We start from the raw sequence: 144,179 nt of genomic DNA, 5'->3' as shown, positions 1-144,179 counted from the left end.
AGGGTTGGAATTGTGACATTAAAAACAAAAACAAGAATCGACAGAAGAAAGTTCATTTGTAGTTCTAAACATATTTAGGGTGTTTTTTACTCACTTTTTTATCTCTCCCATGACGTTATTCCTCTCTCCAACAGCGTCCATCACAATTACATGGCAAATTATGCAAATTAGGCGATGCCGTGTTTAGCGACTTTTCGGACATCCAATAGCTACTTTCCTTACTGAGGAATTGGCAACATTGTCAAAACTCCTTTACCGGAACCCAAACCGGCTGCGCGTGTGCATACATTTACTATCATGCATACATTTATTTTGTTAACTGCCTGTTCAGGGGCAGAACGACAGATTTGTACCTTGTCAGCTCGGGGATTTGAACTTGCAACCTTTCGGTAACTAGTCCAACTCTCTAACCACTTGGCTACCCTGCCACCCTAACTATGCTGTGTGAAGATGGAACTATAATGTTCTAACGTCTGATTTGTTTAAAATGCATTTTATAACATAAGGAAACAAAATTATCACTAAAGTGAATGGACACAAACTAAGCCCTTTTAACGTAGTGTTACTAGCAAGCTACTAGCTAGTTACGCGTTAGTCAGAATCAATCGGGTGGGTAGAATTTTTGGAACATTCCAACAGGAATAGATTCCTAAAACGTAAATAACAAGGTTGCCAACAAACAACGCATAAGTTGTATAGCAGGCGAATAAGATACCGGGTAGGGAGTAGGCTATTTCATTTCGTTTTTTCACTCACCGCGTGTGTGTATTCACTGCGTTTAAATGTCTTCACTCTGGTAGCCTATGGACAAACATTAAGAATAAATTACGTTGAGTTGAAGCCTATTCGGCAGCTAGTTAGCTAGGTATATTGATCGTGCTAACTTAATATGCGTTTGTTGGCAACCTTGTACATTACGAAGTCTTTGTTATAGATTCCTGTTGGAACGTTCCACAAATTATACCCACCCGAATCAATGAGTCATACCAAATATAGCTAGCTAGACATACAGGCTGAATGACATTCCGACTGCAAATGCCTGTTGAAATTGGTGCTCGCTTAATTTGATCAGACATTAGCTAACAATCTAACTCACCACTGTCGGCATCAATGTACAACTGATGACAGTCTCGTAAAATCCGCTCATCGCAAGACACACCACCAGATAACAAGTCGGCATTTGCCGCGATTCGGCTCTTGATTTTCCCAGACATTGCAAAACGTTAATCCAAACGTATGACGGAAAATGTTTTGAACTATAAAAAGTATTAGCTAGCTACTCATTCAGTTTCAGACTGATCTAAATTTGCCCCTCTTCTTACTCCGTCTAAATTTAAATCACCCCGGTCCGTTGTAGAGGAACGTCGGAGCCACGTAGTCAACCAGTATATGCAAAGCCTTTCGGGTAGTGTAGTTCCTGGTTCTTTTTATTTGGTATCATGTCGTTTGCACGTGCCATCATCTACAGTGCAGTAGTGTGTGGTCAGTCATGTTACGTTTTGTAATACAAAAAAAGGACAAAATTGCACCACCAACTAACCCTAAACATATATACCTAAGTATAATAATTGATATGTCTTTACATAACCAAGTGGCTTCACAAAAAAAACAATAGACCAATATAGTTTAAAATGCCTTTTTTTTGATTATGGCACTTTTTGATTTCGGTGCCAGGGAGTAACAAAGAAACAATGAGAGCATGTCTTCTTTTAAGCAAACCATGTACCCATCAGCCCTGGTTACAGAGGGAGTGTTTACAGAGTAGTCATTGGTGGACACCACTTTTTTTGTTACTCCCTGAACAAGGCCATGATCACAAAACAGTGATTATGCTGCAGGGCCTTGCTCTGGCCAATCCTCTTGAACATGAGAACACGTGTCACCACTTGAGGTCACACTACCTCAAAATTCCATCACTATATTCTACTCAACTTTGCACCAACATCAGTGCGAATCATCTTAGTCCTTCGGACAAACACTGTTTCCATGGTTACCAGTGAGCATGCCTCTCTTTAGCGATCACCTCCAAGAAATGGAGTGGCTTGCATAGAGGGATAGGACGGAGTCAAGGTCAATCCAGTGGACTTGCCGGCGTCATCGCCCACTTGCATTGGGAGCTCGCTCATACTGTTACCTAGGTAACCAGAACAAGAATCTAAATTTCAGAGAACTGTAATGTATGTACAAATAAAGAGCAGAATGGGGAACAATTAAAAGTAAAAAGAAACTTGTTGCATGCTATCCTGCTGTGATAATAGCAAAATCCTTATTGTTTTCATTGAATTTAGTCAACATTGTTTCTGCATAGATAAGACTGCCCTAACTTGTTGTTTATCAGTGTCTGTAATATTATAAGAGTAATCATTGATATACCAGTATCATCATGGAAGTTGACAGCAACCGTTTCCATCCAAGAGTTGTCATTATTTCTTGGGTTATCTACATAGCCATTATAAACCTAAGAAGTAGATGAGGGTCAGAGAGAGAGAAAGAAAACATGGTTTATGTCAACTAAACAAACAAATACAAGATGAAAAATATAAATGGTGTTCCTCATAAAATATATGAGGAAATTAAATTCTTTCTAGCCTGCTGACCTCCAGACCCAGCGAGTTGAACATCTGAGTGATGCGCTCGTGGATCTGATCTCTGTCCTGGGAGGAAGCTGCCAGGGAGTTCAGAGCCTCCTCAGAGAACTCACACTGCAGGGTGAGGGACACCAGCTCCACCAGGTCTACCATACCCTACACACATGTCATCCATAAGAATACAGTGAGGTGTAGAGCCATGGTTGAGGCCTTATGCTCCCAAGATGGCCAAGATGATACAGTGATACATATGTTCAGAGCAGCTGAGAAAAAGGAAATAGGAGCAGGCGAGGAAGAGGAGAAAGAGCAGGTTATTTTATATATAGATATACACTGCTCAAAAAATAAAGGGAACACTTAAACAACACAATGTAACTCCAAGTCAATCACACTTCTGTGAAATCAAACTGTCCACTTAGGAAGCAACACTGATTGAAAATAAATTTCACATGCTGTTGTGCAAATGGAATAGATAACAGGTGGAAATTATAGGCAATTAGCAAGACATCCCCAATAAAGGAGTGGTTCTGCAGGTGGTGACCACAGACCACTTCTCAGTTCCTATGCTTCCTGGCTGATGTTTTGGTCACTTTTGAATGCTGGCAGTGCTTTCACTTTAGTGGTAGCATGAGACGGAGTCTACAACCCACACAAGTGGCTCAGGTAGTGCAGCTCATCCAGGATGGCACATCAATGCGAGTGTGGCAAGAAGGTTTGCTGTGTCTGTCAGCGTAGTGTCCAGAGCATGGAGGCGCTACCAGGAGACAGGCCAGTACATCAGGAGACGTGGAGGAGACCGTAGGAGAGCAACAACCCAGCAGCAGGACCGCTACCTCCGCCTTTGTGCAAGGAGGAGCAGGAGGAGCACTGCCAGAGCCCTGCAAAATGACCTCCAGCAGGCCACAAATGTGCATGTGTCTGCTCAAACAGTCAGAAACAGACTCCATGAGGGTGGTATGAGGGCCCGACGTCCACAGGTGGGGGTTGTGTTTACAGCCCAACACCGTGCAGGACTTTTGGCATTTGCCAGCGAACACCAAGATAGGCAAATTTGCCACTGGCGCCATGTGCTCTTCACAGATGAAAGCAGGTTCACACTGAGCACATGTGACAGGTGTGACAGAGTCTGGAGATGCCGTGGAGAACGTTCAGCTGCCTGCAACATCCTCCAGCATGACCGGTTTGGCGGTGGGTCAGTCATGGTGTGGGGTGGCATTTCTTTGGGGGGCCGCACAGCCCTCCATGTGCTCGCCAGAGGTAGCCTAACTGCCATTAGGTACCGAGATGAGATCCTCAGACCCTTTGTGAGACCATATGCTGGTGCGGTTGGCCCTGGGTTCCTCCTAATGCAAGACAATGCTAGACCTCATGTGGCTGGAGTGTGTCAGCAGTTCCTGCAAGAGGAAGGCATTGATGCTATGGACTGGCCCGCCCGTTCCCCAGACCTGAATCCAATTGAGCACATCTGGGACATCATGTCTCGCTCTATCCGCCAACTCCTGGACAGTCTGTGGTGCAACGTGTCGTTGGTGGATGGAGCGAGACATGATGTCCCAGATGTGCTTAATTGGATTCAGGTCTGGGGAACGGGCGGGCCAGTCCATAGCATCAATGCGTTGCACCACAGATTGTCCAGGAGTTGGCGGATGGAGCGAGACATGATGTCCCAGATGTGCTCATCAGGAGCATGCCCAGGCGTTGTAGGGAGGTCATACAGGCACGTGGAGGCCACACACACTACTGAGCCTCATTTTGACTTGTATTAAGGACATTACATCAAAGTTGGATCAGCCTGTAGTGTGGTTTTCCACTTTAATTTTGAGAATTTTGACTCCAAATCCAGACCTCAATGGGTTGATAAATTTGATTTTCATTGATCATTTTTGTGTGATTTTGTTGTCAGCACATTCAACTATGTAAAGAAAAAAGTATTTAATAAGAATATTTCATTCATTCAGATCTAGGATGTGTTATTTTAGTGTTCCCTTTATTTTTTGAGCAGTGTATATATAGATATATATATATATATCATATTTGACCTTTATTGAACTCGGCAAGTCAGTTAAGAACAATTTACAATGACAGCGTACCAAATGGCAAACATAGCATGGCAGCAACACATGACAACACAGCATGGTAGCAACACAACATGGTAGCAGCACAAAACATGTTACAAACATTGTTGGGCACAGACAACAAAGCAAAGGGCAAGAAGGTAGAGATAACAATACATCACACTAAGCAGCCACAACTGTCAGTACGAGTGTCCATGATTGAGTCTTTGAATGAAGAGATGAAGGTAAAACTGTCTAGTTTCAGTGTTGGTTGCAGCTCGTTCCAGTCGCTAGCTGCAGCAAAATGAAAAAACGAGTGACCCAGGGATGTGTGTGCTTTGGGGAACTTTAACAGAATGTGACTGGCAAAACAGGTGTTGTATGTGGAGGATGAGGGTTAGACAGAGGAGGGAGGGAGGGAGGAAGGAGTTTAAAGAACCCCACTGACCCATGGGATGGCCCACTCCCCACAGTCTCTCCTAATGATGGACACAAACTGCAGAACTGGCAGTTTGGACACTGGGCGTGACACTTGCTGTCCAGCTGAGTCTCTCTTCCACCTGTAGGGCGGTGACACATACAGTAGAGACAGGATAAACTACGGAGACTACAGTACGGAAATCTACCCCTAACTCCATAGGCCAGGGGTATTCAACTCTTGAATACAAGGTCCGGAGCCTGATGTTTTTTTGTTCTACCTGATAATTGCACACACTTGGTGTCCCTGTTCTAAATCAGTCCCTGATAAGAAGGGAACAATGAAAAAATGCAATGGCACTAGCTTCAAGGTCCAGAGTTGAGTTTGAGGGTCATAGGCACTTCTGAGAGAGATGTCACCAATATAGTGAGGACTCCACATAGCCTTTCAGAGAGCACGGTCAGGGTGGAGCTACCTGGGTTGGGGGCCATTCCTTTTAAATTCCAGTCAATCCAGGAAGTACACTGAAATTTAATTTTTCCCCCCAATACATTTCAATTTGGAACATTTATAATTTGGTTTACTTTCTGAATTGACCACAACCCTGGATACTACCATATTGCTTACACAAATGATCTTGCCTAGGGGGTAGGGGTGGCCAAAATTGGGCACAGGAGTTGGTTTGACTTTAAAGAGAGTTTGTGGGAGGGTTCGGGTTTAGTTATCTGAAAAGTAGGTGCATAGTTTAAGAGTTGATGGAATAAAGTGGGAAAGTTACCTGGTAGCAATCGGATCTGCTGCGTGATTGGGTCCTCACCTAGAGGGGGCCAGGGGTTAGCTTACGTAAATTATTTAAAATTGATATGAGGTCATATTCATGTGGAACTCCGTAGCAAAACACTACTTTTATTTTACCTTTTTTAACAAGGCAAGTCAGTTAAGATTTTTTTTTTTTTCAATGAGGGCCTAGGAACAGTGGGTTAACTGCCTGCTCAGGGGCAGAATGACAGATTTGTACCTTGTCAGCTCAGGGGTGTGAACTTACAACCTTGTGGTTACTAGTCCAACGTTCTAACCACTAGGCTACCCTGCCGCACTTACTTACCCAGCTAGCAATGAGGAAGCGGCCCTCTTCCAGGGAACTGATTGAGTCGGCCCGGAATCGGGTGTCGGACTCGGTCCAGAATCAAAATGAATGACTCCCCAGAATTGTTTCTGTCCACAGGAATTCAGCGGACTTTGCTGGCATCTTACCAGAATTTCCCCACAATATAAATATACAAAATTAGCCGATTTAGTCATTTTACATATTACTATGATACATTTTATACATACAAATTATGCCCATCCACACACAAAAAAAGTGTCAGAGGAAACACCATACACCTGGTGACCGTGCATGTTCCTGGCCCATCACAGCTCGATGTGACAAGGGCATCCCGGCCGGCGAAACTCTCCCCTAACTTGGACAATGCTGGACCCATTGTGCGTCACTTCATGTGTCTCCCAGTCGTGAGACAGATGGTTTTGGCATGTGTAGGGGAGATGGGTGGAAATCTTAGAACATAACAACGTCACTGAGGGAGAGAGGTTAATGTATAGTATTTACATTATGTCAGGATATGTTTTTGTTAGCCCTCAGGGACCCTCTGGGAGGTGAAGAGACACTGTCTAGTATCAATAACCATGACAGCCTTGAGTTGGGGAGGAGTGAGCGCTTTGGGGTAAAAGTCACGTTAGAACATACAGTATATCACAAAAACAGTATGAGGGAGTATGAGAGCGATGACACCAAATTTAACACACCTGCTCCCCATTCACACCTGAGACCTTGTAACACTAACGAGTCACATGACACCGGGGAGGGAAAATGGCTAATTGGGCCCAATTTGGACATTTTCACTTAGGGGTGTACTCACTTTTGTTGCCAGCGGTTTAGACATTAATGGCTGTGTGTTGAGTTATTTTGAGGGGACAGCAAATGTACACTGTTATACAAGCTGTACACTCACTACTTTACATTGTAGCAAAGTGTCATTTCTTCAGTGTTGTCACATGAAAAGATATACTCAAATATTTACAAAAATGTGAAGTGTGTACTCACTTTTGTGATATACTGTATATAACTAAGGTTCTGTCTAGCAACAGAGATGCATTGGCTGTTCAGATGTGGAGGAGGAGACTCAACCTTGGAGAAAGCGTTAAATATCAGTACTTCTGTGAAATGTTGTTTGTCTGAATGCAGGTGTATCGACCCTTTGGGAAGAATTAAAATTGGTGAAGCTTTCCTAGTGCCCGTGGATTCATTCACTTTTAAAATTAGAACCTAACAAGATTACATCAGCATCAACAGTATTAATACCTGCTAAGACTGATTATCTTGGCGATTTCCACAATTTGACCCAAAAATGGCATCCTTGGCATATTTGAATGCTGTTGATGTTGACCTGTGAAAGACCTGTGAAATAATACAACATTGTAATAATACTTAATAATCATTAATGTCAACTAATCAGTTACAACCAAATGTCAGTAAAACAGATGACAAAATTAATTTGTAACCCTGTCTCTCTCACCCGATGTCCTGATCGGCCCATACAGGTTTGATGAGCACAGACGTGGCAGTGTAGCTCACTGGGCTGTACTGGGGTAGGTCGGTCTTCCAGTCCACTTTGTCATCAGGCACTGGGAACTGCTGTGTCTCTGAGCCGGGGTACTTTGGGCATCTGGCCTTGCTTTGAGGGGCTGATGAGGGCATGGTGAAGACACTGGGCGGTAGCACAGAGACTACAGGCACTGGTACTGAGGCTTTTACTAACTCTGGCAGAAAACTGGTCAAGAGAGCATTTGTTTATTTTTTTAACCTTTATTTTACTAGGCAAGTCAGTTAAGAACAAATTCTTATTTTCAATGACGGCCTAGGAACAGTGGGTTAACTGCCTGTTCAGGGGGTGAGAGGCCTAGGGAGGGAGAGAGAGATTTAATATCTTAAAGTAAAGTTTGAAGTAACCTCAGCAATGTATGACAATAGTAACATAAAACAGAGAGTAGCTACAATGCAGACAACAAGGCAATAGTAGTCTATAGAAGGTGAAAAGAACAGAAACTACCTAATGATATTAAAATAATGATCTTAGGTCTCCAAAATTACTTCAGAATGATTCCATACCTGATTCCTGAAATGCAGAGGCAATATGGAAATCCTAAAAGGTTAAGTGCTATTTGAATCGGCCCAACCCAGTTTCGTCCCACTCGTACCAGTCAGTCAACACAGTACAGTCCTGTATACACACTGATAATGATGCAGTAACCAGGCAATGCAGTCAAAGCCTGCTGCTTTTAAAAAACAAAAACAGAATAAAGAGCATCCACCGGAATCGACAAGAAAACACAGAACACTAGGGCTGGGTGCTATAGGAATATTTCAATGTTGCAAATAATGCAAGGAAAAAACATAAGGTCAAAAAGCACAATGGGGAAATAATTTTGAAAACTGCCTTTGCTCATATGATTTTCGATGTTTCATTCAGTTGCAACATTCAGTTGCAACACACTTTACAAAAGACTTGTCTAACTAACCTCAGATAGACCACAGCCTGTCGTTTCTAATGGGAACAAATGAGTCATAGTGGGCAGAACAAGCAAGGAGGGGGGAAGAGCCAAGTAGGAGATAGGGAGATCCTATTGTTGTGTTCTAGCATGCATTTGCATATTTCTGTTAGGGAACATCTACTCTGTGAAGTGCGCTTGTGCAATAATTCAATTCGCCCTTGCACTCCTAAACAACGTAATTTTTAAAATCTTTGGCAAAGGGTAAAATATACAAAACTTATTCCACTCTGTTTGTAGCAGATTGTAGTTTTGGAAACAGAAAACTGTATTGAATTCAAATGTTTAATCGATGAGAAAATTAGCATAACGTCTGTCAAAATCCATCTCGCTCCATCTTCTCCCACTGCCGGCCACTGGGCTTCCTATCATCACCATATGTGGTAGTGAGTGGAAACGCTACCCGGATGCTTCACACCTGAGGTCATCTGCCTTTGGCCTAAAGAGCAGGAACCTGGACTTCAAAGAAATTGAAAATACAGACATTGTCATCATACAAGAATCATGATATAGAAGAGATGGACCCACTGGTTGCCCTCTAGGTTACAGAGAGCTGGTAGTCCCATCCACCAAACTACCAGGTGTGGAGCAGGGAAGGGACTCAGGGGGTATGCTAATCAGAGTAGGTATGTCATCAGGAGCAACATGCTCTCTGGATATTCAGGCGAGTGTCTGTTGACTATTGGGCATTGCGCCATGATCCTTGTCTCCTTCTGGTTCCTCCAAGTTCCTACCAGGTGTATCAGCATCCTCTCCTTTCGTTCCCTCTGGGCTCAATGGTCATTCAATCTCCCTTGGAGCTTTGGTGCAGTGGTTTAGATGGTACCACGTGGTGCTTCCTTCCACCTGGACGGCTGTTTGTGTTGCTAGGACCACCTTGTAGGGACCCTCTTGCCATGGCTCGTTCCACTTCCTTCGGAACACACGGATGTAGACCCAATCTCCTGGTATCACTTGACAGGGATCCTCTGGTCCTGGTTCAGGTTCTCACCCTTTTTCCTGGAGATAGATAACTTTATGTATGGCAGTTAGTTGTCCCATATGCTTTTAACTCTATTTCTAATTGTTCCAATGGGGGTCCTTTTTAGGGCCCCCTTAGAGCTGGCATTGGCATCGGTCGACCTGTAAGCATTTCATGCGATGTTAGATGTGTAATTCTGTTAGTTTGCATGCAATACCTCATTAGAGCAAGCAGTAGTGCGTCCAGCCAATTAAGCCTTGCACTAGCCCAAATCTTATTTATCTTAGCCTTAAGAGTACCATTTATTCTTTCAACCAATCCTTGTGACTGGGGATGATAAACGCATCCGAGTCTTTGTGCCTTCGCTGCTGTACTACCTGTTTTACTGTCTTTTGAATAAATGCTGATCCTGAACTAATTTCTGTTGGTATTCCGAACCTAGGTATTACTTCTCTGGTCAAGAATTGTATCACTGTTCCTGATCCCTGATCAGTTGAGAGTACTGCTTCTACCCATCTGCTGAATCTGTCTATGATAGCCAGCATGTATCTTTTGCCATTTACTGGTTTTATCATATCCACATAGTTCATTACTAGGTGTTGGAATGGTCCTTCTGGGACCGGTATATGGCCTATGGGTGTGGTTATCCCTATCCGCACATTGTTTTGAGCACATAGCTCACAATTCGCTAATGCATCATCCACCATTGCCTGTAGGTATGGTGACCAGTAGCCTTGCTTTTTAATCCTTCTTATCACCTCCACCGTTGCGCAATGGTCCAACCCATGCGCATAAGCAATAAGCAAATTAAGCAATATAGTAGGTGCCACTATGTCCCCTTGATGGGATCTCCAAAATCCCCTGTCATCTTTGGTTGCCCCTCTTTTGTGCCACATGGATTGCTCATACAGTCCGGCACATTCCTGCATCCTAATGATATCATCCGGCTGAGGTATTGATTCAAGGATAACCATCGGTGCTGTTAAAATTGAAATAGTGTTTTTAGATGCCTTATCAGCCGCATTGTTTCCCTTAACAACAAAGTCATTTCCTTTTTTATGTGTCTGGCATGTTACTATCGCTAGTCTGGTAGGATACATCATTGCCATCACTCATTTTACAATTTGTACGTGATGTTGTATGTGGGTACCATCACTTTTCTTAAAACCTCTTTGTTTCCACACAGCTCCATATAAATTGCATACTCTGTGTACATAGGCTGAGTCAGTATATATATTTACTGAAATACCTTTCCCTAAAACGCATGCTGCAGTAAGAGCCATTAGTTCTGCCAACTGAGCTGAACATGGTTGTGGACAGTATTCAGTTTTTTCCTCTATGAAATATTTTCCCTGTTTTCTTACTACTGCATATCCTGCATGGTTACCAGTATAGTCTTTGTAACAGGAGCCATCTACAAAGTATTCTTCTAAACAAGTCCTTCTCTGTCCAGAAAAGGCATAGACTCAAGATCTGGTCTTAGTTTGGTAAATGCTAGAGATACACCTACACAATCATGAGTAGTTCCTTCGAATTCCAATGGGATTCTTTCAGCTGGATGTACTGTATTACATCGTTAACAGAGACACCTGAATAATTTAGCAGTGTCATGTATTCTAAAGTTCTTGAATTGGTTAATACAAATTTTGTGAGGAGGAGGTGTGTGAGGAGTGTTACTTGATATCCCAGACTTATGGTTGAAGCTTTATCATATGCATACTGCAATGCTGCCACTCCCTGATAACAAGGAGGATAGTTCCAGTTCCAGTTCAGTACTGTAGTAAGCAATGGGTTGCTTCCGCCTTCCACTACATGTATTCTGCATAAGTACCGCTGCTACATAACCATCGCACCTGTTTACTACATATAACAAAAATGGGTTTGTGTAGTCTTGAGCCGCTAAGGCTGGTGCTGTCTGCATTTCCTTTTTTAATGTTTCAAATGCAACCAGAGCATCATTGTTCCAGTCGAGTTTAGCCCTGAGATTAAGCTGACCTGCTCCTTTCATTATTTCTCTCAATGGGGCAGTCTTCACTACATATTCTTCTATCCAGTCTGAGCTAAATCCAGTCATTCCTAAAAAGGTCATCATTTGAGCTACTGTTCATGGCAAGGGTGCTTTACTGATTCCTTCCAGCTGTTCTGGTGCTATTGCCTTGGTTCCATGAGCTATAGTTCTTCCTAGGTACTCAACCTGAGGCTGGCAGTATTGAAGTTTTGTTTGAGACTTTGTCCTCCCTCTGCCAATCTGTTTAGCACTGAGAGGCATAATTTGGATTTATACTTGTGTAAGTGGCTACAGTATCTATCATCATAGGTGTGCCTCTGTTATTTATTTGAACCTGCAGCATAGGTTCTTGATCAGCGCTTGTGGTCATTATTGGATAGTGCCCCTCCCCTGTAGGATTCTCTGGGCACCCCTAGTATCCCTGATTAGGCCCCGCCCATGGGTTCCTTTAATCAAAATCGGGTATAGCGTTCCATATCTTTCAGGTTCTTTCATCTTCTTATCTCTCTTTCATCATCATAGATCATGTCCCAAAAACTGGCTATATCTTCTTCACTTTCCCCCTCTTGTATCCTACATGCCTGTTCTCTCCGTTTCTTTTAATTTGCTCTCTCCCTCTTTTCACTTAAGCATTTTTCTATATTTCTTATTTCTCCATCCACTCTGCTGTTTCTTGCTTCTATTTCAGTTACTATGTCTTCATCCAGTGAATATTCATCTACATCATTTTTAACCTACATTTTAGCTAAGGACTTACTTAATCCTTCATAACAATTAAACTTTTCTGGGTTCCTTCCTGCACCTTGCTCAATCTCCCTGTTCCATATCCTTTCTTCACTCTAAAGGAAGTATAGAGGAAACAACCCCCTCATCCTCTAATTCAACTTCCCCTTTTATTTCCACTATACCAGACACCAGCAGGAATTGTCCATTGGCGTATGGTGGAGGTTCTGTAAACCATTCCAACTTCTTCCTGTCTGACTTTTCATTGTCTTTCTCTAACATTCCTCTAGCTGTCTTTATACTTTTTTAACAATTCCTCACCTTCTACTTTGAACATTTGTCACCTTGCTTTCTCTAGCTCTTTTATTTTTACTTTTCTTTCCTGTGTCCCTTGCTTTATGTTTTTTTATTAGAGTTTCCATTTCCTCACACACTGAGACATCAAATGTTCCCTCTGGCCATTTAGTACCCATTTTCCTGGTGCCTTTTTCCCCCATTTCTTAGACATTTCTATTAGTTATTTTTTGCATAAGGGATGTCAAGCGCTCAGGATGTCTATTGCCGCTTTACTCATTATTATGTCCTGAGGGGGCTCTGTCGGTTCCATCTTCCAGCACCCCCGCTCCGGAGCCCATGGAGTTGGGAGGGGCTGCGCATAGGGAGGCTGGAGGAGGGGCCATCACGTGGACCATCTGTGGCCGCAGAGGATGGATGGAGGTCTGAGCCTGTGCATTCACTATAGAGGTCTCAATCAAATCACGAGGCACAGTTACCCACTACCTTTTTAAAAAATGTTTTATTTATTTACATTTTACCCCTTTTTCGCCCCAATTACGTGGTATCCAATTGTTAGTAGCTACTATCTTGTCTCATCGCTACAACTCCCATATGGGCTCGGGAGAGACGAAGGCTGAAAGTCATGCGTCCTCCAATACACAACCCAACCAAGCCGCACTGCTTCCTCTTGAAACTCTGGGGGCGCAATTTAATTTTTGGATGAAAAACGTTCCCGTTTTAAACAAGATATTTTGTCACAAAAAGATGCTCGACTATGCATATAATTGATAGCTTTGGAAAGAAAACACTCTGAATTTTCCAGAACTGCAAAGATATTGTCTGTGGGTGCCCTAGAACGGGAGCTACAGGCAAAACCAAGATGAAACGGCAACCAGGAAACCAGCAGGATTTTTGAGGCTCCGTTTTCCATTGTCTCCTTATATGGCTGTGAATGCGAGAGGAATGAGCCTGCCCTTTCTGTCGTTTCCCCAAGGTGTCTGCAGCATTGTGACGTATTTGTAGGCATATCATTGGAAGATTGACCATAAGAGACTACATTTTCCAGATGTCCGCCCGGTGTCCTCCGTCGAAATTGGTGCGTCTTTTTCAGCTGCTGGTATTTTTCCATGCGATTCTGAGGGGAAAGCAGGCTTCCACGAACGGCATATCAATGAAGAGATATTTGAAAAAACACCTTGAGGATTGATTCTAAACAACGTTTTCCATGTTTCGGTCGATATTATGGAGTTAATTCGGAAAAAGTTTGACATTTTGGTGACTGAATTTTCGGTTCGTTTCGGTAGCCAAATGTGATGTACAAAACGGAGCGATTTCTCCAACACAAAGATTCTTTCAGGAAAAACTGAACATTTGCTATGTAACTGAGAGTCTCCTCATTGAAAACATCCGAAGCTCTTCAAAGGTAAATGATTTTATTTATTTGGTTATCTGGTTTTTGTGAAAATGTTGCGTGCTAAACACTACGCAAAATGCTAAGCTAGCTTAGCATACTCTTACACAAATTAGTGATTTGCTATGGTTCAAAAGCATATTTTGAAAATCTGAGATGACAGTGTTGTTAAGAAAAGGCTAAGCTTGAGAGCAGGCGCATTATTTTCATTTTATTTGCGATTTTCAGAAATCGTTAACGTTGCGTTATGCTAATGAGCCTGAGGCTTTATTCACGATCCCGGATCCGGGATGGGGAGTATCAAGAGGATTTATTAACCCGGATCCAACCCGGAAGGGATGGGGAGTTGCACCTCAACCTTGAGTGTTGCGCCCGGCCCGCCAAGGAGTCGCTGGTGCGCGAGGAGACACTACCGGCCAAACCAACCCGGGAGGCCCTACCCCACAGACCTCCCGGTTGTGGCTGGTTACAACAGAGCCTGGGCGCAAACCCAGAGTCTCTGGTGGCACAGCTGGCGCTGCAGTACAGCGCCCTTAAACACTGCGCCACCCGGGAGGCCCTACCCGCTACCTCTTATCACCACGGCGATTGAGTCAATACATGGAGTGCGCTTCTTCATGAAACTGGATCTCAGGAGTACGTATAACCTGGTGCGTATCCGGGGGAGGGAGACGAGTGGAAGACAGCGTTTAGTACCACCTCAGGGCATTATGAGTACCTCGTCATGCCGTACGGGTCGATGAATGCTCCATCAGTTTTCCAATCCTTTGTAGACGAGATTTTCAGAGACCTGCACGGGCAGGGTGTAGTGGTGTATATCGATGACATTCTGATATACTCAGCTACACGCGCCGAGCATGTGTCCTTGGTGCGCAGGGTACTTGGACGACTGTTGGAGCATGACCTGTACGTCAAGGCCAAGAAATGCGTGTTCTTTCAGCAGGCCGTCTCTTTCCAAGGGTATCGCATTTCCACATCAGGGGTGACCACATTGCAGCCGTGCGTAATTGGTCGACTCCCACCACGGTAAAGGAGGTGCAGCGATTTTAAGGGTATGCCAATTACTACCGGAGATTTATCCAGGATTTTGGTCAGGTGGCTGCTCCCATTACCCCACTGCTGAAGGGGGCCCTGTAAGGTTACAGTGGGCGGCTGAGGCGGACAGGGCTTTTGGGCAGCTAAGAGCTCTGTTTACTTCGGCTCCCGTGCTGGTCCATCTGGACCCCTCTTTGGCGTTCATAGTGGAGGTGGACACGTCCGAGGCTGGGATAGGAGCCGTGCTCCGAACCTGTGCTTTCGTCCCGAAGAAGCTCAGCCCGGTGGAGCGTAACTATGATGTGGGGGACCGGGAGCTGTTGGCTGTTGTTAAAGCGTTGAAGGCGTGGAGACATTGGCTTGGGGGGGCTAAACACCCTTTCCTCATCTGAACTGACCACCGCAACCTGGAGTACACCCGGGCAGCGAGGAGACTGAATCCTCGACAGGCAAGGTGGGCCATGTTCTTTACCCGTTTTGTGTTTACCCTGTCCTACAGACCAGGTTCCCAGAATATGAAGGCAGACGCACTGTCCCGGCTGTATGACACAGAGGAGCGGCCCATGGATCAGACTCCCATACTCCCGGCCTCTTGCCTGGTAGCTCCGGTCATGTGGGAGCTGGACACGGACATTGAGCAGGCGTTGCGTACAGAGTCCGTTCCCCTCCAGTGTCCCGTTGGGCGTATGTACCTTCCGTCTGCTGTCCATGACCAGTTGATCTATTGGGCACACATCACCCTCCTCTGGTCATCTGGAGATCGGTCGGACGGTGCGCTGTCTGACTGGTAAGTACTGGTGGCCCACCTTGGCTAAGGATATGAGGGTTTATGTTTCCTCCTGCTCGGTGTGTGCCCAGTGTAAGGCTCCGAGACACCTGACCAGAGGTAAGCTACACCCCTTACCCGTTCCACAACGACCTTGGTCAAACCTGTCGGTGGATTTTTTAACTGATCGTCCTCTTTAACAGGGAAACACTACGATCCTGGTCGTTGTGGATCGTTTCTCTAAGTCCTGTCGTCTCCTCCCTCTGCCCAGTCTTTCTACGGCCCTACAGAGTGCGGAAGCCCTGTTTACTCACGTCTTCCTGCACTACGGGGTGCCTGAGGATATAGTGTCTGATCGGGGTTCCCAGTTCACGTCGAGAGTCTGGAAGGCGTTCATGGAGCGTCTGGGGGTCTCGATCAGCCCGTTACTCTCGGTTTCACCCCGAGAGTAATGGGCAGGTAGAGAGAGTCAACCAGGATGTGGGCAGGTTTCTGCGGTCCTATTGCCAGGACCGGCCAGGGGAGTGGGCGGTGTTCGTGCCCTCCACTAACCTCTACCCCTTTCAGTGCATATTGGGGTACCAGTCGGTTCTGGCGCCGTGGCATCAGAGTCAGACCGAGGCTCCTGCAGTGGATGACTGGTTCAGGTGCGCGGAGGAGACATGGCAGGCCGCCCATGTTCACCTCCAGCGAGCCGCGCTGCGCCAAAAGACCAGCGCGGACCATCACCGCAGTGAGACCCCGGTGTTTGCACCGGGGGACCGGGTCTGGCTCTCGACCCGAAACCTGCCCCTCCGCCTGCCCTGCCAGAAGCTGGGTCCGCGGTTTGTGGGGCCTTTCAAAGTCCTGAGGAGGGTGAACGAGGTGTGTTACAGATTACAACTTCCCTCTGATTACCGTATTAACCCCTCATTCCATGTGTTTCTCCTCAGGCCGGTGGTGGCTGGTCCGCTCCAGAAATCTGAGGTGCGGGAGGTTTCTCCGCCCCTTCTGGATATCGAGGGGGCCCCTGCGTACTCCGTTCATTCCATCCTGGATTTGAGGCATCGGGCAGGGGGCCTTCAGTACCTCGTGGAGTGGGAGGGGTATGGTCCGGAAGAGAGGTGCTGTGTACCGGTTGCGGATGTTTTAGACCCCGAACTGCTGTGGGAGTTTCACCGTCGCCGGCCGGATCGCCCTGCACCTCGCCCTCCGGGTCGTCCCCGAGACCATTCGGCGTCACCAGCTTTCTTGCCATCGCCGCTCCATTTTTCATATTTCCATTTGTTTTGTCTTGTTCCATTCACACCTGGTTTTCATTTCCTAATCACACTGAATATATTTAGCCCTTTGTTCCCCTCCATGTCTTTGCGTGAAATTGTTTTATGTTATGTGGGTATAGTCACTTTTGTTCATGTTCCGTGTTTTGGGCACGTTTATGTACTTATGTGCTTCCGTTTGGACCGGAATAAAAAGTGTGCCTGTTAAATACACTCTGCTCTCCTGCACCTGATTTCGCCTCCAGTACACACCCGTAACAGTAAGACAGGTGCACATGACCCAGAGTACATATATAGTGCCCCAGTTTTGCTGTCTCCTTCTGAAATAATTGCCACATATGTGCTGAAAAATTCACAATAATATAGAGCAGACCTAACTCACTCTATTAAATTAATCAAAACAGGAACATTTTACATTCGGATAGAAATTCAAAAGGAAATGATCTTAAAACGCCTTAACAGTACACGTTCCCCAAGGGCACCCCCCCCAAGCTCAACTCAAAAGATGGCGCACAGAATGCAAAAATATTCTTAGAAATATTTAACCTCCACACATTAACAAGTCCAATAGCTCAAATGAAAGATAAATACCTAGTTCATCTACCCAGCAAGTCAGAATTCTAAAATGTTTTACGGCGAAAACATAGCACATATGTATATCAAACAACCACTAGGACACATACAATATGTAGCCATATTGTCAAGCAAAAAACACAATCACAAACGCAGGATTAAAAGAAAAAGAATTCACTAACCTTTTGAAAATCTTCATCAGATGACAGTAATAGGACATGTTACACAGTACATTTATGTTTTTTTCAATAATATGCAATTTATATCCATAAATCTCCGTTTACATTGAGCCATGTTCAAAAAATGCTACAAAAATGTCCTGAGAAATTATACATAGCTCTGCCAGATAACGCCAGATAACAGCAATACACATCATAAACTTTGACTAAATATACATGTTCTACATATAGTTAGAAAGATACACTGCTTCTTAATGCAACCGCTGTGTTACATTTATTTTTAAAGTTACAGAATTCGTTAACTAGGCACTAATCTGAGACGACGCTCAGACATAAGCAATATTCCTCCGCTATGTTGGAGTCAACAGAAACACAAAATTACAACATAAATATTCCCTTACCTTTGATGGTCTTCGATCAGAATGTAGTGGAAGAAGTCATACTTACCCAAAACATTGTTTGGTTTCATTTCGTGTGTCTTTGTATTAGCATATGCTGCAAGTTCCAGCTGAAATGCTACCAAAAATTACTTCTGGTCACGAACAGTTGCGCATCAAAACTTCAAAATTACATATTATATGTCGACTAAACTGGTTAAACTAAATGCAGAATCAAGCTTTAGGATGTTCTAAGCGTACAAAACAATTGGCGATTCGACCGAATGAACGCAACTCTTCTCAAACGAAATGGAACAAAAGAATAGGCTGTATACAATTGCGCCAGGACGCACAGATATTTTCCAGTGACATGTCACTATTTTGCCCGCCAACCGGTCAAAGCTTGCGGGATTTTCTCCATTCCTCGCCCCGTTGAAAGAACACAGCACGCTGAACACACAGAAACTGTTCCGAGATCCGTAGCTGGTTGGGAAGGGTGGGGGCGATGACGTCAAAGTTGGGGTAACTTTTCTGATGAGAGAGAGAGTTTGGGAGAATGGCTGCCCTGTGAGTTCTGCTTTACATGCAGACATAATTCGAACGGTTTTAGAAGCTTTAGAGTGTTTTCTATTCAATAATAATTATTATATGCATATATTAGCAATTTTGGACAGATTTTTTTCTGTTTACTATGGGCACGCAATTCCTCCAAAGGGGGCAGTATTGTGCATAGCCTTAACAGGTTGTACTGAAAAATTCACAATAATATAGAGCAGACCAAACTCAGTCTATTAAATTAATCAAAACAGGAACATTTTACATTTGGATAGAAATTCAAAAGGAAATGATCTTAACAGAAAAAAATGTCCTCCTGTGTGATACCTACATCCCCACACTAGAATCCCCATACTTTAATGAAGACAGCTTCTCCATCCTGGAGGGGGAAATCATTCATTTCCAGGCCCAGGGACATGTGCTGGTCTGTGGTGACCTAAATGCCAGAACCGGACAAGAACTTGACACCCTCAGCACACAGGGGGATAAACACCTGCCTGGAGGTGAAAGCATTCCCTCCCCCATATGCCTCCCTAGGCACAACTATGACAATAACCAACAAAAATGGGTCACAACTCCTGCAGCTCTGTCATACACTGGGTATGTACAGTACATAGTCAATGGTAGGCATCGAGGGGACTCCTATGGTAGGTATACCTATAGATCATCCCTTGGCAGTAGTACTGTAGACTACTTTATTATTGACCTCAACCCAGAGTCTCTCAGAGCAGTCACAGATCAGTATCAGATCACAGCAAAATCACAGTCTACTTGAACAGAGCAATACTCAATCATGGGGCATCAAAGCCAAAGGAACTGAATAATGTTAAGAAATATTATAGATGTAAGGAATGTAAGAGAGAATACAGTATATGGCATGTGTTCAAAAGTGATTGGTGATCTATTTTTAGTATCACGAGTTTATGCCCATTTATTGACATCCTGTTCGGATGTTCTCTCGCTATTGAGTGAGTGCTTATGTAACATGATAGTGCAGCTGTTTTGGTTAAAGCAAATGTTTGCAATAAAAATGCCCTGGTGATTGATGTGTATGACCTTGTTGAACTGAAAGAAAATTTGAAACTGTTGGGAAATTTTGTAGAGAAGTTATGGTTCTGCTGTGTATCTTGTAAACCCCTTGTATATGAAAAAGTAATTTCCAGGGTAGGACTGCCAGAGTATAATTAAGACCTGTGAACACTACAAGCAACAAGTGAGATAAACTACAGTACATAAAACATGGCTCTGGACTAAATCTCTGTGTATTGTGTGTTTTTAAAAGCATGCACAGAGGGCAACTATTTTGTGCCTGTCTTTGGCCTCAGGTGGGGAGATTATTCCAACAAGCTTTCTCTACCCTTAACCGTGTTCTGAACACCTCCAAAGCAAAGGTCATGTGGTTCGGTAAGAAGAATGCCCCTCCTCCCACAGGTGAGCTTGAGGTTGTCACCTCATACAAGTACTTGGGAGTATGGCTAGATGGTGCACTGTCCTTCTCTCAGCACATGTCAAAGCTGCAGGCTAAAGTTAAATCGAGATTTGGTTTCCTCTATCGTAATCGCTCCTCTTTCACCCCAGCTGCCAAACTAACCCTGATTCAGATGACCATCCTACCCATGATAGATTACGGAGACATAATTTATAGATCGGCAGGTAAGGGTGCTCTCAAGCGGCTAGATGTTCTTTACCATTCGGCTATCAGATTTGCCACCAATGCTCCTTATAGGACACATCACTGCACTATATACTCCGGTAAACCGGTCATCTCTGTATACCCATCGCAAGACGAACTGGTTGATGCTTATTTATAAAAACCTCTTATGCCTCACTCCCCCCTATCTGAGATATCTACTGCAGCCCTCATTCTCCACATACAACACCCGTTCTGCCAGTCACACCCGTTCTGCCAGTCACATTCTGCTCGCTATCATCCAGACGGCGAGCTCAGTACAGGTGCATCAAAGCGGGGACCGAGAGACTGAAAAACAGCTTCTAACTCAAGGCCATCAGACTGTTAAACAGCCATCCCTAACATTGAGTGGCTGCTGCATACATACTGACTCAACTCTAGAGACTTTAATAATGTATGTATGTAATAACTGTATCACTAGCCACTTTAAACAATGCCACTCTATATAATGTTTACATACCCTACATTACTCATCTCATATATACTGTACTCTATACCATCTACTGCATCTTGCCTATGCCGTTCGGCCATCACTCATTCATATATTTTTATGTACATATTCTTATTAATTCCTTTACACTTGTGTGTATAAGGTAGTTGTTGTGAAATTGTTAGGTTAGATTACTTGTTAGGTATTACTGCATGGTCGGAACTAGAAGCACAAGCATTTCGCTACACTCGCATTAACATCTGCTAACCATGTGTATGTGACAAATAAAATTTGATTTGATTTGTATGCAGTTTATATTACAACTTCTTGTGTTTTGTCTTAATGATTGTTCTTTAGTAAATAGGACACTCATCAGTGTGTTAGTCCGAGAAACATTAACTAGTTTTATGTTTGTGAAACCTTGAAATGTACACAATGAGAAGTGATTTTGTAACTATAGTGTTGAATGGGTAATTGTATCAAATATATATCATTGTATGTTTGAATTGGCGTTAAACTCTTTTCCTCCCTGCCTTGTAAACCCATTCTTGTAAGTTGGAGCTACTGTACAGGATTTTCTGTGGCTGCTGTACAGTTTTGAGCACTTGACAAGACGTTGACATTTCTGGGTATGTCTCACCTGTAACATAATAATAATAATGATTATGATAATAATAATAATATTTCTATATTATTTTGTATAATAATACAAATCTGTCAATCAACCAAATGTATTTCTTAAAAGCCCTTTTTGCATCAGCAGTTGTCAAAATGTTTTACAGATACCCAGTCTAAAAACCTACGACCCATCAATGCATATGCTGAAGCACAGCATCTAGGAAACACTCCCTAGAAGTCCTAAACCAAGGATTAAAACTAGAGAGGAACCATGCTCCAAGGGCTGTGCTGAGTGGACGTTTAAGACTACATGTGCCCCTTATTGTTATTCAAGATGTTCCAATGTCCGTAAATGACCATTAGGGTCAGATAATAAACAGGTGGCTATAGAGTGGGCAAAAGTTCAACACTCAGCAGTCAATGTCATGTCTTTTGTCTTTTTCATAGCCTGAGAGAGAGAGAGAGAGAGAGAGAGAGAGAGAGAGAGAGAGATCTATTACATAAAGTTATCACGTACGCACACTGTGTAATTATATTAATAATTTCCTCAAAATTGTCTTTCATAACTGTTGCAAAACATTGAAACGGTGTTAAATATTTTCCTCTGGTATACATTGCGATAGGTAGTAGAGAGAGAGAGTAATATTACCCGTTTAAAGAACATAAATGGGCGCAGGGTGGCCTAGCAGCCAAGTAACTGGAAGGTTGCAAGTTCGAATCCCCGAGCTGACAAGGTACAAATCTGTCGTTCTGCCCCTGAACAGGCAGTTAACCCACTGTTCCTAGGCCGTCATTGAAAATAAGAATTTGTTCTTAACTGACTTGCCTAGTAAAATAAAGGTAAAATTTAAATTTTAAATGTAAAAAAAGTGTGATAAATAAAAACATATACTAATTTCATTTAAGCACCAAAAAACTGACAGCTGTGCCATATAAATTGCAAAAAAGTTGGGAAGAGAATTTCTATGTACCCATTCCATGGCACATGGTTTATGAATTGATATGCAAAACAATGCCAGATTCAAAACTTCGAATTTTTATATTTAAATACTATACAAAATTATTGCATTCCAATGGAATGTTATGGACATGGGGGATACAATCTTTCCAGCTCTGAAGAGTTTGATATGAGGAGGCAGAGTAATTCGATCATTTATTTTGGCATTGTCCATATGTAATTCGTTTTTGCACACAGGTCCAGGAATGGATGAAGAATTGCAACATTTGCTTCGAACTAACACTGCAGAAAGCACTACTGGGTGATTCAATAATATAATAATTATTTTATCAAAAATCTTTATTTTTAATTTACAATCTGCAGAAGCTATGAAAATAGAAAGGTTCAGTACTTTTGTGAAACATCACAGCACAGTTGAAAAATATACAGCAAATAGAAATCCAAATAGATGGTGTTAAGAGATAGATGGGAGGGGTTGAATGGAGCTCAAGGGTGGGACTAATAACAAGATAACCAATGTAAAACATACGGTGTCTATTAAATGTATGTAGGTTCAGAAATGTTGTGAAATAGCACAGTTACAAATAGAAATCAAACTGGATGAACATCAGAAATAATGGAAGGACTAAAAACAAACAAAATATAACAATTGTAAAATAGATTGTGTCTGTAAAATGGGTATAATATGTATAAACTGAAGGTAGAAGCCTAAGTGTTATTGTTTATTAGTTTACAAAAATTGAGGGAAGGGTGGTAGGGTTTGTGGAGAATAATAAAGGTATGTTCTAAAAAAAAAGGGTGTATATCTATATAGGTATGTGTATGTATATGTGTGCATATGTGTAATTGGTGTTGTACTGCACCGCTGTAACTCTGCGTTGTGTGTGGTTGATTGAGACTATAGACGTGGACTTTGGAGATCAGGTTGTTTTAATGAATCAGAATTCACTCTCTGCATCCTGCATCCAGAAGAAAATAAAACATTTGTAGAGCACCTATGTTCTGCGAATTGTCGCCTCTTTCTACAACATGTGCACAATACAAGGGACTGGGATCATTCGAGGTGCTAGCCATCGTTCACACATACTTTTAAAACTTTTGATACTTAAGTATATTTTAGAAATTACATTTACTTTTAATACTTAAGTATGTTTAGAACCATATACTTTTACACTTTTACTCAAGTAGTATTTTACTGGGTGACTTTTACTTGAGTATGTTTCTATTGAGGTATCTATACTTTTACTCAAGTATGACAATTGGGTACTTTTTCCACCACTGCTGTGATATGTGGTTGTCCCAACCAGCTATCTTAAGATTTTTTTATTTTTTTTAACTAGGCAAGTTAGTTAAGAACAAATTCTTATTTACAATGACGGCCTACCCCAGCCAAATCCTCCCCTAATCCAGACGACGCTAGGCCAATTGTGTGCCGCCCTATGGGACTCCCGATCGAGGCCGGTTGTGATACAGCCGGGATCGAACCAGGGTCTGTAGTAACGTCTCTAGCACTGAGATGCAGTGCCCTAGACTGCTGCACCACTCGGGAGGCCCTAGGTGAATGCAATAAGTGTAAGTCGCTCTGGATAAGAACGTCTGCTAAATGACTAACATGTAAATGTAAAATGGGTTGTAAAAATACATGAAACATGTCCTGGGTGTGGGGAAAATGGGGAAATAAAGGTTTTTATCACAATCAACATCACATTGGATCACTTTTAAATGCGGAAGACACATTTCAGTTGAATACATTCAGGTGGAACTGACTAGGTATCCCCTTAACGAAAGACACATTTCAGTTGAATGCATTCAGTTGCACAACTGACAAGGTATCCCCTTTTCCCTTTTATTTGGGTTCAGTTTAAATTGTTCTATTCAGCCTGCCATCCAGATGGTGGCAGTAACGCATAGTTGGGATGTCAACCGCTGCTAAAATTCCAAAGCAAAGAAGAACTAGAAACGAATTCATTTACACACTCTGGAGGGGGGCATTGAACGACTCGTATTCATCCGTCAACGAAACTAGGAAATATATTTAATATTCCTATCAACCTGAAGTCATTTCTAGAGTTGCGCCAGGCCCCCTCACAAATATTGACTGAAAATAGTAGATTTCTAGACTGAATCATGGCGGATTCGAGCAACAGTGCTGCTTCGACTGGAGCTACAGGCTCGAATACTGGTGCCGCCGGGGCTGTTGAGCCGGAGGGAGCTACTGGAGCTGCGGGGATCAAGCCCGTGTTGGAGGTGGTAAAGGGGCAGAACTTTGACGTTGGACCCCGCTATGTCAACCTCTCGTACATCGGGGAAGGGGCCTATGGAATGGTTTGGTAAGAGAAAATAAACAATGTTCGCCGTAAAAACGTTGCCTTCAATATATATATATATATATATAAACAAGCCAGCTAAGCTTCGCCTGAAGGCGTTGGCTTGCTCACTGCCTCCCCATATCGCCTAATAATTGACATATTGACAACTAACGTTATCTGGATGTAAACGCACAAGTCTGCACATACCCTTGTGTATTCAATTGCACTTAACGTTACCACTGGTAGTGAAACTATTTATACGTAGTTAACTGGCTAGCTAGCAACAGATTGACAGCGTTTGGCTCACTTAGCTAGCTAACGTTACAGTAGTTAGGTTTGTAGGTAGTTACTAGCTAGCTACGCTGTGTGGTTTTAGTATGTTTTGATGCCCACCTATTGTATCCCAGTAACGTGCACAATTGCATAAAACGAACAAGCTAGTTTCTACAAGACACAGCATACGGCATTTGTAGTACATTGGGGCAAACAACGCTAGCAAACTAACTAGCTATATTATAACCGCAACGCAGGCTAACTTGATGGCTAAAAACGTTATCTTACAATTAGCTACCTAACTAGCTAAGTCGCTAATAGGCGTGGTTATTATGAGGCTGCCAAAATCTTTTTCAATACAGGAAGTGGGATGAAGTGATTGCGCAGGTCTTTGTAATGTTGATACATTTAAACAGCCCATCGTTCACACCGCGTGAGTCGATTTTTGAGGGGTCAACTGTTACGAGCTAGTTAGTTACCGGTAGCTAACTAAACAGTTCGTTGGTTAGTTAACCAACCTCACTGATCGTACCACTAGTTTTCTAATAGAAAATGTCTCGCGAGGCTTTCTGTGCAATGTTGCATAGTGCACAAGGTGGGCGAGAGAATTGTTTAATTAAGCAAGATCAAAGATTGAGTTTAGCACGATTTCAGATGTTTTTATTGGTCCTTATATGGTAAAGGAAACCAGACTTTACAGCTATATGCAGCTACATTTTATCTACCTCTTGTAGGTGTATGGATGTCAAGTCAGCAAGTCAAGTTTTGACTTGCGAGCCAGGGCAAGCATTTCTGGCCTTATCCAAGTTATCTAAACAATGGGAAAGTGTTACACCATTATTTCATGCTTGACATTTTTGACCAAATGCAGAACTTCCTAGGGCATGCCATAGCAAGCACACTCTGAATGTGATCAAAACCGTGTATAGACTGAATATTTATTTTTAATGGCTCAAGAACTTTTACATTTCCTTGACAGTTGTATTTACTAAGTTGTCAATTAGAGCCTAACCTTTAATAATTCAATATGAGCCCCTCTTCTGCAATGGTTCCTCTGGTTGTCTCAATGTGCTCATGCTCACGTGTCAGTCATCACTGTGTCACTATTATAAAGAACTGCCATGTCATATGCAATGTGCTGGGCTTATTGTGCAGGTTGTAACTGGAGCCCTCTCTTCCCCATCTCTCCCCCACATCTTTCTCTCTCCCTGTCTCTCTTACATCCCATCTCTCCTAACTCTCCCCCATATCTCTCCCTCTATCTTCTCTCTCCACCCCATGCAGCTCGGCCAATGACGGCATGACAGATTCTCGCGTGGCCATTAAGAAGATCAGTCCATTTGAGCATCAGACGTACTGTCAGCGCACACTGAGGGAGATCAAGATCCTGCTGCGGTTCCGCCATGAAAACATAATTGGCATCAACGACATCCTGAGGGCCCGCCGCATCGAGTGCATGAGGGACGTGTATTCTTTTACCCGGAAAGGGGGATACCTAGTCAGTTGTACAACTGAATACATTCAAATGAAATGTGTCTTCCACATTTAACCCAACCCTTCTGAATCAGAGACAAACGGGGAAACTGGCTAGCTGTGTCTGTGTGTCTGTGTGTGTGTCTGTGTGTGTGTCTGTCTGTCTCTGTCTGTTTGTCTGTCTGTTTGTTACTAGTGGTGGGTAGGCTAAATAAATACAACAGAATAGGCCTAATTAAAATAATAGTAATTAAGGAACCGAAATATGCAGGGAAGAGCATGCCCAGAGCTCATGGCTGAACAGTCCCCGGATTGAAATTGGACTGGGTTGAAGGCCAACATTGTTGTTATTATTATTATTTTTTATTATTATTATTATTTTCTTTTACATCTGCTCCACCCACCTGCAAAATCACACAAGCATGGCTCCTCGCTCCACTCAGCTCACATGCTCTGGTGTGGTATTAAAAAAATATTCAGCTTTTCTCCACTCATATAAAATGACGTAGAATTGCATGAAATGGGTTTATCAAAGGCTATTTTTTTCTCAGACCAGCAAATACCTTGATAGATTTATGCAATTCATCTAGGCTGTATCACAATCGGCCGTGATTGGGAGTCCCAATTGTTCCTAACTGACTTGCCTAGTTAAATAAAGGTAAAAAATAAATTTAAAAAATGCTTTTATTATGAAGTTTAAAAAAAATAGTTTCTGAAACTGCATAGCTAAGGCTCTGGTTTGTCCAAGGAGTGAGGGTAAATGGTATGCATTTTCTCTGCTATCTACCTTGTTTTAATTATTATTTTGGGTATAGGGGAGGGTCCAAACCAAAAAAATTACATTTGTGGGAGGGTCTGGTACAAATATATTTTACTGAAGGGTGGGCCATCCATTTTCATATAAGAGTTGTCCGATTTTTCTCCAAGTATCCCTCATTATAAATAACGTGCAGTCCCTAAATGTTTTGCATGGATGCAGTATTTCCTTGTTCCTAGGTTGATGACTTAACCTTTGTTTTCAGTGTTATAATTCCATGCAGAAGCATTGTAAAATAAGCAAATTCATTGGACCTGCGCTGAAGCGAAAATTACTGGAAGTAAATGTTAGCAATACAGGGGGGACTACTCAATATTATTATAGGTGTGTAAAGGCCTTTATGTTTACTAAAACCCCACCAAAAATTCACACTTAATACAGGGAATTGTTTACGGTCAGGTTCAAATGGATGTGGTTGTTGACCCGTAGTGCCTGTAACTGTCATATTCCTCTTCATCCTCTGTTGTCTCTTTAAATGGCGCCCCCTGCTGGTTCCCAGCTATATCGTGCTGAACCTCACGGAGATGGACCTTTTCAAGCCTAGATCTAACAGAATAACATGGGTTATGGTTTGGTCCCCCTCTGTTCGTTAGGCTCCTTAACCCCTTGTTTCCCAGCTACATAGTGCAGGACCTGATGGAGACCGACCTGTACAAGCTCCTGAAGACCCAGATGTTGAGCAACGACCACACCTGCTACTTCTTGTACCAGATCCTGAGAGGCCTGAAGTACATCCACTCTGCCAACGTGCTGCACCGTGACCTCAAGCCCTCCAACCTGCTCATCAACACCACCTGCGACCTCAAGGTAATGATAATCAGAATACTACTACTAACCCTATATCTACAATACTACTACTGCTAACCCCAGCATGATAACACTATAACTAACCCCAACTGTAACCTTAAGGCATGGTTAGCTACCCATTGGTCTAAGGTCGGGGCTGTTATTTATAAAACGTTTCAGAGTATAAGTGCTGTTCTATGGTCAGTATTGCCTTGTCAATTATTTTTATTTAGCTAGGCAAGTCAATTAAGAACAAATTCTTATTTTACAATGACTGCCTACCCAGGCCAAACCCTCCCCAAATCAGGACAACGCTGGGCCAGTTGTGCGCCACCCTATGGGACTACAGATCACTGCCGGTTGTGATACAGCCCTGGATCAAACCAGGGTCTGTAGTAACGCCTCTTGCACTGAAATGCAGGGCCTTTGACCGCTGCGCCACTTGGGAGCCTTAACTATTGCCTACCACTGGGCGCAAACTTGTGATACTCAGTGCCGAAGCGTGCTGCTCAGACCACTGTGCTACGGCAGTTCACTAATGGACAGGAGGCACCTGATCCTAGATCAGCACTTTTTCTCTTGAGACACTTATGAATACGCCCATGTTTACCCTAGCTATCACCCAATCATAACCATTAGAGAGTGGGGAAATCTAACCTTGGACCAGTGGTTAGGGTCTAACCAAGGTGTGAAGAAAAGTATCTATACTCTAACCAGAAGGGGGCGTTGTGAGGATTTGCTGGCATGAACAGGCCCGTATTTATTCTGTCGATTCTGTTGCAAATTGTTTCTTAAGTTGAAGCTTTGCATATGTGTGTCTACATGCTTCTCTGCGTGTTTTAACGAGCCTCTTCCGTCAGATCTGTGACTTTGGGCTGGCACGGATAGCTGACCCAGAGCATGACCACACAGGCTTCCTGACAGAGTATGTGGCTACGCGCTGGTACAGGGCTCCCGAGATCATGCTCAACTCCAAGGTGTGTGTGTGTGTGTGGACTGTGCATTGATTCCATGTCTGTGGACCATGTTTTCTCTGTCAGGGCTACGCCTAGTCCTTTGTGTATGTGAATGAATGTGTTTGTACTAACTCCTTGTGTTGTTCAGGGCTACTCCAAGTCCATTGATATCTGGTCAGTGGGCTGCATCCTGGCTGAGATGCTGTCCAACAGGCCCATCTTCCCTGGGAAGCACTACCTGGACCAGCTCAACCACATACTGGGTGAGAGAGAGACAGGTTGCGATCCAAATGGCAGCCTGATCCCTATCTAGTGCACTTCTTTTGACCAGAGCCTTATGGGCCCTGTGTGCTCTTTTCTGAAATACCCTTTGGAAATATCCTTGACTTTGGCTTCTGTCTGTGAAAAGGGTGGACATGCTAAACTTACCTGAACTTGCCTTATACACTGAACAAAAATAGATCCTCAGTATCTTGTCACGGTATATCTATGCATTCAAATTGCCATTGGTAAAATGAAATTGTGTTCGTTGTCTGGAGCTTTTGCCTGCCCATACCATAACACCACCGCCACCATGGGGCACTCTGTTGACATCCGCAAACCACTCGCCCACACAACAGCATAGACTCTGTCTGCCATCTGCCCGGTAGAGTTGTAACCAGGATTCATTGGTGAGGAGCACACTTCGCCACTGGCCATTGAAGGTGTGCATTTGCCCACTGAACTCTGTTCCAACGCAGAACTGCAGTCAGGTCAAGACCCTGGTGAAGATGACAAGGATGCAGATGAGCTTCCTTGCGACGGTTTCTGAGAGTTTGTGCAGAAATTCTTTGGTTGGGTAAACCCACAGTTTCATCAGCTGTCCGGGTGGCTGGTTTCAGACAATCCTGAATCTGGATTTGGAGGTCCTGTGCTGGCTTGCTTCCATGTGGTCTGCAGTTGTGAGACCGGTTGGACATACTGTCAAATTTTCTAAAACGACGCGATAGAGAAATTAACATTAAATTCTCTGGCAACAGCTCTGGTGGACATTCCTGCAGTCAACATGACAATTGCACGCTCCCTCAACTTCAGACATTTGTGGCATTGTGTTGTGTGACAAAACTGCACATTTTAGAGGGGCCTTTTATTGCCCCCAGTGCAAGGTGCACCTGTGTAAATATCATTCTGTTTAATCAGCTTTTTGATAATCCATCCATCTGATAGGTGTGGAATATCTGGGCAAAGAAGAAATGCTCACTTAACTGGGATGTAAACACATTTGTGCACAAATGGATCTCCTGAAACATGGGACTAACAATTCACATGTTGTGTTTATAATTTTCGTTCAGTATAAATATTATATTTCCATTTTCAAAGCATTTCAACTGTTTGCTACCTTGTGTCCTGCTGAACAGGACCCATGTTTAAAATGTGTGATTGGTTGTGCAGGGATCCTGGGCTCTCCCACTCCGGACGACCTGAACTGCATCATCAACATGAAGGCCAGGAACTACCTGCAGTCTCTGCCTGAGAAACCCAAGGTCCCCTGGAACAAGCTGTTCCCCAAGGCAGACAGCAAGGGTAGAATACACATATACACACATTATTATATTATAGTCATTTATCTTACCCAGAGTGACTTAGTTAGTGCATTCATCTTATGGTCACTAGGTAAGATCGTTATTGTAAGTAAAACTGTTCTTCAATAAAGCAGCTATTAGCGAAGTCAGTGCAGTGTTTAGTGCAAGAAAGGCAAGTACAACAGCATTGTTTTATTATTTTTCACACATGTATGTGTACACACCTTCCCATGCTAACACACACAATGCATACATTCACAGTTTTTGCAAGCATTACATGCATTTGTAAGCATTGCATGCATACACTCACACTTCCCTTTTCCTAGCTTCACTAGTGGTCCCTGTTTTCCTACTCATGTGTGAACTTATTGGGAAAACTGGCTTTTGGTACACTGAGTAGACTTCAACCTAGTTCAAATGGTAACATTAGGTGTCTATCCTTCCCTTTCATGTTGGATTGTGGTATTTATGGATAATCTATTGATTTTGGGAAGACCTATCCGTCATGAACAGTAAAAATCCTGTTTTTCATTCAATTTGGATGAAACAAGATCAAAGTATGTTGACCAAAGTATGAAAATGACTATATTGATCAAGTTCGATCATAAAGTTAGTGGTCCCCTCCCCCATGTCAAACACTTGGATTCAGGAGGTGGGATTAGTAAGGGGATAGGCTGACATCACCCTAATTTATTGTAATACACCAATGGTGACATGATATTCCCTTACCTAATTGAAATAAGTATAGCCTTGTAACCAACATTGGTGAAGGGTGCCAAACTGTGACTGTTGGGTGTCAGCTAATATATAATACAAATTTTACACGTCATCTATGGCAAAGATACTTGTATGTTTCCCCTTTCATCTGTGTCTGGTGTTAGCTAGTTACTGGCAAGCTCGGTCTTCATCTGTGTCTGGTGTTAGCTAGTTACTGGCTAGCTAGGTCTTCAGCCAGCTTGAAACAAAAGGGGGGAAGGGTCATTCAGTTCTCAACACATCCGTCAGTGTTGCTGTGAACCGCATCCCAAGAGACATGACAAACATTGATGCAATTTCGATGTGCTTTGAGTTGCTGTGTGTCTCACAAAATTAGGTTGAGATGATTTTACTGCAACACGGCCCCACTGCATCCAAGTTGATTTACACACTACTGGTCAAAAGTTTTAGAACACCTAGTCACTCAAGGGTTTTTCTTTGTTTTTACTATTTTCTACATTGTAGAATAACAGTGAAGACATCAACTATGAAATAACACATATGGAATCATGTAGTAACCAAAAAAAAGTGTTAAACAAATCAAAATATATTTTAGATTCTTCAAAGTTGCCACCCTTTGCCTTGTTGACAGCTTTGCACACTCTTGGCATTCTCTCAACTAGCTTCACCTGGAATGCTTTTCCAACAGTCTTGAAGGAGTTCCCACATATGCTGAGCACTTGTTGGCTGCTTTTCCTTCACTCTGCGGTCCGACTCATCCCAAACCATCTCAGTTTGGTTGAGGTCGGGGGATTATGGAGGCCAGGCCATCTGATGCAGCACTCCATCACTCTCCTTCTTGGTAAAATAGCCCTTACACAGCCTGGAGGTGTGTTGGGTCATTGGCCTGTTGAAAAACAAATGATAGTCCCACTAAACGCAAACCAGATGGGATGGTGTATCGTTGCAGAATGCTGTGGTAGCCATGCTGGTAAAGTGTGCACATGCGGAGATCATCCGTTCACCCACACCGCGTCTCACAAAGACACTGCGGTTGGAACCAAAAATCTCCAATTTGGACTCCAGACCAAAGGACAAATTTCCACTGGTCGAATGTCCATTGTTCGTGTTTCTTGGCCCAAGCAAGTCTCTTCTTCTTATTGATGTCCTTTAGTAGTGGTTTCTTTGCAGCAATTTGACCATGAAGGCTTGATTCATGCAGTCTCCTCTTAACAGTTAATGTTGGGATGTGTCTGTTACTTGAACTCTGAAGCATTTATCTGGGCTGCTATTTGAGGCTGGTAACTAATGAACTTATCCTCGGCAGAGGAGGTAACTCTGTCTTCCATTCCTGTGGAGGTCCTCATGAGAGTCAGTTTCACCATAGTGCTTGTTGGTTTTTGTGACTGCACTTGAAGAAACTTTAAAAGTTCTTGACATTTTCTGTATTGACTGACCATCATGTCTTAAAGTAAATGATGGACTGTCATTTCTCTTTGCTTATTTGAGCTGTTCTTGCCGCAATATGGACTTGGTCTTTTACCAAATAGGGCTATCTTCTATACCACACCTGCCTTGTCACAACACAACTGATTGGCTCAAATGCACTAAGAAGGAAAGAAATTCCACAAATTAAATGCATTCCAGGTGACTACCTCATGAAGCTGGTTGAGAGAATGCCAAGAGTGTGCGAAGGGGGGCTACTTTGAAGAATCTTAAATATAAAATATATTTAGATTTGTTTAACTTTTTGGAGGGGGGTTACATGATACCGGATGTGCATTTAATAGTTTTGATGTCTTCACTATTATTCTACAATGTAGAAAATAGTACAAATGAAGAAACCCTCAAATGAGTTGGTGTTTTAAAACTTTTGACCGGTTTGTGTAGGTGTTTCAAAGAGCTGTCAGTCAAGGCGAGTTCATGAATGTAACTCCCCGGCCCACTCAGTATGTCTTTTCAAATTTCCTGGTAGTTAGCCATGAGAGGGGGGGAAATTCATTTTTCTCCGATTTGAGCATTTCTATCCAAAACAAATATTATAGCTGAGTAACTCAAAAGGCTTTTACATGGGAATCAGAATGCCTGTTAAAGACCTTTTTAACAACACCTGTCTCTCCCTCCTCTCCTCCCTCCAGCTCTGGACCTGCTGGGCCGCATGTTGACCTTTAACCCTATCAAGCGCATCACGGTAGAGGAGGCCCTGGCTCATCCCTATCTGGAGCAGTACTACGACCCCACTGACGAGGTATGACAGCAGCAGGCCGCCCTCACGTACACTAGTGCCCTCACATACTGTAGTGCCCTGTCCAGAAACCCATCAAAGTCCTTTTTCACATATGAAATTCGTTACTCTGGTTCAATTTTCTGAAGCGTTTGAGAATTCTACAAAATATGTTTTGCTTTCACAACGCCTAGAAATAGACCACATTTTACATGCTAGCTTTCTAATGGGCAAAAGTTCCACGCGGCTCACGCTGTCACGTCACAATACCTGAAACTTTGGTCCTGGATTGTGGTCGCACTACTCCCGCAGGTCCAGGATTTGTTTCAGCCATGGTTTGTTTGTGTTTTGCACATGCTTTATAGCGTGGATCAGTAGGGATGCGCATCTTTCCCTCTCAAGACATTTTGATTCGTATCTAGATACATGGGCTCTGATACGATACAAGAACGATACATTTTAGTTTGAAGCAATTCAGTTTAGAGAACAAATTGATGTAATACGATTCGATACACTAACATTTGTTGAATAAACACATTTTCCATTCTAAATAGAAATCTGCTGCTGGATCTCATGAGCTGGGCTTCTCTGAGCTGTATGTATGAGCAAGCCTCGTTCAGCAGGTATAGCCAGTAGCTTACTTTTATTCCAGTAAAACACCATTTTCAACAAGTGTATAGATGATAATACCCAAGCAAATTATATGAGTTGTCACTCAACTATAGTAATAAAGCCTAATATCGCGCAAGCCATTTTAGCATTTGAATGCTGAAGGTGCTGTGCAGATGTGCAAGATTCAGGACAGGCAGCCTACCTCGCGTTGGTCAGGGTATCAGGCTGGGCACAGTGCGCAGTTTGATTAGGATACTGATAGGCGTGTAAAGTTTCAACAAACCCACTGTAGCATTGTACTTCTCATAACCCACTCTGGGCTAATGTGATGGGCTGTAACAGCTAAGTAGCTCTCTGTTGCCCTGGCAGTCCGTTCGTACAGTATGTAGTAAGTGCAACACAAGGTGCATTGGATAATTCATTGACGACTTCAGCTTGCTTATATAGAGTGGGTACTACTTGTTTGCTGAAATGGGTATGAGACGGCGAATTTCATAAGCACTTTCAAGAGGTGCTGAAAACACCCTATTCTTCTCAACCACCGAGAATGGATGCATATCTGTGGCTATAAACATACCTATCGCTCTTGTAATTTCTTTGGCCTGGTCAGAATCCGCTGCGAAGGGCTGTTTGCTCCAGTGGTAGGAATACTGGGGTGATGTCGGCCCGTCAAAATGAAATCCAATTTTGGTGCCATACACATTTAGCAGATGTTATTTTGGGTGTAGTGAAATGCTTGTGTTCCTAGCTCCAACGGTGTAGTAATATCTAACAATACACACATCTAAAAGTAAAATTATGGAATTAAGAAATGTAGCAATATTAGGACGAACAATGTCAGCCTGGAGTGGATATGTATGTGATGGGCTCTATAGACATTATGGGCAGTATGTGGGTAGAATATTTGGTATATTTGTAGAATACATAGGATAGAATTGTGTGTGTGTGTATGTGCACGCGCACACACACAGCAATAGTTAAATAGGATGGCATTGACCCCAGAGTACAGTAATATACATGTGACATGAGTAAAACAGTATGCAAACATTATTGAAGTGAGCAGGGATTCCATGTCTATGTACATAGGGCAGCAGCCTCCAAGGTGCAGGATTGAGTAACCGAGTGGTAGCTGGCTAGTTACAATGGCTAAGTACCAGGTGGTGATACAGCCCGACAGGATGCACCTGTAAAAGTTTGTTAGGGTCTTAGGGGCCAAGCCAAATTTTTTTCCTGATGTTGATGATGGAGAATTCTCCTGGTTTATCGACCCCACCACTCGCCATTGTACTGAACTGGATCCCGGCTGCGTATCACAAAAGGACAGTTTGAAATGCGGCAATTGAGATTAAAATGTTTGCATGGGCACTAGTTGTTTCAACGGAATAGTCTGAAATTGTTTTTTTCCCCAGCTCAGATTGATTCGAGGCATACGACGTTACGTAGGCATAGCCTATAGGCCTAGTGTTTTTATGTTTTCTTGAATTTATTTATTTGGGTTCACAGTGCGGACCGAAACGAGGTCCCTGTGCTGAACGGTTCGGTACGAGATTTTTAGAAGGTAGAAAGTATTATGAGCAACAACAAAATGTGAATCGGCAATTCTGAACGTTTGAATCTATTTTTTTTCTGACGATGCGTGCTGCATTTGGATCGGTTTGGTGTCCGTGGACCGATGCAGTCGTATCTTTAAAATTTGAATCAGGGACTGATTGCGTGTCGTGAATCGTTACATCCCTACGGATCAGAGTACCAAACGCACCAGGATCATATGTGAAAGCGCCCTAAGGTGTTATGATTCCGTGTACTGTAGCCTATTTGTTGTATACTGTTATTACACTTAAGAAAATATACTTAACAAAAATATAAACGCAACATGCAACAATTTAAATGACTATATTGAGATACAGTTCATATAAGGAAATCAGACAAATTAAATAAATTCATTAGGCCCTAATCTATGGATTAAACATGACTGGGCAGGGGTGCAGCTATGGGTGGGCCTGGGAGGCCATAGGCCCACGCCCTGGGGAACCAGTCCCAGCAAATCAGAATGAGTTTTTCTAAACAGAGGGGCTTTATTACAGAGAAATACTCCTCAGTTTCATCAGCTGTCGTAGCTTTTGCCTGCCCATACCATAACCCCACCGCCAACATGGGGACCTCTGACATCCTCAAACCACTCGCCCACACAACGCCATAAACTCTGTCTGCCATCTGCCTGGTACAGTTGAAACCGGGATTCATCTGTGAAGAGCACACTTCTCCAGTGTGCCAGTGGCCATCGATGGTGAGCATTTGCCCACTGAAATTGGTTATGACAATGAACTGCGGTCAGGTCAAGACGCGGTTGAGGACAACGAGCACACAGATGCGTTTCCCTGAGACTGTTTCTTCCTTGTGCTAACCCACAGTTTCATCAGCAGTCCGGGTGGCTGGTTTCAGATGATCCCGCTGGTGAAGAAACCGGCTGTGGAGGTCTCAGGCTGGCATGGTTACACGTGATCTGCAGTTGTGAGGCCGGTTGGACATACTGCCACATTCTCTATAGTGACGGAGGGGGCTTGTGCTAGAGAAATTAACATTCAATTCTCTGGCAACAGCTCTGATGGACACTCCTGCAGTCAGCATGCCAATTGCACGCTACCTCAACTTGAGACATGTGACATTGTGTTGTGACACAACTGCACATTTTAGTGGCCTTTTAATGTCCCCAGCACAAGGTGCACCTGTGTAATGATCATTCTGTTTAATCAGCTTCTTGATATACCACACCTGTCAGGTGGATTAATTATCTTGGCAAAGGAGAAATGCTCCCTAACAGGGATGTAAACTAATTTGTGCACAACATTTGAAAGAAATACGCACAAAAAACATGGAAAATTCTGGGATCTTTCATTTCACCTCATGAAACATGGGACCAATTTTGCATTTCTATTTTTGTTCACTGTAGTATTTTCATTGTGTGTGTGTAGCCTGTAGCAGAGGAGCCGTTCACCTTCACCATGGAGCTGGATGACCTGCCTAAGGAGAAGCTGAAGGAGCTCATCTTTGAAGAGACGCTCCGCTTCCAGGCCACCTACCAGGGCTCCTGAGACATAGAGGTACACACGCATACATACACTCACATCACTCCATAACGCTTACTAGAGCTTTGAAAAAGATAGGTGGCCATTCTGCTCACACATGAAGACACTTTTAGCTGTGATGTTTTTTCTTTTGTCATTTTCATCTCCTGTTCATATGTGTTTCAGCGTTGAAGACGAGTGACAAAGCGAGTCTTGAAACAGGAAGACTCCAAACGACAAGATACAAAAACAACATATATACAGCATACAAAAAAAAGGACCAGAAACATTTAACAGTTAGTATTTTCTTATATATATATTTTTATTTCTATCGCGGGGAAGTTTTTTTTTTTAGTGGGGGGACTGTTGTCTACTTAAAGGAAAGATTCACCCGTTTTGAATGTTATTTTGTTTATGTGCATCTCAGCGACGTTCTTTTGATTCCTGGGTTATTTCATGTGTATCCTGAGCTATTGCCAATCAAACAGGCAGAAATTCGGATGGTATGTCGTAGCATTGGATATAGCCGCTCTCATTACACTGTAAGTTAATAGGAATTTGACTGTTAGATCGCAAAAACATCTATAATACATGTCAGATTTAGAATACTGGCTGATGTCACACGGGAGGTTGTCTTCTCTCGAATGGGCCATTGATCATATTTTTGGGATTATTCCTACCTCGAAATGTGTAATTAAACAGAGGGTCCACCACATTTCTCCTATTTGTCTGCTCTTTAAGTTGATGATGCATTTCATGGTTCCATTGCGTATGTCAGACTCTGCTCTGCGAGGCACATCGAGCTGCAGGTTAAACATGGTGAGATTGTAGACTCCTAAGTTGATAGTTGTAAAATTGCCTAAACAAACAGCACTAACTATTTTACATACTGATATGGACTCTGGTGTTATTTTGTGTAGCTACATTTTGCTAGCCAGCCAGCCCATAAAGAGAGCATTGGATTGTGGGTTTTGTTGGATTGTGGGTTCCATTTTCACATGTTGCCACCAACCTTATTATAACAACAAAATGAAACATTTGTTCACAAATATATTGTTCTTACATTGACACTGTAAATTATAGGAATTAGTGGTTTTGGGTGGATATTTTCTTTAAGTACTACTGTGCTCATTTTAACCACCATCAGGATACACTTCCCTCTATCTCTTATTTTACTGCTTTCTGCGAGGAGTATGTACTGTTTAAAAAGCAAGACCTTAATCTTACTCCCGTCTGACCGACTCCATTTTACCACTCTTCCCTGTGAGCCTTTCTTTTTTCCCCTCTGTAAATCTGTGCTCTTTCTCTCCATCTCTTTCTCACTAGTCACAGTATATGTTACTGTATTAACCAACACCTTAACTGTCTGTCTTGCTCCATGAAATTGTTGTTTGAGAAAAAAAGAGAAAGAAAAGATGGATGGGCGCTGGTTATATGTGTACATACATGGTTTTGTTTGAGTGATCTCGTGGCGTTTTGGTTTGTACACCGTTATTTGAATGTTTATGATCAGTCAGGAGTCATATTTGTATGTTTTGAAGTTTATATTTGACAATAATTTAATGGGATTTTTGGGGGTGGGGGCACTGATTTTTAGACATTCTTTACTTGCAAAACAAAAATTCTATGTTTTACTGGCATATTGAAGTTTTATATTTCATTGTCTTTTCTTTAGAAATGATGTATGTTGTTCATCTAAATGAACATGCATACATTCTTGAAATGTACAAAAGTGGCAAAGGAAGAGTGGGATGGAGGCATGGAGAGATGAGAAATGGCTTGAATGGTCTTTGTACTGTAACCCACAGCTGGCTTTCTCTATCCACACTTATAAAGAGGACTTCAGAGTTTTCAGATAGAAATGCATGACCTAGAACAGGCACGATTACCCCACATCTTAGAAATGCTGATGTGATTTCCCTATTCTTTCTGTGCTAGTCTCAGACTCACTAACACCGATCAGCGACATGCCACAGACCCTCACCGGTCCTTAAATGGGAGGTTAAGAAAAAAAATCCAATCTTTGTTGGAGAGGGGTACCTATAGTATGTTTCTCTTTGCCCAAAACCAAATTCAACTTGAAATCAGCCTCCATATTAGAAAATGTTAAGTTCTCTGCCTGTTTGCCATTCCTCCCTCTCTCCTTCCTTCATGTGTCTGGTATCGTTTCAGGGAGGACAGTGATCTGTAAATACTGTTCATTTATTTAGTTGTGGAGGGTGGCAGGCAGAATCAGCAGATTTCCGGCTGACATATACTTTAAGCTTGTGTTAAACTGATAATGGTTGCCACGGTTGCGGTGTCTATGGTAATTAGTGGTTGATTTGCTCTTTGTTTTATGGTGATTGTTGCTCAGATCTTAACGCATCACTGTCAGATCTCCGAATGTCACATTTTCCACTCACGTCTAACAGTGGACTGCTCCATTTTGCCATAGCACATCCTCAGCCCCTCAGAAGCTATAAGCCTCTATTCATTGGTAGAAGTGGCCCTACATTCAGATCTGGGATCAGTTTAGCCTCTCCTAATCCTTACATTTAGTCAATAGAGGAGGCGGAGAGTAAATCTGAGGCCAGGTCTGTGTTCAGTACATTCTGGAACGTTCAATTGAACGGAAGCAATGCTGTACTGAACGACCAGTTGATAAACAGGGAGGGGTTGGGTAACGCTGTCAGCATGGCTACTGCCCTTTTTTAAAACGCTGTCAGTTATGAGCAAACACACATCAAAGTGTGTTCAAGAATGTTTTTGGGAAACGTGTCGGTCAGCACAAACCGTTCCGCAACGTAGCAAATGTTAAAGCGAACTGAACGCACCTCTGATCGATCAGTGCATATGTGCAGTATCATCCATTCCACATCCCTCAATTACCAGTCATGCTATACTCAAAGGGCTTTCCCTCTCAGGTCCCACCCACCTTACATTTATCTTGCTTCTGATTGGCTGAGACCTCCCAAACCACATCCCAGGTTGTGCTGCCATTTGTTGACTCATTTCATTTTCTCTTATTTCCTCCTGTACATTTTTTTTCTCCTCTCGACTTTATTCCCCCCCCCCCCATCATGGCTAGAAATTACAGCAGATCCGATTTTTAAAGGTGAGGAGCCTTTCTTGAGTGACATCTGTCAGTCATGTTGGGGGAAGAGGGGTTACTTGCGTCAATCATCTCAATCAGCACACCTGCACTTTGCCACAGTAACCAAACTTTTTCCCTTCTGTTTTTTTCTTTCTTGTTTTATTTTTTAACTGTTTCTCTTGAGTCAAGACATTGGCCTACTCTTTTGCGGTTACTTACATTTCTTCTTTTTCCTCCCTCTAATCTGCTTGCTTTTCTGGGCAAAGTTTTCATAGAAGCTCACTGGAGCTCGTCACACTTTTTATTGAGTGTGTGCGTGTCAAGTGTCTTAACACACGTTTGCGGTGTCCCACCCTGGTCCGCACCGTTTCGTGTGTGTGTGTGTGTGTATAGTCGGTGGTTGAAACACAGCAGACACTACTCCAATCTCCAGGATGTATGCATGTCTCTCTGCGTCTGTGTTTTATTGTTTTGAAACGCACTCCAGAGGCTTTCCCCTTACTTGTATCTGCATGTTTGGATTCTTGTGACTGTCTGTCGTTCTCTGACCAAAAGCTGCTTTACTATCCCCCAACCCCTTTTTACCCCCCTCCCACCAGCGACACGACCCAACTGACCGCCAGTCTCATCGGAGGACCATACGAATGAACCAACGGGACCATGTTTGCAATACGCAATCACTCACTTTTTCACAGACACACGCATACACACATCCTTGCACACCACATATGTACACGCACACAATACATGAATAAAACATGCATAGTCAGGCAGGTTTCTAAATAATGTCCTTTTTTAAATGGCTGTTATTATTATTATAGTGAGTTGTTTATTTTTGTTTATACATAAGGGAGTTTTTTAAAATGTTTTTATTTCTCTTTTTTTTCACGTATGGTTGTGCTATAACTAGAGGTGTTTTCACAGATATGAGCTATTGAGGGTTATCGTCTATGAGTATTATGAATTAAACAATTATATACATATAATAAATACAATTCCTGCTACTGGTAAACTGTCTTTTGGTTTTCTTTGTCTTACGGTCTGTCCTTGTTCGTGGTACTGAATGGCAGTGTGGACAGCGTTATAGAAATATCTTAGGATAACAGTGAATTTACCAGTAATATTTGCTGTTAACGTGTCACAACAGGCTAAAAAAAGAGTAATCTCCTCCCTCCATCCTGTTCCAAGCCAAGTTGTCTGTCCTGTTAGACCACTCTTCTTTCTCCTTTTCCTCCTCGGCATGTCTCTGCATGGGTTCGGTATTCTCCCACAGGGCTCAACCTCTGTTTACTTCATCAAGGTTTGGGAATACGTAAAGCACGACTTTAGTTTAATAGCTAATGCAGGTTTGGGTGACAGACTGCATTTGCTATACTGGTTGGTTACAGAAGGCAAAGGGCATTAGAACATCTTACAATTTACAGTACCTGCTTAAACTGGACCTTGGATTATGTGTGTGTGTGTGGCCTTGTCAGTTGAGGAAGGAATGCTATACTGGGGAGTGAACAATTATTTTTCCATCTGGCATACATGCTATGCTTTTGCTTCTCTCCGATTATCTAGTTTCTCGTTTGCTACCTTTCAGCATTTGTATTGGTGTAAACAATGCTGTGCTATAGAGTATTCTGCTGAAGTTGCATGCCTGCTTGTGAAAGTGCATTTACATAGCTTTTGACATCTATTCTTAAGTACACTGTCTGTTTGCGCCCGTGTGTGATTAAAAATTAGTTTACATACCCATCCTTTGTTAAAAGGTTCCTGACGGCATTGAAACCTGCCATGTATCAACGCTTGCTGACACACTCTTTAACAGCCTGTAGTGTTAGCTCTCTCTCATTATCTGTTGCTAGAGGTAGCACCCATAATGTTATCATTACATTCATATTCCCACCCATAAATGCATGTTATTTGAGATTTGCTTTTAATGTATCTTATAGCCGCACTTCGTGTAGGATAGTTCCATTTACATGATTACTTTATCACACACACAGTGAAAGAGAGAGTGAGTTTGTGTCACAAAAGGCAGTAACGCCTGAGAGAAGAACAATATATGCCACAGGGAAGGGAAAAAGAGGGGAAAGAGAGGAGTGGGAGGCCAGATCCTACTGACGGGCTAGTATTTAATTAACTGTGATTTTACGACTTTGTGTGGGTCCCAGTTACTCAGTGTGGGAGAACGGTAAAAAGGGAGAGTGCGAAGGAGATAGAGTTGACTACAAACAGAACCCATGGAGGGAAAGAGTAGCGTTGGGTGAGGTTATGAGTAAGAGTTTTGCTAAGCATTCGAGTGCAAGTTATGGGAGTAGGACCTTGTGGCACTTCCTTCGGATGCCTCCTTAGGTTGTACCAGTTTTTCAAGTCCTGTTTTTTTTTTTTAACTGTATGAAAGTTGTTACAACATTGTTCTAGGCTGAGAGGTGACCAATGAACTGACAGAGAAACCGAGTGATCAGAATAAGAGAAGGAGTAGTAAAAGTGGAGGATAGAAAGAGAGAAGATAATTGTGTGAAAAAGAGTCAAGAGAAGTTTATAATATGACCAGATCAATTGAGTGTCTTTAGATGCACTTGAAGAGGCTTTGGAGTGGTTTCTACATTGGCTGTTAGTTACCTATGTTATGAAGCAGCACGGTGGGGGATAGCTGAAAATATTTTATTACAACTTGCAGAACAAGGGACTCATATCTGGCAGGTTATTTTCCATCAGTACACAGCCTGACACTTGTAGGTGTTCTATTCATTTATTGTTAGAGTATCTAGGAGGATCCAAGGACCTCTGCCTTTTGATACTGCGCCTAATTGCCTTTGGACACTTTTGAGGACCGTTTGCCGAGGAGAATTGATTATGGCCAGTTTCCTGTACTTTATCCTTCCGGCCCTAGGGGGCTACACCCTGACATCGCTCTACCTGTTGAAGAACCCTCAGATCCTCCACAAGAAGAAACGGGCTGCCTTCCACTGCACCCACATCTCACACAGAGGAGGTAAGGAAGGAACGGTGGAGGGATGTGGTAGTGACCTTGCTGTTTCACTATTCATCTGTAATCATTGACATGAATGGACTGGACAAGTGAAAGTGGGATGTTTGGAGCCTCTGGTGTAGCTGCATGCAGGAATGCTGAGTGTATTGATTTGACCCAGAGTCACACTATATCTGGATAAATATTTGGCTCTGATTTGAACTATCCTGTTATTTCAAATCAGTGGGGATCAAGGAAAAGCAGGCTAGAGAGCGAGAGTCTTGGAGCTGGATATGACACTGTTCTCTGCTTTTCTTTTCTGATCTGTCTTGGCAGGAAGCGGCGAGAGGATAGAGAGCACCATGGAGGCCTTCACACAGTAAGTGACCAACCCTAACCAAACCTGGCTTCAGATCAGTTACAGTGCATATCATAAGTATTCACCCCCATTCGATTTCTTCACATTTTATTGTGTTACAAAGTGGTATTAAAATGGATTTAAATGTATTTTTGTTCAATCTACCTAAAGTCAATACATGTTAGAAACACCTTTGGCAGCAATTACAGATGTGATTCTTTTTTGGGTAAGTCGCAGACGGCGATTTTCAAGTCTCGCCATAGATTTTCAAGCAGATTTAAGTCAAAACTGTAAGTAGGCCACTCAAGAACATTAACTCATTGGAGGCTGCTCATAATGAGTCAATGGAGTGGTAACCACATGGAGTGGTAACCACATCTTTAATGTGTTTGATACCATTCAATTTACTCCATTCCAGACATTATTATGAGCCCTCCTCCCATCAAGCCCTCCTCCCACCTCCTCCCAAGTTTATTTGTCATGTGAAATGCTTACTTACAAGCCCTAACCAACAGTGCAATTTAAGTTTAAAAAAATAGGTATTAGGTAAACAATAAATAAGTAAAGAAATAAAAAACAGTAAAATGACAGTAGCGAGGCTATATACAGGTGGTACCGGTACAGAGTCGGGCTAATTGAGGTAATATCTACATGTGGGTATTGTTAAAGTGACTATACATAGATGATAAACAGAGAGTAGCAACAGAGTATAAGAGGGGTTGGGGGGGGGGTCTTGAATGGCAGGACACAATGCAAATAGTAGCCATTTTGATTACCTGTTCAGGAGTCTTATGGCTTGGGGGTAAAAGCTGTTGAGAAGCCTTTTGGTTGTAGACTTGGCGCTCCGGTACCTACCGCTCGTAATGCGGTAGCAGAGAGAACATTCTGACTGTGGTGGCTGGAGTCTTTGACAATTTTTAGGGCCTTCATCTGGCACCGCCTGGAGTAGAGGTCCTGGATGGCAGGCAGCTAAGCCTCAGTGATGTACTCGGCCGTGCGCACTACTGTCTGTGGTACTTTGAGGTCGGAGGCCGAGCAGCTGCCGTACCAGGCAGTGATGCAACCAGTCATGCTCTCGATGTTGCAGCTGTAGAACATTTTGAGGATCTGAGGACCAAAGCCAAATCTTTTCGGTCTCCTGAGGGGAATAGGTTTTGTTGTGCCCTCTTCATGACAGTTTTTGCGTGTTTGGACCATTCTAGTTTGTTGGTGATGTGGATACCAAAGAACTTGAAGCTCTCATCCTGCCACACCACAGCCCCATCAATGAGAATGGGGTGTGCTTGGTCCTCCTTTTCCTGTAGTCCACAATCATCTCCTTTGTCTTGATTACGTTGAGGGATAGGTTGTTATTCTGGCACCACCCCGCCAGGTCTCTGACATCCTCTCTATAAGTTGTCTTGTCGGTGATCAGGCCTACCACTTGTCTTCTGCAACCGTAATGATGGTGTTGGAGTTGTGCCTGGCCATGCAGTCGTGGGTGAACAGGGAGTACAGGAGGGGACTGAGTACACACCCCTGAGGGGCTCCTGTGTTAAGGATCAGCGTGGCAGATGTGTTGCTACCTACCCTCATCACCCGGGGGCGGCCCGTCAGGAAGTCCAGGATCCAGTTGCAGAGGGAGGTGTTTAGTCCCAGGATCCTAAGCTTAGTGATGAGCTTTGTGGGCACCATGGTGTTGAACGCTGAGCTGTAGTCAATGAATAGCATTCTCACGTAGGTGTTCCTTTTGTCTTGATAAAAAAGAAAAGTGTGGAGTGCAATAGAGATTGCATCATCTGTGGATCTGTTCGAGCGGTATGTGTCGTGGAGAATCTTAACAAAATGTAACACTTACAAGAACTTGTGAATTCAATATAGGCTTTTAATACAAACTTATCAGAAGCATAGATGGTCCGCGGAACACACACTTTTTCAGAGCACTGGCTCTGATTTATACAAATACAACATATGAGTCCATCCCACATGCAAATGAAGTTACTTCCCTCAGTCCATCTGCTACCATTATATCCCAATTTGTGCATCCTGCTTGTTCAGCTTGATAACGCCCATATCTGCTTTCAGTCAAGTTATAATGGTGACAGGACCTCTTCATGTCCCACAAATAATACATGCCTATCTTATGCTATGGCCCCCCTTACGTTCAGCCTGGTGTGTTCTTTGGTATGTCTGTCCTTATTAGGACTAGTAGACTATGTGTCTCTTCTGACATTCCTTCAGCATCTTCATGTCCTAAAAATATATGGCCTATGTCTATAGTCCATCAGTTGGTCATTTGGCTGACCCCCTCCTTTGTATGTCCCTCTGACCTTGGTATGTCCAGCTGTCCTATGCTCTCATGGCCTCCTGTCCTATACAATAGCCAATGCATTTTACCAGAATGGCAAATGCACTCTAAGTGTAACTTTCTCTTGTGTTACAGTATTATGTTCCTCCCTATATGTACATCTTTCTCCCACAAAACCCTCCTCTGGTGCTTATTTAGCACCAAAAACTACACTAAAAGGACATATAGGGTGGAGGCCAATACCAACAGTTGATTAACAAAAATAAAGCTTACAAATCACCTGGACCAAACATCTCCAGATCCTATTTGAAACATAAAACACTTACAAAACCCAACTAGACCAAACATCTCCAAACAATAACATAGATAGGAGTAAAATATCTAGTATGTAAAGAATAAAACACTTATAATCAAACATTATATTGTGAAGATGCAATGAGCATGTAGTATGCCCACACATCCAGAAACAATCAGCTATTCCTTAATCCTGATTCTTTAACATTTCAAGATATAATGTTACTTGAGTTATATTACCACATTTTACCTTTGTGTTTTACAATCATTACTTTATCAAATTGACTAACTCCTGCAATTTCTATCACCCAAATAGTTTATTCAATTAACTATAGTGTTTCCCACATCCATCCCATTATGCTGTAGAAACATTAATTTATTTATTTATTTTTCACTTTCTTTTTTTACAATAGTAAACCCATCATTATGAGGATCATTCAATTCAGTTCTTATGTTGCACATTCATGTTCTCCCAACATATTTTTTATTTAATTCACTTCTGCCTTTAGTGTTACCTAGTGCCAAACTGCATTCTATGTTACACAAAGGAATGTAGTATTTTCTCTGAATACATTGAACATTTTATATTTAACACATTCTTCAAATTATGAAAGTTCAGGTACTATCAAAAGATCAGACAAAGGTGATTTGCTACACAAAATACAATTGTCCATCCTATGTTTTCTGCTGTATACTTAGCCCATTCGTACCACTCGTTCTTCACTACTTCTTCTCGTGTGGTGTCCTTGAGTGGTTCTGATTCTGAGATAGATGTCGCTTTTACAATGTTTTTGTCTTGAGGTATATCATTAGAGTTTGTCAAGAAGTTCCAAATGTCAGTAAAGAACACTCCTGGTTCTGATGCTTTAGGTTTCTTTGTGAGTACAGTGGACTGCTTGGTAAGGGCAGTTGATGTTATCTTAGTGGTAGCTACTGTGGTCTTCACAGCAGCTTCCACTGTTGTTGTTGTTCTAGCTACCACAGGCTCTTCCTGTTTAGGTATTGGCGTAAGACCAATTCTAATGACTGAGGTGCTACTCCCTTCGGTCAATCTTGTTCTCGTTATTTCAACTATTAATTCTTCACCTTCAACTGGTTCAATCTGATTCATGGTGAGCACCCACTCTTCTACTTCGTTGGTTAACGTCAGGTCACATCCTTTTACAGTCAATCACGGACTACAAGAAGAAATCCAGCTCAGTTACGGACCAGGATGTCTTGCTCCCAGGCAGACTAAATAACTTTTTTGCCCGCTTTGAGGACAATACAGTGCCACTGACACGGCCTGCAACGGAAACATGCGGTCTCTCCTTCACTGCAGCCGAGGTGAGTAAAACATTTAAACGTGTTAACCCTCGCAAGGCTGCAGGCCCAGACGGCATCCCCAGCCGCGCCCTCAGAGCATGCGCAGACCAGCTGGCTGGTGTGTTTACGGACATATTCAATCAATCCCTATACCAGTCTGCTGTTCCCACATGCTTCAAGAGGGCCACCATTGTTCCTGTTCCCAAGAAAGCTAAGGTAACTGAGCTAAACGACTACCGCCCCGTAGCACTCACTTCCGTCATCATGAAGTGCTTTGAGAGACTAGTCAAGGACCATATCACCTCCACCCTACCTGACACCCTAGACCCACTCTAACTTGCTTACCGCCCAAATAGGTCCACAGTCGACGCAATCTCAACCACACTGCACACTGCCCTAACCCATCTGGACAAGAGGAATACCTATGTGAGAATGCTGTTCATCGACTACAGCTCGGCATTTAACACCATAGTACCCTCCAAGCTCGTCATCAAGCTCGAGACCCTGGGTCTCGACCCCGCCCTGTGCAACTGGGTACTGGACTTCCTGACGGGCCGCCCCCAGGTGGTGAGGGTAGGCAACAACATCTCCACCCCGCTGATCCTCACCACTGGGGCCCCACAAGGGTGCGTTCTGAGCCCTCTCCTGTACTCCCTGTTCACCCACGACTGCGCGGAAACGCACGCCTCCAACTCAATCATCAAGTTTGCGGACGACACAACAGTGGAAGGCTTGATTACCAACAACGACGAGACGGCCTACAGGGAGGAGGTGAGGGCCCTCGGAGTGTGGTGTCAGGACAATAACCTCACACTCAACGTCAACAAAACTAAGGAGATGATTGTGGACTTCAGGAAACAGCAGAGGGAACACCCCCCTATCCACATCGATGGAACAGTAGTGGAGAGGGTAGTAAGTTTTAAGTTCCTCGGCATACACATCACAGACAAACTGAATTGGTCCACTCACACAGACAGCATCGTGAAGAAGGCGCAGCAGCGCCTCTTCAACCTCAGGAGGGCTGAAGAAATTTGGCTTGTCACCAAAAGCACTCACAAACTTCTACAGATGCACAATCGAGAGCATCCTGGCGGGCTGTATCACTGCCTGGTACGGTAACTGTGCCGACAACAACCGTAAGGCTCTCCAGAGGGTAGTGAGGTCTGCACAACGTATCACCGGGGGCAAACTACCTGCCCTTCAGGACACCTACACCACCCGATGTCACAGGAAGGCCATAAAGATCATCAAGGACAACACCCACCCGAGCCACTGCCTGTTCACCCCGCTATCATCCAGAAGGCGAGGTCAGTACAGGTGCATCAAAGCTAGGACCGAGAGACTGAAAAACAGCTTCTATCTCAAGGCCATCAGACTGTTAAACAGTAACCACTAACATTGAGTGGCTGCTGCCAACACACTGACTCAACTCCAGCCACTTCAATAATGGGAATTGATGGGAAAGGATGTAAAATATATCACTAGCCACTTTAAACAATGCTACCTAATATAATGTTTGCATACCCTACATCATTCATCTCATATGTATACGTATATACTGTACTCTAGATCATCTACTGCATCTTTATGTAATACATGTATCACTAGCCACTTTAACTATGCCACTTTGTTTACATACTCATCTCATATGTACATGCTGTACTCGATACCATCTACTGTATCTTGCCTATGCCGCTCTGTACCATCACTCATTCATATATCTTTATGTACATATTCTTTATCCCCTTACACTTGTGTCTATAAGGTAGTAGTTTTTGAATTGTTAGCTAGATTACTTGTTGGTTATTACTGCATTGTCGGAACTAGAAGCACAAGCATTTCGCTACACTCACATTAACATCTGCTAACTAATCTGCTAATCACTAGCCACTTTAACTATGCCACTTTGTTTACATACTCATCTCATATGTATATACTGTACTCGATACCATCTACTGTATCTTGCCTATGCTGCTCTGCACCATCACTCATTGATATCTTTATGTACATATTCTTTATCGCCTTACACTGTGTATAAGAAATTAGTTTTGGAATTGTTAGTTAGATTACTTGTTGGTTATTACTGCATTGTCGGAACTGGAAGCACAAGCATTTCGCTACACGCATTAACATCTGCTAACCATGTGTATGTGACAAATAAAATTTGATTTGATTTTGAGTCCCAAATGACTTCTACCTTCGTTTGATGATGTGTCCATACACCAAATGCAATCTCCGGTAAGGGTTTGATCCTTTTGTCTTCTGTTCTCCTGTTTCAGTTATGTGTTGAGGTGGAACAGAGATTCTAACCTTGTCAGTCTTTTTAGATTGTTTGGCTGGTTCCTCTCTTCTCTTCCTGTTTCCACCCTACATCTTGATTGTGCGTGAGTCTGTTGTTTTTATAATAGCGTTCACTGTTACTTCTGTTATGTCAATGTCATTGTTCTTCTGTGGTTCTAACTTCAAGTGTCAATTCAAGAGCTGAAAAGTCAATTTTGGGGAAATCCCCATTTTCTTCAGCTTGCTGGACATTTCCTCCTCTTTGTGGGGTCTCTCCTTCTGTTCCTTGTGAGGCCTCTCCTCCTCTTTCTTCCCCTGAGGCTCCCTCCTCAGGCCGGACTGGGCTTCCATCTGGAAGGGTATCAATTTTAGGGAAGAGATGTTCCCATTCTGTAGGTGATACTTCGGGGTCCCACTGTGGAGGGCTTCTGTCAAAGAGGTCTGCCACAACAACAACACAACGCTGTTCTCTTGGCTCCTCCCTGGCGTCTCGATTGCTTTCGCTGTTCCTGCTCCTTCCGAGCTCCTGCCTGATGGATCAGCATCCTCTGTGTCCTCATCTCTATATGGTTGTGTCCTTCTTTCTGTTGGGACTCAGGTGCAGTGATTCAGGTGGCACCATGGTACCACATCTTGCTTCCTTTCACTTGGACGGCCGTGTTTGTTGCTGCGGCCTCCTTGTAGGGTCCTCCTCGGTTGATCCCACTTCCTCCGGAACACTCGAACGTAGACTAGATCTCCTGGTATCACTGGGAGAGGTCCTTCTGGTCCCCTTGGATCATCAGATGTGGAACCTCTCGTCCTGGTTCAGGTTTCTGCCTTCTTTCTGTGAGGCATTCAGACTTAGAGACTTATGGCCTCTGTTCTATGATTACACCATACATTCTCTTACTTCCATCACTCATCACACAAACTGACATTCCAGCTGAAGCTGGCAAACCCTTCTCCATCTCGTTTCCTAAACTTAAGACTTGGAAAACAAAGGACAAAACATAACAGTATTGACAATGTTATGTGTTATGCATGAATATATTCATGAATACTGAAATCTGAGACCATGACAATTCCCACTCTCTCTTCACTTGACTCTATGCCTCCAGGATACTTTTCTGCTGGACTCCACAAAAATGAAAGCACTGATAAGCTTCCTCGTGCTTTTACCCAGTCTTCCCCTTTTGGCCCCAGGTTCTGAGAGGTGTTCCCAAATCATGTCATTTTTTTTTACTTAGTTCCCCATCTGCTCTATTTCAACTGATAAGCATGTGCATAACCTTAATCAACATTTTCTTCTTGAAGTAATTCAACACTGAATGGGCTTTCACATCGAGCCTTCAACATGTTGTTTAGAGTACAACTACCCTAACATCTATCCTTTTTCACACGATACATTAACAAATAAAACAAGTAACCCCCAAACTCAACCCAGTATTTCTACAGTGGAATCTAGTGGTGTTTTCAAGCTCACCCATTATTCAGCTGGACCTTACTTCTTGTGAGACTTATGCACCCACCAAAGAGAGACATGACGATCTTTACCACTGCAGGTGCTGTAAGAAGTATATCCCCAGCCTGGTGTATCTTGATGTACACTCAGTCTCCAGAATTCAGCCCATGCCCTTCCATCTGGCCTCTTATGTGCTGTTTTTTCCTGGGGACATACACACTAACACATGGGTTATTTCCTGACAACAGACTTTCTTCTTATAGCAAGATCACTAAATCTTAATTTTTAAATAACAGCCCTATGTGAATATTCTGTCTCAAATACCTGGCCTCCAGCCACAAATATATTCATGACGATAGCCAAATTATGGTCCCTACAGCAACTGCTGTAAGAATAACATGTAATCAGTCAAGTGTCTTCCAGTTGGAAGAATATCCAATCCTAACAAAACTAAGTCTTAAGTTTCTTAAACTTTTGCTCTAGTGTTCAAAATGCCACTACTTATTACGTTTACCTTAATCTAGGTATGTGTAATGTTCTATTTACTTTTAGAATTGTCCCTATATTTTATATCCCTATATTTTTATAAGACCAACTGCCCTTCCTTTTCTGTGAGTTATCTTGTCTATTAATATACATTGTTTCTAGAAATAACACCCCTCCGCTACCATAACCTTCATGTATGAGCCCCCAATGTAGTTACAGTTTTTCTAACCCATGACACATAAGTCACTACTCCTAATTTCCTTCCATAGTTTGATACATACTTAAACATTCTCAAATCATTTTTAGTCAATTTATATCAGTCCCTCCTCAGGAACAATATACACACTTATTTTCCTCAAAACAAAAATAAATTGACCAAACAAGAAAAATAGTCAAGTAAATTATAATAACTGCATATTTGCAATAAATTACCACTATTTGTAATGTAATTAAACCTGGGGAAAACGTCCATCCGTTTTGTTCTACGCCCATATTGGTCTCTTTCTTCTTCATCCTTGGGTGTTATCGCACAACAGACTATACCTTTTATTCAATTACTTATATCATTCCAATGTATCACTCCAATTACAATGACATTGTAAAACAAAAGAAACAAAAACCTTTAATCTAATATTCTGCAAGTTCTGTCAATCAACCTGTCTCAGGATTAGTTTCCAGAGCTTCCCTAGGCCTAGTAAATTTAAACAGTCCTATATCCAAAACATAACTAAATGTTGTTTATAAATTGTCCAACCCAATATTCAGGATAGCAGTCCTTAGTGCTTACTTTAACTCAAATTTGACCTTCTCAATTCAATACATCATCCCTTTAATAATTAACATTATACTAAAAACTTTTAGTACCAGTAATATCTATTTTACAATGCGCCCTTTTGCCTCTGTTTTTCTGTCATGAGTGGCCTGGTAATAAAAGGTCATTACCCCAATCCCCTTTAGTCTTTCTTCTCCCAGCACATATCATTCCAGCATGTCTATTTTAGATACAGTTCACAGGTCATCAGACACAGTTGCCCCTCACTATTCAGCCAGTACGGTGGGTTTGAGTTTCACACACACTTGTTGTGGTGATAATCTCTCCCAAGCATTAATGCATACTGACGTCACATTTCATGATAACCTTATTCTACTGGCGATCTCTGACGAGTTACAGATTATGTAGATATCAACATAACCCTTGCAGAGACCCACACTCCAATAAACCATTTGGAGTAACTGTTATCCCTTGTTAACATATATTTCCCTTTTATATGCAGAATGAACAAAGCACATTAGTATTTACCCAAAGACCATAACCCCAGGGAACTGATAATTTCTCCTATGATTACAACTCTTCATCTTTTTCCCAAGGAAATAATATAATTTCAAAGTGATGGTACACTTTGAATAGAGACTGGTGTTTCCCAATCATTTTATAATTAAATCCCACCTGTTCCAACAATTTCTAGTGAAGTTGATCAGTCTTCACGGGAAATTCTTCGGGTTCAGGGCATTTGACACCATTAAAATGTTTCCACTCTCTTTTCTTTAGAAACAACTTAAATACATTTTCAAAAACATTTCCATCCATCTGCATACCCAATTTGAAACTGAATTGAAAAAACCCTTCCAAAGGAAATCCACTATCGCATATAGGCCAAGAACACACATGAGCTGGCCTCACTTATCCAGAACTCCAGTTATAGCCTTATCCAGATACTAAGACTTTTAAAGTGGCCGAATATCTCTAACTGCTTTCCTCAGTACCACAGTCTTCAATGACATTTTGACCAGAGAAAATGTAACCCCTTTTTTCTGGAAAAGAAATGCACATTTCATTAACATTCACCATGTTACCTTTTAAATCAGCAAGCCAATAGTATTACATATATATTGATTTTTATTCTATAAGCGTCTTAGCAGTTTCAGAGAATGACGCTATATAATGTCTAACAAAACTAAAATCCCCTTACTTTTCCTGAGCATGCGATAAAAGTTTTAGCCATGCACAGAACGCATAGTTTCTTCCTGGTCGGTTATCTGTGTCTTACCCTTAGAAATTGAAAACACCCATATATTACAATTTGCTTTTCTTCTAACTAATTTTACCACGTTTGTGATTTCTCATATACGTTTATTTTCCGTATTTTGACGCTAATAACTTCTCCACGTATTTTATCACCACTAAAACTGTTGTTTCAATGCAAAATGATTTCAAGTGGGGCTATTTGTAAATCACATTGGTACCTTACTAGAAGTTAGGTAAAACGTGATCTAGTACGTATTTCATCACATATAAATTGTAATCTCTTTGAACCACTTATTGATCGATCAGAGACTATACACTGCTTGGTGAAAATTCCATTCTTACTAACCTCAAAACGAAATAGTTGTTTGTTCTTTTGACAACGATGCAAACTCTTTTATAGCGGCATTTCCTGCTACCGCACTAAGTTCCAGTGTCATCTTACACTCATTTTCCCCCATACTTGTTAGCTCCACATCTACAACCTCTTACGCTTAGATATTTTCTATAGCTCTGCAAACCACTCGCACGTCTGCGAGGGCAAGCAGAATCATATCTGTCCCCCATCGTAATGTTTTTTATGATGATAGAATGCTGACATCAGAAAGCTGGTAAATTGAGCTTCTTATTATGGTTTTATGTGATTGTTCCAATTCCTAATTGCCTCCCTGAATCGTTTATTTTATTTATTCTGTTTACCGGGTAATGTTGTCCTCCATTATCCAGTTTGCTCTTTCATATTCAAGCAGAATTTGGTCAAATTCACGTGCGCTCTTTTCAGCGACTCCATGGCCTTATAAAATTCCACTATCTCTGTATGCTGGGGAGAAACAGTCCGTTTGTTGCCATGCCTCTATTTATTTTTCCTAAACACTCCCATCGCATTATACACATTTTATTTACTATTTTCCAAGGTAGAGCTACCCTACTTTCCCAAATAATAATTTATTAGTCACATCACTTAATTTCTCCTATCAAAGCCTACGTTATAATGTCTACACTTTCTTATCTCTTTATTTATCCGCTTGCTATATTCTCTCTTATCCTATTTTACTGTTTAATTCCTGATTCATTCATAGTTTTAGTGAAACAGTCTCTCCTGTCCTTCAGGCTATTTTTAAATTGCAGCCTCTGTTGCTACAAAGTGCCAGAGTCGCCTGCTGTTTTCCTCCTATTTCGTTTACAGGGCTCGTGATATTTTTAATATGTGTTCTAGACTTCTATTTTGGTGTCTCTCATGCAGTTTTGTCACTTTTTTCTAGACCGCTTAGATTTATTTTAACCAGTATATTTTAGTTTCTGTATATTTTTAAGTTCTTTCTTCCTACTTCGCATCCGTTATATACTATCCATGCCTTGTTTAATACCTCTTTTTAACTCCAATTGTATTTTTTACAATGGTCGTTTAACACATTATCCAGTCAATGTTTTATCCTTATGTATAACTTATTTTGCCCAATATTTATCGATTTCGTTCCTCTTCCCAGTGAGAGTTAAATGCACTCTTTCTCAAATTACACTCAGTTAACTGTCAGAGGCCTGCGCGTTCCTCTTCCTACCAGTTGGTCACAGACACACAGCCTGTTCTTCTTTTTTTCTAATCTGCTCATTCATCACAAAGAATTGTCATTCATTAGTTTATTTTTCATTCATTCATGCACACCCTTTGTTTTACCTACACCAATCTATAGTTTCTAAACTTAATTCACTTTCTTAACATAAGCCAGAAACATTTCTATAATTTCTCATACTCTTAGCTTATCTTCATACCCTACTCACCCACCTCATATTGTTCTTCGTTTCGTATTAGATCAATATTGTGGCGTGACCTACCGATTTACAGACCCCTGTTTAGTGAGACAGAGCGTTTTATCCTCAGGATTTATTTTGCAGTTGAACCCAGCCAAATCGGGTCAGAGTTCTTCCGCTCCCTATCTATTCACCTGAGCAGTCCCTCTCTCTCTCTTCTAAAGGCGGTAACCGTGAATAGACCACCCAAGCAGACCCCTTTTTCTAATCTCTTTTAATAAAGGGCAGTATTCGTGGATTTTTCTAACTACTTATTTATGCAGATCTCTATTCTTTTAGAGCTGTATTCATAAGTAACCTGTCCATTCAGCCCTTCTACTAACTTTATTGAAGCGGTATTACAGGATTTTCTAACTACATTATCTGCTTTGACCGTATGGGCTGTCCCACATGGCATTTCAGCCATAGAGCGCAAACAACCGCACCAGTCAGGGCACACAAGGTCCCCAAATGAATGGTCTGGTGAGGGGGGCAGTCCGAATCTCACACACTCGACCCAAGTCACTCGCTCAGGTTGATTGGGCTGCGTTGTACACACATCCCAAAACAAATCCCGAGACAGTCGAGCCCGGCCAAGCAGAATCAGACGGAACAACTCCCCTCAACCAACCCAAACACGTGGGTCCGTTGGAACCGACCGATCAGAACGGGTGCATGCACCCTCCGCTAAACGCCCGACACCCGCAAGGTTCACAGCCCCTAGTCACTTAGTCCTTACACCTGCACATATGTTTATTTATCTATTTTTAACAACCCCCAAAATCACACATGCATGCAATTCATTGAATTCAAAAGTTCTTTAACATTTACTGGGTTTTTAGGAAATTTTAAGGGGAGACCTACGTGACGCCCTTCTTGCTGAGACAGGATCTCTGAAGCAATCTATACAAACATTTCAACTATGTAAGAACAAGCTTACCTTTTTATAGTTGTGTGGCCACATTTGTTTGCAAGATTGTCCAAAGAAACTATCACCAGCCTGGAACGTCAGTCTCTGCGATCCCTTGGTCTCCTGGTAAAAAGCTAGTCAAGTTATGTCGTGGAGAATCTTAACAAAATGTAACACTTACAAGAACTTGTGAATTCAATATAGGCTTTTAATACAAACCTATCAGAAGCCAAGATGGTCCGCGGAACACACTTTTTCAGAGCACTGGCTCTGATTTATACACATACAACATATGAGTCCATCCCACATGCAAATGAAGTTACTTCCCTCAGTCCATCTGCCACCATTATATCCCAATCTGTGCATCCTGCTTGTTCAGCTCGATAACGCCCATATCTGCTTTCAGTCAAGTTATAATGGTGACAGGACCTCTTCATGTCCCACAAATAATACATGCATATCTTATGCTATGGCCCCCCTTACGTTCAGCCTGGTGTGTTCTTTGGTATGTCTGTCCTTATTAGGACTAGTAGACTATGTGTCTCTTCTGACATTCCTTCAGCATCTTCATGTCCTAAAAATATATGGCCTATGTCTATAGTCCATCAGTTGGTCATTTGGCTGACCCCCTCCTTTGTATGTCCCTCTGACCTTGGTATGTCCAGCTGTCCTATGCTCTCATGGCCTTACTCTGGCCTCCTGTCCTATACAATAGCCAATGCATTTTACCAGAATGGCAAAAGCACTCTAAGTGTATCTTTCTCTTGTGTTACAGTATTATGTTCCTCCCTATATGTACATCTTTCTCCCACATATGCAAATTGGAGTGGGTCTAGAGCTTCTGGGATGATAATAATAGTGAGCCATTACCAGCCTTTCAAAGCACTTCATGGCTATGGATGTGAGTGCTACCGGTCTGTGGTCATTTAGGCAGGGTACCTTAGTGGCAGGTTACCTTGGGCACAGACACTATGGGGGTCTGCTTGAAGCATGTTGGTATTACAGACTCAGACATGTTGAAAATGTCAGTGAAGACACCTGCCAGTTTGTCAGCACATGCCCGGAGTACACGTCCTGGTAATCCATCTGGCCCAGCGGCCTTGTGAATGTTGACCTGTTTAAAACCACAAGGGGCTACGGGTTCCCAACTAGGAACCCCTCCCCCCCCCTTCAGCCCAAAACGGTGGCGCAGGGAAAGCAAAAATATTCTTACAAATATTTAACCTCCACACATTAACAAGTCCAATAGCTTAAATGAAAGATAAACACCTTGTTCATCTACCCAGCATGTCAGAATTTTAAAATGTTTTACAGCGAAAACATAGCACATATTTATGTTAAACCACCACTAGGGAAACATACAATATGTAGCCACATGGCTATGCAATATAGCACAATCACAAACGCAGGATTAAAAGAAAAATAATTCACTAACCTTTTGAAAATCTTCATCAGATGACAGTAATAGCACATGTTACACAGTACATTTATGTTTTTTTCAATAATATGCAATTTATATCCATAAATCTCCATTTACATTGAGCCATGTTCAAAAAATGCAGCAGAAATGACCGGAGAAATTATAAATATCTCCAGCAGCTAACGCCAGATAACAGCAATAAACATCATAAACTTTGACTAAATATACATGTTCTACATATATTTAGAAAGATACACTTCTTCTTAATGCAAACGCTGTGTTACATTTATTTTTAACGTTACAGAATTCGTTCACTATTCAATAATCTGAGACGGCGCTCAGCCATTAGCATTATTTCTCTACTATGTTGGATTCGACAAAAATACAATTTTATAACATAAATATTCCCTTACCTTTGATGGTCTTCGACAAGAATGCCGTGGAAGGAGTTATACTTACCTAATATAACGTTTGGTTGCAGTTGGTGTGTCTTTGTATTAGCAAAAGCTAACATCTTCAGGTGAATTACCCCAAAAAGGACTTCTGATCATGAAAATTGCGCATCAAAACTTCAAATTTACATCTGTCGACTAAACTGGTCAAACTAAGTGCAGAATCAAGCTTTAGGATGTTTTTAACGTACAAAACAATTGTCGATTAAATCAAACGTAACGAACTCACTTCAACCAGATTGGAAAAAAACGTCCGTTTTTCCAGAGCGCGCTCCTGAAAACTCGTGACACCTCAGTATTTTGCCCACCAAGCAGTCAAAGCTCGTGCTATTTTCTCCGTTGCACGCCTCATTGTAAGACGGGAGCGAGCTGAAGAAATAGAAACTGTTCCCAGAGCCATAGCTGGTTGTCAAGTGTGGGGGCGATGACGTCAAAGTTGGAGCAACTTTCTAAGGAGAGAGAGAGAGTTTGGGAGAATGGCTGCCCTGTGAGTTCTGCTTTACATACAGACATAATTCAAACGGTTTTAGAAGCTTTAGAGTGTTTTCTATTCAATAATAATTATTATATGCATATATTAGCAATTTTTGACAGTTTTCTTTTTAGTTTACTTTGGGCACACAATTCATCCAAAGGGGGCAGTATTTCCCATAGCCCCATCAGGTTTTAAAGGTCTTAAATCGGCAATGGAGAGCGTGATCACACAGTTGTCCGGAACAGCTGGTTCTCCAATGCATGCCTCAGTGTTGCTTGCCTCGATGCGAGCATAAAAGTGATTTAGCTTGTCTGGTGGGCTCGTGTCACTGGGCAGCTTGTGGCTGTGCTTCCCTTTTGTAGTCTGTAATAGTTTGCAGGTCCTGCCACATCCGACGGGTGTCGGAGCCGTTGTAGTAGGATTCAATCTTAGTCTTGTATTGGCGCATTTCCTGTTCGATGGTTCGTCGGCGGGCATAGTAGGATTTCTTATAAGCTTCTGGTTTAGAATCCCGCACCTGGAAAGCGCCAGCTCTACCCTTTAGCTCAGTGCGAATGTTGCCTGTAATCCATGGCTTCTGGTTGGGGTATGTACATTCAGTCACTGCGGGGACGACGTCCTCGATGCACTTATTGATAATGCCAGTGACCGATGTACTCCTCAATGCCTTTGGCAGAATCCCGGAACATATTCCAGTCTGTGCTAGCAAAACAGTCCGTAGTTTAGCATCTGCTTCATCTGACCACTTTTTTTATTGACCGAGTCATCGGTGCTTCCTGCTTTAATTTTTGCTTGTAAGCAGGAATCAGGAGGATAGAATTATGGTCAGATTTGCCAAATGGAGGGCGAGGGAGAGCTTAGTATGCGTCTGTGTGTGTGGAGTAAAGGTGATCTAGAGTTTTTCTCCCTCTGGTTGCGCATTTAACATGCTGATAGAAGTTAGGTAAAACTGATTTAAGTTTCCCTGCATTAAAGTCCCCGGTCACGAGGAGCGCCGCCAAACGGTGAGCGGTTTCCTGTTCGCTTATTTCCTTTATGCAGCTGACTCAGTGCAGTCTTACTGCCAGCGTCCGTCTGTGGTGGTAAATTAACAGCCACAAAAAAAATGGATTAACTCTCCTGGCAAATAGTGTGGTCTACAGCTTATCATGAGATACTCTACTTCAGGCGAGCAAAATCTAGGGACTTCATTAAATTTCGATCACCAGCTGTTGTTTACACAGACTGCCCCCCCCCCGTCTTCCTGGAGTGTGCTGTTCTATCTGGCCGGTGCAGCGTATATCCTGCAAGCTGAATATTTTCTATGTCGTCATTCAGCCATGATTTGCTGGAACATAAGATATTACAGTTTTTGATGTCCCGTTGATAGGATATTCGTGATCGTACCTCATCTAATTTATTGTCCAATGATTGTATGTTGGCAAGTAATATTGAGATTACTTGTAATAATAATAAGCAGATTTCCCACTCGCTGTTGGCGGATTCTTACGGGGCACCCCGTCCTGTGTCCTCTACCTGCGTCTCTTTCTCTTGCCAATGAAGGGGATTTCGGCCTTGTTGAAGAAAAAATCTTAGTCTAATCCGAGTTGAGTGATCGCTGTCCCTTTATCCAGGAGCTCTTTTTTGGCCATAAGATATGATGGCAGAAACATTATGTACAAAATAAGTTATAAATAATGCAAAAAATAATAATAATAGCACAATTGGTTAGGCGCACATAAAACGGCTGCCATTTCTTCCGGCGCCATCATCAGCAGCAGCAGCCTCCACTGCGATTCACTGTCTTCTAGGTTATTGTCCTGCTGAAAGGTGAACTTGTGTTTGGTGAAAAGCAGACTGAACCAGGTTTCTTCTCGGTACAACACAAGGCCAATGAAATAAACGCCTTTCTGAAACCCTTAAATTATTCTGCTCTTCACCTCGATTTCAGCAGGAACGATTCATGCCAAAAACAAACATCTTTGGAACATGAGACTGACTCCAACTAAAATATACCTTTGTGGTAGTGGGTGCTCACCTGTTGTGTGCAAACCAATTATTTATTCTATGGATTGCTTGGCCTGGCTGTAGCAATGAGTAAGATGGCTAATATGACCGAAACGATGAAGGCTAACAAGCTGGGTCGGGACCATGCCCAAATTAATAAAAATATATTCACGTTTGTTGTCTTGTATGTCTCAGCCAGCTCGGTGCATTCTCTGGCTTCCCTCGCTCGAATCAGTTTGTGTGTGGGCCTAGGGGACGGTTTCCCTAACCGTGGCTTGCCCACGGCTGGCAATGTTCTGCTAGTCCAAGGCGCAGGTTCTCTTGACAATCGTGTCTCATTCTTGAGGGGCCTTGGTGTTTCCGATAGTGACTTCCTCTCCCAGTTGCCTGTACCTCGGCTGAGTCTGAGTTGCAGGACGTGGATTTGTTTTATGGTTGGAGCAAATGTCTTGTCTGCCTGGGCGTGGTGTATGCAGTAGCTGCCTGCACCTAACCCGGCTCCTGGTGTTGGTTACTGGAGGCTACTTGAAGAGAGAGGGCGGCAAGGTTTGGTGGGTATCCCCCGCCGCCTGTGTCTGCCTTGGTCATGCACCGCTTGCCTCTCTTCCCAGAATATTTTTTGATGAAGGGTCCCGGACCCACCGCAGTGATCCATTCCTGCATAGACTTTCGAGCCCAGGCTAGCTAAAACGTTGGAAAACACACTTAGGCAAGCTAGCTTTTACTAGTTATTCCTACCTTCCCATGGTGGAGTTGCTTGGGTAGCTCTCTTGTTTAGATTATGTAGAGTTAAGTCACTTGGCTATTCTAAACGGACCATGCTGTGGTCAAAGAGGCAAGCTAGCTTAGACTAAAAAGCTTCCTGCCTAACGTCGCCTAGGATGCATAACTTCTGCCAAGTGAAACTTAGCTTTCCCCAAGCACCTTCTGATGAGAAAGCAGCCCCTGAGCACTTGGCTCGGGTAAACCCCAGAACGAGGGTCCTTGGTACAGTTGTGAGCGACCAGTGCAACCCTCCACAAAAACATTACTTTGACAACAGTGCCCCCACGTTTGGTTACTGTCCAAACGAGGTACTACGTCAGCCCTTGCCAGAGCCCCCTGTGCCCCTTAAGTGGTTGTTGGTAGCAGAGTTGAGGGAATTAGCAGGGTTGGAGAGGACCATGCTATTATCCCACAAAGTCTCTTTGGTTTTATTTATTTTTATTTATTTTATTTTAACTTTATTTTACTAGGCAAGTCAGTTAAGAACAAATTCTTATTTTCAATGACAGCCTAGGAACAGTGGGTTAACTGCCTGTTCAGGGGCAGAACGACTGATTTGTACCTTGTCAGCTCGGGGATTCGAACTTGCAACCTTTCGGTTAGTAGTCCAACGCTCTAACCACTAGGCTACCCTGCCGCGGTTGTCAAAAGTTGTGGAAAAATAAGTACTCTCTCCCGGTCCCCATGGTGGTTTCCCGGCATTTCACGGGAGTCTCACTGTCTGCACCGACCAATGGCGCACATAGGCAGTGTCACCCTGGATCATACCAAAAGTAATGTTGGGGTACAGGCTACAATTTTGGCTTCTGTAATGGAAGTCGTTCCCCTTGGGCTATTGTTGACGTGGCCCTTCCGGTGCTGAGTGCTAGCCACTCACCTCGATGCATCTCGCAGCCTAAGCTGGTTGCTTCAGGTGTCCCTGTCAGGACAATGGGTCCTGGCCCAGTGGTGTGACCCTCTGCTATTGTCAGGGGGCTCCCATGGGCTGAGTTGTATCCCGCAAGGTGATCACGACAGACTCATCCCCCCAAGGGTGGGGTGCGCTATTCGAAGGCAACTCAATTCGAGGGGTATGGACAGTTGGTCGGAGCGCACTGCATATAATTTACCTGGAGCTCCTAACGGTGTATCTGGCGCTCAGGTGCTTCCCCCTGCTTTTATCGGGCTGGCTTGTGCTGGTCAGAACCGACAATATGTCAGTGGTGACATGCATCAACAGACGGGGAGAGACCCTGTCTCTCTCGCTCCGAACCTTGGCTCGCTCCCTAATGATGGGACGCAATGCACACATGCTCTCAATACAGTGCATATCTTTTATCCAGGTGAGACCCTCTCTTTCTCAGGAGTGAGGTCTACACACCTGGGTGGTCTCCCAGATATGGGAAATGTTTGGCAGGGCCGACGTAGATCTTTATGCATCTCAAGAAAATGTGCGTTGTCATCTGTTTTTCCTCAATGAGGGACCCGAGCTCGCCGTTGGTATTGGACACACTTGTGCATCAGTGGCTTTGTACCCTCCTTTACACATTTCCACCAGTGGAGCTGGGGATCATTCGCCTGTTGAGCAGGGTCCTGTGGCAACCCCCGCTGCGCAGGGATCTGTTGTCCCAGGCGCCCGGGCGGGTTGGCCCCCCCCCCCCCCGGCCAGAGATTTGGGATCGGTGGGCTTGGCCCCTGTACCTCCGAACTTGATTGTTACTATTCAGTCCACAAAGGCTCCCTCCCAAGAGTGTGGCAGGCATTTGAGCTTTGGTGCCAAAATAAGGGAATTGTTCCTTTTCAGAGTTCTCTGAGGGACATTTTAATGTTCCCACAGGAATTTTTTGATCAGGGTCGCCTATTCACCACTTTGAAAGTGTACATGTCAGCTATTTCAGCATGTCATGTGGAAATTGGTGATGCAACTCCAGGGATTGGCGGTGGGGTTCCTAAAAGGTGTGCACCACCTGAGACCGGTTTCTAAACCTATTGCATCCAGTTGGGATTTAGCTTTGGTTTTGGATGCTCTGTGCAAGGCCCTCTTTAAAACCACTGGAGTCTTTGGATCTGAAGATCCTCTCCTACAAGACCTCCTTGCTCGTGGCTTTGACCTCGGCTAAATGCGTTGGGGATCTCCATGCGTTATCTATACACTCTTCCTGTACACAGTTCGCCCCTGGAGACTAAGGTAAATGCGGCCTTTGCCCAAATGCGGCCTTTGCCCAGAAAGTCATGAATATGTCCTACAGGTCATTAGCTTTTGATCTATTTTTTCTTCTGATGAGCAATAGAGGTTACATGCCCTGTGTCCAGTATAAGCTTTACGCACATACATTGAGCGGACCCAGGATATCCAGTTATGTGACCAGCTTTTTGTCTGCTTTGCAAATCCAGCTCCCTTTAGGGCGCTCTCTAAGCAGCGTCTTTTCCATATGATTGTGGAGGCATATCTCCCTGGCATATAGTGGCAAAGGTTACCGAATGGTGTACACATCCACTCCACCAGGGGCATTATTTAAAGGGTTGACCATTGGGGATATTTGTTGCGGCGAATTAGGCATCACCACACACTTTTGAGGTTTTATCGCTTGCATGTCACTGCTCCCAGTTTAGCCCACAGCATGCTTACAGCTGGGAGAGGCCTGGCTCGGGGCGGGATTCTAGCTTCCAAGGGAAACAAGGTACAACACCTGTTTGGCCCGGTGAAGAGCGGTACTGTATTGAACTTTTGTTGTACTTTTAGATGGTTGAAAAGGGCAAGTATAATGCAAACGTCTAGCAACCCAAAGGTTGCGTGTTCGAATCTCATCACAGACAACTTTTTAGCTAATTAGCAGCTTTGCAACTACTCAGTTTTTAGCTACTTTGCAACTACAGTGGGGCAAAAAAGTATTTAGTCAAACCTTGTGAAGACTTACAGAAAACGTTTGACCTCTGTCATTGCCAACAAAGGGTATATAACAAAGAATTGAGAAACTTTTGTTATTGACCAAATACTTATTTTCCACCATAATTTGCAAATTAATTAATTAAAAATCCTATAATGTGATTTTCTGGATTTTTTTTCTAATTTTGTCTGTCATAGTTGAAGGGTACCTATGATGGAAATTACAGGCCTCTCATCTTTTTAATTGGGAGAACTTGCACAATTGGTGGCTGACAATACTTTTTTGCCCCACTGTACTTAAAATGTTAGCTAACCCTTCCCATAACCCTTTTAACTAGCCCTTCCCCTCATTTGTTTTGATGATGTGACATCATGAAAGACAGAACCACATAACTGTACCTCTGTCTACACTTCTTAATTATGAGGTTTGCATCTGAATGTTGTATAGAATTAATGATTAAGTATCTGAATATTTTTGAAAAAATAGAAATGTGATTTGTCATCTACATGAGAAAATGTTTTTTATGTAGTTTACCAAGTCAGTAACCACGCCCACGTGAACACAGTAATTATGCGAAACGTAATGGAACGCCCTTTTTCCCCAATTGTTTAAAAGGATGCACTGAAGAATTAACATATTAGACCAGTTATGTTCAGCGTCAGCTGACAAGGTTACAAATGGTTCAGAAATCTACCACTATAGACCAAGCATGAGCCGAATGTTGCAATATGGTTATAAACTCAAACTATCGATCACTACAGAAGAAGCAAATCCTAGACGTCGCCTTATCAATCTGCAGGTGGAAGGATACGTAGCCGAGGACGAGAACATCGATAACCTCTGAAGCATTCTAACGAGATCAACTCTGAGAACTACTGTACAAGGTACGGTGAAGTATCCAATCCAGTTGGGGAAAGCTCTAAGAGACTTACCCAGAAAGACTCACAGCTGTAATCAATGCCAAAGGTTCTTCTACAAAGTATTATACAACGGGTGGGTCTAATATCTTGTGTTTCACTGAGCCATGGCTGAACAAAGACACTGATAATATTGAGCTGGCTGGGTTTTCTGTGCATCGGCAGGACAGAATAGCTACATCTGGTAAGACGAGGGGTGGGTGTGTGTGTCTATTTGTCAATAACAGCTGGTTTGTGATGTCTAATATTAAAGAAGTCTTGAGGTATTGCTTGCTTGAGGTAGAGTACGTCATGATAAGCTGTAGACCACACTATTTGCCTAGAGAGTTTATCTATATTATTCGTAGCTGTCTATTTAACCACTACAAAGCGATGCTGGCACTAAGACCTTACTCAACGAGCTGAATAAGGCCATCAACAAACAAGAAAATTCTCATCCAGAAACTGCGCTCCTTGTGGCCAGGGACTTTAATGCAGGCAAACATAAATCCTTTTTACATCATTTCTACCAGCATGTCACATGTGCAACCAGAGGGAAAACAGCTCTAGACCACCTTTACTCCACACGCAGAGATGCATACAAAGCTCTTCCTCACCCTCCATTTGGCAAATCTTACCATAATCCTATCCCCTTGATTCCTGATTACAAGCAAAAGCAGGAAGTAACTAATGACTCACTCAATACGGAAGTGGTCAAATGATAAGACTGTTTTGCTTGCACAGACTGGAATATGTTCCGGGATTCATCCAATGGCATTGAAGAGCATACCGCCTCAGTCACCAACTTCATCATAAGTGCATCGATGACGTTGTCCCCACAGTGACTGTAGGTTGTTGTGGAAATTAACTGTATTACCAAATCATGAGAGAGCAAACCACACACAAGTCAAAGTTATCATAAAGTCCATCTTTAATTATATGAGCTTCACCATGGCTCTGTGACTCTCAGATCAATTCAGTGTCTATAAATGAATTCCCTGAGAGTGTCAACATAATGGCAACTGAGATCCTTTATAGCAAAGATCCACCCCCTAGTCGACATGACAAACCACAGGTCTTAGGAAAACTGCACAAAGGAAGAATTTTACTTGAGAGAGGAGTATCCCATAGCCAGACAGTATTGGCTATAAATTATCGTTCAGTTTGGTCTCCTAAACAAAGTTATTATCTCATTCTTGGTACCACTTAGGACCAAAACATTACCTCACCCAATGGCATATAGAGTGGGGAGAACAAGGATTTGATACACTGCCAATTTTGCAGGTTTTCCTACTTACAAAGCATGTAGAGGTCTGTAATTTTTATCATAGGTACACTTCAACTGTGAGAGACAGAATCTAAAACAAAAATCCAGAAAATCACATTGTATGATTTTTAAGTAATTAATTTGCATTTTATTGCATGACATAAGTATTTGATACATTTGATATATTTGATACATCAGAAAAGCAGAACTTAATATTTGGTACAGAAACATGTTTGCAATTAAAGAGATCATACGTTTCCCGTAGTTCTTGACCAGGCTGGCACACAACGCAGCAGGGAATTTGGGCCACTCCTCCATACAGACCTTCTCCAGAACCTTCAGGTTTCGGGGCTGTCGCTGGGCAATACGGACTTTCAGCTCCCTTTTCTATTGGGTTCAGGTCTGGAGACTGGCTAGGCCACTCCAGGACCTTGAGATGCTTCTTACGGAGCCACTCCTTAGTTGCCCTGGCTGTGTGTTTCGGGTCATTGCCATGCTGGAAGACCCAGCCACGACCCATCTTCAATGCTCTTACTGAGGGAAGGATGTTGTTGGCCAAGATCTTGCGATATATGTCCCCATCCATCCTCCCCTCAATACGGTGCAGTCGTCCTGTCCCCTTTACAGAGAAGCATACCCAAATAATGATGTTTCCACCTCCATGCTTCACGGTTGGGATGGTGTTCTTGGGGTTGTACTTATCCTTCGTCTTTCTCCAAACACGACGAGTGGAGTTCAGACCAAAAAGCTCTTTTTCAGACCACATGACCTTCTCCCATTCCACCACTGGATCATCCAGATGGTCATTGGCAAACTTCAGATGGGACTGGACATGCGCTGGCTTGAGCAGGGGGAACTTGCGTGCACTGCAGGATTTTAATCCATGACGGTGTAGTGTGTTACTAATGGTTTTCTTTGAGACTGTGGTCCCAGCTCTCTTCAGGTCATTGACCAGGTCCTGCCGTGTAGTTCTGGGCTGATCCCTCACTTTCCTCATAATCATTGATGCCCCACGAGGTGAGATCTTGCATGGAGCCCCAGACCGAGGGTGATTGAAAGTCATCTTGAACTTCTTCCATTTTCTAATAATTGCACCAACAGTTGTTGCCTTCTCACCAGGCTGCTTGCTTATTGTCCTGTAGCCCATCCCAGTCTTGTGCGGGTCTACAATTTTATCCCTGATGTTCTAACACAGCTCTCTGGTCTTGGCCATTGTGGAGAGGTTGGAGTCTGTTTGATTGAGTGTGTGGACAGGTGTCTTTTATACAGGTAACGAGTTCAAACAGGTGCAGTTAATACAGGTAATGAGTGGAGAACAGGAGGGCTTCTTAAAGAAAAACGAACAGGTCTGTGAGAGACGGAATTCTTACTGGTTTGTAGGTGATAAAATACTTATGTCATGCAATAAAATGCAAATTAATTACTTAAAAATCATACAATGTGATTTTCTGGATTTTTGTTTTAGATTCCGTCTCTCACAGTTGAAGTGTACCTATGATAAAAATTACAGACCTCTACACGCTTTGTAAGTAGGAAAACCTGCAAAATCGGCAGTGTATCAAATCCTTGTTCTCCCCACTGTATCAACTGTCAATTCTAGACACTCCCATCTCAAATACAACCCCTCCTGGACAAGATCACGGAGAGGAGTGACTGGCACACAGACATTGTGGAGCCAACTAACTGGTTCCCCTTTAATCACACCATCCCTTCACATGGTTTAGAAATAGTTACAGACACATTCACAGATAAGACTAACCTGACCTCTCCCCTCTCTGGACCCCAAGTAACTGAGCCCTAGCAGAGAAGGGATAACTGCACACTGTCAACAGTATTATTCAAAAAGAAGACATTCTAATGACAATAAATAAGATAAAACATCTTATATATGTTACCTAACTAATTCTGATTCTGCTACCACAAGGTACATATCCCAACCAGAAGTCATGGATTACAGGCAACATCCGCAACGAGCTAAAGGCTAGAGCTGCCACTTTCAAGGAACAGGACTGTAATCTGGACGCTTATAAGAAATCCTGCTATGCCCTCAGACAAACCATCAAACAGGCAAAGCGTCAATACAGAACTAAGATTGAATCCTACTACACTGGCTCTGATGCTTGTTGGATGTGGCAGGGCTTGCAAACTATTACAAACTACAAAAGGGCAACCCAGCCGCAAGCTGCCCAGTGAGGCGAGCCTGCCAGATGAGCTAAATACCTTCTATGCTCGCTTTGAGGCAAGCAACCCTGAAGCATGCATGAGAATGCCAACTTTTTCGGACGACTGTGTGATCACACTCGCCGTAGCTGATGTAAGCAAGACCTTTAAACAGGTCCACATTCACAAAGCCACGGGGCCAGACGGATTACCTGAACGTGTACTCAAAGCATGTGCGGAACAACTGGCAAGTGTCTTCACTAACATTTTCAACATCTCCCTGACCGAGTCTGTTATACTTATGTGTTTCAAGCAGACCACCATAGTCCCTGTGCCCGCGAAGGTAACCTGCCTAAATTACTACTGCACTGTAGCACTCATGTTGGTAGCCATTCAGTGCTTTGAAAGGCTGGTCATGACTCACATCAACACCATCCTCCCGGAAACCCCAGTCCCACTGCAATTCACATACCGCCTCAACAGATCCACAAATGACGCAATCTCAATCGCACTCCACACTGCACTTTCCCACCTGGACAAAAGGAACACCTATGTGAGTATGCTGTTCATTAACTACAGCTCATTGTTCAACAACATAGTGCCTACAAAGCTCATCACTAAGCTAAGGATCCTGGGACTAAACACCTACCTCTGCAACTGGATCCTGAACCTCCTGACAGGCCGCCCCTAGGTGGTAAGGGTAGCAACAACACGTCTGCCACACTGATCCTCAACACTGGGGCCCCTCAGGGGTGTGTACTTAGTCCCCTCCCATACTCCCTCTTCACCCACGACTGTGTGGCCAAGCACGACTCCAACACCATCATTAAGTTTGCAGATGACTCAATGGTGGTAGGCCTGGTCCCCGACAATGATGAAACAGCCTATAGGGAAGAGGTCAGAGACCAGGACAACAACCTCTCCCTCAATGTGAGCAAGACTAAGGAGCTGATCGTGGACTTACATGAAAAGGAGGGCCGAACAGGCCCTCATTAACATCAACGGGGCTGTAGTGGAGCGGGTCGAGAGTTTCAAGTTCCTTGGTGTCCACATCACCACAAACTATCATGGTCCAAACACACCAAGACAGTCGTGAAGAGGGCACGACACCTTTTCCCCCTCAGGAGACTGAAAAGATTTGGCATGGGTCCCCAGATCCTCAAAAAGTAAAACAGCTGCACCATCGAGAGCCTCCTGACCGGTAGCATCACACCTGATATGGCAGCTGCTTGTCATCTGACCGTAAGGCGCCACAGAGAGTAGTGCATAGGGCCTAGTACATCACTGGGGCCAAACTTCCTGCCATTCAGGACCTATACACTAGGTAGTGTCAGAGGAAGGCCCAAAAAATGGTCAAAAACTCCAGTCACCCAAGTCTTAGACTGTTCTCACTGCTAACGCACGGCAAGCGGTACCGGAGCACCAAGTCTAGGTTCAAAAGGCTCCTTAACAGCTTCTACCCCCAAGCCATTAGACTGATGAACAATTAATCAAATGGCCACCAGGATATTTACATTGAACCCCCCCCCCCCCCCCCCTTTGCTTTTACACTGATGCTACTCGCTGTTTATTATCTATGCATAGTCACTTTACCCCTACATACATGCACATATTACCTTGACTAACATGTACCATCTCACATTGACTCGGTACCAGTACTCATAAACCTTGCTGTCTGTCTCTTCGATATTTCAACATTGTTTCAATATTCAAACTCAAACTCAAGCTGTCCCATAGTTATGAAAGTGTTGGGAGTCAGGATGAGACAGACAGGCAGGCAGCATTTCTCAGCCAGTCGAAATTATGATTCATCTGGCATCATTTTCATGGATATATACAAAGAAATATCAATTGAAAAAAGATCAAATTAAATGGAGTCCGGCAAGTTTAAAGTCTATCCAGCTTCAGTTTGAAGTGTGTTTTTAGCTGTGTTTTTGGCCAGCTCCTCTGAACAACAGTGTCCTGATGAGAGAGCACATTTTCTATGCCAGGAGAAATCGAGCCTCATTAGCTCATTGTTATGGTTGTATCCAAATAGATTACACTAGAAAGCAATTTAAACAGATGCAAATTAAGCTACTTTGCTGTTATTTTGGCTGCACTGTTTGACGTGACGAAGTTAGCTGTAGTTGGCTAGCTAGAATTCAAGGGATAAAAATGTTGCCAGCCAGTATGGAACATTTAGAACAAATGACTAGAACAATTTAGAACAAAAAGACTGAACAACTGGGTCGAGTCTCTGGCAAACGAATCGGCTTGGGGTGCAACCTTAGATTTGTGTTGGGACTATATCTTGTGGAAGGATGAAATAGTTTTAATAAATTCATCAAAATAAAGTTGAATGAAAATATGTCAATCGTTTGAATATGTAGGTAACCCTCGAAGCCGGTGTTTGAAGGGTATTGATGAAAACATCTTTTAACTTTGTTATTATGTGTAGATGGGTGACAAAAATAGATTTAATCCATTTTGAATTCAGGCTGTAACACAACAAAATGTGCAATAAGTCAAGGGGTATGAATACTTTCTGAAGGCACCATAGGTCCATTGTAATTTTGACATACTTTCGATTTGGTTTTAGTCATTTTAAAGTGTGTTTTATTTGAGTTTTGTATTTTCTCAAACCACCCTTAAACTGGATTGGTCCCCCTCACAGGCCAGACCCGGACCGTATGTTTGACACCTCTGAGCTAGATTCAATCAGATCAAGCATTAACATGCGCTAACCAACACCTGCATAGTTGGTGTTTCAAATCGGTGAGCAGCTGCTTGTGTGGTCATTGTCACAAAGCCACACCCATCCCACTCACGTTAGAAGTTCAGAACTAGAAAATGTAGGCTATATAGAAATAATGAACCTCAAATTAAAAATCATTAAACTAAATATTTCGGCCTAATCGATGTGTAGATTGTACGGGATTACTACTAATGTGCCAATGTCTGCAATAAGTTTGATGCCGGGAGCCACTTGTGGATTGACAGCTCTAATGCAGTTCCACCTACGACACGTTCAAACAACAGTTATGTGGGTGTCGTTATTTAATCTACCCCCCCCTCCTCAGTGCGGTGGAGCAGGGTACAGGAATGCTGGAGCTGGACTGTCACCTGACCCAGGATGGTCATGTGGTCGTGTCACATGACGAAAACCTCCTGAGGCAGACCGGCCATGATGTCACCATCTCCTCCCTAAACCTAGAGGTTAGAGGTCAAATGTATATTAAAGCCATAGAATATAAAACTCCCCTTGATTGTTGCTTGAACTCTTTGTTACCATAGCTATTCTGACCTTAATGTGTATGTATTATAATGTGTATACATGTAGGCCCCTTTTATAATCTGTTCCATAAACTGTTTTAGCTTTTATAAACTGTCCCATACAGTAATGAGACAGTTCATTCATTTTGTAGTATAAAATATGAATTGTGTTTTCTTTTCAGGACTTACCCTTGTATAAGGACAGACTGGAGGTCACATTTAATGCAGGTATCCACTGTAACACATACACTACATGGCCAAAATTATGTGGACACCTGGTCGGCAAACATTTAATTCCAAAATCAAAGGCATTAATATGGAGTTGATCCCCCATAGCTGCTATAACAGTCTCCACTTTTCTGGGAAGGCTTTCCACTAGATGTTGGAACAATGCTGCAGTGACTTGTTTCCAATCAGCCACAAGAGCATTAGTGAGGTTGGGCCTCGCTTTGTGCACGGGGGCATTGTTTTTCATTTTAAACGTTTATTTTTTTGAATTATTAGTTAAAAAATATACAGTTTATATATTTTTTAAAAATATATATATTATATATTTTTAACCCCCTTTTCTCCACAATTTCGTAGTTAGTCTTGTCTCATCGCTGCAACTCCCATACGGACTCGGGAGAGGTGAAGGTCGAGAGCCGTGCGTCCTCCGAAACACAACCCAACCAAGCTTCTTGACACAATGCCCACTTAACCCGGAAGACAGCCACACCAATGTGTCGGAGGAAACACCCTGACTGTGTCAGCGTGCACTGCGCCCAGCCCGCCACAGGAGTCGCTAGTGCACGATGAGACAAGGATATCCCTGCGGGGCAAACCCTCCCCTAACCCTAGACCACTGTGCCAATCGGGAGGTCCACACGGGGGCATTGTTATGCTGAAATATGAGGGCCTTCCCCAAACTGTTGCAACAAAGTTGGAAAGGGTCAAGCACAGAATCGCCTAGAGAATGTCATTGTATGCGGTAGCATTAAGATTTCCCTTCACTGGAACTAAGGGGCCTAGCCCGAACCATGAAAAACAGCCCCAGGGCATTATTCCTCCTCCACCAAACTTTACAGTTTGCACTATGCAACTACCTCTGCAACTCAATGCTGCAAGGCAAACGCAGCTTTTCATTGGAAATTCGTGTACTTCTGGTGTACCAAAATACAATGACGCTGTCAGCCTAATTAAGGCGCACACACACAGAGACACACACACACTCATCCACCATACTTCTCTGACAGAAGTGGGTCAATGGCATAGACAAATGCTCTTTGAGGTTTCGCACCAATGTGTGTGCGTATATGCGTGCGTGTGTGTGTGTGTATTATCATGACATTCACTACCTCACCCTTCTCCCTCCCTCCCATCCCCTCCCTTTCTTCCTTCCTTTCCAACACCAGGCCACTACAGCACCGGTACAGACAGGAAGTTCACCCTGTTGGAGGAAGTGTTCAGGAAGTTCCCTAAGATGCCAGTCAACATCGAAATCAAAGAAGACAACACCTTGCTGATGGAAAAAGTACAGGACTAAGCTAAACCCAATCAAATTCAACTTTGTTTACAGAATATACTTTATAAATATAGCAGTGAGCAGCAATGAACGGGGTTCACAGGAAGACAGAAAGGACACAAGATAGTTCCTACATGATATGGTGCTTGCTTTGCTATCCAACTATCTTCCATTATGTGCAATCAGTGAAAGCATTACCATGGTTCTCTCTCAATACCACAAGGATGACGACATCTATAGTGCCACCAACTGGTCCAGTGCAGCCATCTAAGGTTGCAGTGACTTTATCACACAGCTTCTAAGGACATATACATTGGTTTACATAACAAATTTCATGGCCCCATGTCTATCGGTTCAGTTCTTATAGCCCTGGTGTTATATGGTGCCATCTAGTTGTGTGACGTGGCCGACTTTGAATGCAGCAACTAATCCTTCTCCAATTCATTACAGGCTAATTCATTGAGTCTATACCAAATCTGGAGTAAATATGATTTATGGTTTGTGAGAAGATGTGTGTTTTTAGCATTAGCATATGCTAACGTGCAGGTTACAGTGCAGCTATATTTGAATTTAACAACTAAAACCATTAAAGACTGATGTCATGTGTAAATAAAAAATCTGGACATAATCTGACATATGGTTCATGAGGAGAAGACGATTGCAGATGTTTTTGAGCATAAGCGTTCCTTATGAAAAGAAGTTGTTAAGTTCTCTTTTTTGAGTAATCAATACCAATCTCAGTTTCAAGTTGATAGGCCATTGTGAAGTGGATTTACAAAGGTTTTAAATGGACACACAAAATCAGATTTTTTGATTTGTCATTAACCAAACCCCAAGCTTGGTGTTATTTGGACTTGTTTTTCAAAGGTTTTCCAAAATTCTCAAGATGGATGAAAAAAATATCCTGACAGGCCTTATGGGTCCTTGAGGCAAATTTGTCAAACGGGGCGGTGGATATGAGGGTTTAAGTGAGACCGCTTATAACATTGCCACCTCTAGGCCTATCGGTACCATCCTTTTTGACACATTTTACTCATGGTCTTTGTGTGCCAAATTAGGAAAAAAGTTAACAATCTATGCTTGAGTTATTTGACTATGTCAGGGGAAAAAAAGAATCTAACGATAATAGGTTTCACAGCTTCACTAAATGTTTTAGTCACAGACAACGAATAACTCCCCTCTCCCTTTCTGCCCTGGTCTCTCTCTCTCTCAGACGTCCAACATGGTGAAACAGTATGATAGAGAGGACCTCACAGTGTGGGCGACTGTAGACTCTACCATTATGAAAAAGTGCCGCAGATCTGTAAGTGTCAACTTGGGGAAGATACAATAAACTGAGCCAGGGGTCCAACTCCTGTCCTAGGGAGAGATATTTTATTGCACTCTCTCAACCCAGCCTCTCTCTTCCCTGTCCCTCCTGCTCTCTTCTATCCCATTCCTCCCTCTCTCCTTATAGAACTCCACCATGCCCTATAGTTTCAGTATGAGACGAGGGCTGCAGCTGCTCCTCCTCTACTACAGCGGCCTGCTGCCCTTTGTTCCGCTGGGAGAGAGCTTCCTGCAGTTCTACCTGCCCCGCATCATTAATAGGTGTGTGCGTGTGTGTGCGTCATGTATGTTTTTTTGCGTATGGGTTCCAAAGCTCATGTGCTAATACAGTACCCATCTGACTTCACCATTATCTGTTATGTCTGTGCATGGATGTGTGTGGTCACATGTTTATCTTTGAGTATAGGTGCAGATGGATGTGTGGTGACAGAGAGCTTTCTATTGTTGTTTCTCTGGCAACCCTGTGTGTGTATGTCGTAAATTGTAACTATCATATAATCTCATTCTATTTATGCAGAACATATATTCCTGAGGAGAGTCTTCTGAAGAACAGAATGGTCATCTATCTGATAGAAAAGTGGGTACATTTACTACAGTAACAAAGTAGTTCCCTTTCCCTACTAAAACCAACAGACCATGTACAAGCTTTGATAAAAGATTAAACCACCTGCAAAACGTTAATGTTTTTCCAGATTAACGATGAGGAAGAGTCTATTCAAACATCTGGCCAACAGAGGAATTCAGGTACAGAGCAACCACCATCATTACTATTATCATCATAATTGTTACTGCCATCACTTCCTAGCCCCTTCTGCTAACCGCTTCAGTATGTCATGGCCCATCAGTAGGGTCAGCAGAGCTCCTGTTACATCCCTCTTTCCCTTATCCAGCCCTTTAAGAACTATAGACACTGAGTGTCTAGGGCAAGGAGCAAACATAGGAGTTCCAATCCAGCTCGATTTTAGTGGAATTTCTCTGTTCTACTGATCTATAATGGGCTTTTAGATTATCAGTGGGCAATGGCTGGCCTACCCCACCAAGATGGGCCGGCCCAGTTCTGATAGACTGAGGTCATGCAAACTCACATTCAAAGTCAAACGCGGCATCAGCAAAGAGACCTGCTCCAACTCCGTCATCAGTTAGTCAGCCAAGATCATGGGTGGTAAAAAACCGAAAGGGTGCCTATAAACTTACAAAGAACACATTCTACATTGTCACCTCACTCAAAACATCCTATTTTTGGGGTGGCTAAAACTATGATTTGGTCAAACAGTAAAGTGCATTATCCTAATGATTCCTGTAATGAAAGTGGTTGCCCTCCAAATGTGCCTGTGTCCTCACTGGGGCCTGCTGATGCAATGAGCGAGCCACTCTCCTCTCCCCCCATGCGCTCGAGAGAAAAATGCTTTCTAAACGTACAACAAGCTTCATCCCCTTGTCCATGTCGAAGAAAAGAGGGTCCCAGCTTTCTGTATGTACGCTTATTTATTTCCCAACTCTCAATATTTAGCTCAATCACAACGATTTTACAACCAATATATTTTATATGGGTTTGAGATATGGAGCTCATGGGTAGTAGCCTACAAATGTGTTTTTTTAGCACATAACATTTAGTGTTGGATTAATACATGGCTACTAGCAGTGGGTATTATATTTAGAGTTATAAATGTAATTAATGTGCTTTTTTAGTAGCTTCCACTTCTACAGGTGTTGAACCCTACATTAATTAGCCTATGATATTAGTTACTGCACATTAAGATGTATGTAATTCATGTCTATAGAACAAAAATAAATCAGTAAATCCTGGAGTCCTATTTTGACAGTAAAATATAGCAACTGTAGTTTAATTTTGAACCCAACAATTCATGACAATCACTGGATTAGCACATAAAAATATATTGAAACATGCATTCCTGCTTGGACATGAATACCTCCGTAGTCTATTTATTATACTTCTTAATAAAGTACTATAAATTACTTATAAGATGTATAAGATGATTACTCGTGATTTGGGTCCGACCAAATCATGGGCTGGTGCCACCAACTGTAAAAGTAAGTGACACCAGTGGAAAATGACAGTCTGGAGGCCTGTAATAGAAACTAATAAGGTAGGTGTTGATTCAGGGGAACACATATGATAGGCACTCATTTGAAATATATCTTAAAGCCTAGATTTAATCAGATCAAGAGTTAACCAGCGATAGCTGCATTGCTGATGTTTTGGCGGTGTTGGGGCTGTCAAATCGGTGAGCAGCTGCTTTTGATTATTGTCACAAAGCCACACCCCTCCCACTCGCGTTAGGAGTTCAGAACAAGAAATTGTAGTCTATATAGAAATAATGATGCTCATATTGAAAATCATTCAACTAAATAATGAGGATTTCTATCAGCCCAATCGATGTGTAGATTAATATCTCAAACTCCAGTGTTCAAAATGATAAACAAGGCTACATGGGATTTCTCTTAATGCAACTTGGTGCAGCCTATGGCAATGCACGCTTTAGGTATAATGCCAGGAGTTACTTGTGGATTTGACATTTCTAACACAGTTCCACCTCCAAAACAATTGCCATGTGGGTGTTGGCTAAAGCAGAAGAAGCACAGAGTGACAGCAGAGAAGATGCTGAGACAGACCGACATCACACCAGGAAGGCAAACAAAGTAGCTAGAGCAGAGGCACAGTTAAAAGTGTTAAGTTGTATCTCCAGTGGTGCTTTTATATATTGTACTTGTTTTTAACATGAGCTGGTTACAAAAGATGAGGAAGACCACATCTCGTCAGCCACTGGTACAGAAATGGTTGAGAAACGCTGTACTTAACTGCCAATGTTATGTGTCAACACTACTGCTTGTGTCTAAGTTTAATTTAGTGGATGAGAATGTCAGACAGAAGACTCAAGCCTGATGTAGATGTAGGTCTGTGATAAGGTCTGGGCAGTGGCTGATAGTCTGGGGACCACTCCCCCTGTGGTGGGGGGGGGGGGGGTGAGTCGGCGGCACGAGTAGTGGCGTGGGCTCCCAGTCCACCCCTGCAGCCCAGCTCACTAATAATCACCTATATTTTGACAATTTTTAGTGCAGCGCTCTTGACCTTGTTGAAGACCGAATGCACACCCGGGTCAAAATTAGTTTGACACCCCTGGTGAAGGGACAGATGACTGAAATGGAACCAGGATCATGTTCATTCAAGAACACCATAACAAAAAATGTAAATCAGCATTTCACATTCAATGTTCAGATAGTAACTCCCTGTTTCACTTTGTTTTGTACCTAATAAACACAACCCAGCCCTCTCACTCATATCCGCCAACATGGAAAATACTATAGTAATTATTGTAGTGTTTTTGCAGATTTTAATATACTGTAGTGTTCACTGTAGAGTTTTTGCATAATGTACTATACTGTAGTATTTACGGTAGTGCTTTTGCAGGCATTACTGTAGGATTTACTATAGTGTTTTTGTTTTATTATCTTTGACATAGAAGTGGAGGCTTTCTCCTTCAGGAAACCTACTGGAGAAATACTAAAAGTGCAAATTTTACATAACCTGTATGTAGGTAGGACTGGAGTTAGAATGAATAGTTCAGAGCTTCTGCTCTTTTCTATAACCTGTAGGGATCACGATATATGGTCCATACTTAGCATGTAGATGTCTCACTTACAGTGCATTCAGAAATTCAGACCCCTTCACTTTTTCCACATTCTGTTATGTTACAGCCTTATTCTAAAATTGATAAAATTGTTTTTTTCCCCGCATCAATTTACACACAATACGCCATGACGATAAAGCAAAAACAGGTTTTTAGAAACTGAACTATCACATTTACACAAGTATTCAGACCCTTTGCTATGAGACTCGACATTGAGCTCAGGCAATCCTGTTTCCATTGATAATCCTTGATTTTTCTACAACTTGATTGGAGTCCACCTGTGGTAAATTCAATAGATTGGACATAATCTGGAAAGGCATACATACGCCTGTCTATATAAGGTCCCACACTTGATAGTGCATGTCAGAGCAAAAAACAAAAAGTGAATGGAATACTTTCTGGTGGCACAAAATGGGGTGAGGGGAATGGGCAGGGTATATGCAAATGGAATACTATAGTTCCTCATCACCTCTTTGAAGTCACAGATGGTATCCAGAGAGTTAGGAAAATCAGCCTTTAATTTCCTTGCACCTTACTTGTGGCATATTCTACAATACACTTTATAATTGGTGGAATTAGTGCCTCTGGTATTTCAGACGGTTGTTAGGGGACCTTTTTACTGAAGATTGTCTTTTGTTTTTCTTTTTGTGTATTGTGTATATGAATGTGTTTAGATGTGTATTTTGGTGCTTAATACAGAGCTCATCTGGAAAAGTGACCTTGGTCTCAGCATTGACTCCTTGTCAAAATAAAGGTTCAATTTAAAAAATGGTATTTACTATTGTTAAATAAGTGTAGTGTTTTTGCAGATATTACTGTAATATTTACTACACTGCTTATTTTTGCAGATAATAGTAGTATTCTACAACATTCTAAAGTACAAGTACAACACATGATCAAGGGATACTACAGTGTGTAGTACAGTATACAAAAGTTTACTATAGAATTCTTTAGCACATACTGTAGTATTTTTCTCATGTGGGATAACTGACGTCTGGCCCTCTCTGTCCTCAGGTGCACCTGTTCGTCTGCAACGAGGATCCTGACATTGAGGCGGCGTTCGAAGCAGGAGCCACGGGCGTCATGACAGACTACCCCACCCTCCTGACTGACTACCTACACAGACACAGGAGTCAAGACTGACAGCCCAAACCTCCAATCAAACTACTAATTCACAAACAGGTTCTTAACTGACAGCTCGAGCTACCTATCAAGAGACCTCCACTCGTACATTGTGTATCACTGAAAGAACCACACTGAAATCGCAATTTTCCTTCACAACTCCGGTCTCCACCAATGAGCAGAAGGACAGCTCTGTGAGGAAGTTGCCCTAAAAAGCACAGATCCAAGACCAGCGCAACTTTCCGAAATCCCAACCTTAACCAATAGAGGGAAAAACACATAACCAATCTCTGATCAATGTCTTTAGGCAACTTCATTCCATCTACACAAAAGTATGTCACTTACACTTACTGTCTTTTGGTTAATGGATTGTGGCCATATATTGAGACACTGTTCACCTCTCTCTGCAACCTTCCCAAACACTAATGGATCTATCAGTGAATGTCTGGATGTTGTTGGGAGGAGAAGTGATTTCTTTAAGTATATATCCTTGATGTTCTCTCATGGTATTATGACATTTACATAATGGAACTGGCTTTTGGGGTATTTATGACATGCTATACAAATTGTATGTTTATCAATGCAAAGATGATTTAAAATAAACACTTGTATAGTTAAGCATTCAAGGCCAACTTCCATTTGTTTATACCACTGGAAAATAACAGCTTCCAACACACACAGTATTTATGTGTTTACTTGCTTCACTTCCTCATTCTCTCAGCCCAGGCCATGGTCAAAGTCCGTTCACAGTTCTTAACAATAATCTACCAGCCAGTCAGGTCCCAGTGGGAAACAAAGGCTGTACTTTTTTTGACCTGGTTCTCTGTGCGTTGGATGCAGTATAGCAAATAGGTTAAAATAATGAGTAGATAAATTCAAACAACTCTTTAGAGACGTATTAAGAGATTAAGACCTTGCCCTTTAGAATTCGGAGAAATAAGCCTTCTGTGACACACACACAGCCACAATGCATAAGAGCTGAAAACACAGGGCACTGGACTGGTTCATCTCAATCTAGATAAGAATTTCAGACTTGAGAGTTGAGCACAAGTCCGATCTTTAGCTAATGTAAATTTCTAATCATGTTCATGTACAATTTAATTCTGTTTTTAGAACAATAATTTGCCCCATTGTTTTCATTTTTGTTTGTGGCTTCGATGGTATGCCATCTAACAGTGGCTACATTAGTAGGCCTACTGCCAATGTTATGTGGCAGTACTACTGCCTGTGTCTAAGTTTAACTTAGAGTGGATGCGAATGTCAGAAGACTCAAGCCTGGTGTGGATGTAGGTCTGGGCACCACTCCCCCTGTAGTGGGGGTGAGTTGGCGGCACGAGCAGTGGTGTGGGCTGGTATGGATAAAATGCCAGGGTCGAATTCTTGTCCCAGTCCACCCCTGCGGCCCAGCTCACTAATAATCACCTATTTTTTTACATTTTGACAGCGAGGACATATAACCAATTTTCAGTGCAGCGCTCTTGACCTTGTTAATCCAGTGGCTTTATTAGGCCTACAGTTATTGTGTTATGTAGCAAGTAAACTGTAGCTAGCATATGGTCTTGAGCTACAGTATCACATCCATAGAATTAGAGATCCTATAAAATGATTCTATGATCTTTCTCATGCGTGACCAAGGACAACATGGACAGGATTCAGATGACTTCTACATAGCTTAACCTATGAAACTAGTTCCCCTACATACGGGTCTTGACAAGAGAAAAAAAACTTGTCGGGGGAGGTTCTCTTCTGCACTGTTCAACCAATCCAGTAAATGTGGAGGAGAACAGATGGCGTGTCGCCATAGAAAGGAGTCGCCCTACCTCAGTGGAGTAGCCTTGTTAACGTCCAAAAGAGGAAGTTGAGTCACAGGCTCTCTTTCCATTTCCCCCGAAAACCGGAACATCTGGTCATTGGGGACTCAGGAGAGATACTTAGAAAGTAGGAGATAGGAATCTCAGTGGCCAATGAATGGTAAAACATATAATGCCCCACTAACAGACTTTTGACCAATCGTGTTCACGTTGTCATTCTGCGTCATGCGGTTGCTAAACTAATCATCAAGCAATCCCTTCTAAAAGTCAGGGTATGACGCCACATTCATGTGCAAGTCGGACCTAAGAAACTCTGACATTTCCAACTTGCTAACTGGTTGTAGTTATATACCATGTTCAGCAAGTCGGAAATTTCTGTGTTTCCTACCACTGTATGAGTCATAATATCCATAAAACCTTGCCGTGAAACGGTTCCAATCATTTTTCACATAAGCGTTTTTAGAAATACTTAAAGGGCTGTGTATTGTGCAGTGGTGAATAGTACTTAAGTAATTTTTTTGTGGTATATGTACTTTGCTATTTCCATTTTTGACAACTTTTACTTAACTACATTCCTAAATAAAATTCAGTACTTTTTACTCAATACATTTTCCGTGACACAAGTACTTTCTTAGGACAGAAAATGGTCCCATTTGAATTCATATCAACAGAACATCCCTGGTCATCCCTATTGCCTCATCTGGCGGACTAACTAAACACAAATACCATATTTTTAAAGACTGTTGGAGTGTGACCCTGGCTATCCATAAATAATAAATTAAATGGTCCTGTCTGGTTTGCTTAATAAGGAATTTAATTATTTGTACTTTTACTTTTGATACTTAAGTATATTTAAAAACCAAATACTTTTACTCAAGTTGTATTTTACTAGGTGACTTTCACTAGAGTCATTTTCTATGAAGGTATCTTTACTTTTACTCAAGTATGTGAATTGGAGTACTTTTTCCACCACTGGTATCATGTAGGTTTACCCTGGCGTGACATTTTGATAATCGTGTCAATCTCCCCCCGGGATGGTTGAGCTAACGTAGGCGAATGTGATTAGTATGAGGTTGTGAGTAACAAAACAAAATCCCAGGACATGCACATATCTGATATGGACAGAATGTTAAGTTAATAATTTAAGCTATATAAGCTAGCTAAATTTAGTAATGAATAAATTGGCTACATTTCTTTAAATTGACTATTCTGTGAACTGCCTTGTGCAAGTTTTAAAATTGTCACAATACCTGTTAGCAAAGGTGTCAGCTGGAGATGACATGCAGGGATTTGTAATCTTGCACAATGTCTACTTTGATGCTAATTACTATTTTAGAATCTGAGGGTAAATAGAGACATATGTCACCTTATTCAGAAGAGATTTACATAGTTATCGAAACATCATGCCAGGGTAAGCCCACACCAAACACAAACCTTATTTTAAAATCCCTTATGGGAAAAATGAATGGTGGAAAAACGATATTAACCATTTCCCTGTTTGACAGCTAGGTTTTATGGGTATTATGACACCTCCGCTGTAGGGCTCTATGTAGAGAAACCTGATTAGATAATCTCACGATTTAAAAGCTATATGACATTACAGAGCGCAAATTAATAATTTCAAAAAATATTTGTAGTTGCACTTGTTCTACACAGGAGGCTGCTGAGAGGGAGGACGGCTCGGCTGGAATTGCAAACATGGAATGGATACCATTCCACTAGTTCCGCTCCAGCCATTACCACGAGCCCGTACTCCCCAACTAATGTGCCACTAACCTGCTGTGGTTCACATAATTCGTGCTAATGTTGAGTTTTTGACCTAGTGCCCAATTGACTTCCATTCCCTCCTTGATGGAGTGATCTCCTGTCCCAGAATGCACCGAGCTGCCCATTGACAAAGCATTTGCAGCGTACACAATGTGCGTAAATACGATTCCAATTGAGCTGCCTTCCCATCTCCTCAAAAGTATCTATAGAACTCGGCAGAGGCTAATGGTTCCAGCAACCTGGAAAATTGGGAAAAAACGAGCTCCGACTAGGAAAACTCGTTTTGAAAGGTCATCCAACTCGGAATTACAATTCGGAACGCGGGCATATTTCTAGAGCTCCGATTTACCGACCTGGAGATCACTGCCGTCACGATTTTTTTTTAAATAGGAAAAAATACGTTTTTTCCCAGTTGTCTTGAAAGTACCATAACTATGGCATTGTTCTATTAAACTGGCCCGGGTTAAATGTGCCTATAGCCCGTCGTGTGACTGGGTGAGCGCGAAGCGCCCTGCTCAAATCGAACAAATCTGCACCGCTTGGTTATGTTGTCAACAAGGCAGCATTGTTCATACTTCAGAAACATGGCTCACAACCCTGCCTGTGAATCCAATGCAATAAACTTTCAGCCAGTGCAAACCATGCCTACATTGGCGCCCGGTCGAATCTCCTCATAGAAACGAGTAAAAATTCAACCTAAAACTGTTCGACCGACATTCCCCAAGTCAATCTGACGAGTCCCATTGGTCGTTGGGGATTGTTTTGTAGCTGGTGACGTGTTTGGTTCCGCCTCCTTAACCAGCGTTGTAAACAAACACTGCATAATATTGCAAGTTTGTCCGTCACCACGAAAATATCCTATCTGCAAAAAACGTAGTCTGAGTAGCAATTGTTATTTTAATTACAACATACACGGAACTGGTTCATCTCCGATGAAAAACGTGTTGCTGTTGTCAAGTGTGAGAGACCGAGAGAAAATCTGCACCACGATTCTTCTTGTTTGTTTGGATCCATCTGTCCGATGGTTTCTTGCTGAAGAAGTGACCCAACAAGCTATCTCCTAGACGATTTAGCAATTTACTGATGCATCTTAGTTGACCATCTTAGTTGCTGGTCATATCTTCGTTCAAATTAGGTCTTCCACTGAAACCCCGATAACTACTTTAGGTGAGTCCAGGGCTATTCTATTGTGCTTGTATTTCCTTCCATGTAGGTTGCTAGCTAAACCTGAAATGGCGGGTTTACAGTAAACATATTCAGCGTCTTCTCTAAACCCAGATTATGGTTCAGTTGCTAGCTAGCAAGATAACGTCAACATGTTAGCTAGTCTCTCACGATAGTTTGCTAAAATGGGTAGCTAGCTACAGAGGAAGGCGGTCGATGAATAATTCACTGTATGCATCGTTTTGGGGAAATATTGGCTAGCTGCCTATGTAACAGTAACGTTAGTTAGCTAACGTTAGCTAGTTGTTTGTCAGGATGTGGAGCGAGTCAGCCAACGTTAGCAGGCCAGCAAAATTGCAAGGATCAGAGTGATGTTTTGCTTGTTCTTGTGTATGCCGTGGCATTAATACCGAGGCGTTATTTTGAAATTACTCTAGCTACACTAATGGATTTTCACACGGACATTTAACCGTTTTAAATTACATAAGACTTGAGTAAAAAGTAACAAATTTTCCTCATCCATCTATGGAGCGCTTCTAACTGACCATACATCGTCGGGTTTAGCTGATACAGTAAAGTAGGTCAATGCATGTTGTGTTCTGTCTGGTGCAATGGTCAGAGTTATTGGAATCCTTGCGACGTCCCTACCCAAAACTGAACCCCTAACCGTAAACCCTTACTTAAAACATATCAAATGTAAACGTCAATAGGTAGGGACGTGTGCTGCGAATTAGACATGTATATGGCTTAAAATAAAGTCACTAATATGCGCCCAGACCTGTTTCCCACTCATTTAACATTTAAGTCATTTAGCAGACGCTCTTATCCAGAGCGACTTACAAATTGGTGAATTCACCTTCTGACATCCAGTGGAACAGCCACTTTACAATAGTGCATCTAAATCATTTAAGGGGGGGGGGGGTGAGAAGGATTACTTTATCCTATCCTAGGTATTCCTTGAAGAGGTGGGGTTTCAGGTGTCTCCGGAAGGTGGTGATTGACTCCACTCCTAATAATAGTTAATTATTGTGTGATTCCTTCTGATATTTTTTGACACTCAAGGTGTGACCTGTCATGCCAAAATGGAGGAAATTAACAGTTGAGTGGATGCGTTTTCTACAATGCTGGCATTACTTCTTTGCAGTGTTGGACAGGACAGAGGACAGACAGCCAAATGTTATTTAACCTGTTTCTTTCTCTTGCATTTTTCAGTTGAAAGCCATGGGAATCATACATTTTTTTTTTTTTTACCCAAATTTGCCTAACCCTATTTGGCAAATAAGCTTACAAAATGGCATTTTCTCATAGTTACTAAACGTCACAAATAGTGAAATTTAGGGTTTACCAGGATCACATTTAGGAGTAGCCTAGTGTTAGGAGCCCCAGGAATGCCCAATATCCTCTCTCTCTCCTGTTAATCGCTAAGTCTCTCTGTTTTCTTCTCCATCTCAGACATGGTGAAGCTGACGAAGGCTAAGACGTTCCAGGCGTACCTAGACTCGTGCCACCGAAGGTACAGCTGTGTTCACTGCCGAGCACACTTGGCCAACCATGATGACCTCATCTCCAAGGTGAGACTACAGGGACCGTTTATGGCCAGTGGGTTAATTTCCATATAATTGTGTTCGATGCAGGTGCTGGAACTCGGTGCCTAGCACTTCAAGCCTGCTCCTCAACCCTCTCGCTCTCTCCTGACCCATAAGATTTCAGTCACACCTTGCGAAAAGGCTACACTTGTCTGTCCATCACGCATGTAAACAACTAGCTTTCCTGCTCTATCCGCACTGATTGGGAAGTCATTTAATGAGCTAAATGTAGAAACGGTTGATTTCACAGGTTAAAAAAATGAACAGAAAGGAACTACATAAACCGTTTTTGGGGGTTCAAGACTGTTCTGAGTAGAGGTCGACTGATTATGATTATTCAACACCGATACCGATTATTGGAGGACCAAAAAAAAGCCCATACCGATTAATCGTTTTTTATTTTATTTAATTTTTTTATATTTATTTGTAATAATGATAATTACAACAATACTGAATGAACACTTATTTTAACTTAATATAATATATTAATAAAATCAATTTAGTGTCAAATAAATAATGAAACACGTTCAATTTGGTTTAAATAATGCAAAAACAAAGTGTTGGAAAAGAAAGTAAAAGTGCAATATTTGCCATGTAAGAAAGCTAACGTTTAAGTTCCTTGCTCAGAACATGAGAACATATTTAAGCTGGTCGTTCCTTTTAACATGAGTCTTCAATATTCCCAGGTAAGAAGTTTTAGATTGTAGTTATAGGACTATTTCTCTCTATACCATTTGTATTTCATATACCTTTGACTATTGGATGTTCTTACAGGCAGGCACTATAGTATTAAAGAAAAAGAAAGAGAAACGCACACCTATAAAGACGAGGTGCTGGCTAGCGGAGTAGAAACTTGAAAATAAAAATAAAAGAGAGCCGCACACTCTTGGAGCTCAGATGCAAAAATTTAATACCAACGTTTCGACAGCCAAGCTGTCTTCATCAGGGTATAATCACAAACACTGCGGGATGACTCGTTTATATAGTGTCAAAGGACACAGGTGTCTGTAATCATGGCCAGGAGTGGCCTAATATCATTGGTTAATAATCAAATATTAAAATGTCATACAAAGAACAGCATACAAACAAATGGATAGCACACGATCATAGATTAATTTGACTATACAAGTATACACACAATTACAATGGCAAAGTCACAATAATCACAAGAATGGCTTCAGATCAAAGTCTACGTTGAGACCGAAGGGCGCAAGGGTCTTTAAATTAAAGATCCAGGCAGCCTCTCGTTTTAACAATAAATTATCAAGGTCACCCCCTCCTAGGGAGGGTGACATGTTCGATGCCAATATAACGCAGAGACGAAATCGAGTGGCCTGCCTCCAAGAAGTGGGCCGCAACTGGATAAGTCAAGTTTTTACACCTAATGGTGCTACGGTGCTCTGAGATACGTACTTTTAATTCGCGCTTTGTTTTACCTACATAATTTTTACCACAAGGACAAGTTATAAGATAAATAACTGCCTTAGTGGAGCACATAATAACACCTTTTATTGGGATCGATTTCCCTGTTTGTGGGTGTTTGAAGGATCTACATTTATAAGTGCCATTGCATTGAGCACAGCCATTACATTTGTAATTTCCATCCAGTAGGGGCGCAAATAGACGTTGCTCAGGAATATCTTGGGGTGGTAAATCAGAGTTTACCAATTGGTCTCTGAGATTTCTGCCCCGCGAGAATACGACCAAGGGAAGGTCCGAAAACACATTACCAAGACTATCATCGGATTTTAGGATGTGCCAATGTTTGTGAACAATTCCCTTAATTTGTTCAGAGCACTTTGAATAACGGGTAGTTAGAATGCAAGAATGCGTCTTTTTGCGAGATTTACCTTGAAAAAGGTCATGTCTCGTTTTGTTTTGAATTTTCTCAATGGCAATATTAATCTGATCATTCTTGTAGCCCCTCTCCCTGAACTTTCTTTGCGTATCAGCCATATTTCTGTCGAAATCGGACTGTTTTTTGCAAATTCTTTTGATTCGACAGAATTGGCTGTAGGGCAAACTGTTTTTCAAGCTCCAAGAGTGTGCGGCTCTCTTTTATTTTTATTTTCAAGGCACTATAGTATTGCCAGCCTAATCTCGGGAGTTGATAGGCTTGAAGTCATAAACGGCGCAATGCTTGAAGCACAGTGAAGAGTTGCTGGTAAATGCAGGAAAGTGCTGTTTGAATGAATGCTTACGAGCCTGCTGCTGCTTACCACCGCTCAGACTGCTCTATCAAATATCAAATCATAGACTTAATTAAAATATAACACACAGAAATATGAGCCTTAGTTCATTAATATGGTCAAATCCGGTAACGATCATTTCGAAAACAGAACGTTTATTCTTTCAGTGAAATACGGAACCGTTCCGTAATTTATCTAACAGGTGGTATCCATAAGTCTAAATATTGCGGTTACATTGCACAACCTTCAATGTTATGTCATAATTATGTACAATTCTGGCAAATTAATTATGGTCTTCGTTAGGAAGAAATGGTCTTCACACAGTTCCCAACGAGCCAGGCAGCCCAAACTTCTGCATATAGATAAATTAGCAGGCACCGCATCAATTATATGCAACGTAGGACAAGCTAGATAAACTAGTAATATCATCAACCAGGTATAGTTAATCACTAGTTATGTTAAGATTGTTTTTTAATATTGAATGTTTTTTAAGATAAGTTTAATGCTAGCTAGCAACTTATCTTGGCTCCTTGCTGCACTCGCGTAACAGGTAGTCGGCCTGCCACGCAGTCTCCTCGTAGAGTGCCATGTAATCGGCCATAATTGGTATCCAAAAATGCAGAATACCGATTGTTATGAAAACTTGTTATCGGCCCAAATAAATCGGCGATTCCAATTTAATCGGCTGACCTATAGTTCAGAGCTTTATTTTGCTGGTCAGAAAACAAAAAAATTGTGGTTTTGTTTAGAACCAAACGATTGGAAAATCATTTTTGTTCCAACCCCCGGTTGGCCGTGTGAAATTATTACATTTCAATAACATTGGAAAAACAAAAACAGCCACAGTCCTCTGTTGCATTGTAAGCTGGGAAACGTTACCTCAATGTCCCACTTTCTTTTAAACCACCAATTTTTTTTTTTTTTAATTAAAAATTGATCTTGCATTGTCACTCTCTCTCTCACTGTCTTTGTGGCACATTTGAGTTCATTCTCTTTTTTCTTTCGTCCAGTCTTTTCAGGGAAGCCAGGGACGTGCTTACCTCTTCAACTCTGTGTGAGTATCTTCACATGTCATCCAGTGTATTGGCCATATAGCCTACACAGTGTACCCATAACTAATGAGCAAAATAGTATCTCTTTTAGGTCCCTAAAACACAGTCCCACCTTAGTTACCGCTCAAGCCTCAGTACACTGCCATTATCATGCATCTGCCAGGTTCTCCTTATGCCACTTCAGTGTGTTTACTCTAGTCCTGTAAGCCATACAAGACAGTTCACTATCCTAAGAGTGAATGTCATGTTCTAGTTGAGTTATATTTGCCTTCTGATTGCTGTAGTTTGAATTTATTTTTTTAACTAGGCAAGTCAGTTAAGAACACATTTTTATTTACAATGATGGCCTAGGAACAGTGGGTTAGCTGCCTTGTTCAGGGGCAGAATGACAGATTTGTACCTTGCCAGCTCGGGGATTCAATCTAGCAACCTTTCGGTTACTGGCCAAACGCTCCAACCACTAGGCTACCTGCCGCTCCATTTAGTAGTTAGCATGTCATTTCTCAGCTGGTACATAGCAAACACCCTCCGATTTGGGGCTAAATATTAGGTTCTGGATAGCATTATCACATTTATTGTTTTAAAAAATATATATATAAATATATATGCTTATCGGGTGGGTCACCAGAAAATCTGATAGGCTTAGGTCGGGTCACAAAACAGACATTTGTGGCGGGGAACCATGTCGGTAATTGACCTGTGGTTCTTGTTCCTGGTGTTTTCAGGGTGAACGTGGGCTGTGGTCCTGCCGAGGAGAGGCTGCTACTCACCGGGCTCCACGCTGTGGCAGACATCTACTGTGAGAACTGCCATACCACACTGGGCTGGAAATACGTAAGGACAAACACACACACATACTATGCTACTTATCTATGTCTACACACTGTAAAATAACTCATAATATCCTCAATCCCCAATTCTCAAAAAATGTGGATGTCTTTTAAGCTTGTCTACTATGCACTCCAGCCTCTTATCCCCCCCACCATCTCTATCCCTACAGGAGCAGGCCTTTGAGTTGAGTCAGAAGTACAAGGAGGGGAAGTTCATCATTGAGCTGTCCCACATGATAAAAGACAATGGCTGGGACTGAGAGGTGAAGGGAGATGTTTTCATTGATGTTTCATCCCTCATCCATTGTTCTTCCTGGCCTGAATGTGTGTCCCCTCACCCTGCGTAAAGGGCCATCGGATCTGCCACTCCGTCACTTCATACAGCTTTGCCAAGAGTAGCATGTGATGTTTATATATATCTACAGACAGACTATACCAAACATTAGGAACACCTTCTTAATGAACAGCCTCAATTCGTCTGGGCATGGACTCTACCAGGTGTCAAGCGTTCTACAGGAATGCTGGCCCATGTTGACTCCCATGCGTCCCACATTTGTGAAGTTGGCTGGATGGCGGAACATTCTTGATACACACAGGAAACTGTTGAGTGTGAAAAATCCAGCAGCGTTGCAGTTCTTGACACAATCTGATGCGCCTGGCATCTACTACCAAACCCCATTCAAAGGCACTTAAATATTTAGTCTTGCCAATACACCCTCTGAATGGCACATATACACAATCCATGCCTCAATTACCTTGAGGCTTAGAAGTCCTTCTTTAACGTGTCTCCTCGCCTTCATCTACACTGATTGAAGTCGATTGAACAAGTGACATCAATAAGGGATCATAGATTTAATCTGGATTCACCTGGTCAGTCTGTCATGGAAAGAGCAGGTGTTCTTAATGTTTTTGTATACTCTGTTTGTATGAGATATACATACACACACTCGTAGGTTTTATGAGTTTCATATAAAACCTACCCCAGTTACGGGAGCACCTTTGTCAATATCCCAATGTTTAGTTTTATTGTGGTAGAGAATGAGCGAGTACAGGCTGTGTGTGAGCGCGAGCGAGAGTTTGTATACACTTGGGCATGTGTGAGTGTGTGTTGCAGTGCGACCACCTTAGCAACCTCACTAAATCCTACTAATGTAATCCGTGCGTCTGTGGGGGATTGCAGTTATCAAAAAAAACTAAATTATTTCTCATTAAGTGCAATTCACAGGGTTGAGACAATTAGAACGTTATGCAAAAACATAGCGCCCTGAAAGCTGTTCCCTTTTTTGGAGTTTTTAGGTGAATGTGTGAGAAAGCAAGTTCTACCTTGCTTTGTGTGTGTGTTTTTAAAGACTTCATACTTAATGTTTGATGGTGCAAGCAGAGTTGGAGGGAAAAAAAGTAATTATGTTTAGTGCTGCTCTGTCATGTTACTGTTGGAGTATGAAGTGCAATACAGTAGGGTGTCTGCGGGGTTAAAGTTCACTTTAAAATGTCATCAATATAACATTGGTCATGTTTTTTTATCCTTTAAATGGCAATCAATTTATTCCGTTAATGATGTCAAGGGCTGCAGCATTACAGTTTAAGTGTTTCTGTGCGATTGACCCATGTGAGTTTGAATACTGTGTGTGTAAATGTTTGGCGTATGGGTATTCTCTCTGTAAGCTGCCTGTGGGTATGCATTTTATGGTTTGTGTGTGTTTATACAGTGTGTAAGAAGTGTGAGTGTAAGATTGTATGATCAGATACAGTACTTTCTAGACAGTTAGCAAATGCTTTAGCTTGGGGGTCAAATCTATTGTTTCTGATGTAATTGGATATCAATTTTTACATTATTTTCATTTGAGACGAATCTTGAAATTACAGCTTAACACTGAGCAGCATGTACATAAGCATTTATTTGATATTAGAGAGCAGTGTGTAATATCAAACAGGATTGATATATCTACAATTATGTAGCAGATGGTGACTGTAAGCTTTTCATTGAAGTGTTTTATTTGAACCTGAACTTGGAACATTAAAGTATGTGGTAAATATACCTGCCTGTTGTTTCTATTACAGTAGCTATGTTTCCATCCAATTGGTGAAAGATTTAAGCTAATATTCCAAAATCTTGCATAAACAAAATCTTAACATTTTTCTACCAAATGGACCAGTTGCTAATAAAAAGCAGTGCGTTATGACGTAGTGCATAATAAAAGGTACTTTTTCGCTTAAGTTGTCATGTACCGAATAAAATCGAAAGTTCTCAATATATTTTCAACTCGCAATTTCAACTCTAGCAATAATTTTGTCATAGCTGTTGCATTAAATGGAAAATGTGCCACTCCGGTCTTGGGACGTGCGCTCTAGACAACAGCTCGCACATATAGTGCGGGTAAGGTTTGCCTACATTATATGATAATGGATAAGAGCGACTATATATATATATATATATATAATGTTAAACATCACCCAAACCTCGATCATGTCATCAGAATAAATTCAAACACCACGCTATCACCGCACGGAACTAAAAACGGTCACTTTCTCTTTGGAAGAGCCGGGATAGATTGCCGTCTGAAACCACGCAGTGCGCCTTGTCGGATTTTTGAGGTTATGCAGTCTCTCCCACTCTTTCGGCATGGTGCGGGTGAAGCACACCTCTGTTTCATGCAGCGCGCCAGTGCAGTTCTTCAACTGTCGGGACAAATTGGTTGCAGTCCAAACACTTAAAAGACACCCTCGTCCACTTACTCTCGTCTTATGCCCTTTGGGGGAATCCCCGTCGCCATGTTGGCGGCTGGTCCAAATGATTAGCCAAGCAAGGGAGGTTTGCAACGTTAGTCCCTCAGCCCTCGTTTTTAGTCGACTTTGCGAGTGTACAATTAATTATGTTCACTCCGGGACATGAAACTCCCCATAATTCACTTCTCGATGATTGTACATCCGCTAAGAAAAGTCCGCGAAAACTTAAAAACAACATCAATAGACATACAAGTGTAAGCAAAAACGAATGTAAATAAGTAAGAAATGTTGCTACGACGTAAAAAGTAAATGTTTGTTTTGTCTTTTGGAAATTGTAGAAATAAAACATTTTCCTTCTTCGGGAGTTCCAGCTAGGCAGGGTAACATTAGCAAATTGGTTTGCTAGCTATCATACAGTAGGTGTAAATTAATAATTATATATTTAATGTAAGTATACATGCACTCATAATTGACTGTAGCGCATATAAAGCTACCCTTGGCTGAAAATACAATCATCGCGGAATTAAAGAGTGACGTTTATTTCCGGCCAAAGGTGGACCATTTAAAAATAATTCCTTCCTCCCTTACCCTACAAGTGTATATGTAACAGTATAGCTTCCGTCCCTCTCCTCGCCCCTACCTAAGGCTCGAACCAGGGACCCTCTGCACACATCTACAACTTCCTCCCACGAAGCATCGTTACCCATCGCTCCACAAAAGCTACTTCAAAGTCTCAGAACTAGTGACGTCACCGATTGAAACGCTATTAGCGCGCACCCGGCTAACTTGCTAGCCGTTTCACATCAGTTACAAATACTCGTCAGACATCATGGTACGTCAAATCAAATTTTATTTGTCACATACACATAGTTAGCAGATGTTAATGCGAGTGTAGCGAAATGCTTCTGCTTCTAGTTCCGACAATGCAGTAGTAACCAACGAGTAATCTAACCTAACAATTCACAACAACTACCTTATACACACACGCGTAAAGCGATGAAGAATATGCACATAAAGATATATGAGTGATGGTACATACGGCATAGGCAAGATGCAGTAGATGGTATCGAGCACAGTATATACATATGAGATGAGTAATGTAGGGTATGCATCCACTTAATTTGTGGGCTGGGGGGATAGGGTGTGTCTTTTAAGTGTTTGAACCGTCGTTATGGTAATGTTTATTCATACAATGTTAAATGCACGCAAATAAAGGTTGATAAGCTACAGCACACAACGGAAGCGCTGTCATGGCCTCGAATTCGAAGGTGTTAGAACAGACCAGGGGAGAACTACTGCGCCTCATTGAAGCCACAGAGGTTCTAGGGCGACCGCAGTACTGCAGATATTGTTAGCAGAAAAAAGGATCCATCATTATAGTGAATGGAAAAATGTCAATCTTCATGTAAATAAAGATGTATGTGCTTGAACTGATTATTTTAAAATCGAACACAGGATATAAGGATAATTTAGTGGCTAATGGCAGCCTGAAGTACTCCGGTCAGCCTTTTAAAAATATTTGTATTTATTTAACCTTAATTGAACTAGGCAAGTCAGTTAAAAATTCTTATTTACAATGACAGCCTACCCCGGCCAAACCCAGACAATGCTGGGCCAATTGGGCGCCGCCCTATGGGACTCCCGATCACAGCCGGATGTGATCCATTCTGGAATCGAACCAGGGACTGTAGTGACGCCTCTTGCACTGAGATGTAGTGCCTTAGACTGCTGTGCCACTCAGGAGCCCAAAAATGTTGTTCCTCAATGAGAGGGTGCAGCACTGAGTTAGCCTGCAACGTCACTTGCTGGAGCAGCTCAGACTGTGCATGTCTCAATGAGATACCATCTTAATCTTAACCAACTTAATTTGGCTTCAATGCGCTATTGAGTCTTAGCATAAGAATGAATGGTGTCACATGATTGATGGCTTTGTCCATTTATATACAGTACCAGTCAAACGTTTAAACACACCTACTCATTCCAGCGTTTCTTTATTTTGACTATTTTCTACATTGTAGAATAATAGTGAAGATGTCAGCACTATGAAATAACACATGGAATCATGTAGTAATCAAAAAAGTGTTAAAAAATCAAAATACATTTTAAATTTGAGATTCTTCAGAGTAGCCACTTTTTGCCTGATGAGAGCTTTGCACTCTCTTGGCATTCTCTCAACCAGCTTCATGAGGTGGTCACTTGGAATGCATTTCAATTAACAGCTGTACCTTGTTAAAAGCTCATTTGTGGAATTTCTTTCCTTAATGCGTTTGAGCCAATCTGTTGTGTTGTGACATGTTAGGGGTGGAAAGGAAGACTCAAAGTTACCTCTGCTGCAAAGGATAAGTTCATTAGAGTTACCAGCCTCAGAAATTGCAGCCCAAAATAATGCTTCACAGAGTTCAAGTAACAGACACTTCTCAACATCAACTGTTCAGAGGAGACTGCATGAATCAGGCCTTCATGGTCAAAATGCTGCAAAGAAACCACTACTAAAGGATACCATTAAGAAGAAGAGACTTGCTTGGGCCAAGAAATACGAGCAATGGACATTAGACCGGTGGAAATCTGTCCTTTGGTCTGATGAGTCCAAATTTGAGATTTTTGGTTCCAACCACCATCTCACACGGAATAGAATAGGTGAACGGATGATCTCCGCATGTGGCTCCCGCCGTGGTTCCCACTCTGAAGCATGGAGGAGGAGGTGTGATTGTGTGGGGATGCTTTGCAGGTGACCCTGTCAGTGATATATTTTGAATTCAAGGTACACTTAACCAGCATGGCTACCACAGCATTCTGCAGCGATACGCCTTCCCATCTGGTTTGCGCTTAGTGGGAGTATCATTTGTTTTTCAACAGGACAATGACCCAACATACCTCCAGGCTGTGTAAGGGATATTTGAACAAGAAGTAGAGTGATGGAGTGCTGCATCAGATGACCTGGCCTCCACAATCACCCAACCTCAACCCAATTGAGATGGTTTGGGATGAGTTGGACCTCAGAGTGAAGGAAAAGCAGCCAACAAGTGCTCAGCATATGTAGGAACTCCTTCAAGACTGTTGGAAAAGCATTCCAGGTGATGGTGGTTGAGAGAATGCCAAGAGTGTGCAGAGCTGTCATCAAGGCAAAGGGTGGCTACTTTAAAAAATCTAAAATATATTTAGATTTTGTTAAAACACTTTTGGTTACTGCATAATTCCATATGTGTTATTTCATAGTTTTGATGTCTTCACTATTATTCTACAATATAGAAAATAGTAAAAATATAGAAAAACCCTTGAGTGAGTAGGTGTGTCCAAACTTTTGACTGGTACTGTATATACACACAAATTAATGGATTCTGCTATTTCAGCCACACCCATTGCTTACAGGTGTATAAAAATCGATATTCCAATACAGCCATGCAATCTCCATGGGAAAACATTGGCAGTAGAATGGCCTTACTGGAGAGCTCAGTGTCTTTCAGTGTGGCACTGTCATAGGATGCCACATTTCCAACAAGTCAGTTCATCAAATTTCTGCCCTGCACCAGCTGCCTCAGTCTCAATGGGTGCTGTTATTGTGAAGTGGAAACGTCAAGGAACAACAACAGTTCTGCCGCACAGTGGTAGGCCAAACAAGCTTACAGAACGGTACCGCCAAGTGCTGAAGTAAGTAGTGTGTAAAAAATCATCTATCCTCTGTTGCAACACACACCTCCGAGTTCCAAACTGCCTCTGGAAGTAACGTCAGCACAAAAACTTTGTCGGGACTTCCTTAAATGGGTTTCCATGGCTGAGCACCCACAAAAAAGCCAAGGATAACCATGCGCAATGCCACAATGCCAAGCGTCGGCTGGAGTGGTGTAAAGCTCGCTGTCATTGGACTCTGGAGTAGTGGAAACGCGTTCTCTGGAGTGATGAATCACGCTTCACCATCTGGCAGTCCAACGGACAAATCTGGGTTTGGCCGATACCAGGAGAACGCTACCTGCCTGAATGCGTAGTGCCAACTGTAATGACAACGCCCCCTTGCACAAAGCAAGGTCCATACAGAAATGGTTTGTCGAGATCGGTGTTGACTTGACTGGCCTGCACAGCACAGAGCCCTGACCTCAACCCCATCGAACACCTTTGTGATATATTGGAATATCAATGCCCGACCTCAATAATGCTTGTGGCTGAATGGAAGCAAGTCCCCGCAGCAATATTCCAACATCTAGTGGAAAACCTTCCCAGAAGAGTGGAGGCTGTTGTGGCAGCAAAGGGGGGACCAATTCCATATTTGGAATGAGATGTTCAACGAGCAGGTGTCCAGATACTTTTGGTCATGTAGTGTGTATATACAGTATCCAAACCTCTTGACAAAGTAATGAGTAAAGTGTCTGAATACATATGTACGTTTATTTTTAATACATTTGCAAAAAAATCAAAACCTGTTTTCAACTTAGTCATTATTGATGAGATCATTGGGGCGGCAGGGTAGCCTAGTGGTTAAACCCCCGAGCTAACAAGGTACAATTTTTCGTTCTGCCCCTGAACAGGCAGTTAACCCACTGTTCCCAGGCCGTCATTGAAAATAAGAATTTGTTCTTATCTGACTTGCCTGGTTAAATAAAGGTAAAATAAATAAAAAAATCTTATTTTTAAAATTCATTTTAGAATTAGGCTGTAACGTAACAAAATGTGGAAAAAGTGAAGGGGTCTGAATGCACTGTATGCATCTGTCGTGTCTTTGGCTATGCCGGATTAAGTGATATGAGATGCTATTCTATAAAATCCTTTCTCTGTAATTAATTTTACCTGATTTGGGCTAATCATGTAAATGTAATTAACTAGAAAGTCGGGGCACCACAAAATAATATTTATAGAGCTTTTATCTTCCGAATAAACTCTTAAAGACCTAGTAATATTTTACATCAATAGCAGTCAATATTAATCGTCACCTTATTTCAGTCTCTCTTGGTTATATTCACGAACCCTGGCTAACAAGTTGAATCAGCAATACAAAATTGGGTTTCATTATTTATTTACTAAATACCTAACTAATCACACAGAATTACATTAGCACAGAATTAATCATACCTTGATTACAAATTACTCAATAAAGGAAAACATCCCAAGCGCGCAGAACAGATATGGCAGCTGGTTACCCAAAGAAAAGGGGCTGAGGAACAAAGGGAGAAGGGATGTCTCTATCGTAAATACAGTATCTTATGCATTCTAAATTACCGCTCATTTGGAAAAGGAAAATGCAATAAATATTTACTCTGAGCTGCGCTCCGGTAGGTTGGTGGTAGATGGAAGGTCGTGTTGCCCAACTGAGTCCTTTGAAGAATGTCTCTGGTGGTAAATTGAATACGTTGTAGTAACATCGTTATGTGGTAGACGGGATACTCTGTGTGTTCTTTCCCTAGCCCACGTTTGCAGCTGCTGTTGCTAACTCAACGGCTAGGAGGTATCACTTCTGTAGTGAATAAGAGTTCAAAGTTCATACCATTCGCAACCAAAGCTCACGCTGAGGTTGACTTAGTTCTGTAGTTGACATGTTAGTCCTTTTAACATATAGACCGTCATCCTCACATCCTCGGAACAGGAGGTTACATTTTCGTCAAGGCTTTATATAGTGGAGCGAGAAAGGTGTGTTTGAAAAGTTTTATAACCCATGTCTCTTCACAGGGGCGGGCCACTGATTGAGCAGAGCCCTAACCTTATGAAAATCCAAATCTCTCATTTGGAAGCTAAAATTACATTTAATCTCTTCACCAAATTTTTTTTATTCAAACATTTACATTGAACAACAATTCCATGTGAATCCGATAACTACAATGTGCAGACTTTCCACTGTAGAGTTTGTAATCCTATCATTGATGAGATTGACTCAGATAACAACCGAACTGACATCATATTCATTAAGTACCACCACATATGTTCAATTGGTCGGATTAGCAGAAATAGTTCATTTCCCCCCACCTTCTGATGTTCCCAGAATCTCTATGTTAACCAAGGGATTTTCAAATGTCACATCAGTAGGGTAGAGAGAGGAAAAAGGGGGAGGGGGGGAAGAGGTATTTATGACTGTCATAAACCTATCCCCAGGCCAACGTCATGACACGTCTGTTGGTCACAGATACCGTAAAACAAGTAGAGTGGATCAGAAAACCAGTCAGTATCTGATGTGACCATCATTTGCCTCATGCAGTGAGATACATATCCTTGTCATAGAGTTGATGAGGCTGTTTATTGTTGCCTGTGGAATGTTGTCCGACTCCTCTTCAATGGCTGTGAGAAATTTCTGGATATAGGCGGGAACTGGAACACACTGGCATACACTTCAACTCGAGCATCCCAAACATGCTCAATGTGTGACATGTCTGGTGAGTATGCAGACCATGGAAGAACTGGGACATTTTCAACTTCCAGGAATTGTGTACAGATTCTTGTGACATGGGGCCGTGGGATCTCATCACAGTATCTCTGTGCATTCAAATTGCCATCGATAAAATGCAATTGTGTTTGTTCGTAGATAATGCCTGCCCATACCATACCCACCATGGGGCACTCTGTTCAATGTTGACATCAGCAAACCGCTCGTCCATACGACATCATACACATGATCTGTGGTTGTGAGGCCGGTTGGACGTACTGTCAAATTCTCTAAAATGACAAAACGACGGCTTATGATAGATAAATTAATTTTAAATTCTCTGGCAGCAGCTCTGGTGGACATTCCTGCAGTCAGCATGCCAATTGCACACTCCCTCAAAACTTTAGTCATTTGTGGAATTGTGTTGTGTGAGAAAACTGCACATTAGTGGCCTTTAATTGTCCTAAGCACAAAGTGCACCTGTGTAATGATCATGCTGTTTAATCAGCTTCTTCAAATACCACACCTGTGAGGTGGGTGGATTATTTTGGCGAAGGAGAAATGCTAATTATCAAGGATGTAAACACATTTGTGCACAAAATTAGATGTGTAACATTTCAGCTCATGAAACATGGGACCAACACTACATGTTGCGTTTATATATATATATTTTTATGCCATTATAGCATCTGTGACAGCATAGACGGGTTGGATGCGTGTACATGGGGCAAAACAGATGAGGTTGATGTAGATTGTTAACAACACGTGTAAGCTATATTTAGTCTCCAATGTTTATTTAAAACATAAATACATTTGCACAATGACCACTTGTTGTCTCAAATACATCGTTACAGTTACTGGTTAGCTAGGTAGAGAATTTGAGCCATATTAGCATTGACATGAAATCAGTCAAAACAAGACATAGTATCGATAAAAAGATGAAACCAGCTGAAATTAACCACTTACGATTCCCCACATGGCAGTTTGTCATTCTTGCTTAAAATTTGGTCGTGGACAGGCAAATGGTCAAAACCAGATCAGAGTCCAGGAGGTACAGAGTGGCAGACAGTGTCACACCCTGACCATAGTTTGCTTTGTATGTTTATATGTTTTGTCATTGTGGGTTGTGGGTGATTGTCTATGTTAAGTTGCTTGTTAGCACTGTGTTTCAGTAGCGTCACGGTTGTCACTTTGTTGTTTTGTTTTTGAAAGTGTTCAGCTTTTCTATTAAAAAATGAGGAACATTTACCACGCCGCATCTTGGTCCTCCTCTCTATCTCCAGACGACAACCGTGACAGAATCACCCACCACAAAAGGACCAAGCGGCGTGGCAACGGGCAGCAGCAGCAGCAGCGATGTCAGAATTTCTGGACATAAGAGCAAGATCTGGACTGTGTCACTACTTGGGAGGAGATAGACAGGTGGGCGGTCGACCCAGGGAGAGTGTCGGAGCCTGCCTGGGATTCTCTGGAGCAGTGTGAGGAGGGATACCGGCGAATGGAGTCAGCACGGTGGCGCGGTAGGAAGCCCGAGAGGCAGCCCCAAAAATGTCTTGGGCCTTGGGGGGGAGCACCACATGGAGTGTGCGCCTGCACGGTCCGGTCTATCCAGTGCCACCTCCACGCACCAGCCCTCCGATGGCAGCCCCCCGCACCAGGCTGTCTCTCCGTCTTCTGCCTACAAGTGCTTCCTCCTCTCCAGCGCTGCCAGAGCCTTCCTCCTCTCCAGCGCTGCCAGAGCCTTCCTCCTCTCCAGCGCTGCCAGAGCCTTCCTCCTCTCCAGCGCTGCCTGTCTCCCGTCTGTCCAGAGCTGCCAGTCTCCCGTCTGTCCAGAGCTGCCAGTCTCCCGTCTGTCCAGAGCTGCTAGAGTCTCCCATCTGTCCAGAGCTGCTAGAGTCTCCCATCTGTCCAGAGCTGCTAGAGTCACCCGTCTGTCCAGAGCTGCTAGAGTCTCCCGTCTGTCCAGAGCTGCTAGAGTCTCCCGTCTGTCCTGAGCTGCTAGAGTCTCCCGTCTGTCCTGAGCTGCTAGAGTCTCCCGTCTGTCCAGAGCTGCTAGAGTCTCCCGTCTGTCCAGAGCTGCTAGAGTCTCCCGTCTGTCCAGAGCTGCTAGAGTCTCCCGTCTGTCCTGAGCTGCTAGAGCCGACAGTCTGTCCTGAGCCGTCAGTCAGCCAGGAGCTGCCAGAGCTACCAGCCAGCCAGGAGCTGCCAGAGCCGCCAGCCAGCCAGGAGCTGCCAGAGCCGCCAGCCAGCCAGGAGCTGCCAGAGCCGTCAGCCAGTCCTGAGCTACCCTTTAGTCCCGAGCTGCCCCTCAGTCCCGAGCTGCCCCTCAGTCCCGAGCTGCCCCTCAGTCCAGTGGGGCCCTTTAGTAGGGTTGCCAGTCCTAGGTTGGCGGCGAGGGTCGCCATTCCTAAGGGGCCACAGAAGCGGACTAAGAGTGGGGTCCACGTCCAGCGCCAGAGCCGCCACCGCGGACAGATGCCCACCCAGACCCTCCCCTATAGGTTCAGGTTTTGCGGCCGGAGTCCGCACCTTGGGGGTGGGGGGTACTGTCACGCCATGACCATAGTTTGCTTTGTGTGTTTATATGTTTTGTCATTGTGGGTTGAGGGTAATTGTCTATGTTATGTTGCTTGTTAGCACTGTGTTTCAGTAGCGTCACGGTTGTCACTTTGTTGTTTTGTTTTTGAAAGTGTTCAGCTTTTCTATTATTTCCATCTTGGTCCTCCTCTCTATCTCCAGACGACAACCGTGACAGACAGGCTCATGGTCAAGGCAGGCAGAATGGTCAGGCAGGTGGGTACAGAGTCCAGAAACAGGCAAGGGTCAAAACTGGGAGGACTAGAAAAAGGAGAATAGCAAAACGCAGGAGAACGGGAAAACCGCTGGTTGACTTGGAACATACAAGACAAACTGGCACAGAGAGACAGGAAACACAGGGATAAATATACTGGGGAAAACCGCTCTCGAGGTCATGCCACAGCGTCTCAATCGGGTTGAGGTCAGGACTCAGGACTAGGCCACTCCAGAAGACGTATTTTCTTCTGTTGAAGTCATTCTGTTGTTGATTTACTTCTGTGTTTTGGGTCATTGTCCTGCTGCATCACCCAACTTCTGTTGAGCTTCAATTGGTGGACAGATAGCCTTACTTTCTCCTGCAAAATGTCTTGATAAGCATGGATTTCATTTTTCCGTCAATTATTCCGTAAGCTGTACAGGCCCTGAGGCAGCAAAGCAGTTCCATATTTTACAGTTGGGATGAGGTTTAGATGTTGCTGTGCAGTGACTTCTCTCCACACATAGTGTTGCGTGTTCTTTCCAAACAACACAGCTTGATTTTAATCTGTCCACAGAATATTTTGGAACATCCAGGTGCTCTCTTGCGAACTTCAGATGTGCAGCAATGGGTTTTTTTTGGACAGAAGTGGCTTCTTCCGTGGTGTCCTCCTATGAACACCACTCTTGTTTAGTGTTTTACGTATCGTAGACTCGTCAACAGAAATGTTAGCATGTTCCAGAGGTTTCTGTAAGTCTTTAGCTGACACTCTAGGATTCTTCTTAACCTCATTGAGCATTCTGCACTGTGCTCTTGCAGTCATCTTTGCAGGATGGCCACTCCTAGGGAGAGTAGAAACAGTGCTGAACTTTCTCAATTTATAAACAATTTGTCTTACCGTGGACTGATGAACATCAAGGCTTTTAAAGATACTTTTGTAACCCTTTCCAGCTTTATGCAAGTCAACTATTCTTAATATTAGGTCTTCTGAGATCTCTTTTGTTCGAGGCATGGTACACATCAGGCAATGCTTCATGTGAATAGCTAACTCAGATTTTGTGAGTGTTTTTCATATTGCAGGGCAGCTCTAACCAACATCTCCAATCTTGTCTCATTGATTGGACTCCAGGTTAGCTGAGTCCTGACTCCAATTAGATTTTGGTCATTAGCCTAGGGGTTCACATATTTTTCCCAACCGACACTGAATGTTTAAATTATGTATTCAATACAGACAAGGAAAATGCAATAATGTGTGTGTCATTTGTTTAAGCACACTGTGTTTATCTATTGTTGTGACTTAGAGGAAGATCAGATCAAATTTTTTCACAAATTTATGTAGAAATCCAGGTAATTCCAAAGGGTTCACATACTTTGTCTTGCAACTGTACATTAAAAAAAGTACACGTAGCCTACATATCAATACATACACACAAACTATCTAGGTAAAATAGGGGAGAGGCGTTGTGCTGTGAGGTGTTGCTTTATCTTTTTTTTTAAACCAGGTTTGTTGTTAATTTGAGCAATATGAGATGGGAGTTCCATGCAATAAGGGCTCTATATAATAATGTATGGTTTCTTGAATTTGTTCTAGATTTGGGGATTGTGAAAAGACCCCTGGTGGCATGTCTATTCGGGTAAGTGTGTGTGTCAGAGCTGTGTTTAAGTTGATTATGCAAACAATTTGGAATGTTCAACACATGAATGTTTCTTATAAAAAGAAGAAGAATGGTGTCCCACAAACTGAAAATATGGTTTTGGCTCAGTGTACACAAATGGGTGTCATGCCTCCTGTGAATATTATATCAACATTTGGCCTGTTTGTGTCATTAAGAAACATCTTGAGGATTTCATAAGTGTATCATATGTTGGGCTAATATAGATAGATGTGAGAGAAAAATGACAAGATTATGCTTAATACTGTTCATGAATCGAATAGCTATGGCGAGTACTCTCATCTGTGTCTGTGGCACTGAGTTGGGCCTTGGAGCTTAAGCTGACAATTAACAATGACTGATAAAAAACCTAGTCGGCCTTCCATAGATATGATGTGGTGTGTGTGACCCGAGATAGAGATAGCCTGGAAAAGTTAGAACAATCCCTCATTGTCTCATCTTCGTCCTGGCATCTGGGAAACTAAGCCGGGTTGGGGGTAAAACAACATTCTGCGTGGATAACCAGGAGATGAACCCTGGTTGGGGTTCATAATGTGGCTTATGATGCCCATGATCAGCATGGGAGGTGTGGAACCAGCCCTGGCTATGCATTTTTAGGTCTTCTGTATAAGATCTGTTTTTTCATTATCAGTTAAGCTCTCGGCAGCACACTGCAATAATGAATCAATATTAAATAAAGATGATTGTTTGAAGAAATGACAAAGTCTCTTGATTAGAATATTCCACGACAATATCGAAAGAGGTTATAGAAGACGGAAATGCTCCATCACACTTTTTCTGAATTCACCCTATGTAGCCTACACATCATATCAAACAAGCAAGGCACAGACAGGCAGTAAAAAGTGATTTAATGTTATTTTTTCATCATCATTGCAACATTGGCTAAACAGGAGCTGGCTATATGGCAGCATAACTATAAAGATGACATCAATGCAGTGTAGACTGCGTCTTGCTTGTGCTATGACAAAATCTGTTACAACAGAAGGTTGTAGCCTTCATATATATTTTTGGAACGTTCGTTCAAATTGCAGCTGTTCAGAAATATCAGGCAGAGAGATAGGCTACATCATCATATTGATCAAATTGGTTGAGTGTTCAGAAGAGGGTGAGTAAAGAGAGAAATGTGACTCCAATGAAAAATAGCTGCTGCTGTGGCAAAAGCTAATGGGGACCTGCAAGGCGGGTGCAAAACCTTTGTATTCGTAGCCTCAGCCTTTTTTTATACAGTCGGACTTTACTTGAATAAAAACTGTGGGTGGAATGTTGGTTAACTACCTTTTAGACACCGTTCTGGACTGGTAACAGCACAAATACATTGTCCATGAATACAGCAATTAAAGTTAAAAGTTCAAATCGTTATTGTCCATTCTATTTAAGAATGGAAATTTGTCTATGGCTTCCAGGCCTGTGCTTCATACACATAGCAAACATACAGACAGAAAACATAGAAACAGTAGTTTCACCATACTTTCTGCAAAATTAGTAAAATATGACTATGATTATTGTGTTGAGGCTTGTGACAAGCCTTAGTCTCACAGATCCAGCGTTGTTCATGGTTGAAACAGGACAGGTAGTGTACAAATCAGAGATGTGTACAAATCTCTCCCTCGCCCTCCATTTGGCAAATCTGACCATAATTCCATCCTCCTGATTGCTGCTTACAAGCAAAAACTAAAGCAGGAAGCACCAGTGACTCGGTCAATAAAAAAGTGGTCAGATGAAGCAGATGCTAAGCTACAGGACTGTATTGCTATCCCAGACTGGAATATTTTCCGGGATTCTTCCGATGGCATTGAGGAGTACACCACATCAATCACTGGCTTCATCAATAAGTGCATTGATGACGTCGTCCCCGCTGTGACTGAACGTACATACCCCAACCAGAAGCCATGGATTACAGGCAATATCCGCTCCGAGCTAAAGGTTAGAGCTGCTGCTTTCAAGGAGCAGGACTCTAACCTGGAAGCTTATAAGAAATCCCACTATGCCCTCCAACAAACCATCAACCAGGCAAAGCAGCAATACAGGACTAAGATCGAATCGTTCTGCACCGGCTCCGACGCTCGTCTGATGTGGCAGGGCTTGCAAACTATTAGACTACAAAAGGGAACAATGGCCAGTAATGACACAAGCCTACCAGACGAGCTAAATAACTACTATGCTCACTTTTAGGCAAGTAACACTGAAACATGCATGAGAGCATAAGCTGTTCCGGACGACTGTGTGGTCATGCTCTCCAAAGCCGATGTGAGAGACACCTTTAAACAGGTCAACATTCACAGGGCCGCAGGGCCAGGCGGATTACCGGGACGTGCATTCAGAGCATGCGTTGACCAACTGGCATGTGTATTCACTGAAGTTTTCAAACGATCCCTGACTGAGTATGTAGTACCAACATGTTTCAAGCAGACCACCATAGTCCCTGTGCCCAAGAACACTAAGATAACCTGCCTACAGTAAATGACTATGGCACTCTTTAACCATGAAGTGCTTTGAAAGGCTGGTTATGGCTCACATCAACACCATTATCCCAGAAACCATAGACCCACTCCAATTTGCATACCGCCCCATAAGATCCACAAACGATGCAACCTCTATTGCACGCAACACTGCCATTTCCCACCTCTGGACAAAAGGAAGACCTACGTGAGAATGCTATTCATTGAGTACAGCTCAACACCACAGTGCCCTCAAAGCTCATCACAAAGATAAGGACCCTGGGACTAAACAAACACCTCCCTCTGCAACTGGATCCTGGACTTCCTGGTGGGCCGCCCCCAGGTGGGAAGGGTAGGTAACAACCCTTCCCCTCAGGGGTGTGTGCGCAGTCCCCTCCTGTACTCCCTGTTCACTCATGAGTGCATGGCCAGGAACGACTCTAAAACCATCATCAAGTTTGCTGATGACATCACTGGGGCCAATTTCCTGCCATCCAGCAGGCAGTGTCAGAGGAAGGCCCTAAAAATGGTCAGACTCCAGCCACCCAAGTCATGGATTGTTCTCTCTGCTACCGCATGGCAAGCGGTACCGGAGCGCCAAGTCTAGGTCCAAAAGGCTTCTTAACAGCTTCTACCCCCAAGCCACAAGACTCCTGAACAGTCAAAGGGCTACCCAGACCCCTTTTAACCTTTTAAGCGCTGCTGCTACTCATCTGTGCATAGTCACTTTAATAACTCTATCTACACTACCGTTCAAAAGTTTGGGGTCACTGAGAAATGTCCTTGTTTTTGAAAGAAAAGCAAAAAATAAATAAAATTAAAATAACTTCAAATTGGTCAGAAATACAGTGTAGACATTGTTAATGTTGTAAATGACTATTGTAGCTGGAAACAGCTGATTTAATAAAAACTAAAATTATGGAATATTTACATAGGCGCAGAGGCCCATTATCAGCAACCATCACTCCTGTGTTCCAATGGCACATTGTGTTAGCTAATCCAATTTTATCATTTTAAAAGCCTAATTGATCATTTTTAAATAATTTTGCAATTATGTTAGCACAGCTGAGAACTGTTAAAACTGGCCTTTAGACAAGTTGAGTATCTGGAGCATCAGCATTTGTGGGTTTGATTACAGGCTCAACATGGACAGAAACAAAGAACTTTTGTTACGACTCCGACCGAAGGTGGCTCCCCTTCCCGTTCGGGTGGCACTCGGCGCTCGTCGTCGCCAGCCTACTAGCTGCCACTGATTCTTTCCTCCCCCTCCTTATGTGTTTATTGAGTACACCCGTTTTGAGTTGGGTATAATTAGTGAGGCTTTATTAGTCAACCGGCCCGCCTGGTTCTTTGTGCGGGATTAATTATTGTGACCTTCTGTTTTGTAGTAGAGGAACGTGTTTGTTCCTGGGGCCTGTTGCACAAAACTAGGATAAGGGATTAAGCCAGGATATCTTGGTGATCCTGGCTCAATTGATCCGTAATCCGGTTGCACTAAAGATGGATAGGGGGCAGGAGGATATGTTATGGTATAAATTACCATGGACATTTATTCTGTGGAGCTAGCCTGCTCCAGACCAGGCTAAATTCCAGGATCTATTTAATCTCATCCCTAATGTCAGTCAGCAGTCACCACAAATGGAAACCAATAGTTATTTCACTGCTCACTATACATTGTTATCACATAACTAGACCCACTGTTATTATTTAAATGTTTGTGATCATTAATTTCAATGATTTTGGATAAAAAATGATTTTTAGATGTTGCTATCATTAGATAATTTACAGTTTCCCATAGACTATATATAAAATGATAGAATATTAGGGCCACAGAGGGGAAAAAAACACAAGTCATAATATTGTAACCAGTTGTTTTAAAGGAGGACAGTTGTTAAAATGACAGATGTGGGGCATTTCGTGAAATTGTACTTCAGTATGGTTTCATAAACAAAGACATGCTGATGTGCCAGAATATTAAGTATCACATTGTCATAAGTATCAAAACTGTAAAAACAATATATAGCTTTTCTGCAGAAAGAACCAGCCTCATAAATGTATGACTTTATCCTTTTTCTTCAGTGTGGCCCTAGTACTCTGTCATATAAACAAATACACATTCCATATGAATATAAAAACACAATGTGTAACATTATGTTCCTTTATTGAATAAGGACAAAACAAAGCAGGTAAACCATCAGCTCCTTTCGAAACTGAAGTCACAGTGACTCTACAAGATGGAAAGCACAGAATCCAAGCATATTATACAAAATGATACATACACATTCAAAGGTCTGTATATAACACACCCTGCATGTCTGCACACTAAAATAAATGCAGGACAAATCCATACACATCAACTGAACAGACAAATGAATGGATGCAGTAGCCTCCCTGCAGCCTTGTATTACACACAGTATACCGCACAAACATCATAAGAGGCCAAATTCGTCAAAAAACGAACCCAAAAAACCCAAATTCCTCTGCCACCGCAGGACATATTTAACCAAAATTGAAAGCACACATACTAACTAAAATAATTCAACACATATTGGTCCCTCAGCAGCCGACCACTGTCGTCATCAGGGAAGATTGCCGGATTGTCCCAGTCCATGGCTGGTGGCACTCTGGGGGCACTCTCCTTCCTCAGGCAGGCCACATTGTGGAGGACAGCACAAGCCACAGTAATATCACATGCCCTAACAGGGCTGACCCTTAAATTGTGAAGGCAGTGAAAGCGTGCCTTCAGGAGGCCAAAGGTCATTTCAACTCTGGCCCTGGTCCTGGCATGGGCATGGTTGTAGGCCTGCTGTGCTTCCTGGGGGTCTGTGAAAGGTGTCAGGAGAAAAGGCTGGCAGCCATACCCCCTGTCTCCCAGCAACACACCAGAGAATTCACCTGTCAACACAAAATCTCATCATTACTACCTCATAAACACAGTGATATTCTTGACACAGCCATGATGGTTATAAATAGGGGTTGTGTGGCTTACCTTGTGATAGATTTCAGAGGCCCGAAAGATTCTGGAGTCATGGACTGAGCCAGGCCATTTTGCCACAACATTGCTGATCACACAGTCAGCATTGCAGACCATCTGAAATCATAAGATGAGGAATATTACACCAATCAATGCACATCACTGGCAATGCAGAGTGTTCGTCAATGGACAATATCAAAAAGTTATGTTCACCTGAACATTAATGCTGTGAAAGGATTTCCTATTCACAAAATCGGCCTCATGGGCACCTGAGGGGGCTTTTATCCTTATGTGTGTGCAGTCCACTGCACCAATGACATTGGGGAAACCTGTCACACAAAGTAATGAGTATCCTACTATGTGTTAACAGTTGTCCTGTAATTTGTAGATCCTCTTACCTGCAATCCTATAGAACTCCTCTTTGATGTCACAGAGTCTTCTGTGGCCAGGGAAGGAGATGAAGACATCTGCTAATGCTTTGATAGCCAGACACACACTCCTTATTGTGCGGCAAATTGTGGCCTTGTTCAGCTGTTCTGCATCCCCCACTGGGTACAGGAAGGCTCCACTAGCAAAAAAGCGCAAGGCCACACAAACCATTTGCTCCACACTCAGTGCATGGCTCCGTGCAGTGCGGTGCTTAATCCTGGGACCCAGTAGTCTGCATAGATACCTGATGCCATCTGCAGAAAACCTGTATCTTTCATATAGATGGTCATCAGGGAAGGCCAGTGGGTCCAACCGGTCCCTGAAGACCCTTTCTCGCCTGAAGGCTCTCCTCAGCACAAGTGCTTCTTCATCCACCACATCTCGCACGAATGGGCATGCCATTGTCAGAGCAGAAAGGAACACACAATTTTGGGCCTTCATATAGGCTAGTGGCCACACCTGGTGCTGGGGGTGGGCAAAAGAGGGCGATGCCTTATAACGATGACTTGGTTGTACTGATTGCTGGGAAAATAAAAAAAACCTTAGAAAGATGCCACCGTCCTGTGTGCTCACAATAAGAGCTCATATGTCATGGCTCACTTGACTTTACGAGAATATACCTAATTTTTATTTTGAGCTGTGTCATCTTCTTGGAGCTGGGGGAGGAAAGAAAAATAATGATTAATACATTTGTGTTACAGTTAGCATACAGTGTACATTGAAGGCATATCTCACCTCCCTCTCAAGTTTTTTTATTTCAAGGTCCAGTTTCCTAATTGTCCTCTTTTTTATTTCGGACTCCAGTGCAAGATTTTCCATCTTTTTCTTCTTGTACTGAATGTCTATGTCTGCCAGTTCTATTTGGCGCCGGAGGTGGTTGCCATACAACTTTCTGATAGCTTGTGAGCTCTGTGAACACAATACAATTAGCGCAGCTGGAATTTGGCAGGATGTGGTGTCCTTTTATTAATACGCACTATGTTGCCAGGCTGGTTTTCCCACTGTATAGCATCTGGGTCCTGTAAAATAAATTAGATTTTTTGATTTTGATGAGGACTCCTCACCATTGTAGAGTAAATAGTACTTTCACAGTCTTAACATGATACCTCATGCCTTCTGGAATCCAGAGATGGTCTCCTCCTCATCATCGTCTCCATCATGTGCTGTTGCTGCTGCACTGGGGCCTTCACCCTATCACATTTAATCGGATTCATATTGAAGCTAGTAGACAAGACATGCCAGGCCTACAGTATGCCTTTGATGGAGTACTCACTGGATCAGCATCGTCTGGTGCTTGTGCTGGTGGCTCTAACAGGAACACAGTGCTGCCAGACACTGCAAGGCAATAGGTAAACCAAAGTCAGACAGTCCAAATTGATTCAATATGAATGTGGTTGTATCCCATGTAGAGATGGAAGGACATTTTCCTAGCCACCGTGCTTCTACACCTGCATTGCTTGCTGTTTGGGGTTTTAGGCTGGGTTTCTGTACAGCACTTTGAGATATCAGCTGATGTACGAAGGGCTATATAAATAAATTTGATTTGATTTGATTTGACATACCTTGAATGAAGCGGGTGGCATCTTGGGAGGAACCTATGCGCGTCTCTTTCCCCCCAGGGATCCCCTCTAAGACGGGCCTGCCTTTATTTAGCTCCAAGGCATGTCCTCTGCTGGGGTAAGGTCAGCCTTTGGTGACCCACCACCCGTGCCTTGTCTGTGGGTATTCTTTTTCACTGCTAAAACAGTACAGACAATGTGTGAGCAGGCACCTTCTGGGTACAATATATGCTTGTGCTTTGTTAAATATTAGTCAGGGACCATACCATTCTGCAGAATGTTCTTGTATTTGATTTTGACCTGCTGCCATGTCCGTTTTGGCCCGTTCATGTTTAATCTACACACACACACACACTTAATGGAGTCACACTGCAAAAAATTACTTGGTATTTTTGTCTTGTTTTCAGTAAAAATATCAAAAAATTTATCATAGCTTTATACAGTGTGATGGAGTTACTTTACACAATTTCACTCATATCTGCAGTGCATTTCAATTAAAAATTTAACCGTTTCATAATTACAGTACAACTGCATTTTTGGAGATGTGAATTAAATATTTGAATTGTGATGTTTCAGCGGAGCGGTGAGTGTGTAATTGTGCACTACTTACGCATTCAGGCGGTCTGCAATACTTTGCCACGCTTTTTCTCTTTGCTTTATCACTGTGGCGGTGTTGCCTTTCTTCTTAATTATATCTTTTACCTCCTCGTATGCCTCCATGAGAATTTGTGCTTCCGACGGGGAAAAGTACGCGGCTCTAGTTGCCATGGTAAATCAGTTAATCTGTGATCTGTGGCGGGGTCTATTTGAGTGAGCCGTGAGCGCGCACCTATCCAGGATTGGTTTCACCTGGCTTAATGAATCCGTGTCTGCTCATCCTGGCTTGGTCTTTGTGCAACCAATTAAGCCTGGACGCACATGTTTTGGCTTCATTGAGCTCAGCTGAGTCATTTATCCCGGATGTCTTAATTCTACTTTTGTGCAACAGGCCCCTGGTCGTGTATTTTGGTAGTGAGCACCCTGTGTTGCGTTTTGTGCATTAAAGAGCACAGCATCGCACTCTCTGTTTCCTGCGTCTGACTCCACACCCACGACACCTGGAGCGTTACAACTTTCTTCTGAAACTCGTCAGTCTATTCTTGTTCTAAGAAATGAAGGCTATCCATTCGAGAAATTGCCAAGAAACTGAAGATCTTGTACAACTCTGTGTACTACTGCCTTCACAGAACAGCACAAACGGGCTCTAACCAGAATAGAAAGAGTGGGTAGCACAAATGAGCAAGAGGACAAATACATTAGAGTATCTAGTTTGAGAAACAGAGGCCTCACAAGTCCTCAACTGGCAGCTTCATTAAATAGTACATGCAAAACACCCATCTCAACGTTAACAGTGAAGAGGCGACTCTGGGATCCTGCCTTCTAGGCAGCGTTACAAAGAAATATTCTTATCTCAGAATGGCCAATAAAAAGAAAAGATTAAGATGGGCAAAATAACACGAACACTAGACAGGAACTCTGCCTAGAAGGCCAGCATCCCGGAGTCGCCTCTTCACTGTTGACATCCAGCTAAAATGATTTGATTTGGAAATGTGATTTTATTTATCCGATATTTTCCTTGCCAAAAAAAACGATACCGATAACCTTTTAAGCATTCTAATACAGTTAAATAGTTAACACACACACATGGACACAGTGGTCTACGGCAGTGCATTTCAGTGCAAGAGGTGTCACTACAGTCCCTGGTTCAAATCCAGGTTGTATCACATCCGGCCGTTATTGGGAGTCCCATAGGGCGGCGCACAATTGGCCCAGCATCGTCTGGGTAGGCCGTCACTGTAAATTTGAATTTGTTCTTAACTGTAAAATAAAGGATTCACACACACACCACACTTCCCAAAAAGTTATTTTATTGGCATTTACGTATGTCCCCATTACCAGTAAAACATAATCAAAACCTGTTTCTTTCATTTACTTGCTGTTTTATTTTTCATTTGTCCAGTCGTTTCATTCTCAACCAGGATTTCTATGGAACGCCGTTTGGGTGTTTACATGTCTAAAAATAAACACGTCAAATGTCATTGACAGTGATGCGAACACATACAAATAGTAGAATTATGCCATAATTGAATAGACCATGCTAAACGAGGTTGGAATGTTATCAAAAATCAACAAAAGACAACTTGTTTGACAAATCTGTTAATTACACTGGATGTATTATACTTTAGAATTACATTGGGGGCATACTTATTTCACTGTACAGCCTCACCTATTGATTGTGGATCAATGACATGGGATATCAGTTTACTCAGTGACACCCAGAGAACATTAGCATCGTAGCTCTTATTGCAGGACTCTGAAACAACAGTGAATTAGCCACATTTATTGTCAACCTATGTGTACTGAACACTATTCCGAGGAAAAACAGTACTGCATGGATGTTTGAGTCTGATAACTCTGAGGAGGACATTGGGAAAAGATATCTTTGGTATTGACTAGACTGATACCCCATTTCATAGATCCCCAATCCTAAGGTAAAGCTGTACAGTGCGATATGAATGTCAATACAGACAATAGGCTGACTGGGGAGGTGATTTCTCACAGTCCCGTGATGAGAGCTACAACGCTAATATTTGTATAAACTCTTCAGTTGTGTTCTGTTGGTGTCACCGAGTAGACTGGCAACCCATTTCAACCCAAATCAGTAAACACGGGCACCCTCATAGATGTCATCCTAACTAATTCGCCCTCCAAATACACCTCTGCTGTTTTCAATCAAGATCTCAGCGATCACTGCCTCATTGCCTGCATCCGTAATGGGTCTGCGACCAAACGACCACCCCTCATCACTGTCAAACGCTCCCTGAAAGACTTCTGCGAGCAGGCCTTTCTAATCGACCTGGCCGGGGTATCCTGGAATGACATTGACCTCATCCCGTCAGTAGATGATGCCTGGCTATTCTTTAAAAGTGCCTTCCTCACCATCTTAAATAAGCATGCCCCTCTCAAAAAATGTAGAACTAGGAATAGATATAGTCCTTGGTTCACGCCAGACCTGTCTGCCCTTGACCAGCACAAAAACATCCTGTGGTGTTCTGCATTAGCATTGAATAGCCCCCGTGATATGCAACTTTTCAGGGAAGTTAGGAACAAATATACACAGGCAGTTAGAAAAGCTAAGGCAAGCTTTTTCAAACAGAAATGTGCATCCTGTAGTACTAACTCAAAAACGTTCTGGGATACTGTAAAGTCCATGGAGAATAAGAGCACCTCCTCCCAGCTGCCCACTGCTCTGAGGCTAGGAAACATTGTCACTACCGATAAATCCGCTATAATTGAGAATTTCAATAAGCATTTCTCTACGGCTGGCCATGCTTTCCACATCGCTACCCCTACCCCGGTCAACTGCCCGACACCCTCCACAGCAACCTGCCAAAGCCCACACCATTTCTCCTTTACCCAAATCCAGATAGCCGATGTTCTGAAAGAGCTGCAAAATCTGGACCCCTACAAATCAGCTGGGCTAGACAATCTGGACCCTCTCTTTCTAAAATTAACTGCAGAAATTGTTGCAAACCCTATTACTAGCCTGTTCAACCTCTCTTTCGTTTTGTCTGAGATTCCCAAAGATTGGAAAGCTGCCGCGGTCATCCCTCTCTTCAAAGGGGGTGACACTCTAGACCCAAACTGCTACAGACCTATATCTATCCTACCCTGTCTTTCTAAGGTATTCTAAAGTCAAGTTAACAAACAGATTACTGACCATTTCGAATCCCACCGTACCTTCTCCGCTTTGCAATCTGGTTTCAGAGCTGGTCATGGGTGCACCTCAGCCACGCTCAAGGTTCTAAACAACATCATAACCGCCATCGATAACAGACATTACTGTGCAGCCGTAGTCATCGACCTGGCCAAGGCTTTCGACTCTGTCAATCACAACATTCTTATTGGCAGACTCGACAGCCTTGGTTTCTCAAATGATTGCCTCGCCTGGTTTACCAACTACTTCTCTGATAGAGTTCAGTGTGTCAAATCGGAGGGCCTGTTGTCTGGACCTCTGACAGTCTCTATGGGTGTGCCACAGGGTTCAATTCTTTGGGCCGACTCTCTTTTCTGTATACATCAATGATTTCGCTCTTGCTGCTGGTGATTCTCTGATCCACCTCTACGCAGACGACACCATTCTGTATACTTCTGGCACCTCCTTGGACACTGTGTTAACTAACCTCCATATGAGCTTCAATGCCATACAACTCTCCTTCCGTGGCCTCCAACTGCTCTTAAACGCTAGTAAAACTAAATGCATGCTTTTCAATCGATTGCTGCCCGCACCTGCTCGCTCGTCCAGCATCACTACTCTGGTCGGCTCTGACTTAGAATACGTGGACAACTACAAATACCTGGGTGTCTGGTTAGAATGTAAACTGACTATCCTACTGATCTTCGACTTTGTCGATGTCATCTACAAAATAGCTTCCAATACTCTACTCAGCAAACTGGATGCAGTTTATCACAGTGCCATCCGTTTTGTTACTAAAGCACCTTATACCACCCACCACTGCGACCTGTATGCTCTAGTCGGCTGGTCCTCGCTACATATTCGTCGCCAGACCACTGGCTCAAGGTCATCTACAAGACCATGCAAGGTAAAGCTCCGCCTTATCTCAGTTCACTGTTCACGATGGCAACACCCACCAGTAGCACGCGCTCCAGCAGGTGTATCTCACTGACCATCCCTAAAGCCAACACCTGACTTGGCTGCCTTTCCTTCCAGTTCTCTGCTGCCTGTGACTGGAACGAATTGCAAAAATCACTGAAGTTGGAGACTTTTATCTCCCTTACCAACTTTAAACATCTGCTATCTGAGCAGCTAACCGATCGCTGCAGCTGTACATAGTCCATCGGTAAATAGCCCACCCAATTTACCTACCTCATCCCCATACTGTTTTTATTTATTAATTGTTCTGCTCTTTTGCACACCAGTATCTCTACCTGCACATGACCATTTGATAATTTATCACTCCAGTGTTAATCTGCTAAATTGTAATTATACGCCTTCCTCCTCATGCCTTTTGCACACAATGTATATAGACTCTTTTTCTTTTTTCTACTGTGTTATTGACTTATTGTTTACTCCATGTGTAACTTTGTGTTGTTGTCTGTTCAAACTGCTATGCTTTATGGTCACCATAGCAGCACTAACCAGGTAGGCTAGTTTAGAACAAGTTCTCATTTACAACTGCGAGCTGGCCAAGATAAAGCATAGCAGTTTGAACAGACAACAACACAAAGTTACACATGGAGTAAACAATAAGTCAATAACACAGTAGATGTGTCAAATTGCTACGCTTTATCTTGGCCAGGTCGCAGTTGCAAATGAGAACTTGTTCTAAACTAGCCTACCTGGTTAAATAAAGGTGAAATAAAAAAAATTGCTTCACATTCCAACCTTGTTTAACGTTATCTAGTCTAAATATGGCATGATTCCACCGATTGTAATCTTCTGCATCACGTTCAAATAGGTACTTTTATTTTGAAGGCAAACCGCAAATTCCACTATTGTGCCTAATCCTTATTGTGGCTAGCTTCACAACACCTTTGGGCAACAGGGTGAAGTAGCTGGCTGGCTTTTTATTTTCACGAACTGAAGTTCAATTTTAATAGGCGAACAACAAGTGGCTACCTAGCTAATACTTACTCACAAGGATTCCCGAATCATTGCTAAGAATAATGAAAATGACTGCAGTTTCTACTGGTCATTGTTTTCAGGCTGGCTGTATTGGTACGAGTTTGGTACCAAGCTAAAGCTAGCTAGCTACCCCAGAAGTTGGGGTTGAACAAATAATGCTTTATTACCAACGCAGTATTGTAAACACATCGTTCGTGGCCAGTGTTTGCTTGTTTGCAGAGTTTTGTACAGCTTTGACAGTGCTACTGATAGTAGTATTGGTGGTGCTTGGCTTGCATGTGCAAATTCAGAACACACAACATTCTATAATAGAACTGTTATTTCACTCGTGAAATAGTGTTATTTAACTTGTATCTTTTTTTGACACGCAAAGACCCAAACGGCGTTCCATGGTTGTGAAGCTATTAGCAGTGACGCTATTACTGTGTTACTCCGGTTGGGCAACATCTGAAAAATAGCGCACTTGGTAACATTAGTGGGTACTGGTGCTCAACCAGTCGGCGAAAGCCAACATCACCTACGACAGAGAACAGTTGATTGTCAACAATGAATTCCATTATCTTGGTGTCAATGGATTTTACCTTTGAGTTGTCTCGCTGATTTTTTTCTTACTCTTTCAAATGACTGCTCGACTTGTTGACTGCCCACACAGCAGACATTATGGGTTAGGGATGCTGTGTTGCTCGTGAAGCGCAAAATTGTACGTGCCGTCATTAAGCCATGTACCTACGTTGTATGGACGTAAGCTTTGACATCGGTTTTACACATCGGCGTTAAACTAGACATCGGGTTGATACCAATGTTGGCATTTTTAGCTATATAACTAGCTATATATCGTGCATCCCTAATTATGACTAATTATTACACCTTGTCTATTTTTTGTTGAATGGAAACAATAGCGGTTGATGACTTTGCAAATGCTATATACTGTAGGCCTATATATCATCATTGATTTAGTAAAGTCTGGTCACATTTGAATTTTCTTTGTTATACCTGCCCTTTTGAATTGCTTCGATAGAAGCAGTGAATCTATTTAGTTAAGTGGAGAGCTCTCAACAATCATTCTCATGATAGCACATTGGCAATAGGCACTGACAAATGTCATAACTAAGCAAGGCTGGGCTTTGTTAAAACCATGGACGGGAGACCAAAGTGTAGCTTTAGATAGTTCACGGTGCTGCCTATTGTTTTGTTTTTCTGAAGATCTGAAGTTGTTTTAAAGGTACAAATTCAACATATTTTATAGGTTTTGTATAAAGGTTTGTCTATGTAAACATGTGGTTGACATGACATAATCCTGTGGTTGAAATTCCACTTTCAAAACAAAAGTTGATATGAATGCTTATGGTTTGAGTTACAAACTAATCTATGAAAAGCTGAGCTCCCATAAACACATGTTTTGCTCTGACGCTCAAAAGCTACTCAAGAGTCGTTAGAAGATCATAGGAAATCCCAGGACATCTATAATAGTGTAATATGCTCACATAGTTGCTATCACAATCTCCAAACCACAGTTGTCACTGACTAGTTGGATATTCATTTTAAAAGAAATGTTCATTTGAGTAGAATTTAAGTGCCTTTGAACGGGGTTTGGTAGTAGGTGCCAGGCACATCGGTTTGAGTGCGTCAAGAACTGCAACCCTGCTAGGTTTTTCGCAGTCAACAGTTTCCTGTGTCTATAAAGAACGCTTTCGACACAGTGTAGAGTCCATGCCCCAACGAATTAAGGCTGTTTAAGGGGGTGCAACTCAATATTAGGAAGGTGTTCCTAATGTTTTGTAATGAGTTTTCAGAGTAAATAGAAACTTAACTTTGTATCTTTAAAATAGTCTCAGAGTTAATAATTTAACTGCATACACATACCTGAAAAATTAGTGACAGTGAGAAGCTACAAATGATCATTAAAAAGACCTCAAACATTTTAAAGAAAATGAACATTACCATATTCTGTATGTTGAGTAATAATATACGATAGCCACATATCAGTGTGTATATGTATATATGTGTGTATGTATCTATACATACATGTGTGTATATATATATATATAACTTGATAACCCTTCAGAAGGTAGATGATTTACCGTAAACTAATGAACAATGTGACCACAGCGAGTCAGGATTTCAGGAGACATTAAACTCTTATTTACACTATGTTTGCCTTTTCTTTGCTTTCTCAGTGAAGTGGTGCACCAACATCAGTTATGTCTCTTACTCTCTAGGCTAGTTACCTCGCACAACTTAACTGTAAATCAGACACAATGTCAAGTTAAATGGCAACCGCTATCTTAGTGGAACAGGACCTCTTCAACTGTCCCATCTGTCTAGACATGAAGGATCCGGTGACTATACCCTGTGGACAAAGACACTGTATGGGCTGTATCCAGGGATTATGAGAGAAGGAGGACCTTAGGGGAGGTCAGATCTGCCCCCATTGCAAGGAAAGCATTACAAAACCTTGGCCAATTCTGAACCAAAATACTCTTGTGGCGGAAATGGTGGCCAAACTGATTAAGACAGAACTCTAAGCTGCTCCTCTTATGGAAGATATGGTTGCATGTGACTTCTCCTTTAGAGGAGAGAACAAAGCTGTCATCCTGCCTGGTGTGTCTGGCCTCTTACTGTGAGACTCACCTAAAGCCCCACTATGAAAACCCGTCAGTTGGTAGGCACAAGCTGTTGGATACCACCAAAATCACATTTTATTGGTCACATAATACACATGGTAAGCAGATGTTAATGCGATTGTAGCGAAATGCTTGTGCTTCTAGTTTCGACACTGCAGTAATATCTAACAAGTAATCTAACAATTTCCCAACAACCTAATAAACACATCTAAAGGGATGAATGAGAATATGTACATATAAATATGGATGAATGATGGCCGAGCGGCATAGGCAAGGTGCAATAGATAGTATAAAATAAAGCATATACAGTGCCTTGCGAAAGTATTCGGCCCCCTTGAATTTTGCGACCTTTTGCCACATTTCAGGCATTTCAGACCACTGCAAATCTACCAAGATCTGGCCGTCCCTCTAAACTTTCAGCTCATACAAGGAGAAGACTGATCAGAGATGCAGCCAAGAGGCCCATGATCACTCTGGATGAACTGCAGAGATCTACAGCTGAGGTGGGAGACTCTGTCCATAGGACAACAATCAGTCGTATATTGCACAAATCTGGCCTTTATGGAAGAGTGGCAAGAAGAAAGCCATTTCTTTAAGCTATCCATAAAAAGTGTTGTTTAAAGTTTGCCACAAGCCACCTGGGAGACACACCAAACATGTGGAAGAAGGTGCTCTGGTCAGATGAAACCAAAATGGAACTTTTTGGCAACAATGCAAAACGTTATGTTTGGCGTAAAAGCAACACAGCTAATCACCCTGAACACACCATCCCCACTGTCAAACATGGTGGTGGCAGCATCATGGTTTGGGCCTGCTTTTCTTCAGCAGGGACAGGGAAGATGGTTAAAATTGATGGGAAGATGGATGGAGCCAAATACAGGACCATTCTGGAAGAAAACCTGATGGAGTCTGCAAAAGACCTGAGACTGAGACGGAGATTTGTCTTCCAACAAGACAATGATACAAAACATAAAGCAAAATCTACAATGGAATGGTTCAAAAATAAACATATCCAGGTGTTAGAATGGCCAAGTCAAAGTCCAGACCTGAATCCAATCGAGAATCTGTGGAAAGAACTGAAAACTGCTTTTCACAAATGCTCTCCATCCAACCTCACTGAGCTCGAGCTGTTTTGCAAGGAGGAATGGGAAGAAATTTCAGTCTCTCGATGTGCAAAACTGATAGAGACATACCCCAAGCGACTTACAGCTGTAATCGCAGCAAAAGGTGGCGCTACAAAGTATTAACTTAAGGGGGCTGAATAATTTTGCACACCCAATTTTTCAGTTTTTGATTTGTTAAAAAAGTTTGAAATATCCAATAAATGTCGTTCCACTTCATGATTGTGTCCCACTTGTTGTTGATTCTTCACAAAAAATACAGTTTTATATCTTTATGTTTGAAGCCTGAAATGTGGCAAAAGGTTGCAAAGTTCAAGGGGGCCGAATACTTTCGCAAGGCACTGTACGTATGAGTAATGTCAGATATGTAAACATGATTAAAGTGGCATTATTTAATGTGACTAGTGGTTGGGTCTCAGTGTAGGCAGCAGCCTCTCTGAGTTAGTGATTGCTGTTTAGCAGTCTGATGACCTTGAGATAGAAGCTGTTTTTCAGTCTCGGTCCCAGCTTTGATGCACCTGTACTGACCTCGCCTTCTGGATGGTATTAGTTTGAACAGGCAGTGGCTCGGGTGGTTGGTGTCTTTGATCTTTTTGGCCTTCCTGTGACATTGGGTGCTGTAGGTGTCATGGAGGGCAGGTAGTTTGCCCCCGGTGATGCGTTGTGCAGACCGCACCACCCTCTGGGGTGCAGTTGCCGTACCAGGCGGTGGTATAGCTCAACAGGATACTCTCAATTGTGCATCTGTAAAAGTTTGTGAGGGTTTAGGGTGACAAGACAAATTTCTTAAGCATCCTGATGTTGAAGAGGCGCTGTTGCGCCTTCTTTACAACACTGTCTGTGTGGGTGGACCATTTCAGGTTGTCAGTGATATGTACGCTCAGGGACTTAACTTTCGACCTTCTCCACTGCTGTCCAACAACACATCTAATGCAATCACTTCAAACTGAAGATGGAAAGACTGCAAAACATTCACCTTATTCTAATTTACATTTCTTTGTACATATGCATAAAAATTATGCCAGCTGATTCATGTTTTCGACTTGCTGAGAAACGCTGCCTGCCTGTCTGTCTCGTCCTGACTCCCGACACGTTCATTATTATGGGACAGCTGGAGATCGAATTTGAGAATTGAAACAATGTTGCAAATGTCAGAGAGACAGACAGCAAGGTTTATACAAATCTCCGCTGTTGAAAACTAAATGTTAGTCTAAAAGTAATGTGTGATAATGTCTAGATGATTTTTATAGTAGAGATCAAGTTTCTAAATTGCTGGGCTGATGAGACAGTGGATTGCGCTGATGGAACAGAGTAAATAGGCATTTTATCAGATTTAGCCTGTGGTAACTTGTGGAATAGACACCTGCTGGAATGCAGTTTTAACCAATCAGCATTCAGGATTAGACCCACACGTTGTATAAACTTTGTATGAAATACACTATGATTACTACACAAATGCTGGACCGGGAACACAGAATGAATTAACATGAAACGAACACAACAGGAGAGTTAAATCTTTTGTCTTGCCCATTCACCCTCTGAATGGCACACACACAATCCATGTCTCAATTGTCTCAAGGCTTTAAAACCTTCTTTAACCTGTCTCCTCCCCTTCATCTACGCTCATTGAAGTGGACATCGATAAGGGATCATAGCTCTCACATGGATTCACCTGGTCAGTCTACGTCATGGAAAGAGCTGTTCCTAATGTTTTGTACACTCAGTGTTTATCTACTATATACTGTATATACTGCTGTTTTGGAGTTTGACTGACGGGGATGGAGTGCATATATATGTTCAGCTTACAATGAGGAACCCTATTGTGCTTACCTGAGGGGAGAAGCTGAAGCTCTGGGTGGAGTACATGGGAGGGTTATGACATTATTTTCTTGGCCAGTCTCATGATTGTTTGCTCATAAGCACAGTCTGCAGTGTAGAGCTACCTCACACCTACTGTATCACCTTCATGGCAGTCTGGACCAGGTGATTGATTTATTATTTTAAGGTAACTGACAAGTTGCCAAACCAGGCTGAAATGCCATAGGATAGAATGCTCTCTATGACAGCCTGGTAGAATAGGATCATGCCCTTCTGTTTGATTCCACAAACCCTGAACCTATGCAGAAAATAAAGGTGTTTTTGGACACTAGAGCATTTGTAAGAGTGGAGTACTGAGTATTGTCCATATTATGGACCACCACAGGTGAGTGGTCACCAACAGATCTAGGGTCAAAAAAACATTTACACAGTTTGCTGGACATTTAGGATGAGGTGGTGGTCATCACATCACTACACAAACCTTTGTATCTCTGACATATACACAGTAGTGTCAGTGTCTATAAATTAGACAGAGAATAGAAATATTATCAGAAAACTGGACAAAATAGTTATCAGGGTGTCTACTTGTACATTCATTTGTATACTGTGTGAATAGGATGGGTGAACTCTCAGCCTCTGGGGGGCACCTTCAATGACCTTGGGCTCCAGTTGGTCAGAAATTAGTGATACCACCTGATGGTATAGGGTTTGACTGACATCTGTCTGAGTTTACTGAAGAGGATGTGTGACTGCAAGATGTTAAATGCTGAACTAAAATTCACAAATAGCAGCCTTGGGGTTCTCCAGATGTTGCAGCATGAGATGCACTATGCTGAAGATTGCATCATCAGTGCCACGCTTGTATTTGTAAGAAAACTGATACAGGTCCAACAGTGTGTTTAGTCTGAGTGAAGCTTTACATACACCATGATCTTTTCAAGACAATTCATTACAATGGAGGACAGAGCAACAGGTATACAGTCTTTGTTTTCTTTGGGAGAAGGCTTTTGGGAAAGAGGGGTGATGATTGTTTTCTTTCACCGAGGTGGAACCGTGTGGGAATGTACAGACCTCTGAAAGACAGGGACCCAGGCAGGTGTAACTAAGGGAATGGCGCTGGCATGTATAGCGGCTGTTTTACGGGATCCTGACTAATTATGCTATTTTGTGTTGTTTTTTTTGCATTGATCTCAACTTGTTTTGTACACAATGCTTCTGTCATCATTTCCTATGACCAAAAACAGCTCCTGGACATCAGAACAATGATCACTAACCTTGGCAGCGAAGGACATACTGCTCAACCGGGACCAGGCCCTAATCCCTGACACTGAGAAGGGGAAAAGACGAGCTCCGTTCGAGATTATTCTATTAATGGGACCTGGATTACCATAACTCATGCGCTGACCAGCTGGCAAGTGTCTTCACTGGCATTTTCAAAGGATTATTCCACCAACTCCATGGGCCTTTTCTACAGACAGCATAGGTGTAATTTCCGCAGCCCCATCATTGGGCTCCTGAGTGACGCAGCGGTCTAAGACACTGCATCTCAGTGCTAGAGGTGTCACTACAGACCCTGGTCTGTACAGACCCTGATTCCAGGCTGTATCACAACCTGCTGTGATTGGGAGTCCCATAGGGCGGCGCACAATTGGCCAAAGCGTAGTTAGATTTTGGCTGGGGTAGGCCGTCAGTTTAAATTTGAATTTGTTCTTAACTGACTTGCTTAGTTCAATAAAGGTTAAATAAATGTACCTTATTGTAAACAAGGTGGAAGGAATGCTGAAATTACAGATAGCCTGAAAATACAAGGGGGCTGTCATTCATGGCATGGACAATATGTCTTCACATTAGGCTATTCATACAGCAGATAAACTCATACTCAGGGTTGTTGTTACTTGTGGCATCAAGTCAAAAAGGTGAAAAGTTTATACACCAACAGGTGTATTCGGCCATAAAACTTTGAAGAAGAAAATTATTAATGGGAAACGTGGGAAATGTAGTTTAGACACGGAGTCTGGGGTCGCCATCATCATGCGTGGTTTCCCCCCGATGTTCAGCCAGTGACGATATCAGCAGGCATTAGGTGTTTGTTTTACGAATAAGTACTAGAAGTAGATTTCTTTTTGTTTCTGTTGTCGTTTTATTTAGGCTTTTGCCAGTGTATTTGCTTCCCTTCATCGTCTCCGTTCGCGGAGATCTCAGAGGTAACGCTCGCTATTTGGTTAGTATGCTAAATTGGCATAATAGTTATTGCCAGCTACCATGCGGGGATAAACTATTTCGATATCTAACGTTAGCTAGCTGACAGGAAAAAGATACAATGACCTGACTGACCTTACCTATATTGTTTTTGATGCATTCCACAAGTGTACAGCGCACGGTAGCTAGCTACGCTAGTTGCTAACTCCCCTATATAGAAGGCCGATTTGGGCCTAAGTTTGGCCCGTAAGGCAGGGGGCTCGTTAAGCCTCAGGTTCGATCACTGAGGGGTAGGGCTCGCACAAGAAGTGTGTGTCAACGTCGTCATCTTTATAAGTGCAGTAAGAAGCTAGTCAGGTAACGTTAACAGTTTAATTTCGACGTAATGCCCGCTGACGTTAGTTATTTCGCTAGCTATTTCATTGTAGACGAACTACCGTAGCCGATCATTTGTCCCTACTAATAGTTTAGTGCGTAGCTAAAGAAGTTAGCTAGCTATCTCAGTTTCTGACATATCTCATACTACTAACGTTAGCTAGCTAGGCTTGTTTCTCTTTCCTGCTGCGAAGTGTTGTGGTATGGTACGTTGTAGTAGCTAGATAGTTAGTTGGTTACCTAGAAATTGTTGGGTTCAAAGGCAGGTCACTGTTTTTTTTACTAAACCGTAGCTAGCTATCGGTGACTATATTCTGTTCTACGAAGGTAGCTTTTGCAACGTTAGCTAGCAATCTGTTTTATTTAAGAAGTAAACATAATTTCAAATCCCAAATGTTTAACATAGATAAGCATTTGGGAGAATTGAAATTGTCATTGTCGTTTACTTCCTGAATTAAAACATTATTGACCCCAACCTTGCCAACTAGTTTATTTATTTTTAAGCTGTGTTTGACAGTGTGGCCTAGTTTGGAATCTCTTCTATATCATCAATATGGTTTATAGGGGAGGGTTATTATAATTACCTATTTGTGCATTGTACCTACCCAATACACTCCCATTTTAGTATTTATTGGCATGCCTAACTCCATAGTGCATGGCTTAAGATACTATGACCAACATTTTTTTACAACAGCATCGTGGTCAATTAATATTTTCAATTTTAGTTTACTTCCTAAATTGACCCCAACCCTGGTCTGCCAGCCTAACGTGGTTGATTTTTGTGACCTGGTTGTAGGCTATGTTTGTTTTGTTCGGGTCTGACGAATAGGCCTACTACCCTCAACCATTCCAGTTCCAATCATTTTAATACTCACACTTATCTGACCTTTGTCCTTTTCCCTCCCGGTCCACAGAGGAGCTATGTACAACGGCATTGGCCTGACCACACCGCGAGGCAGCGGCACTAACGGCTATGTGCAGCGTAACCTGTCGAGCGTGCGTGCAAAGCGGCCGCGGGACGAGCGCGGTGGCGAGCGGGACGAGAAGGACCGTGAGAGGCTGGAGAGCCAGCTGAACCGTCAGCCCAACGCAGAGATCCTGGAGCACCAGAGAAAGAGGCAGCTGGAGGTCAAGTGTGCAGAGCTGCAGGACATGATGGAAGAGCAGGGGTGAGAGCGAGCGAGGGATGGGTGGATAGGTGTAGGAGGGAGGGATGGGCAGACAGGGGGTGGGGTGGAAAGGAGAGAGGGGATTTAATTAAGCTGGCCCGGGTTGCACTGAGCTATGGCCCGTCACGTGACCGGACGAAGCCGGTGAGGTAGGTGTGCCCTACCCAAATTGAACGGTAATCTGCACCACTCTGTCATACTGTCAACAATGCTGCATGTTGAGTTGTTTATAAATATAAAATATATGTTCACATTTTCAAACTAGTTTCCATTGGGAAGGCAGATGAAGCAATCACTTTCGTATCCGACCACAGAATCATAAACATTACTCCACATGCTTAACCAACGTCACTTTTTTTGGGGAGGTGATGTTGGCCAGAGTGGGGCCCCTGGTTCAAGCCTGGGAAACAGCCCGGTTCCAAAACGAATGCAATCACTTTTCGCCCAGTGTAAACTCCAGGCAGGCGGGCCATTTTAATCAAATCCCCTCAGAAGGGGATGTGAGGGACAGAGATTTGGAGAGAAAGGGTGAAGATATGGGGTGCTGAAGGAGAGCGTTCGGTGTCTTAACTGCTGAGCCGTGTGTGTGTGTGTTGACAGGTACTCAGCTGAGGAGATTGAAGAGAAGGTGAACAGCTTCCGAATGATGCTGCAGGAGAAGCAGGAGCCGCCTTCAGCCCCTACCGAGAGACCATCGTAAGTACACACCACCACAGATCACTATAGAGTAGTGTGATCACTACGGACTAGTGACATTTCTACTGCAGACCACCACATGGCTGCACAAACTTTTAAATGAACTACAATCAAGCTTTATTTATATGGAACATTTCAGACAAGGGAAAAAAACTAAGAAAATCAATTAAAATAAAAACGGAAATATTTACTAAACAAAGTAAAATGATTAAAAAATAAAAGAATAACAAATAAATAAAAACTGAATGACTAAAAAGCACCCTAAGGAAAGTAAAGCTAAACATTTTTTTTTTAAGATTTCTTTTTAAAATGTCAAACGTTTCGACCGCCACAGGTTTTCAGGCAGGCTATTCTAATGGCTGGTGGCATAGTAACTAAAGGCTGCCTGGTCATGCCTCTTGGTCCTAGGCTTTGGGATTGTTAAAAAGTCAGTGCCAGAGGACCTGAGGGACCTACTGGGTACCTAACTTAAAAGCATGTCTGACATGTATTGGGATGCCAGTCATGGATTGACTAAAAAAATCTTAATCTTAAAATGTTTTAAAATTCACAGGCAGTCATTGCAGTGACCTTAAAACCGGTGTAATGTGTGCTCTCCATTTGGTCTTAGTCAGTACCCGTGCTGCAGCATTCTGTGTGTTTTGCAGTTGACCAATGGCTTTCTTGGGTAGACCAGACATTACAGTTGTCAAGCCTGCTTGTAATAAAAGCATGAATGTGTCTCTGTATCAGCCTGAGAGAGAAATAGCCGCACCTTGGCACTGTGTTCCTCAGGTGGTAAAAAACTATTTTGATCACATTCCTATTGTGTGATTTGAAATTGAAAATAACACCAAGGTATTTTACCTGGTGTATTACCTTTATTGCCCCTGAAAAAAATGTGCAACCAGATACATTCTGTGCTTTGGCTCCAAAAATAAGTACCTTTGTCTTGGAGCTAAAATCCTCAGGGACACAAATGGAAAGTTGTCTAGTCTGCGTAGCAGTGGAAATCCATGCTGTGCTTTCTGATAATGCTGCCAAGGGGTGATGTGTGGATAGACAGACCGGACCCAAAATCAAACCTTGTGGAACGCTGCCAAGTGATACGTAAACTCGGCAACAACTAAGACATAAACTGAAAAAGTTCCACGGAAATTTAATAATGTGTCCCTGAACAGGGGGGGGGTCAAAATCAAAAGTAACAGTCAGTATCTGGTGTGGCCACCAGCTGCATTAAGTACTGCAGTCCATCTCCTCCTCATGGACTGCACCAGATTTGCCAGTCCTTGCTGTGAGAAGTTAGCCCACTCTTCCATCAAGGCACCTGCAAGTTCCCGGACATTTCTGGGGGGAAGGGCTCAAGCCCTCACCCTCCGATCCAACAGGTCCCAGATGTGCTCAATGGGATTGAGATCCGGGCTCTTCGCTGGCTATGGCAGAACACTGGCATTCCTGTCTTGCAGGAAATCACGCACAGAACGAGCAGTATGGCTGGTGGCATTTTCATGCTGGAGGGTCATGTCAGGATGAGCCTGCAGGAAGGGTACCACATGAGGGAGGATGTCTGCCCTGTAAATGCACAGCATTGAGATCGCCTGCAATGATAACAAGCTCAGTCCGATGATGCTGTGACACACCAGACATTGACAGACCCTCCACCTCCAAATCGATCCCGCTCCAGAGTACAGGCCTCAGTGTAACGCTCATTCCTTTGACGATAAATGCGAATCTGACCATCACCCCTGGTGAGACAAAACCGTGACTCGTCAGTGAAGAGCAATTTTTGCCAGTCCGGTCTGGTCCAGCGACGGTGGGTTTGTGCCCATAGGTGACGTTTTTGCCGGTGATGTCTGGTTAGGACCTGCCTTACAACAGGCCTACAAGCCCTCAGTCCAGCCTCTCTCAGCCTATTGCGGACAGTAGCACTGATGGAGGGATTGTGCGTTCCTGGTGTAACTCGGGCAGTTGTTGTTGCAATCCTGTACCTGTCCCGCAAGTGTGATGTTCGGATGTACCGATCCTGTGCAGGTGTTTTTACACGTGGTCTGCCACTGTGAGGACGATCAGCTGTCCGTCCTATCTCCCTGTAGCTCTGTCTTAGGCGTCTCACAGTACGGACGTTGCAATTTATTGCCCTGGCCACATCTGCAGTCCTCATGCCTCCTTGCAGCATGCCTAAGGCACGTTCACGTAGATGAGCAGGGACCCTGGGCATCTTTCTTTTGGTGTTTTTCAGAGTCAGTAGAAAGACCTCTTTAGTGTCCTACGTTTTCATAACTGTGATCTTAATTGCCTACTGTCTGTAAGCTGTTAGTGTCTTAGCGACCGTTCCACAGGTGCATGTTCATTAATTGTTTATGGTTCATTGAACAAGCATGGGAAACAGTGTTTAAACCCCTTACAATGAAGATCTGTGAAGTTAATTTGTAAAAATCCAAATATCTTTGAAAGACAGGGCCCTGAAAAAGGGGTTTATTATCAACCTTCTCATCAGGTCTTGCCTGACTGATACCCAGACTGTTTATCTTATCTCTGAAATATGCCGCATACTCATCACATTTCGATGTGGAAGAAACTTCATATAGGATTTATCAGGCCACCTGGTCAAGAAGAGCAGTCTCAAATTTATTCTGATTCAGTGATCAAGTTAGAAAAGTTTCCTCAACTGGCATTGCTAATTGCCTTGTTATATATGCCAAGTTGCTCTCTCAGAATATCATAATGGACCTGCAACTTTGACTTTCTCCACTTCTGCTCTGCCTTTCTGCAAATTCTCTTAAATGTATTAGTTTCCTTAATCATCCAGGGGGCTCTCCAGTTGGATGTGACCTTTTTCAACTTTACTGGAGCTATGGCATTAATGGTTGCCCTTTAATTGCTATTAAAGTTGTCAACTAAATCATCACAAGAGGAAGGCAGAATAGGTGGAGTATTGTTCATACACTCAATAAAATCTTAGTGTTTCTTAATAATGCGTTCAGCATTACTCTGTTATGGGCAACAAGGTAGTCAGCTGAAGCAACGTCAACAATCGATGATAAGTCAATAGAATGCTCCTTGGTAATAATCAGGTCCAGAGTATGGCTGCGGTTATCTTTCGGCCCAGTAACATGTTGGATGAAGTCCATAAAGCTCAAAAGATTCAGAAATTCAATATCCTTGGAGTCACTCTTTGTCAACATGATTATTCAAAAGGCACTCGCACATCTATCTTTTTTGCGGGTGCATGGTAACAGTTGAATAAAATGAGAGAAAAGAAGAAACTCTAACACTGTTCTTGATAGTATCAATGCTCTTTAACTTCTTGACGCAACCCATCCCGTTAGCGGGATAATTGTCATCAACCACTGCTGAATTGCAGAGCGGCACATTCAAATAATATTACTAAAAATATTTATATTCATGAAATCACAGGTGCAATATAGCAAAACACAGTTTAGTTTTTTGTTAATCCACCTGTCGTGTCAGATTTTGAAAATATGCTTTACAGCGAAAGCAATCCAAGTGTTTGTGTAAATTTATCAATCACTAGACAAAACATTATGAACACCTAGCGTCAAGTAGCTTGGTCACAAATCAGAAAGCAATAAAATTAATCACTTATTGATCGCTTACCTTTGATCTTCGGATGTTTTCACTCACGAGACTCCCAGTTACACAATAAATGTTATTTTGTTCCATAAAGATTATTTTTATATCCAAAATAGCTCAGTTTGTTTGGCGCGCTATGTTCAGAAATCCACAGGCTCGAGCGGTCACGACAACGCAGACGAAAATTCCAAATAGTATCCGTAATGTCCACAAACATGTGAAACGTGTTTTATAATCCATCCTCAGGTTGTTTTTAAAATATATAATCGATAATATATCAACCGGCACTTTCTCTTTTTCAGTAGGAGAGGGAGAGTCAAAGCCTGCCCAACTGTGTTGCGGAAGCAAAACTCATGCGAACACCCAGCTATCCACTGACGCGACGTTATCTTTCTCGCTCATCTTTCAAAATAAAAGCCCGAAACTCAGTCTAAAGACTGACACCTTGAGGAAGCGATAGGAAAAGGAATAATAAGAAAAAGGTTAAAAAGCTTTACATATCGGCCTCACTGCCTTCGTCAGCTTTTTCAACGTGAATATTAAAATCACCCAACACAATGATTTTATCATAGTTCTCAAGGACAATAGTACAGAGAAATCGGTAAAGAAAGTGGGGCAGTGCTTTGGTGGCCTACACATGGTTATGGCCAGCACTGGTGGCTAAAATTTAAACAGTATAGCATGCTGCTCGAAAGACCCAAAGTCGCCAAATGAAATGTCCTTACAGCTGAGAGCATTAGTGAAAATAGATGCTGTCTCCACCCTTTTTCCCTTTTCTGATAGAGTATGAAAAGCTGTAGTCTGGGGGGGAAGCTTCAATATGGCCGTCGACTGTAGTGCCGCTCTTGTTTCAGTGAGTAACATGCAATCAACTTTGCGGTCTGTAATGTAAGAGGTTATTCACGAGAGAGGTTTTACTAGTGATTGCATTTAACCTCTTTAGGGTATGTGGAACGCTAGCGTCCCACCTGGCCAACATCCAGTGAGATTGCAGAGTGCCAAATTCAAATACAAAAATACTCATTATTACATTTCAGAAAAGATACATCTATTTTACATTGGTGTCATATTTCAAAAATGCTTTACGGCGAAAGCATACCTTACAATTATTTGAGAACATAGCCCAGCAGACAAATCATTACAAACAGTAACCAGCCAAGTGGAAGAGTTACACAAGTCAGAAATAGAGATAAAATTAATCACTTACCTTTGATGATCTTCATATGTTTGCACTCAGAAGACATTAATTCAATAAATGTTCCTTTTGTTCGATAGTCTCTCTTTATATCTGAAAACCGTTTTGTTCGCACGTTTTCTTCAGTAATCCACAGGCTCAAACGCAGTCACAACAGGTAGACAACAAATCCAAATTGTATCCGTAAAGTCAAACGATGTTTATATTCAATCCTCAGGTTGTTTTTGTGCCTAAATAACCTATAATATTTCAACCAGACAATAACGTCGTCAATATAAAAGGTAAACCAGAAAGGCACTCTCTCTGGTCGCGCGCATGAAAAAAGCTCTGACATGGCAGAGTCCACTCATTCAGACTGCTCTTACTCCCTCATTTTTCAGAATACAAGCCTGAAACAATTTCTAAAGACCGTTGACATCTGGTGGAAGGCATAGGAACTGCAATTTAAGTCAATGGATACTGTAATGGCATTGAATAGAAAACTACACCCCAAAAAAATGTCTTACTTCCAGAATGGATTTTTCTCAGGTTTTCGCCTGCCAAATCAGTTCTGTTATACTCAGACATTATTTTAACAGTTTTGAAAACTGTTAGAAAACACTATCTGAATCTACTAATTATATGCATATCCTATCTTCTGGGCCTGAGTAGAAGGCAGTTTAATTTGGGCATGCCTTTCATCCAAAAATCCAAATGCTGCCCCCTACCCTAGGAGAAGTTAAGATGTGTGGGCCACTCTTCACCTGGGCCATCTGCCTAGAGGTAACCAATGGAGCAACAACAAAATTATCGTTACAGCCATGTTTTCTGACAGTATCCAATCTATCAGACTGGTAGGAGATGAGTTTGTATAAACTCACTGGAAAGCAGATAAAGGAACATAAATTAGGTTGCTCGCAATAACCAAAGTGGCCATTTCTATGAGAGTTGATATGGTTTCCAAGTCCTCTATTGCTTATTCTAACAAGGAGAACTGGAGTACTACCAGACCCTGTCTTGTCAGTCTCTAAAACAGTTTGCAATGTTGCTGGAAATTGGAACCTCTGCGCTTAGGGGTAATCATATCTCTTTTAAAAAGTGCTGGTTGCACCCACAAAAAGACATGCTTGTCATTGCAAAGTTTCTTCAGGTGCTCGTTTAGGGCAAAGAGTCGGCTGAAAAGTTCCAAACCCCTTCGGTAGCTCGGGAGGGGGCCAGAGAATTATCTAACCTGTGCCAGCGAGGGTCGTAAAGATAAACTCCTAAAATGAAGGTTGTTTAAACTAGAGGGTGACCGATTTCTGATTTTTCAACGCCGGACCAAAAAAAGCCATTAACGATTAATCTGACGATTTAAAAAAAAAAAAAAGAGAGAGAGAGATGGGGATGCCATCCGTTAGATAGATATATCTAAGTCTATATATATTTATTTTTTAATTTAATCTTTATTTTACTAGGCAAGTCAGTTAAGAACAAATTCTTATTTTCAATGACGGCCTAGAAGAGTGGGTCAACTGCCTGTTTGGGGGCAGAACGACAGATTTTGTACCATGTCAGCTCGGGGATTTGAACTTGCGCTCACCCCGCTAACTGGCTAGCCATTTCACATCGGTTACACCAGCCTAATCTCGGGAGTTGATAGGCTTGAAGTCATAAACAGCGCAATGCTTGAAGCATTGCGAAGAGCTGCTGGCAAAATGCACGAAAGTGCTGTTTGAATGAATGCTTACGAGCCTGCTGGTGCCTACCATCGCTCAGTCAGACTGCGCTGTCAAGTCATAGACTTAATTATAACACAATAACACACAGAAATATGAGCCTTAGGCCATTAATATGGTCGAATCCGGAAACTATCATTTCGAAAACAAAACGTTTATTCTTTCAGTGAAATACCGAACTGTTCCGTATTTTATCTAACGGATGGCATCCCTAAGTCTAAATATTGCTGTTACATTGCACAACCTTCAATGTTATGTCATAATTACGTGTAATTCTGGCAAATTAGTTCGCAATGAGCCTGGCTGCCCAAACTGTTGCAAAGAACGCAAGAGAAGTGACACAATTTCACCTGGTTAATATTGCCTGCTAACCTGGATTTCTTTTAGCTAAATATGCAGGTTTAAAAATATACTTCTGTGTATTGATTTAAAAAAAGGCATTGATGGTTAGTTATGGTTAGTTACATGTTGGAGCAACGACAGTCCTTTTTCGCGAATGCGCACCGCATCGATTATATACAATTCAGGACACGATAGATAGACTAGTAATATCATCAACCATGTGTAGTTATAACTAGTGATTATGATTGTTGATTGTTTTTTATAAGATAAGTTTAATGCTAGCGAGCAACTTACCTTGGCTTCTTACTGCATTCGCGTAACAGGCAGGCTCCTCATGAGGAGCGTTGTACTAGTTAACCGTAAAGTTGCAAGATTGAATCCCTGAGCTGACAAGGTAAAAATCTGTCATTCTGCCCCTGAACAAGGCAGTTAACCCACGTTCCTAGGCCGTCATTGAAAATAAGAATGTGTTCTTAACTTCTTATGGCTGCAATCCCGTTAACGGGGGCGATTTGACAACAACCAGTCAAAGTGTAGGGCGCCATTTTCAAAACATCAAATCTCATAATTAACATTCCTTAAACATACGTGTCTCATACCATTTTAAAGCTATTCTAGTTGTTAATCCCACCAAAGTGTCCGATTTCAAATATGCTTTTCATCAAAATCACTACAAACGATTGTTAGGTCTCCACCAAACCACAATAAGCACAGCCATTTTACAGCAAAATATAGCATTCACAAAAAACAGAAATGGAGATAATTCAAGGTTAGTGATGAATTTTATCTTCATCAGATGACATTCATAGGACTTCATGTTACACAATACATGCATGTTTTGTTTGATAAAGTTCATATTTATATAAAAAAAATCTGAGTTTACATTGGCTATTTAGATTAACTAGTTCCAAAACCATCAAGTGATTTTTGCATAGCTACATCGTTTCAACAGCAATACTCATCAGGTCCTTCCCCTGTGAACGCACATAGTGAAAGCATGGTCAACTCGTGGCAGTGGTGACTATTTCCTGTCTCATTCGACCTCCCTTCACAGTAGTCATCAGACAAAGTTCTATTGACTGTTGACATCTAGTGGAAGGTGTAGGAAGTAAAAACTCATCCATATCTCGCTGTAATTTCAATGAGCTTGGTTAAAAATCTGCCACTTCCAGAAAAAATACAAACAGGAAGTGGAATTTCTCAGGTTTTTGCCTGCAATATGAGTTCTATTATACTCAGACATAATTCAAACAGTTTTAGAAACTTCTGAGTGTTTTCTATCCAATACTAATAATAATATGCATATATTAGCAACTGATACTGAGGAGCTGGCTGTTTACAATGGGCACCTTTTCATCCAAGCTACTCTACGGCCCCTGCAGCCATAAAAAGTTAACTGACTTGCCTAGTTAAATATTTCCGATTGTTTTGAAAACTAATCTCTCACCATCGAGCTGCCCACAATGATTGTGAATCTGATAGGGAAACGACCTACTGAACTGTGATGGCTGTGGGGGAGGGTGCCACTGGGCCCAGCATGCTTTTGGTATACACCCATGGTCCGTGCTGACTGCTAGGTCCGTCTGAAGCGGGGCAAAGCTGTTTGCTAGCTGGATTGGATCTTCTCAGATAGTTGGGTGGCCAGACTGCCTCCCCGATCTCCTCCACCTGTGTACAGTCTCCCATGGGCCGCGGAGTTGAGCTTCACATCTGTCCGTTGGATTGGGACAGATCAACGCCGCCCGACTCATAATTAGCTTTGCTATAGGAGGCATTTAAAACATATTTGGTTTGCCTGGGTTACAGCGAGGTTGGTGTACTTAGAAAGCAGATGTTTCTTTTCTCGCAGCCGAGCTAACAGCAGGAGGATCTCTTCCCTAAGATGTTTGATGGTGGTGCATTTAGGGCAAGACAAATCCCTGTCCATTTTCCAGTTCCACCTTATATTCATCTTGTGATTGTGTGGAAATCATCTCACACCTGAAGCATTTGAGCCCAGCCATGAATGAAAACACTGGTGGGCTAGCACGGCCAACGTTTGCCTGCTCCGTTTTCATGATGGCTAGCAGCTAACTGGAATCCGGGACAGACATTTTTGGTACCAGCCGTAAAAGCTGATTGTGTCACGAAATCAGTAGTAATACAAACTTTAGCTATGATTTTTTTAAAATGATTTAATCAAATATTTCATAACAGTGTACACTGTTCTGTTGTGCGCTCTGATGTCTGTTGCTCTGATGACGTTGCTGGCCATTGAACAAGGTGGTGAAACACCACTGTTCCTCTCTTTGGGGAGTAACCAAGCGTGACAACAATAGGACCTATTGAACAATGGTCCCCCCCCCCCTCCTTCAGGGCGACAGAGACTCACGCCCTGGCTGCAGCCAATCAGCAGAAGAACGACCGGCTAAAGGCAGCGTTCGGCATCGCCACTGACTACGTAGACGGCTCCTCCTTCCACCCGGAACGCAAGGAGCGAGAGAAGGAGAAGAGGGAGCAGGAGAGGCTGGAGAAAGAGAAGCAGCAGAAATACGTGTGAGTCGAGGGGGGGGGGGGTTCTCCTAGCTAGACTTACTCGTGTAACTCTAATTTTCCTTTGTTTATCTGTTACTTACCATCTCTTTCTCTCCCCCTCCGTCTCTCTCTCAGGCTGGTAGAAGAGTCAGAGGACTCGGACTCACCAGCCCGAAAGCAGAGCCGTAAGAAGAAGAAAAGGAAGAAAAACAAGAACAGAGACAGGTGAGGGAAGGGAGAAAGTCCTATTTTGTGTGCATGCGTAAAAATAATGCATAGCATGTTTGATTGACAGATCACTTTACTCTCTTCTTCAGCTCAGAGAGTCCCTCGCCCTCTCCGACACGGGTGAAAACTAAAAAAAGGAAAAAGAAAAGGTTTCCATAAATTTTTTTCTCCATTTTGCAGACAGTGAATGGATTTAATGTCCAGTGTAGTTTCATAACATTGGTATTGTTATTTCAGAACATCTAAATTGTAGTGGATCAGAACCTCTTGTGTAAGGGATGTGCTAGCTTTTAGTTTGCTAGCGAGGACTCATACTGAGCACCTCTGAATATAATTTGCCTACTGATTTTTACGTGGAGAATCACGTGAAAAAAATTACATCTACAGCGGGCGTTCCCCCCCAAAACAAAGCATGCTGAACGATCAACAGACAAACGCTAGATTCACATTCGGTGTGATGTGTGCGAGCCTTTTACCTTTTTCAGCTTAATGAACAAAGACTTTGTTCTCTGTTCTAGGGACAGGCTAGAAAAAAAGGGTGACAAAGACAGGTGGGTCCTACAGAAAGTGGTTCATAGTGTGTGTGTGTGTGTGTGTGCGCGTGTGCGCGTGCTAAAATACTTTGTTTGTTTCTCCTCTCAGCTCCTCAGACGAGAAGCAGGGGTCCAAGAAAAAACTCAAGAGAAGTGAAAATGAGACTCCGCCCCAGGGTAAGACACGGCGCCATAGGAGTGGGTCCTCAAGCTCTGCTCACAGGTACTTCCAGGTCACCAGAGGTCATGACTCACAATTTGGGGTTGTAACCTCCCCTAAATTCCCAGGTTTTCCACAAATCCTCGTTGAAGTTACCGAAAATGTGCAACCACACTCACATAGTTACTCAATTCCTAGTCATTCAATAACTTAAAAGTCAAGGCAGAGTTTTGAGTTGCACCCCATGCTGTTATTCCATCTCTCATGCCTTGTCTCCATTTGATCAGCCAATCCCCTCCCCTGCTGAGAGAGAGGCAGCAGACCCAGCCAGTCAAGAGAGCAGAAGAGGGGAGAAAGGGGCTGGCTCCTGACAGGAGGGGTTGTAGTCGTGAGGACGGGAGTCTACAGCGTCCGGGAGGCAGAGTGGTAAGACCACCTGTGATTGGTCCGGTGACCAGATCTCTCTACTATTTCAAAACCTTCTCTCCTGTTTTGTGACAATTCTGCATAATCAATGGCCTTCAGCACTCTCACTCATTCTCCTTTTTCCTCTCACCTCACTCTCCTTACCTCCTTCTCTCACTCTCAGAGATCTCCCAGGTATCACAGCTCCCCTGAACGCCGACTGAGGGCAAACAAGGAACAGGAGAAGGATCGACTGAAGGACAAAGAGAAAAAAAGAGAGAAGGAGCGTGAGAAAGTGAAGCCTACAAGAAAGAGACACGACTCCTCTTCCCCCTCTCCTCCTCGACTGGAACGAGAGAAAGCCAGGCGCGACAGAAGTGGAGAGAGAGAGCGAGAGAAGGATAGAGGAAATCAGAGATCAATGTTGCAGAGGAGCAGAGACGACTATTCATCCCCCTCTCCACCCCCGAAACAACCGGACACCAGGAAACAGAGGAGCGGAAAGGAGGACAAACCACAAAGACGAGACTCCTCTGTGTCTCCATCACGAGAAAAAGAGGGAGCAAGGAGTGGAGAGGGGGAGCGAGGAAAGGAAAGAAATGTCCCCCCCCGAGCCCCAGCTGACAGAGAGAGGGGGAGAGGGAATGAGAAAGGACCTCTCCCTAGTCAGAAAAGCGATGGAGGGAGGGGTAGAAACTCATCCCGCGACTCCACATCCCCTGTCCCTCAATCACCTCTCGCCAATGGACGACAGAAAGAAAGGGAGCGTGAGGGAAGGACAGAGAACGAGTGGAAACCGGAGGAGAGGGGTAAAGGGAGGGAGAGGGAATTGAACGAAGAGAGGCAGAAACAAGAAGAGCGGAGGAAGCAGGACAGTGAAAGGGAAAAAGAGAGAGAGCGAGACCGAGATGGAGGGAGAGAGCGCGAGAGATCTGGCAGATTGTCTTCTACTCAACAACATCCATCTATCTGTTTGTCTGAAGACCTCCCCGTGGAGCGAGTTGGGGAGAGGGGGACAGTCGAGAGGGAGCGAAAAAGGCAAATTGAGGAGGAAACCAGGCGGGAGAACAGAGACCAAAGCCTGTCGGAAAAGGAGCAAGACAAGGATAAGCCAAAAGCGAAGGAAAGCAGCAGCAGTAGCAGCGGGAGTGACAGCGACAGTTCTTCCTCATCCTCCTCTGGCTCATCATCTTCTTCATCCTCCGACGAGGGAGGGAAGAAAAAGGGAACCATGGCGAAGAGCAGCCCGGCGAAGAAAGCCCTCCCCTCCCTCATCGCTCCTCCCGCCGTAGGTGCCGCCTTCCAGAGGTATCTGGCCAATGGGGACAGAGGGAGCGCTTCGGAGAGTGACGAACAGAGAGCTATAGGGAGAGAGAAGGAACGTGAGAGAACGGGAGGAGGGGACATGGTCATGCTCTCTGAAAGGGAAAACCCGCCCCCTGCCGCCCAACGCCCCCCTGCTGCCGAACGCTCCCCCCACAGACAGCGAGAAGGAGCGAGGGAGGGGACAGGAGAGGTACAGCCCAACGGAGGTAGAGAGCTCCAGCCCTCCACCCTCTCCTCCCAGAAGAGGAGCCCTCCAATGCAGTGGCGAGAGGTACGCCCCCACTGAAGTGGAAAGAGAAAAGGAGCGGGAGAAGGAGAGAGAAGGAGGGGTAAAGAGCCAGGCCAGGAGGGCAGAGAGGCACAGCCCCTCTGAGCAGGAGTGGGAGAGGAAGAGTGCGCCCTCCCAAAAAGCCCCTGCAATAGCAGTTGTCCCGCGGCCCTCCCCCCCTCGCCGCACCCCCCCACGGCAGTACCAGGACCACCCCAAACGCTCCCCCAGCCCTCGACGACAAGCCAGCACCCGGAGAGCCTCGCCTCCTACCCGCTCCCCGACTCGCGCCTACGCACCACGGCGGAGCCGCAGCCGGGAGCTAGAGCACAACCGAGAGAGGCAGAGAGCGAGGGATAGAGGGGGAGGGATTGCTCCAGAGACAGAGGAGCCAGGAGGAGCAGGTCGAGGAGCCCCAGAAGACGCAGTCCCCTCTACAGGTACGACCAGGACCTATTCACAACAAATCAAACACAACTCAACTATACACACATCAAACATCACACACAGTGGGGCAACTTCCTGCGTACATAAATCAATAATAACTCAATTCAAATCTGCCAAGACCTCAGAATGCCAAACCAGATTCTAAATTGTTTATTTAATTTGTGTATTTATTTTCTCGTCCCTCAGGTCTCGGCGATCCCCCTCTCCCATTCGAGGAAGTAGAAGCAGCCTCTCGCTATCCAGAGAAAGGCGGAGAGACCAGGAGAGAGAGAAGAATAGAGAGCTGGAGAGAGCGAGGGAAAAAGAGCGGCAACGTGAAAAAGAGCAAGAGAGGCGAGAGCGTCAACCTATTAAAGAAGTCCCCCCACCCCGTCGCTCTTCCTCTTCTGGTTCTTCTTCCTCATCCCCCTCTCCGGCCCGAGAGAGGAAGGAGCTGCCTGTAGAAAAAGTGATGAAACCAACGGTGGAGAAAGACCGAGGAAGTGATAGAGACGAACGAGAAAAAGGGGGAGACAGAGGAAGGAAGGCTCGTTCCATACCCTCACCGCTCCACTCCAAGGAGACCAGTCCCCTTCCCAGCCAATCAGAAATCAGAGCCCACCCCAAAGAAACACGTCACTCTGACCCACCCCACTTCAGGTCGCCACAGGCCCTCAGCCATTCAGAGACCAGAGTATCTCTACGAGACACCTCGAGGACCCAATCTCCTCTCCCCTCACGTAGCGCTACCGTTCCCTCAGACCGACCAGTCAGGACTGAAAACGGTGTGAGCGAGAAGGGGCCCAAAGAGAAAAAGAAAGGAAAGTTAGGCAGCCCCAGCTCTTCATCTTCTTCTTCTTCCTCCTCCTCATCTTCCTCTTCATCAGACAGTTCTGACTCTGATGCAGAGCAAGGAAAAGCGTAAGGAGGGGTGTTAAATGATTGACATGTTTTACATTTGGATCACATTGTAGATAGAAATGCCGTAAATGGAGCTGACATGATTCCTCTCTTTACAATATCTCCCTCTCTCTCTCCCAGAGTTGACAGGATAACGGCTGCCCATAGCTCCTCCTCCTCCTCCTCCTCTTCTGAAAGTGAGAAGGAAGACAAGAAAAAGTGGTAACCAAAAAGACTAGGACCACCAGAATTGATGTTGACATAATGTTAACTATTTGTCATAGATCTATTATTTCCATTGGTTCTTTACCCAGAACTCATATAATGTAATGTTTCTAGTTATGGAAATGACAATATTATCTATTACCTAATGTTATTCAAAAAGTCTGGAATATTTCTGTAACATACAGGAACCAGTTGATATTTGACACCCCTGTCATCTTTTCCAGCCCAGCGCCACCTCAAAGAGTGCCAGCTGATTCGCTGAGAGACTCTCGCTCCCTCAGCTACTCTCCACCCAGACAGAGGCGACCTGCACATTCTCCACCCACACGCAGGTCAGTAGTCAACTAGCCAATTTGAAGGCAAACATATTTTTCTGTGTTCCTATAGGACAAAACAGACTAATCTTTAAAATGATTGACTCCAACAGAAGGTACAGGTTTTGAGAAATAAAGTACATGTAAATGTACTTGCTACAACAGGTGATTTTCACCTTGCCATCTTAAGATGTATGCACTAATTGTCTGTCGCTCTGTATAAGAAGTCTGCTAAATGACTAAAATGTAAACAAACTATTCTAGCAACTACTGTGTATGTAAATAATTATTGTGGAGTTATCAGTACTGATTGTATTGGGTTATTCTCCCCCTCTTTTCTAGGAGTGGCAGCAGACAGTCCCCAAGCCGATCGCCAAGCAGTAGGAGAAGAAAATGATCCTTCGCTCTGAAGTGTAACTGCCACTTTACCTCCCCCTTCCTCCATCCAAACACTTCTGGACTGGATTGAACTGGACTGTATCATTTGGATATTAAAGGGAGGGCAAGTTAAGGACATTTGATCTGTGAATGACTGAGTGAATTAAGCTTTGTTGTTGATTCTGTGGCAGGAGGATAGCACCACAGGAAGAAAACGTTGGCAGAATTTGAAACCCAACAGAGACCAAGAGGTCTGCTTTTAGTCAAGGGGTTTTGTACATTTTGTTTTATGCTGTACTGTAAGGAAGAAATGTAACTGTAAATGGTAGGTGGAAGAGCCCATGGTAGGAAAGTTAAGCACAGAGGCTTTCCAGACTCGAAACACTGTGTGCACACCCACACAGTCATATTCAATTATCTCAAAACAACAAAGTAACATTCACTGTGCATTTTCTTCCCCTCTGTATTTGTGTTGATCAACATGTAGATATGACCTATCTGTGTTTTGGTTATCGCTGAATTATGTGATGTTTCCATGTTGATTAGAAACTGCAACTCATGGTTTGTTTCTCTTTGAAAATAATGAATAATAATAAAACGTATCATTTCTGTTGGCAGTGATTAATTTTCAACCATTCAATTGTTTGTAAGTAATCTCTGCAACATTGAACTAAAATTTCGTGCCATTAAATGCGTCTGTCCATAACGGATTCATTTGTAAGTAAAAACAAGTGCAATCGCTAACCAGGTTTCCATCCAACCTTTTAATGCGAGTTAAGTACATGACAGGCCTGATGGAAACAACATTTGTTGGTAAACTTTCCAAGTGTAGTGGGAACGCTTTTATGCACAAATATCGATATATCTAAGTAAACTTGGGAGTCAGGAGAACGTGTTGTCGGCTCGCTACGACTAGCCGCAATCATCGCGCAGGGTGTAATTGCTGCATGCAATTATGGGCATGTACAGGAAACCCTCTATATTTAGGTTTGTCCATTTTTAATGTTGGACAGGCGGGGGCAGTACAGTAAGTGGTGTTAAAGCACAATAACGTTGGATGTCAGCCACCGCTAAACTCCATAGAAGGAGTGCACTGTTTTCCCGCAGCAGTATGGGGGGTGATGAAGGTTATACATAATACTCGTGAAGCTACTGATACCTCTCACGAAGTCACCTAAAGTTCCGCCATGAATTAACATCGACTGTCAAAGGAGACAAGTTTTTTTCTAAGGCGTCAAACTTCCGACACGTTCACGTCCTGTAGACGTAGCGTTCACGTCGCGTAACGTGTCAGTTTGGGTGTAAGTTCATGGACGAGCTTACCGTGAACGCCTTAACGTCTACGTGTTTTTGGTCACGTGTTAGTTTAGTTTATTATTATAGATCTCACCATTAACCATGTACATGATTTTGTAAAAAAAAAAATATATTAATTGCCAGAGTAATCTGATCAATTTCATTAGCCCTTCATTAGCAATTATATTATTTTAGCTAAATCGACAATCACCTCAATACAAAAATGATTAGGCTAGTTGATATCACAGCCAGCCACCATTACTGTGTAGATATGCCTATTTCTCACATCAATACAGACACAAGGGCACCATTGTTGGAGGTAGCCCTACTCAGAAACAAGAGGTAGCCTTGGTCTCTAGTGGCGCATTAAAAACAACTTGGAAGTCAGCAATCTCTGACTTCCGACTTCAGTGAGTTCAAGACAACTGGGAACTCTGGAGAAAAAGGAAAAACGAGCTACCTGGGATTTTTAAATATTTTTTAACAGTCATCCAACTCGGAATTCCAATTCCGAAACTCTGTCATCTTTCTCTGGTTTGACCTCTTTTTCCCCACTTCCCAGTTTACCGGATTAACAGACACAATCACTGCCACCATGCAATCCTTAGGCTATACATATATGTGGAGATGTCTTATGGTTAGAAGCAGGGTTTGAATTGAGGGAGTATGTGATACTGTTTATGATATCTGGAAATGTGCATGTACATCCTGGCTCATCTACAGTTGCTAGCCCCAATTCTGACTTGTGCTCTGATATCTGCTTCACTGATTTCTGCTCTCATAAAAGCCTGGGTTTTCTGCACATTAACACTAGAGGCTTATTATATAAAATGGATCAATTGAAAGTTTGGGTTCACTGCTCCAATCCAGATGTGTTGGTCATTGCTGAGACGTGGTTAAGAAATAGTGTTTTGAATACTGATGTTAACCTTTCTGGTTATAACTTTTTTTTCGGAAAGACAGATTTCCAAAGGTGGGGGAGTGCCAATATTTCCCAAGGATCACCTTCAGTGACTTTCAAATAGCTCTTTGTTGACTGTTGCTGGGTGCTACCGTCCTCCATCAGCACCGGCCTGTACCCTAAACTTTCTCCTGGCCCCTTACACTAAGTCTGAATATGTCCTGCTTAGGTGACCTAAACTGGGACATGCTTAAACCACCTGACCAAGTCCTAAAGTAATGGGACACCCTAAGTCTTTCTCAGATTTTTACCAATCCCACAAAGTATGACTCCAAACACCCAGAAAAGGCTACCCGTCTTGATGTTATCCTCACAAATAATACTGACAGGCATCAGTCTGGTGTTGTCTGTAATGACCTTAGTGATCACTGTTTTATAGCCTGTGCTCATAATGGCTGCTCAGTGAAACGAACTATCCTGATTTGTCATAGACGCTTGCTAAAAAACTTTTTGATCAAGCCTTCCTTCATGAACTGGCCTCTGTAAAATGGTATAGAATCAGCTTGATCCCTTCTGTCGTAGATGCTTGGACCTTCTTTTTTGATATTTTCAGTGGTATTGTTAACAAACACGCCCTCATAAAGAAAATGATAATTAAAAACAGGTTCAGCACCTGGTTCGACCGTGATCTTGCAGAGTTTATCCACCTCAAGAATTGCATTTGGCGAAAGGCTTGGCACATGCTTACTCAAGCTGACTGGCTATCATTCAGGCAAATGAGAAATAAGTGCACTCAGGCTATCTGCAAGGCCATAGTTAGTTACATTAAGGAGCAGTTCTCTCTCTTTGGGTCTAACCCCAAGAAGTTCTGGAAAA

At 42.7% G+C, this 144,179-nt stretch overlaps 5 protein-coding genes, 1 long non-coding RNA gene and 2 pseudogenes across 7 annotated transcripts in view; 4 read left to right on the top strand and 4 right to left on the bottom strand.

Moving 5' to 3' along the window:
* The window catches only part of LOC135556098 (uncharacterized), a 15,616-nt gene extending 14,247 nt beyond the window's left edge, over positions 1-1,369 (bottom strand). Inside the window, exon 1 of the mRNA XM_064989015.1 lies at positions 1,097-1,369. Coding sequence (XP_064845087.1) covers positions 1,097-1,214 — 118 coding nt within the window. The 5' untranslated portion in view covers positions 1,215-1,369. The remainder of the gene's footprint in view (positions 1-1,096) is intronic.
* Positions 1,370-1,990: 621 nt separating this feature from the next.
* On the bottom strand, positions 1,991-7,818 carry LOC135556834 (ADP-ribose pyrophosphatase, mitochondrial-like; annotated as a pseudogene).
* A 16,623-nt stretch (positions 7,819-24,441) lies between these two features.
* On the top strand, positions 24,442-41,349 carry LOC135556099 (mitogen-activated protein kinase 1-like). The gene is made up of 9 exons (XM_064989016.1): positions 24,442-24,818; positions 26,355-26,537; positions 27,978-28,167; positions 29,007-29,123; positions 29,251-29,365; positions 30,534-30,665; positions 33,499-33,608; positions 37,169-37,297; positions 37,448-41,349. Exons 1-8 carry the CDS (start codon positions 24,616-24,618, stop codon positions 37,286-37,288), a joined length of 1,170 nt encoding a protein of 389 aa, XP_064845088.1. The 5' UTR covers positions 24,442-24,615; the 3' UTR covers positions 37,289-37,297; positions 37,448-41,349.
* Positions 41,350-41,530: 181 nt separating this feature from the next.
* Positions 41,531-80,237, top strand: LOC135556100 (lysophospholipase D GDPD3-like). Of its 2 annotated transcripts, XM_064989017.1 has the most exons (11): positions 41,531-41,637; positions 43,088-43,320; positions 43,633-43,675; positions 71,822-71,957; positions 72,197-72,242; positions 73,409-73,527; positions 74,732-74,821; positions 74,975-75,108; positions 75,365-75,424; positions 75,540-75,591; positions 79,512-80,237. In XM_064989017.1, exons 1-11 carry the CDS (start codon positions 41,588-41,590, stop codon positions 79,638-79,640), a joined length of 1,092 nt encoding a protein of 363 aa, XP_064845089.1. In that variant the 5' UTR covers positions 41,531-41,587; the 3' UTR covers positions 79,641-80,237. The 2 variants fall into 2 exon arrangements, with proteins under 2 accessions (XP_064845089.1, XP_064845090.1); XM_064989018.1 differs by lacking the exon at positions 41,531-41,637 and having other exon boundaries at positions 41,644-43,320.
* A 3,736-nt stretch (positions 80,238-83,973) lies between these two features.
* Positions 83,974-92,056, top strand: LOC135556097 (protein yippee-like 3). The gene is made up of 5 exons (XM_064989014.1): positions 83,974-84,364; positions 85,814-85,932; positions 89,147-89,190; positions 89,914-90,022; positions 90,189-92,056. The coding sequence occupies exons 2-5, from the start codon at positions 85,816-85,818 to the stop codon at positions 90,276-90,278; spliced, it is 360 nt and encodes a 119-aa protein (XP_064845086.1). The 5' UTR covers positions 83,974-84,364; positions 85,814-85,815; the 3' UTR covers positions 90,279-92,056.
* Positions 92,057-108,095: 16,039 nt separating this feature from the next.
* Positions 108,096-110,386, bottom strand: LOC135556102 (putative nuclease HARBI1). The gene is made up of 7 exons (XM_064989019.1): positions 110,353-110,386; positions 110,111-110,284; positions 109,996-110,031; positions 109,345-109,897; positions 109,160-109,275; positions 108,962-109,063; positions 108,096-108,867 (listed from the first exon to the last, which is right to left on the bottom strand). Exons 4-7 carry the CDS (start codon positions 109,814-109,816, stop codon positions 108,808-108,810), a joined length of 750 nt encoding a protein of 249 aa, XP_064845091.1. The 5' UTR covers positions 109,817-109,897; positions 109,996-110,031; positions 110,111-110,284; positions 110,353-110,386; the 3' UTR covers positions 108,096-108,807.
* A 120-nt stretch (positions 110,387-110,506) lies between these two features.
* LOC135555076 (uncharacterized) lies at positions 110,507-112,348 on the bottom strand. Its single transcript, XR_010457812.1, has 4 exons — positions 111,201-112,348; positions 110,938-111,113; positions 110,649-110,710; positions 110,507-110,566 (listed from the first exon to the last, which is right to left on the bottom strand). It is a non-coding gene; the product is annotated as an uncharacterized LOC135555076 (long non-coding RNA).
* Positions 112,349-124,164: 11,816 nt separating this feature from the next.
* LOC135556096 (serine/arginine repetitive matrix protein 2-like) lies at positions 124,165-141,720 on the top strand (annotated as a pseudogene).
* The last annotated feature ends 2,459 nt before the right edge of the window (positions 141,721-144,179 follow it).

Source organism: Oncorhynchus masou, chromosome 15 (genome assembly GCF_036934945.1).
Source record: "Oncorhynchus masou masou isolate Uvic2021 chromosome 15, UVic_Omas_1.1, whole genome shotgun sequence".
Lineage (NCBI taxonomy): Eukaryota > Metazoa > Chordata > Actinopteri > Salmoniformes > Salmonidae > Oncorhynchus > Oncorhynchus masou.
Note: the sequence above shows the minus strand (reverse complement) of the source record. Positions and strands in the feature narration are given on the sequence as shown.

Coding starts and splice junctions, on each gene's coding strand:
- LOC135556100 (XM_064989017.1), top strand. CDS start 41,588: ATGGGTTCGGTATTCTCCCACAGGGCTCAACCTCTGTTTACTTCATCA. Junction 73,528..74,731: donor ACACCTTGCTGATGGAAAAA/GTACAGGACTAA, acceptor TCTCTCTCTCAG/ACGTCCAACATGGTGAAACA. Junction 75,109..75,364: donor CTGCCCCGCATCATTAATAG/GTGTGTGCGTGT, acceptor CTATTTATGCAG/AACATATATTCCTGAGGAGA.
- LOC135556099 (XM_064989016.1), top strand. CDS start 24,616: ATGGCGGATTCGAGCAACAGTGCTGCTTCGACTGGAGCTACAGGCTCG. Junction 26,538..27,977: donor ATCGAGTGCATGAGGGACGT/GTATTCTTTTAC, acceptor CTTGTTTCCCAG/CTACATAGTGCAGGACCTGA. Junction 29,124..29,250: donor AGATCATGCTCAACTCCAAG/GTGTGTGTGTGT, acceptor TGTGTTGTTCAG/GGCTACTCCAAGTCCATTGA.
- LOC135556097 (XM_064989014.1), top strand. CDS start 85,816: ATGGTGAAGCTGACGAAGGCTAAGACGTTCCAGGCGTACCTAGACTCG. Junction 85,933..89,146: donor ATGATGACCTCATCTCCAAG/GTGAGACTACAG, acceptor TCTTTCGTCCAG/TCTTTTCAGGGAAGCCAGGG. Junction 90,023..90,188: donor CCACACTGGGCTGGAAATAC/GTAAGGACAAAC, acceptor CTATCCCTACAG/GAGCAGGCCTTTGAGTTGAG.
- LOC135556102 (XM_064989019.1), bottom strand. CDS start 109,816: ATGAAGGCCCAAAATTGTGTGTTCCTTTCTGCTCTGACAATGGCATGC. Junction 109,064..109,159: donor TTCACAGCATTAATGTTCAG/GTGAACATAACT, acceptor TTATGATTTCAG/ATGGTCTGCAATGCTGACTG. Junction 108,868..108,961: donor CCTCTGAAATCTATCACAAG/GTAAGCCACACA, acceptor TTGTGTTGACAG/GTGAATTCTCTGGTGTGTTG.